Below are 144179 nucleotides of genomic sequence, written 5' to 3' on the forward strand. Positions count from 1 at the left end.
GGGAAAAGCTATATACGTTGAACAGTTCGGTAGAGCTATCGAATGACCGTCAAATGTTGTTGCTGGCAACGATAAACTGCCAATGATTATATTATATTATATTATATGAGATATATGAGACAATTATATGAGATACCAAAACGAGCCAAACAACATCACGCTGAACATGTCAATATAGTCCCGAAAAACCCTGTAATAACAGCCAACGTGTGAGAAACTCTTTTATCACCGGCAATGTTAACACGCGTGAGCGGTTCAGCTATATGCACGCTGCAGGGACATACATGTTACCTCCTGTTTTGGATGCTCTCTTGGTGTCGAAAATCTGAAAACGGATGGTTTTGTATGGAATTTCGTACCGGCCGACGGCAAGTTTTTACGCATTTTTTTCATCGACTGGTGGAGATTTAAACGCATGCGCAAGACACGAAAATAATTTGCGTGGAACGATCGACATGGTGCGGATAGAGTTCTTAAAACAGAATGTTCAAAAATAACCACGTTTATCAAATAATGTTGCCATTATACTTACGTATTGTTTTATCAATAAAAATACTTTCGGATGGTGCTTGTTGCGAAACGAAAATCGCAAATTTAAGAGTCGAAAGACAATAATTAATTTGCTTTGCTGTTAGTATTTTCAGTTGTGTTTCATTTGTTTGTTTGTTCGTTTTTTTCTTACACTCTTGCCTTTACAACAAAGTATGTATGGTTTGTATGGAATTTCGTATCAGCCGGCGGAAAGTTTGAGCGAGATGAAGGACCCGCCCGCAATGATGGTCCAAGGACAATCCGTACGAAATATGTTTTGTGGATCGATCGATCGACGCGCGACAGGAACCGACTCTTGCACCGGGACTATCATAGGAAAATTGGACAAATGTGGTTGCAGATCATTTCAAGGGCCTCAATGCCCACCCCCACCTCCTCCTGCATCGTTTTTAAAATTAGAGGCCCCAACTATAATTCCGCCCTGGGCCTCCAAGGGGATTGATCCTCCACTGGGTTTGATAGTATGCAATGCAATAGTGATGGGCAATATGCAGCACGCACGATATCGCCAACAATGTTTTAGCAAGATGTTTCGCGATAAGGATCTCATTAAATCGTATGGATTTTCGAAAGGCGCCCCCAACACGGCGAGGCCATAGGCGACCGCCTACTCCGCCTACCGTTTGATCCGCTGCTGGGCTCAAGTGTCCATTTATAGAAATGACCCGCAAATCAAGTCACCTGACTTAACCTAATTGATACGAATTGAACTGAATACATATATTTACTATTCATTTAACTGCATAGCACAACATAGGAGGATCAAATAAACATCATTTTACCATTAATTGTGAACGGCATTTTTGCTCTTTCGAATGTAATACAACAAACAAACGCTCAAACACAACAGGGATTATATCATTTTCATGTTTAACTGAACATCTAGTGAATTATTATTCAATTGTTCTTTATTACTTTATTAAATATTTTTCATTACTTTTCTGAAAAAATGTATATATATAAATATATAGTAAATGTATATTGTTATTCTGTTACTTTTCTTCGTCATTTTTTGCATTCCACGCGCATTATATGTATGTGTGTATATGTGTATGTGTGGGTGTGTTTGCTTTTTGCTAATATTATTTCCTCCTTTCCCATTCGATTGCCTGTATCTTTTCAACGCATATCGCACACCCTTCATTGTTGTGTTACTTTGTAATGCTACTACAATGTTTTCGACCCTTGTTCGATTTTTTTGTTGATGTTTGCTTTCTTTTTTCTACCGTCTTATTTATCTTGTATAATGTTTGCTTAATTTTTGGTTTAACTTTCACTCTGATCCAGCAGTTGAATTCGTGTGTTGCCCATTCTATGTCTACGATGTTTGTGTGCGCGATCGCGCGTCTACCAGAGCTTGAAAAACATAAACTATACAACGACGAGTAGGGGGAGATTTTACATAAAATAGATCCACACTGTTTGATGGCGCAGAGCCGTACAATTGAATCGTACCCTGCCCGATTCTGAGAGCACACGCGATATTGTTACTTTAAGGTTTAGGAGCATATCAAATCAAACTCTACTTTACAATTACTAGCTGTCGTGTAACGATTGGGAAATTTATTTGGATGGTAATTGAAAACGTGGTGGACGTTTGTTTTTTTTTTGTTTGTTTTTGTTTAGCCTGGATTCCGGTGGTTAGTAAAGTAAAGAATTTGCTCGCCTGTACTCCCACAGTGAATAAAACGGTTCGATTCTATGTTCGGTGACTAGTTTACTTATGTTTGCTTGTTTTATGTGCTCCTTATGTTTCCACACATGCTGGTCCTGCGCTGCGCTATATATATATATATATATATCTCTAGCGCTGTGTGCTGCACCACGTATATGTATTGTGTACCACGTGTATTTTTGTGTTTCATTCCAGTTAGGTTCGCAATCGCAAAACTCATATATCGGTGGCGGTTATCAATGTTTTCATTCTAATTTTTCCGTCGTCCTAATCTGCAGCCGACAACACGATACACGCTGTGTGTGTGCATGAAACATGGGAACACAACTTGAAATAATTTGCCTAATCCATGCTGCACGCGTGATACCGATGCTCGATCGTTTTAACTGAATGCATCAACATGCATGATCAACATTCCCACACAGATATCTCCATCATCTGCTACCAATGACAAAATGATATTTGATGTTTTTGTCCAAAAAGAACAATAACAATAGGGATCTTCTATTCATTCGCCTTTTGTTTATCTAGGAGAAAAAGCACCATTATTACATACAAATATAGAGCCCCCGTTTCGGTTGCAACACGGCGCTATTAAATGCCGGTATAGACATTTTCATAACACTAGACTCTATAAGACCGACCTTTAGCTACGTTTTTTTGGAGTACAACTTTTAACGCATGCATCGATTAGCGGATTGTGTGTTGAATTGTTATCGCCACTAGTGCGCATTATTATGTTCTTCCTTCCACGGTTTTCTCCCAATTCTGCTAATATGGCAGTGTGTTGAATCTAATATGTATGCATGTATCGCTCATTCCCCATTCGATAACAGTTGTATGTTGCTTTTTTTACTAACCATCGATAGGATATATCATTATTATCGCAAGCATTTCACTAACACGGAGAGAAGAAAGGAATTGCATTTGCAAAAGATTATACTCTCCAGAGACGAGAGAAATTGTTTCGTTGAAGACGACTCGGATTAACTTGATGAACAAAACTCAGCATCACAGGTATTGCTCTTGCTCTACGCTTAATGTTCTACGATCGTGTAACAAACAGCAGCGATACGGGGACGAAGGTAAAATATTGTCCGAAGGAAAACATTAACTGAAACAATAACGCTGAATCACCATAACGCGGTTATGGTTACACATTTTGTCACACTGCACATGCGTGATAAACCAAAAAGAAACATACGATCGATCTACACTAACAACACCTTCCATCCTTTCGTGCTTTCTTCTTGGCATCACATTTAAGAATGTCCTATTTACAGCTGTTGTTTTATCGTTTGTTCACCTCCCGTCTTTAACTCGGAAGCTTGAAACGCGCTCTCGTAAAGAAATACATCTTTTCGTCATTTTCCCTTGTTAATGTCACTTTTTTGCTTGTTTTCTTTTATTTGCACATTATGTGTTGCAACATTTTCCATTTGTTCCGGAATGATAATATTTTTTTCTCTTTTTTTGTTATCGTTTTTTCATTGTTGATCGCATACACACCATTTGCATATACACACACAGTTGTTTGCGTTTGCTTCTAATATATCATTTACGCTTCTTTTATCAATCACAGCATAAATCTAAACCGATCTATTAATCACAATTGCTTGTATCTTTCAGATGGTTTTAACGACTTCTCGAAGTTTGCCAAACGGTTTATTCCTTTCGATTCTAAAGTTTTTGCTCATCACAATTACTCGTGACACGTCCAAATTGCACTCCACTGTGAAAGTGGCAATTCTATTTTTTAAAGAAAAACAAAACATGATTCAATTTAACTGCAACTTTTTCAAACCCCCCAGTAATTCTATAAAGAGTACCGGCGTGAAGAAAAACGCTCATTTTACGTGATTTGCACAACGCTTAGCCTGTAAGCTAATCGAGCCCCAGATTACACAATGTTGAATGGTAAATTAAATAACTCAAATACGAGTATGACAAACAGAGACATTTTTGGAACAATGTAATTCATATTGCTATAGTAAAATTGCGTAAACAAGTAAAACTGCCTAATGAATAACGTTTTGCACGATTACTATTACCAAACGACCAGAGTATGTGCAAAGGTTAAAAAATAAAAAAAACTGAAATCCAAACATAAATCACCCTCAAGTGTTTGTTCCTGGAAGAAAGCGGAGAACGTATGCCTGTGGCTTTCTACAAGCGCCAAATTCACAAGCTCGGGTCTGACAAGCTTCGATTCGGACCTATACTTTTCTCGAGAGCGTTATTCTTCCTGTGGGACATTTTTGCAACGAAACATTACTGTTGCTTATCGATACGTAAACTAAATTTGGGACTATCCGGTATAATGGTAACCACTTTCAGTTCGTTCGGGGACTCGAGCAAATTTTTCGCATGGGCAGCGGCCGTATCACAGTCCGTGCGGCGGGATATCAGCAGCCGGATGTCCGTATGAAGCGACAATTTTCCAGATCGCGATGTTTGAAACCTGGAACCACCGAAGGGAAGAGCATGGTAGCGAGTTCTCAATTATTTGTCCAATTATTGCTTAGCGAAATACTTAAAAAAGCAAAAGAAGATAGTTCTTACCGCAAATGGATCGCATAACGAAGTAGCTTCATTTGTTCAGCATTGCTAAGTTGTTCGATGTTTTTGCCGAGCAGCTTAAGGCTGCTGTCGTCGCAAGCGAGTATGCGCTGCCGTATGAAGGTAGTGGACATTGCTGGCATATCTCGAAAATCGTACGGAACGACAAACATCCGCACCACCGTTCCCAAGGGGTTGAGCAACGTTGCTTGGACGGTGCCGGTGCGCGGTATTGAATATCCCTTTCTTGGAAGACGTAATTCACACTAGAAAAAAAAAAAAACAAACAGACACAATGGGTTAAAGAACGAGTTTTTACTCAAGCCGGAAGCCTTGTTGTGCCACACACTTACCACATACGGTGTGGTTAAATGTTGCCCAGGGAGCTCGTAGAAATAGGATGCTGCTGGTATGGTAAGTTGCGTCGGACAGAAGCTACCAGAAGCACCAAGCAGCACCTTAAAATCAGCAACCTGGTATTTTGGGGTGAGACGACGTTGCAGCAGTGACTCTTCTAGCGTTCCCAGCATTGGTGCACGGCCAAACTTGAATAAATTCCTGTTCAGCACCTTACTCAACATCTGCGCCGTGGGTAGAAGACATGCTGGGGAACGCGCCGTATAACGACCCATCTTCAATGCCGACCCAACGGTACCATCCTCAATCGGCAGTTGTTGATGTCCTGAGAGCGGACTGCAATAGCTACCACCGTTCGATGAATCCAGCAAGTATGACGACAGATCATCATCCGATAGTTGTTCATCCGAACCGATCGATGATCTCTCTGAGAAGGAAGATCGCTCCGAAGGATAACGCGTACGATGGTGACGTTGTGCATTTCGGAAAAAGCGTGGCGAAAGAGCACCACCACCAGATGGTGGCGAGAATGGAAATGCCGGGGCTGATTTAGATTTAACCGTACCCGAAACAGGACTAACAGGTGTTTCCTCAAAATCATAACGAAACAACCCGGTACTGGACGTGCCATTCACATTACGCGTACTTTTCGTGCAATGACCGAACGTTCCTGCGCCATCGATCGCAATTGGAGATGTTGCGGGAAAGGAGGTCGATGTGGCCGGGCTACTTCCGCTCGTAAAGCCGGAGTCATCGCGTGCCAAAGGAGATAAACAAAACACGTAATTGAGGTTGATTTTCGAGGATGGTTTATGTGGTACATGCTGCTGCTTTGGGTTACTGCAACAGTCCTCTTTTCCGTTGGTCGCATTAGTTTCCGCTGATAGTCTGGTGTTCCCAATTGCAGTACAACTCAGAATTTGTTTTTTATGAGGTGAAACGCTGCTGGCCGTGCTTACAGAACAATCCGTCTCTGAACAACTGATATATAGTGGTTCCTTACAATCTTTACCATTCGCTGCTGCCGGTGTCGAAGTATGAGGTCGATGACAACGTGTAATTTGATGTCCACATTTCCCTGTCGTTCCCTGCACGTGTGAACGTTCATCATTGGTCGAACGACGATTAGCAACACAGCCACACATTTTGTGTGCACTACGCTCTTTCGAAAACACATGATCGTTCTCATTATCACCGCCATTACTGCCATCATCCTCGGTGCTGTCCTCTTCAGTGGCTTGATTACGATCATTGATAGCGTACGCCCTGGTTCCCGTGGTTATCGTGTCAATCACATCTTCAGAGAACGCACGCCTGTAAGATTTCATCTGCTCGAAGGTAAAAACACCATTTCCAACCGTACCCGTCGAACTGCTCAGCATCGGACTATCACTCGGGCTAAGATCTTCACCGTCCGGATACAGCATACCATGGCCTTCGTTCAGTCCATGGACAGAATGAACGGTATCGCCAACACTGCTTTCACACCTAGCTGCGCTATGGCCGCTTATCGTGGACGTTGTGCTGGAGGAATCGGGAATGGTAAGATGTCCGACTAGACTCTCCGACAGCGTTCGTCGACAACCGGGTGGGGCGGTTCCACAATCCAGTACAGTGGTGGTAGTGATCATATTTTTCTTCACCGCTTCCTTTTTCGAGGAGTACGAAACTGGCGACGGCCCTTTAAAGGCTAACGACGAGGATAACAGCGTAGTAAGGTTTAGTTTAAAATTATGCTTCGTTTTTTGTCGCTTGCACAGTCGACAGTCACCTAAATCTAGCTTCTTTTCCTTGCTGAAGGTATCACAATCGCTTGATTCACATTTTGCTGCCAATTTGATACTGTCCCTGTCCTCCTTCTCGTTGCGCCCGGCCTCTATCTGCTGGCCATGCTGCATGTTGGCGACAATCTTAACTCCACCGCCACTGCCACCGTTCACTGTTACACACTCAACGATGTTGTTGTTCGCAGTGGTGTAGTTGTTGTTGTTTAACGCCATATGTCCATGCCCATTTTTAGCGATCTCTTGCTTCTCGCTATGCTGCTCTCCGGACCCGTTTAGCATGGCAGTTCTTTGAATGGCTTGAAGGAGCAGATCTCCCTGTTGGAGGATGGGAGAATCAATTGCACGATTCCTTTTCTGGGTACTGCTGTCGTCATCCTCATCGCCCTCATATCCATCTCCTCCGACAATGAAACACGGTCGACGAACAGCGGTGTTGGGCAAATCGTAACTGCTCACATCGGCACAATTCGCCCTCGGCTTTTGGACGACGCTCGAAAAGCTACCTTCATCCATCGGCACATCGTTTCGTGTCTGCCTAACACATCCCACAGGCGCTGCTGGACCCTTATCACAGTTTTCATTGATAATATTGTAAGTCCTATAGTAATCGTTAAAATATTGCATATATCTATCACGGTTTGTGCTGCTAATGCTGCTACTAGCGTGGTTGATGTTTTGGCTAACTTCCGTACCTTTCCGTACCTGTTTATCGCCCATCGCAGAGGATTCAGTTACGCCGCTTCCGTTTGCTTCCCGCGCACGATTGTTGCAATCGTTGCAAACCGGTGCCACTGTGGGATCGGTTTGTGTGGCTACGGACACGACCGGCGGTATCATATCGTTCGATAAACCTGATGTGGCGGTTTGGGTGGATTTTGAGTTGGTAGCGATTGGATGAAAACGGTCATCACAAACCATCATTGCCTGATGATGATCGTTTGAGGAGTAAAGCGGAGGCTGAATCGAGTTGATCGAGGATGTCAATGCATTACGGCAGGTTCCGTTGCTGCACCCATCGTTTGCAATCATGCTGACACCATTGTTTAATCCTAGGGTTCCTGCGGCGGCTGACGAGTGCTTCGCTCCTGCGTTGAGAACAACCTGACCACTGATGTAACTTTTCGCTGATAAGTAAGATGAACCGTCTGTTGATGAACCATTCCGATCGCAGACACTGCCACCCGCGCTGCTAGTATTACTCCCAGTGGAGTTGCCATTACTGTTCCCGTCTGCGGTATTACCTGTTTTCTTTTTCCTTTCACGCTTCAACATCCTTTTCCGGTACTTAAGCAGCTGTTTCTCGCGGTGGCTAATGGCGGCCGATGTTAGCAGCAAACTGTCGTCACCACCAACGTCACCATCACCTCCATCGCCTTCAGCCGCCCCTTCCATCATGGATGGATCGTACTCATCCTCCTCTTCCTCCAGCTCCACACGGAAAGCGCATCGATGTTTGCCTTTCTCGTGACATGGCAAAGGTATGCGATCGACTTGCTGCTGCTTCTGCAAACACGCAATCATTTTCGCTGCATCCAAGGCGGCATCGATACCCGGTATGCGGTCAAGCCGTGGTAAGCTTTTCAGACAGACCTGAATTACAAAATTTTCCGCCACGCTCGCATCAGGGAAGTTGTGTACATTCGGCTTCTCGTTAAAACAGGCTGTATTGTCGTATGTTCGAATGCGAAACAGAATATCGAGCTTTGCCTGCGGCAATGAAAAGCGAGCAGAACCACCGCCAGCTTTGCAGACGCCCGCAGGGATTATCTTTTTTATGCGTGGATGCGAGAAAATGTCCGGTTCTAGTGATTTCTTTATCAGATCGGTCCAGGCGGATATTTGTGAAAAGTACAGCTGACTACGTATGGCCGCACACAGTGACTGGATGGTCATGGTCGCCGGAGATTTTCTGCACATTAACGAAAGAAGAAACAGGTAATTAATTAAAAACCAGGAAAAAAAATGCGGGAGTTAGCAAATGGGTTGGAGATTACTTACGTCATTACCAGCTTCAGAATCCATTGCTCCAAAAGAATGGTGTGGTTTTCTGGCCCAAGATAAACCTCGATACAAACTGCTTCACCGTTCGTGAGGATAGACGAAAGCTGCTTGAAATAAACTTGCCAGCGAAGGCACTGAAATGGAGCAGAAGCGGAAATGTGTGATTCATCGTTGCTTGCAAGCGCGTAATATGTTTCGGACAACTTACGTATTTGTTGCGATAGCTGCAGTGATGCTCCGGTCCGTCAGCCGTGTCCGGTTTGGTGAGTCCGATTTTCTTTAGAAACTGTTCACAGTGGGGTCCTTCCCGCGGGCCCGACGACGTTTGCAGCTTAGAGGAAGCATAGCCCATCGCTGGCTTGCGGGGCTGACCAGAGCTGACCGATGCCGACGACGACGACGACGACGGTGTGGCAGAAACCGATGACGAGGTGGAGGAAAAGTTTATGAAGCTATTGCCGATCGGATGGTTCTTGATGGGCGACACGGTACCAAGTACGTTCATTTTCTCGAATCCACTATAGATGACGACACCAGCGGTAGCGGTAGAAATTGGCAGCTCGTGCGGAAACCACGATGCAGTCGATGACGATGATGATGAGGAGGACGCTCGAGCGACTGGATCGTGCGGAGATACCACACTAGGGAATGAATCGTAAATTTCCCTTTCATGTCTGCGCCCGCTCGACAAACGGTTCGGTTCGCCCGACACCGTCACCAGCTGCTGCACCTCGTTCTTGCTCGTGCTCGGACAGGAGGAGCGAATTTGCTGCAGCTTCAGGTTGATTCGTTGCGATTCGTTCGGTGTATGGCAGCAGGTCCAGGCTAGCGATTTCTGTGATTCATTGATGGCCATTAGACTGCACTGCTGAAGCGAGGACGCTCCACCGGCGCTCTCGCTCGTACGCCTTTGCCCACAAAACCCACCACCTTCCTCCTCATCGTCGCCACCTGCCGATCCGGAACCTGTTGCAGATCCTCCGCCTGCTCCTCCACCACCGCTGCCATTTCCATGACCACCGATGGGCACGCTCGAGGTGGCACAAACCGTGGTCGACGCATTGATCGAACTGTCATCAAGTGCGGATGATCTTCCTTCCAGCACAAGAGATGCGATGCCGATTGAAACTGGAATGGCAGGATGTTTAGGAGATATGGAGCTACCGCTGTGCATCTAAAATGAAGAAAAAAAAATAACAAACAGTATTTAGTTAGTAAAATTCATTACACTTTACGAACAACATGGCGTATAATGATTAAAATAAGTACACAAACATAAATATTGCTTTTACATTCAAATTGCTTTGGTGTGCAATCAGTGCATTTCGTCAAAGCACTGCCACGCGAAAGAGTAATTGTTGTCTAACGAGTTTCCAGTGGCCTTCGGACGGCGTACAACACGCAAAAGACAACGAAACTTTAATCCGCATGGAAACATAGCCCGTAAAACATAAGCCTCTCGCCTCCCCCACTCCACCCTCCTGATCGAGAGAACGACGAAGTAATAGCGAACACACCCACCAACCTTCACACAAAGTGTAAATGCGAGTGACTGGACGCGCTGCAGGTGATATATGGCGACATATATGGCGCTCTTTAGAAAAATCCTACAAGCCTACCCGTGGTCTTTACAACACCATCAATCGGGAGACGATTTCTGGTCGGTACGTTTTTAGGTCGATTTCATTTCAATGGGACTGGATATTGGTCGTGTAACAGTGACTGTTTGTCATTCCTCCACGTGCCCAAGCGTGAGTATAGTTAGTGCTGCCTGGTTTACGAGGTCAGTGGAAAGCTCAGCACCTGGTTTCGCGATGCTGGCGCGGACAGTCGCAACACTCGCAAATGACCGTGAATTGATGAAGACACACACACACGGGGCATGTTTCTGTGCCAAGTACGCCAACCAGCGAAAAAACGGATGGCGACTGTTGCAATTGGCAACATTCCACCTGCTCGCCAGTGTTTAAAATACGAAAGTGAAAAAACAAGACATACCTAAATGTCACACACGTTCCTTCTATTTGGCGTTTTCGGTACGTGGGCATTTATAGATGAGCTGAGCTGTGAGACAGTTTCAACTAGGAAGTACAAATCTGACAAAACACATGGACATGGTGCTTTCGCTGCTTGATTGAAGAATTCTGGGCTTTCTTACACAATTTTCGATTTTTTTAAATAACCTTAGATACAGAAACATACACAAACTATACAAAAAAAACCTTTCGTATGCTGTGATAGCGTGATATGGAAATGAACTTATTATAAGGAACGCTACGCTCCACACAGAGAGTGAAAGGGAATTGAAACTCGAAAGTAAAGAGAAAAAAAATGCACCAGAAGAAAACAGTCCGCCGCTACCCGTGGCCGCTGAAGCACTCTCGTTGAAATTCTCCGTTTCGATGGACGGAAAACGTCTTCATAGCGTTAGGGAAATGCGAGTTCCACAACCGTGACGCCACACCACCGCCGCCGCTTGTCCCACTTCGCTCAGCGGGACACACGTCCCTCCACCCAGCGCGCACGATCTCACGCCTCTCGCGCGTATGTTGAAAGCGGCCCAAAGATGCAGCGTAACGCGAGCGAAGGAAACAACGGAGGGAAGCAGTAGGGAAATATTGTTGCTTCGGGTGGCCCCATTTGGTGCGTGTGTTTTCTTATGTACATCGCACACAGCGACACAATGCTGTACGCACCAGGGCGCAGGGGTAGGGATTCTAAAAAGGGAGCGTGTGTTAACGTTCTAGGGGTCTTTAGTAGGTGTAGGGCCCATTGGTGGAAGTTGATGCTGATGGCACGAGCTGTTGGACATACAAAACGGGGCAGTGAAAACTAGGTCACGAAGCGTGCCACCTTCTTGGTGCTCTTAAGAACCTACTTTGCTCACCCCCAATAGGTGGCGGGGCAAACGAAAATCCCGAAAGATAGATAGAACTGTTTTACTGTTTCAGGGACCTTTTATTGTTTGCTACATAATGCGTAAACCATGGTTTGATCGCTTGCGCTACACGAAGCTAATTCCGGGGGCGCATTTGATTAGATTCGTGGCTTCGTTGATCTTTCGTAATGCAATTGAACATAATTGAAACATGATTGACCTCATAGAACATTGCATTCAATGGCATACACACACACATGCGTGTGCGTTAATAGTATTAAAGTACTATCAATCACAAACGTAGCGAGTTATGAAGGAACCTCGACAAAATTATACAAAATATGCACATATTTAGCGCTACCATATAGCATTGGGTCGGAAATAAAACTGATCCACTCCAATAACCATGAAATCCACCAAACGCTGTTCGCTCACAGTCACGCTCAATCGTTCCTTCTCGCTCTCTTTCTCTCGGTCTCTCTCCGGTTCCCTCTGCTTCCTCCCTCTGCAGTCAATTTTCTCAACTGTCCGCGAACGGGGATTTGCCGTGTATTTTGCTTGAGAAATCATATGTTTTTCTGCGCCTGTATTCGTGACCATGTGCCCGCACAAGCTATGTGAATAAGCACGCCCCGTGCCCTCCCCACCACCCCCAAACAACCCCATCTACCCGTTATGTATTATCGGTTGGGGGTTGAAGCATATCGTGCTGAGAAGTAGGAAGTATGCTGCAGGCGAAATCCACGAGAGAAGAGAATCGACTGGCTTATGAAATCAAGCCGAAACGTGGTGATGAGCGAAACCAACAAAGGGAAGAGCACACACACACAATGTTGTGCGTCACACGGGCCAGGGAAAATTCAAACCCCAATATACCATCTTCATTCCGTATCTATTGTGGTGAGGTCATTGCAAAACCGACGGAAGGAGAAGGAAACTGACGGTGGAAAACGGTACACAACCGTAGAACACCATATGTAAAAGGGTGCGAATCGCTGGGTTTCCCTCACTCTCGTGCTGGATAACAGTTGATTTCCTATGTACAACGCGCGCGATTTGTTTCTGCTCTTTGTTCGTGGCACGGACGGCGGCGGCACGGTTTGCCATCAGGTGCGGTAACACAACACGTGATTTGGTTGGAACTTAAATTGTCATCGTCAGCTTCAGCATCATCAACATCATCATCATCGTGCCGATCGAACTGGAGAAGGAGTAGTCACAATGTTCGGTAGGACACCCAACACTATTCGAACTAACGCAAATGTCATCCAGTAAATCATCCGTCAACACCAATACACGACAACTAAACGGTGGAACTAACACGATACTGGGATTGCGGCAACGGTTTTGACGTCGATGTCTATTGCAAAGTAGCGATGACTTTTAAAGGTGCTTTTTTGAAGAAATTAATTCCATCTGGCTTAAACCAGATTTTTGGTATTAGAGGTAGTAGAGGTATCTAAATGCAGACTCCGACTGGACCAAAACTCAGAAACCCTTAAAAGTACCTAGCTAGTTCAGCGACACCAAAAATAACTAATCTTTACCGGCAAACATTAGTGAACATTAGTAAGTAAGATAATGTGATTTTTTTAATTATTTTTACTTATGAATTGGCTACCAAAGGGTGATAGTGACATCTGTACATCAAAAGCTACATCGCGATTTAGGCATTGTGTTTAACCTTCAAGTAGGCAACCGGATACCCGGGTATTTTTTTCAACTTTAAACTGCAATTACTTGTGATTCATTGCTTGTATTGACCTGAAAATTTCTGTAGACTCCCATCTTTTTATATCCGATTTTTTGGTGCATAAATTGTAAATTTCAACAAGCAGTATGTATTTTATTTTGATTTATTTTAAACTTTATTACGTAAGTTGACAACCAGCATACCCGGGTATTCCATACATTTTGTATGGAGAATGACGTTTCTCTTCTTCTTTTTCTTCTTCAAATTTAATCGATTTAAAAAAAATTTTTATTCGTTAGAACGGCCTGGCCGTATCGACTATCGATTTAAAATTTGAAACGGATCGTTAGTTTAATCATAACATAGAAGAACATAATTAATGAATGAAATAGATTTTAGATACGCACAAGCAACAAAAAGTCTAGAATAAATGAATAAATTGTAAATAAATACATTACATAAAATTAAACGTATAAAGACAATGATTATGCTGAATTAGCGAAAATGTAAACAATGGATTGTAATACAACGCATATCCTATTACTTGTTTCTTTTTTATATTATAATATGTGTGATATAAAAAATGTATATAATATCGCATTATAGTTCTATATTCATTTAACGTTCCGATTTTCAAAGAATTGCAAGAATTTAATGTATAGAAAGCATTGTTTACCTACAAAAACCGTTAATTGTATACGTCAAAACGTATGGAATACCCGGGTATGCCGGTTGCCAACTTACGTGTGTAAATTTGGTTGACAACTCTACGGTTAAGGCCATGATTATTTAAAAGTGTCCTATAGTTATTGAAATCATGGACTCATTAGCCTTAAAGCACCCACATTTTAAGGAGAAATTAAAACAAAGTCACTGAAGGGTGTAGAAATGAGTTTTAATTTTCCTGCACCTTTTTCTCTCTTCATGGCAAGACGTCAATATGAAAAGAAGAAAATAGATCGACCCACGCAAAGATCGGTTTGAGGAAAAACCCCTTCGAGAGAGGGTTGTGACGCAGATGGTACACTTCTTCCATTCCATTCCTTGATGCCCGAAGACTCACACACTGGGAACCACCACCAGTAATTCACAGTTCATTTAACTCAAATCTACTGTCAACGACATTCTGGCTGAAGGCCTCCCCCGGCAGTTTGGATTCTTTGCGTAAGAAGATCAATACACGTCTTTTAGCACTTTCACGGCACAGCATGAAACAACGACGGAAAAAGGGCAATGAATGGCGGCGCGAGACCCATATTTGAACTATCCCAAGGAGATGGGGATCCAGACAGACACGGGCAGATGTTGACCGCTCGTCCTTCGGAAGGTGCTCGTCCTACACACCCATTGATGGAACACATATCGAACACATGGCTACTACGTACGTTTTACACGCTTTCCGGGGTTGGCGCGGTGAAAGCGCTTGTTGCTACCGGAAGATTCAGAAGTTCAACCAGCTACAATCGAGAGACTGACAAACTACCAATCATGTTTATTTTCTTCCACCAAGTCGTACTATTCGCTGTGCTACAAAATCAGCATGCGCAAGGGCAGTGTAGATCTTGCGTTACCCGCTTGCGTCGCCTTATCGGGCGGCTGCGGTTATAATGCGATAACCTTTTCGGTGATTGTCCCTAAGTCCAAAACCGAATCCCTCCCCCCTGTGAAGCATAGGTACGCTGCATTTCAAGAGCTGTGTGTAAGAGTGTATTGGAAGCTTCGTTGCAAATATTTTCAGCCTCGAATAATCCTCGTAAACTTAAAAAGAGAAGGAAAAATATGCTCACAAAACTGGTGAAAACTGGTTTTTGGGGATCGTATGAAGAAAGAATGAAGTTATCAACACGTTTTAATCACTCCGACATGGAAGGGGCAAAGGTAAGGGCAGTGAAGATACGTCCAACGGCAGCGAAGTGCGATTGCGCGAGAATGCTGTTTGTATTATGTTAGGCCCGTTGTGTATATAAATAACGTCGGGGTTCGATTCAACAAACTGCAAAACTTCGTGTTAGACTTTACTTGCGCTGGTGGTATGTGAAGTGTGTAAAGTCAGCCGAGTGGTGCTTCACGGCCTACGGAACGCTCGCTCATTCCAGAGACGCATTCGAATGATAATGTAGTAAACGATGGAAGCCATAGAACAAGCGATCAGGCGCTAAAAGCGTGTTCCAAACTGCGACACAATTAGCGTGAACCGAACATGCTACTGTTGTGCATCCATGTCTCCGCCGTTTGTCCTTTTCAAGACCTTAGCCCTTCGCTTGTGATGCATCAATCTTTCTCATGTTAGGAAACTTAAAATAACACTTAAGTATGTGGATGAAATAAATCAGCTTTAAATTATTAACCTAATGTAGACCTTAAAATGGTTGACTGTTTAGGATAAGTTCCAGCAATTCATAAACGCCCTTCAAATGCCACACACAGTATGGCACAGAAAATGCAACAAAAACACGCAGTCTGAGTGCGCCTGGCAGAATGTGGTACTATTTTTAATGGCACGTGCTGCTATCTAGCGCACACCCGTTGCCAGCGAACGTTATACTAGTTCAAAAATACACATATAAATAAAGCCAACACAACAAGTACACCCAAACCTCCGTTCTGCGATCCAAACCAACCGAACCGCGTGGTGGTATCGTTACACCGCAGGAAAGGAAGGTGGGAAAAGCAAGAGAGAGAGAGAGAGAGATTTTCCCTTCGGACCGGTTTTGTCCGACCACCTCATGCAATACCACCCTGCCGGGTGGGGTTGAACAGAGAAAACAGCTCTACCTGCCCAGCTAGAAATACGCAACAAGTTAAGGTAACACGTTTCGTAAAGTTAAGCCCCTTATTCCTTGGCCCCCGGTTGGAGACGGACAAGAAAGATTCCAGTGAAAGTTAATTATGCGAAGAAGACGCTGGTGACGATGATAATCAATTGAGCTAATTGATGTTGATTGCGAAAAAGGGTAATATACCCACTGGCATACAGATCGTAAAAAAGCACCTGAAACCCGTCACGAAAGATTATCTTTAGCGGATGCTGCATAGGACGGTTGAATGCTAGGGATCATACGTGAACGAATTTAGTATCTATTTGAAAAAAACACTACCATAAGATATGATGAAAACGTAATGGAAATATGTGTAATGGAACTGAAAAGGTTTCACATTTAACTTTTATTTATTCACCATATTCCTAATGCTTTCGTTGCTCATCCCCTACTCCACGAATGTACAGCCTTGAATTTTAATTGATCTAACCTTCTTCCAACACGGGTGACTCGGTGGTGTATTGGTACTGGCGTCGGTTCTCAGACGACCGGACCGGAACCAAATCTCATCCGAGCATATTGATCCACGGGACGGGATTGGTTATTCAGCAGAGAGGGTTAGTAAAGTCAAGGCAAGCCAGAAAAAAAACACATACAAGGTCTCCTGAGGTTGTGTACAACAAAAATTAGAAGAAGCTTTGAAGGCACACGCCTCTCAAATCCATGCTAAATCTTTCCATAACATCATAATTTACTCTACGGTGGCAAACCAACGCGTGGCAATTTTATGACAGTTTACTGTAAGTCAGTGATCGCGTCGAGAGCTACAAAGCAGCACAGCGAAAGGTACCTTTCGCTGATCGATAATCATGTCCACAAGTCAGTGTGGGTCAGCGTATGGGTCTCGCTTGAGAGTGAGACGGTGTCGAAACATACTACCGTCGTAAAAGGGTGCCACGGTGCACACATTAAAGTACTTTTCTCCGTTACAACACACACACGCACACATTGCCCCATCTATGTGCGAACATTCGCATTAATCGTTTGTGCGTGGATGATGATCGCGATCGGTTGCGGCCATCGCAAAAGGTTGCTCTAAACGGATGAACTAAATTAGAAACCATCGACCGTCCAAGACGGCTCACCGATACATGACACAGTTCTATTTTTGAGCGACATGCGAAGAAGAATGTTCTGCTGCTAGCGGTTGGCATGGTGGTGGTGCTATGTGTTTTGATCATAATTTTTCTTTTAAGGAGTTTACACCAATTGAATAAGTTTATTTTTTTCCACGCTGTGTTCAAACATTTAAAACCCCTCCTATGAACCTACCAAGATATTACGTTTGTTCAGTACTGCCGATCGAAACGTTTCACTTCATTAGTGTGTATTTCGTACGCTCGACAAGAATCAAAAAAAGACAAAACCCACGATATTTAATAGATATGACGACTGCATCTAAGTACACATCAAGGCCGACAACAAGAGCCACACACACCGAAGGCGAAATATCTCATACTTCACCGCAACATTATCAACCGTTCAACCGCAAGGTCAACGATTTATGTTCTGCTGTTATCGTGTTGGAAAATTTGGTCGAGGTTCGAGTCGTTTTTTAATGAGTGGAGGCCGCCCCGATCCGGTAGAATTTGTGCTACAGAAAGGAACAGCGAAAAGCAAACGGAATTAATGAGAATAGAAAATGTAACAATAGATACTTCCCATCATGTGCTTCCATCCAACCTCACACGATACTGCTTTATATATTTGGGCAATAGCACACAAAAAAAAACTTTAAAGCATTTTAAGGCCACCGTTGCGGCATGGCGAATACATCTTTGGGGATGTTTTTTTCTTTATTTAGGCATGCGGTTGCTTTATGTTTGCTCCCTGTATGGCAACGCTTCAAACTCCTATGAACGGTAAGGTCTAACGTTGCAACTTTAACTTTTTCAATTTCGATCGAAAATTTAATGTTGTTTTTTTTATTCATGTAGGGCGGCCAGGCCATATTGCTTAAATCTATTGGAATTTTAACCAAAAAAAACCTAAAGTTACCGTAAAAGTGAGGAACCTTGGGCCTTGAACCGATCTGAAGGCAATAGTGCCAACACCCGTATGTGTACTCTGTGGATAGTCTAAACCAAAAGTAGCAACACACAGTAGATAACTGAGCGAAAGGGACATACAAGCTTGTGTGCCAAGGACGGTTGTTTTTTCTCATAGCGACATTCTTATTTTTGCATACAAAGAAAAATAACCTTTAGCAAAGCTTAAAAGTATATTTCTCTAACATAGACGATTTCTAAAACAACACCAACAAATAATATTTTGTTGAGTCATTTATTTATTAATTTACTTATTTATAATTGCTTTATGGCGGGTTTACCATATTTTCAACAACGTTTGTGTTAAAATTTGAACAATTCCTCCTTGCATTTTGAATTATCTCGGGCATTGTTTGCTTGTGCTGGTGTATGTCGATGTCGTTGGGGGATTATTTTAAATAAATTAAGGCTTATGTTTTATATTGACAATTAACTAAGTAGAATTATGTTCAAACTATAGCTCTGATAGCTAAAACCTCATTGCTTTAGCAAGAACATTTACAGAGAACCGTACTCTTTAACCTCCCTTGACAGACCTTGACGAAAAATCCCCCTCCCCATTTCCCGCAAACGCATATACGGAAAGCTGGTAATGGCGGTTGAGTTTCATTGACATAACACACTCCTCGAGGGCCTCGAGTTTAGATGATGCTAGATGCAGCAACAAAAAACAAAAACCTTTTACGATCTACACACGGATAGAGACGAATGTTCGCTGATTTCGAGTACCGAACACTGACTTCCAATGTGTTATCTCATGCAGTACACGCAACCGCACAAAACTTTGCACTGTTGGTTTTCTTCTACTCTACCCAACCAGCTGTCGAACGCAATCAGCTGTTTCACAATCTGTGTGCCTTCTTGTGTGCTGTGTGCTGTGCTGTGTGTGTGCGCGCTTTAGTGAAGGGATGGGTATACGAGGGGCGAAGGATTTCGATACGATCGTGATCGCGTCAAGTTGGGGTCCTTGAAATGTCCGTACCAAAAACCAGAGCGAATGTAGCTCTGCTAAAGCAATACAGGGGAGGCTAGCCACGGTGCTGCAGGTCCGGTGCTTCACTCTCACACCCTCTTCTGCTGTTCATTAAGCACTCCCGTTGGTGGTGGTATTGTTGCAGCTGATTGATATAGTGTTTCAGGTGTTTCGCAATTGGCCAAGAGCAGTTCTGGCCCACAACACACGTGTCGATTTTTCTCGCACCAAATACCGGCTCTATCTCTACTCGCCCTTGAGTTTTGCGTCAGCCATTTGACGTCGTACCGGACACATCGGCCAGCAGGCAAAAAAAAAAGAAAGTGAAGTCTAACGGTGCACTGGTTGCCTCCCTTAAGCCTTTCGTTTGCCCACCAGAGGTGAACGGATCCCGGGGGAAAACGCGTAACCGAAACCTCATTCAGACGACAATCGCGTATGTAGCGAACAGCACGGAAATAGTTACACTTCCTTCACTTGAACTCTACTCCAGCCACAGTCACCGCAATTGACGTAGGTATTTTCCACTGCGCCCATTCCATTCTCAAAGCACCGGGAGGAAGCGCACCTTTTGCTACATATTACTTCCATATCAATTGGTTTTGTAAGATAGCTACCTCTACTAGATCGAACGACATACCCGACTACCCTGCACACGGTGCAACATCTCTAGACAAAGCGGCAACTACACGAGAATCAGTTGAACATGCAAAATGTATACTCATGTCACGTTACCTCTATGGCTCGCAGTGGTATTAGTAAAGACCTTTGCATTTGATCAGATGTTACGTTACAAGCTTCCACTCTGCTCGTGCAATCCGCTGCACCTCGCCCCCCGTTGTTCCTCGGTTTTTCTCAATCATCCCTAGCGCAGGCAAATTAAATTCTAATGAAATCCATACGTTCCACGTGCCACAGCACCGTTCACGATGGGAGACAGACGATGGTTAACGCATACTTTCAGCTCTCCAGATCACACACAAAGAAACCTTGATTGAAAAGCAAAGTGTGCTCTGCCCTCTCGTACTAGTAACTACTAATATGTCTAGTAAGACTAGAATGTACTCGACGCTTAAGTATATTGCCGTACATTAGTTTCATAAGGAGTTTAGTTGAGCAAGATGTTTAGTGAATACGGTCACGTCACGTTTAGATCAAATCATTTATTTGATAATTGATTTGATAATGCATGATATTTTCAAAAACTATCTCCAGTCCAATATTCAGAGTCCCGAAGAGTACGTTACCATACATCACAGAATAAGTCGCAGTATTGCGCACAAAGGAACAGTATGGGTTTTAGTATCGCTTCTGTCATGTGAAGTGCAAGAGCGCTACTGTCAATAAAACGGTCCACCCCTAGATGTCAAGCTTATGTAAGGAGTAAATATAGACTATACACATACACGCGAATAAATGATACCAGTCGAAGGTTAATCACGAACAAAATGCACACGAAAACGGCTGCTTGTATATCAAACCGGACCGGAAGGTTAAAGGTACGTACAGCAAAGTAGAGCGGAAGCAATCGTAATGCGAGCGGATGTTCTGGACCAACTTTACTATCGAGTTAAACATTAAAGCTATTTCAAGTATTGTATAGCGTGATTAACTGAAGCATGAATTGACACACCAAATCAATACACATATCAAAGCACTAGAAAAAGGTATGTTGAAGTGAGTTAAATAATCAATTGGGACTTAAGGAACGTTTCGATGTAAAATCGATAAAGTGTTACATATGACTAAGAGAGTAAAAATTAACCGAAAGCTATGACCGTATTTGAACGTTTATGCGTCATAACTCCGAAAGACCTGAGTAGCTTTAAACTTTACTTTTTTATACAACTATATTTTTTATCTTCAACATATAATATTATCTATTCAACAAATGGCTTTACATGAAGAGTAAACTCCGGGAAAAATATGATTTTGTAAAAAAAACCCAATCCAATATTAGCTTTTAACGTATGACCGTAAACCTTTATCGAACTAAAGGTTCAAAGGTTCAAAAATCACTTATTGCTTCGACTGGGACTGGGTGTTAAATTAGGTAATTTGTGCTGCGTTATATTTGTCTCTGAACTGTTTCTCCTAGCCTCTTAAGATATGGCCTACAATTGACAAGGCCGCCTGTTGGACATTCACTACGGTTTAAACATACAAATATATAAAACTACTACTGATGGTGGATGATTTTACAGACGAGAAATAAATGATCGCAAATGGGTATCTGCCTTGCCCATTTTCGTGCAGTCTTGGTTGTACGTACGGATAAATGATTAATGTGAAGCGCTGAAGAGGTAATCGTCTAACTTGCCTCAACCGTTTGACAGTATCCATCCAATACCGAGATGACTCGGTTTTATGGCTGTTGCCCGGTTTAATTCAGGCACACCAAAAAATCATTCGTATTACCCGTCCACTCTTTCAGGTCTGCGAGTCTTTACTTGAACATCTCCATTAAACAGCACGTGGAAACGACTGCTATGGAAATTGTAATTGCGAGCAACCCATAATAGGTGATTGTGGTAGTAACGTCGCCATTTGCGCTCCTCTGTTAAATGTTCTCGAGCAGTGACACCCAAGGACAAATTTATTGTGTTCAAGGACAACACAAAGCAACCAAAAAAGTAAATCTTAATTTTAACAATTATTACAACACAAAGCAAGACACTGTAATTAAAACAATATTTATGAATACTATACAAGCATCTAAATAATAACAAAAATGGGCGGTGCCAGTGTCGTTAACAAATACAGTGTATTTGAGAAAAGAACAGTGGAATTGAAGGTTAAGGTGACCGAAACGAATACAAATTTGCTGTATGCAATTGATCTGAATGGTCATCGAAACGCTTCAATGTGATTCCAACAAAGTCCAACAATACAGCAACCAGTTTATGGATGCGTTTGCACGCAGTGGTAAATCTGGTTATATAAACGATCGCGATCCCTCGAATACCACGAGACGGGTTTTATTAAAAGGTATTATTTTACGTACCATACGCTTTATGCATGAAATCTAGCATAACATGTCCAGTGAGAATAGGTTAAGTATAATGTACCTGTAAAGATATTGAGAAAAGAAGAAATATTAACCATATGAAGGATTTAGGCTAGGCAGGTCTACAAAATTTGTGAACATATTTATAGATTAACCCGTTAACCGCTTTGCCCGAGAATGTCACGGGCAACAAAATTGTTACACTGTAGCGTGAAGAGTAGATTGAGATAGTTTTTTTTATCTTACTGGCTCCAAGCAGTACAAAATTTTACTCTATTTACGTTAAACATATTCTTCTTTATCGACAACAACAACCTAAAGAGGTCTAGGCCTACAATTTCTGACATTCTTTGACTTTCTATACTCGTAGCCGGATAGTCACTTGGGGTAACGAATTGGTCCGGAAAGGATTTTGGGCCGGTCCCTGTCGTGTGAAGACCGGTGCTGCTACCAATACACCACCCGGTCGCCACTATGCATTAAACGTATAGGATTATGTAAATATTTTGATTATTTAGTTGTTGTTTTATTATTATTGAATTAAGTTCAAGACAAGTTTAGTAAACGGATGACAATTTTAGAAGCGAGTGCTAAAAATATTAATATATCCCGTATAATTGTAATATTGAATGCATACACGAAAACATTATTCATTTATAGTTATGGTAAAATAATTTAAAAAAAAAGGTAAAAACGGAATTATTTTTCAAATTCGTTTTATAATGTTTCTTCTTCGTTTATATTCATTGGCTTAGCTCTACACCATCAACTACTTGATCGCATGATCGCTACTTGAGAGGAAACGTCATCGCTTCGCAGACAAACGCACAAAAGAACAACTCTCGGACTCTCGGCCGGTCGACAACAGACAGGTTTTTTTTTGGTAGGACTTAACGCATCGATTGCTCGCTCGATCATCGACAAATACATATGAAGGAACTAACTAAAGCAAAACAAAACAAAACATAGAAAACTTCATCCAATATTCATAAGACTTCCTCCTTCTGTGCGAAGCTGTGCTCGCTTCGCTTCGGAGTTCGTAGCAGCAGAATGGCAAAGACTTAAAAAAAGGAAACCACAAACCTTGCCTAGCGGTCTTTCAGCTTCACTCGCTCACTCAAAGCTCCCCACGCCGCAATAGTCGCTAGCGTCATGATCATCTGCATGCGCTACACGATCTGCTCGTTCACCTCTAAAAATATAAACACTCTCTGTTGTATTTGACTAAGGTATGACATAGCCGCCCTTATTCCACATCCCAGAGGACACAACGACACTCCACATCGCGTAGACCTGGATACCTCTCTTTGCTTCGGTTCTCTTGATACGCGTCCGTTTTTTGTGTCTTTCTAAATAAACGGTTAAAAGCGATGACGTCTGACCATCGGGTTCTAACAGACCCAGTACCGTCGACTACATTTGGGCAACAAGGTAACGAACAATGGCACAGATTTATATCCCCCACTATGATCAGGCCCCACTACGAGGGTTGCACAGTTTTGACGTTTGAAGTACAGCTACAGCTGGTCAACAGTGCGTAAAAAAGGGAAAAAATGTTGTTAAAATGAAAACGCGAATACGAACTCTTGAACTTGCAAACTTACAGTATATAATGTAAGTTAGCAAGTTCAAAATCTAGATTTATCGTTGGAAGAATTGATGTCTAAGATGTCTATGGGGTCAATCGTACGTTAAGTTCGAAAGATTTTAACTCAAGACGATTTCTGTCAAACAATCGCACCATATTAAGCAGTGACTTAAAACCAGGTTGTATAATTGAACCTCACAAGTTATTTTTGTTTTAGATATATTATAGGTCAGTCATCTCAATAATTGCGTTGCACGCCAATCAATGAGTTTATGTTCTATTATCTTAACATACCAAACATACATTTTTTTTCTAATTTGTTTAAATTCCTTCAATTTTCGGGTTTATACGCTAATTTTGCACAATTTTCGTCTATCGAGTACGCACATTTATATCCTAACCAGTGAGGGTCGTAAATCGAGAGAAGTTCGTTTAATGTTTGAAATGAATCTGTTGATCAACAACATAAAAAACCCTTTACATACAAAAATCTTCAAAAAGGAAGAACTTTAACTAACATCACAACAGTAGACGGGGGTCAATTGCTGTAAATCCCCAAATACAAGAGCGGATTGATGGTTGCGATTGCTATGTTATGCTAAGTTGTTTATGCCTCCCAAAATCAGGTTCCCTTTGCCAACAATTGGTCCGAATCGCTTTTGATTCCGGATGGGGATCATGTGCACATTCGCGCATGTGCCTATTTATTTCGTTTGCTGTTTTATACATTCGAACGTTTCGCTCGGAAACACACAACACGCGCGCACGAGCTGCCCCGACCATGATGTTTAGACATCGCGAGACTCCCAACAGATCGCGCAATCGATCGTGGGTGTTGCTGTGGAGGGGTCTTAAAAGGGTGGCCCCCGGATGAATAGGAGATAATGCTAAAAGCATGACGCAGAGCCGTGCGGATGTGATATGACTATAGGGTTTGAAAGCAACGTAATGCCTAATACTAACTGCCGTGAATTGTGGAAGGGCGATGTGTAATAGTATCTAAGTGGAGAGCAAAAATGAGGATGAAAAATATAACATTGACTTTACGACAACGTAGTTTAATGAAGAAAATAAGCAGTTAAATTATTCAGATTTTTGTATTCCACTTCTGAATAAATACGGCAGGCTCACACGGATTGCTTTGGTAAAATCGGACCTAACTGCTTTTTTTTTGTCTTGCTCCTTTGTTTTTTTTTCTTCTTGAAGCACATGTGTTTTTACTACCCCTCCTTCATACATCACCGATTCTACCCCCACCTACCCCCATTATGCCCACACCCTTGAAATAATCAACACCACACGCTCACGCACACAACCGCACGTTTCGTGTTTCTACTGCTTTTTGGACCTGTATCCAGCAGGTGGCGAAGAGCGACGTATGTACACATACACAACCGTACGACTCAAGGGGGTGTGTGCCCCCTGCAAGAAGGGATGATGATGAGCGAGTGCTATTGCGTTTGAAAACGGAAAACTACATTGGTGTTGATGTTGCGCATGCCATGGTCACCGTGGATATCGAGCACTCGCAGTGAGACAAACGGAGAGCGAGATGGAGGAGACAGCGTGAGAAAGAGAAACTATTCCGCCGTGCAATGGCGATATGACACTTCGCATTTTATATACAGAAATCAGCTGGTCGATTTTGTGCTGGTGTGTGTGTAATGTGCCGTTTTCCTCTACTGCTACTGCGCCCAAAACACAACACCCCAGCGATACGTCTTTTTTCCATCTGTCACCTACCTCTCTTGCGGGCACTTTTCATCCAAACAAAAAAAAACGATATATTTTGTGTTCAATCCTGACAGAGGGACCATGTACTTTTTTCGACTCTTAATGCTAGTCGCATTAGTCGCTTAGAGCATTGTTTAGAACAATCCAACACGCATATTCTGTGCGTCTCTTTTCGCACTCGCCCTGGTTGCTGCGTAGCTCTTCCACATTTGTATATGCTTTTCTCTCTGATTCCTTTCAAGCAACAGTGCTCTTTTGGAATCCTGCCATAAGCGATAAAGTGTTGGTATTTGTGTATACAATTTGAACCATGATCTACCTTCTCCAATATTTTTACACGAGTGAATAAATGTGAATGAGGAAACAAGCAGTACGCATGTTAGGGTCCCAAGAGGTACCAGAAAACATATTTTTCATATATCAACATCATCAAAGCCATCAAATTCATTTCACGCATGAAATGACAAAGTTTATTTTTATATAGCATATTTATTTTAATTATTGACTTTTCAATAAAAGAAACACGCGTGCGTTACCGACCGTAATAATGGTCGTACAAATTTTAGACGTTAATTCTGCTGTTAAAGAAATGTCAAACTAATTTCGAACACAAACACACACTGATCATTTGCAGTGTAATCTTCGGAAATACTTAAGTTTTTCCAAGAAAACGGTTATTCAGCCAGTTAACGTAGACATGCCATAATGTATTATACGCCATATTCAATAGGTTCACAACTTCTCAAGGTCTCTATCGTACCAGAGAAAAGTTATGTTCGACAATATTGCCTCGTTTCTATTTGCCTCCGACTAATGCTCTTTCAAAACATTACTGTATTGATCTCCAAATCGAAACAATTTTAGCTTGCCTAGTTACTTGAAGTCGAAATTTACTGAAATTAACAAAACTCACTAGCTCAAACTCTCTTTCACTGTTAACTGATGGGTGGTGGTAGAATTTCCATGCTAGCTTTAAAAACATACTCATTTCATTCTTCATTCGCAACCAAATTTGCGTTAATACGCAATTTCATTTATCCTCACAAATTCCCTCAACGCGTTATTGTTTCCTTCGCCTTCGCTTTGTGTATCCCTGTGGCAGGCTCTCCCATCTCATGTTCATCCTCTCTTCTATTTCTATACTGCGCCGTGCGTAGATGATCGCGAGAAGAGTATTAAAAGCATGAGCGAGAGCATGACGCGATATATGAAATTCGACGACGAAAACCCACAACGGAGCAACGAAAAACATACGCAATCCCTTGAATGACGACTGATTTCAGCGCGTTTCACGCACACAAACACTGTTGCAAACCTCCGATCGGAAAGGTGGCGGAACACTACGCAGAACGCATCGCAACACACACAGTGTGTTCCTGTGTTTTTTTGTTTCATTATCTACGCAATTGTGAACCTGAACCTACGCACCAGAAGCACACGGTAAAACAGACGAATGTTGCGCTGTGTCCATTAGTGTAAAGGTTCGTTTCGCACACCACGATATAAGAAAACGGGCCCAACCTGTCCCCGCTGGCTGCTACCCACATCGATCAGCAGACCACAACGGTTATCTTTCGCTTTTTTTTTTATTCATGTATCTATAACCGAAACCAAAGCATTGCCAGAGAAGGTTGTTCTGGGCGGACGCTCTCTTACACATTGCATTCGATTGGTGGTGAAAGGTTCTGCTGACGTTTTGCGTTTTGCGACGTACACAATTCGAAGAAAAAACCCTGGCCTTTGCTAAGATGAAATCGAGTACGGAAGGATACACGTCCTAAACCGGGAGGGCAAAACAGCAACCAAAAAATAACCATCGGTCGATCAACCCATCTACATTACGAAAGGCCAACGACCAACGCTTTGACGAAAGTTACATGAGGATAAGAAGCCGTGAACATGCGACAATGTATGCATGCGTACACGCATACGGATAAGAACGAATACATGAAACAAAAATAAATCCTTCTCGGCTAAAATTGGACAATTGGAGAGATTACAAAACCTTCTGAGAAGATGTGTAAAAGAAACCATACTAAGAGTTGAGGCGTACAAGAAACGTCATCTGCAACGTATTTGAATATGATGTCCATAAATTAGACATAACCAACAACTGAGCGCAACACAACAAAGGATAGGAATCAAGTTATTTAGTAAGAAATCTCTCTTATCATAAAAGACTTATTATGCTATAGTTTCAACTGTTACGCATTAGATACGAAGACCACCAATGTCTCGTAAGGATACTGGCAATTGCCTACCGTTTTTCCCCAACAGCAAACCTTATCTTATCGACCGACTTAAACGTACGTATCGAAGAGAACATATCTCTGACCGCAAATCGAATCTTTCGCGACATTCGCAACATATTCCACGGATACGTAAATCCAATATTGTACACAATCGTACCACTCAAGAGACATTGAATGTTCACACGCCAGTCGATGGTCGATAAATGAGGAACAGCACAGATTGTGAGGCCTCCGCATGGACTTTAATCATTTTGTTTTAATGTCTGTGTAACAGCCTGCCCTGCAGTTTAAGTCATCAACTGATAACAACGCTCCAACTGCCTGCCAGTTGGAGCCGCACACACCAACGCCGATGATGATCACTTCAAAGTCCTCTGTGGACCGGAGATTATGAATTGCGTCTCCAACATGTCTGTCAGCGCTGTCCAGACAAGACTGAGCACGTTTTCTTACCTCATCGATATCTGATGGTTTTTTTTCGTGACCTAATTCATCTTTAAGTGAGTGTTTGAAAGTGTTCAAATCGAGACCTAAGAGGTTCTATCGCTTTTGTTCATGAAATGGGTTTTCCACCTCCAGCCACACAACAGGATTCGTTTCTCAGCTAAAAATTAATTTAATTCGCGAGTGTCGGAACCACCGGCAAATGACCTCAAATTGTATTTTATTTCTGCTTCGCAGAAAACCACCTTGGCACGGTCGTTGATAATGATGCGAAATCGTAAGTTTCGCTCAAAAAGCAGGGGGAACCACGTTCACCTTATTTACCCCGCCAACGGCCAAACAAAGCCTCTTGTTGGTTCCGATGCGATAAAAGTGTTGGTCGCGATGTGGGCCACACGTTAAATAATAATTAAGCTGAGGGGGTAATATGGAACCGTCGGCCACGTCTCGTCGGATTACATTGGTGTAGCAGTTATTTGCTATCAGTGGTAGGTGTGTAGCAAAAAATTAAAATGATTTTATTCGCCCCCGACCGTACCTGGTGTCCCGGTTGTGGGAGACTATGTCAACTTTTTGATAATGGTTTCATTAGAAAAGGAAAAAAAAAACACATAGCCCATTCCCATGGCAGACAAATTAACAGCAACATCGAGCATGATTAGTTTTGACCGTAGACAATCGCCGGTAGCAATCGGACGGTTTCTCAGTTGGCGGGGACATCAGTGTAATGGACAGAAACACATTAACGCAAGGAAATAAATGCTAATGACAGTCAGTCGGTGTGATCCTAAAGATAAAACACAATTATTTGTCAGTCACTCAAATCACTTAAAAACTTTACACATCATTATTGATTTTGAGTTCAAAAATATGAGAACCAATAACTTTGCATTTGAAGATCGCAAAGTTGATAGTAAATTACATTTTCTTTACAAAGTTTCCTAATTTATCCGACTTTATGTTTGGGCAAATATCGAGCGAAGAATTTAAAGTATGCTGTATCATGCTGAAGTGGTTTTCTGTTCAGCTCGAAACTCTTGATGAGTTATTATGTGAATCGACTGTATTCCCAGTAATTTATTCGAGAATTTGAATTATAAAATAACAAGTTAAATTAAATTATACCTGGATTTATCTTAAATAAATTATTGTTGGAACAAACGTTTACAAGTTCTTGACCAAATAATATAAAATATGGCGAATATTAATCGATCTGAGTCATACCAACGAATGTTCTGTCAATAGACATACAAAATAACAACAATTTAGTGAAAAATATCAAACTAAATTATTTGAAGGAATCAAAGACTCCAGAAGAGCCGGAAATATCTCTGGACTCTGTTCGAATAAGTCTAGACTGCGATAGATCTGGAATCATTCGCAATTTCCAAAATATTTTGAAAAGGTAGCTGATTCTGTTCTAAGCTTGTACGAGTGACGCACCGAATGCTTGTCATACGCACAGTTACAAAGCTTTCGGTGTGTCAGTCGAGCAAGTTTAGAATAGAATCACCTCCCTTATTTAGCAAGATCCAGAAAGCTCTAAACATTTCAGATTCAACTCTTTACAGTCGAGTTCCATTTGAACCAAAAATAGCTCAAGCCCTATTAAACAAAACCAAAAACCCCATAATGCTTACAGACAAAAAATTAGGATTACCTTCAATTAGGATTACCTGCCTTAATTGCCAACCGAACGATGGATTGGGACAAGCAACTGCACTCTTTCAAAGCAGACACAAATTCTTCTGCTGCGCGTAAGGCAGCTTAACGAACGGGTTTGTGGAATATATCTACTCAATCATCTACGCACCTTCTCCGCTGTAAGGCGAAAGAAGCTTCTTTCTTTTGCCCAAAATTATTCGCCCACCAAACCACAGCAAAAGCACAAAGCTTGCCCTGGCAGTTGAACACTGGCCAGGTTCAATACAGGATTTTTTTTACCCTGTTGAAGCAACGCCGACCGGCAGCACCGCGAGATATTGCATAAGTGGCCAATCGGATTTCTCTTTTCCATTACTTTTATAAGCTCGAAGCCCATGAGGCCAATATTTTTTTCCATTTCTAGCGTACGGACACCATCATGCGCAATGTATGTGTTTATTACACTGCTTCAAACCCTTCCGCATCTTGGGTGTTGTGAGCATGTTTGAACAATTGTTTCACTATGATGAAAATATGGTTAAACGCACATTCCGTATACGGAACGATACGAACAAACGTAAACTTCCTTCACTTTTTCCATGGGAGGTAGCAGCATGCAGTGCATAACCATCAAACGTGGCACAACAGCGCTAGATTTACCAGATGATGGAATCTGCTGTATGATGAGCTGAATAAGTGATTAAAGGTAGGAAAAGTGTTCTTTAGTCATACCACACATACACTCGTTGCTTATCGCTACCAACGATAGTACGCACCAGCGCTATTTACCTTCAACACAACCCTGCCATACGCTTCACGCAACCCCTTCTACATATTGTGGCGTTCCATCGCCGAGTCAGCGAAATGTGATGTGGATCGTGCTCATTTTAATGTGACATACGCAAGTACGCGAAGCAGGAAGACTTTATCCACTCGGACAAAGAAATTCCGACATTAGTAACAGTCCAACACGCTGTCAGTAAATGTGTGCTTGGCTGCGTCCCGTCCGAAAGGGGGATTCAATATTTTGCGCATGTCCTCCCGTCACAGCTCCGCTCCTCCTCTTTTCGACCTGGTTCGGTGGGGATCGTCTAGCAACACTGATACTGATGAAAATTCTCGTTTTTATTCTGTATCCTATTGCATCCTTCTACAGGAACAAAGAAAGTTCTATCATTATTCCCCCTAGCAGCGCTTCGCCAGACAGACAGCGTGCCCTATTTCACTAAGAGGTGATTGATTTTAGGAGATCGGACTGATGCACTCAAGCTTTAAATTAAATAAAACAACTAATTTCGTTAGTAAAGCATGTTCACAGCAGATTGCTCGTTACAAAGACTTTTTTATTTTCAAATAGAATGAAAAGCACTGAACAGGAACATACAAATAATACTTTATTTTTTTTCAATCGAAAAACATGTAACCTTTCATTTTTAAAATAATTTTTATTTACAATAAAACAATAAGCGGCTATTTTATTCACAAAGAAGAAAATACACTTCAGGGCCTTTGTTGTCTGCATTGCTGATGGAAAGTAAATAGGGACACATTTCCTCCATCGGAACCAAGCCGGTATAAACCACTCAGTGGACGGTGTGTGAGCGACAACAAAGAAGCTACAAACTTTCCCAATTCAATTTTGTGCAGATAGATGCACCACAACCCTATCCTCACGCTGCCACAACACACGGGAGCGATTCGCATTATCCTTGGCCTCAATTCTTCCATCTTTTCTTGCAGTGGTCTTTCAGGTGGTTGGGAAGCGAAAAACAAGAATTATAAATTGCTTCCGTCTGGTGGAAGTCGGAAAAACCGGATGCACTCCAAAACCAAGACGTTATTGTTACGGGGAAAGATGAATCTCCCTGTATGCATGATATTTGTTCCAGCAGTTACCGAACGAGATTACATTAGACGTAAACGTGGGCAAAAGAAAGGCAAGAGTTCTGTCCATTAAATAATGTAACTTACTATAACGTTCTGTCTAAAATAAAGATTTCTGAATGGTGAATCCCAAATGGTGAATGTATGGCGTGTCTCCGAAGCCGACCAAAAAGCAGAATGTGAAATGAGATTTGGAAAGAAAAACGCAAAGCAACAAACGGGAAAAATCGGGAGAACGAAAAAACACGGGAATGAACAAAATCAAACCCCATTCACTGCACGCAGGACACTGGACAAACTCAGTTTGGAAAGATAAAGAGGACCCGTGCATCGAACGAAAACATCAAACCCCCTCCTATTGCTCGTCTGGCTCATGCACGACTATCCACACGCGCAGAGACCTGAAACCGGAGGGCAGCAAACACAGATAACGCGTACAGTAAACGCAACGGCGAGTCTTGCACCCGCGTGTGGTTGAAGAGTTTCAAATGTAGTCTCCCCGGTCTGTCATCCCTCGTGGCCCACCGTTGTGCCGGTTCTGCGTGCACCACTGGCATTGTTGGGGAACTGTTCGGGAGTTGCATTATTTGTTTCCTCTCATGTCTCGTTTCTTGCTATTGTGCACACAGAAACAGATGATGATGGTTGGTTTACCATAAAGGTTGGGATCAGTTGCAAAAAAAAGGGTGGATTGGTGCGGAGGAACTGCGAAGTTGCAAATGTTGCAGTGATTGAAGAAGAAAACGAAACATCTGTTTTCGTCAAAATGGCCAACGCAACGGTCGGACATATGCGTGTCTATATATCAAACGAAGTGTGATATTTGTTTAGCTTTTTAGTGTGATTAGAATAGTGTGTAGTTCGTCTCAGTTGCAACTCCTCAGACGGACGCTAAATGCATTAAGTTACCTCCTTTCCACACACACACACACACACACATGTTACAGCGGACTATATTGACATAACCGAGACACAAAGCAGGAAACTTGAACCATCCAGTGCTCTCTTTAGGTTAACTAACCATTCCCAACCGTCGGAATAATAGCATGAAAGGTGCGGCTGCTCTTTGTTGTCTGTAGAAGTGGGTCTGTCCCCAGGGTTGCATACAGTCTCTTTCCGCACTTCGTCGAGTGCCCCCCCATCATTATACCGGTGTCAACCACAATTCTCAACATAGTCACATATTACAGGATCAGCCCATTATGTTACAGCACTGTAATATTGTAAACTCTTCACAGCTACCGGATTCGTTCTGATACTTTATCAAGGCCAATTTTTAGGTTCATCATTTTATGTAGCATTATTGTACGCGTTTATAGCACAATATGCTGAATTTATGCATCATAATTCTATTAATTTAAATTGGGTGTAGAACATATACATTTACACCAGCAGTTCGTTGACCCCGTCAGTCATGTTCGGCTTTTTGTCGTCCATTCGTCAAATACTCTACACACACGCAGCGAATCATTGAAGCGTCAAAATCAATGAAAGGATGAGTCCGAATGCAGACTACACCAAGAGAATTGGGGTCGTAAATGGGGAGAATTGCTTTACAGAACGGAACAGACCAACCAAAACCATAGCAGCAAATGTTGCACACGCTTCAGAAAATTCCTTTTAATAACATTGACTTGTTTAAGAGTGTATTAACAAAGAAAGAGTTATTAGATTTTCCATGAGAATTGAGAAAAAATTGGCAAAGAAATAAATGCCAGTAAACAAGCTTACATTACACGACGTATTGGCCCGGCTCGACTTTCTAAAAGTGCCCTTCATCATGACGCAATAATGTTTTGCAAAATCTCCCCAAGTACGTCATCCACACTCCATTTTGTGTTCGTTCCGCTCCGTGATGGCAACTGTAGGTCCAGGGAGCAAAACGCAACCAGGTGCCTCGTACATATTACTCAAAATTTGGTATTAGCAGGCATATTCTGACATTTTCGTTTGCAGTCAATTTTCCATTCGCAAATTTACGAACGAAAATAAAAAAAAATATGTAATCACTGTTTTGCTTCTGCGCTGCCAAACACGAAGCGAACCAACCGAGCTCCCGAGCACCAATTTGACAGCGCACTTTGCGTGTTTTTTTTCCTTTCCCGACGGCTGACAGCTGATTTTGTTGACAGTCCGCTTTTCATTGCGTTCGTACCTTCGAACCCCACCACTTTCGCATCGACGTTTGGGCCAAATGCACGGTTGCTACATACAGCAACGCAAAACATTTCACCAACACACACACACGACGCAATCAATTCTGTTGGCAGTGTGTGCGTTTAATCCACACGAAACCTCCTCTATCGTGGTGTGCGTGATATTTTTAATTGATCATACCAAAGTTCATAAATAAAGGAAAGAAGGTTTACATTGTCATTAGAATCTCAACAGAAAGATGAAATAGAAAAGATTTCTTACAATAAACGGAGAACTTGAAAGCATCAACTGCACGCATTGCACACCAAAACTGACCAATTTAATCGACCGTTTATGTCCATATTCCCCCAAAAACCTCTTACCTTGTTGAAGTAGATTCGAAGAAACTCGATAGCACGAAGATAATGTTATATAAACCCGTTTTTCAGACACGGAAAGTCTTCCTTCACCAGTTTAATCAGCATATTGTCTCACGTTGGGGATTTTTTCCCTATCGCGACCACTTTCTGTGTGACGGTGGACGAATTTCCACACCTTCGTCCGATAGCAGCAAGACAGACGGTCCACCTCCTTCGTTTGGTCCGTAGTTCGATTTTTTTTTGCATGCACGACACGGTTACAAAATTGTTAACACTTAGCCACTCAGTCTGGCGTACGTATGTTGGCTCAAGTGGTTGGCGAATTATTGTTTTTGTTTTAATTTCCAAGATAAAAAGTATTCTCGATACAAAAACTGATAAAAAAAGTTTCACAAACTTAACGAGATTGCACTAAGGATTGCAGCAAACCGCAAAGAGAAACGGTTTGCATAAAAAATACACAAGGCTCTGTGGTAATTCACTTCACAACTCACACACACACAAAACCACAGCTATCGTACGCACGCAATTCAAAAATCGAATTTCCTCACAAATAAGCACTTGCGACCCCCCAGCGGACTGATGCAGGCTCGAGAACGTGGTTCACAGCACCCTTTCCCGATGGTGGTCAGCAATGAAATAACGACGACGAAGCAGGAAAAACACGCACTACTTGGATCCCATGGAAAATTTTTATTTGCTTCCGAACAGTCCTCCTCTCTTGCTCTACCGCTGCCTCGTCCGATAACGTTTGCGTTAGTGTCCTGGGTATGAATTTTCCAAACACCAAACTCACGCACACTGTCTCACAAACTCAATATTCACCGTGCTGTGCTCTTCAATTCAGCCTGTCACATTCACTCTGCTGCAGCGCTTACAGCTCCCCTTTTGCTTATCTTTCTCACTCACTCTGCAACCGTTGCCCTTTGTTTCTTTATTTTCGCTCTCTATCGTGCTGACGTTCACCTAGCTGCCGTAGCCTTTCTTTCTCGCGACGTCCCGTTGCCAATGCTTGTGCACAGTATCAGGGTCAGTGAAAGAAAAATCAGACTTCACTTTTTGTCTTTTGGGGCCGATTTAGTCACAGATTTTCGCAAACTTTGGGCATGAATTTGAACTCGGGAAAATCGCTTTGACCGTGTTCAATATTGTTTTTGTTTGTCCAAATTGTTAAATAGACGCTTGTTCACGCTTGTTTCCACCTCATTAGCATCACCGTTTGCATTAATTTAGCTCCGTAATAACACTTTTGCCATTTACCAGGCCTCACTGCTGCTGTCTTAGCCCACAGTGTTCAATCCAAAGGTTCGAGTTCAGCGATAGTTCTTGTCGAAGCATCGATTTCCAATCAGATGAACTGACGACTGGTTTCGTGGCCCTGGGACAACGGCCAATGATTTTCTGATTACACTGAAAAATGTATGTACTTTGCCTGAACGCTCGATTCGGCCCGTATGCGAACGGGACTAATTTACCGAGTAATCTGGGGAGCCCCTTGTCACACACACACACTGCTGGGAGTTAACAGTGATGCAGGCGACGTGTGTTGGTAGGTATCCTTTTTATTCACTCGCCCGATGATTCGAAACGAAGTTGGTCTGTGGACACGTTTCACAATTCACACTTTCCTACACTGCAGACGGTTGGAAAAGCCGAATTAAAATCGTTCAAACACGGGCTATTCTTTGCCACAATCTGAACACAGTGGGTCTCGAAAGTGGAGGAAGAAACGATGGCTCCCTTCGGTGCAAGTAGTCTCGATCGAACAGCTCGAACGTCCAAGCGCACAGCATCCACAGTGAACAACGAAAACTGAATGGCTGACAGTACGTTACGTTTCCGTGCTTCGAAACCATTTTTCCCTACCATTCGTGTGAAGACGAATGTGGCAATCCCATCTATCAGGTAAGTGTAAACGATATAGCACGTCTACCCTGATGCTCTGTACGCTTTACTCTTATACAATCTAAGTCTAGGAGTTAATGCGTACACGGCACTTGCAATACATAAACCCCTAGCGCTTACGATTTGTAAAGAAATTTCATATTTATTAGTTAAGAATACGAAATTTAAAATGATTTAAAATTTCAATTAAAAACGAACACCGTATCTTTGCACCATATGAGATTTGCATGATTTGTAACTTTATGTAAGTTAAAATCATATATTTATTTTCATTAATTCGTTTAGAAACATGAAATTGCGTACATGGAATCTGTTACATTCAATCTGAATTGTGCATTGGTTCAAGGATTGAAACGTTTTCTTTATAATTATATTACAAAGCTAGTGGAAATTTCGAAATATTCGAGGTATATTAGTGGAAACTTGGGGTGGAGAACGGGGACCAGAAGTAAGAAGTCATATAATAAGACTAACTTCAAGATTCAATTGTAAGATAAATCAAATTCGCTGACTGTCTTACAGCGCATTAGACCAAGATGTATTAATTAATTAGGTGAATTTTTATCGCTTTGCCTGGAGCATTCTGTGGACATCTGTTTGATTTTGTTTACAAAATCACCAACAGGGTGATACTTCCTACCGAAAAAACCGAACTCAGTATGAGCTTGCGTCCATATATATACCTTGGATTAGACTCATTAGGCTCCGATGGGCTGGTCAGGTGAAAATGAGACCGGTCAACCAAGCCTATAAAGTCCTTTGAGGTTGTCTACATGGACAGAGGATGTGTGATACGCCCAAATTGAGATGAAGTGATGGCGTTGAAGCGTCCACCAGAAAGGCCGAGATAATGGATTACCTGACGACCCGCTCTCGACCATGAGCGACATAGAGGACTCCTGCAACTGGTCAAGAACGCGGAGGTGTTACAGCGCGTGATAAGTAAGTAAGTAAGTAAGTATTTATACTAATTACTTATTGATCTTAGGTGGTTTCAAAAAAAGATATAAGCAAAACAAAACTTTTAAAATTAGAAGTTTACAAATTTGTCATTAAAAAAACAAAAATAATATTTAGTTATTCATAATTTAAACCATGAAATTTCTCTAAAATTTCCTCTTTTTTCGTTAGAACGGCCTGGCCGTATCGACTTATGTTACCACGTAGTCCTTGCTACGGGGGATTGGTCCGGATGGGATTTTGGGTTGGTCCGCTCGTGTTAAGACCGACTCCGCTACCATCATGCCACCGGCCCGATAAATGATTTATTAATTACTCTTTCTATAGACAGAGCCGTTTTTACCTACATTATTCTGTGTAATGTAAAATAGAGCTGCCAAAGAATAAGATTAATAAGAATTACGAACTGGACGTAAATTTTCTTATTCATGATTCAACGATTGTTGCTCGACATATAGTATATAGATATAAAGTTTAAAACGATGATAAACCACCCGTATGAAACTCATGGATCTATACAATACCTTAAAATATTTGTTGATGAGCAATCTAAATGATCGATTATTTTAAATTACTTTCACACAATTAAAACCACATAAAATGGTATTGTGCAAGTTTAAGCGTCAACTGAGTAAAGATAAGTGTTGTAATCGAAGTAGAATCGCTCCCAATACTGTTTTTGACCAATTTTAAATCGCCATTGCCCATAGTGCAATGGCACTTTGAGAGAGTGAAAGAGAAAGAGCAATGCGGGATCATTTCTATTTCCCCTCAATTTCGATGCATGAGTGTTAGTGAAACCAATAATCGAGCACATAAATTCGAGCGCCCATGCGACACCAAAGGAAGACTAACAGGTTGGTCATTGTGCAGATTACAAAATGATTAATCATTAACCCGATTAACCCGATAGTTGTTAAATTGCTATCCTGATTCATATGAAACTATGATCAATAATTGATACTTTTCATAAATGTTTCACTGTTAATCGTCCAACTTAAAGCTCTATCTATGTTAGAGAACATGAACTTGAAACACTAAGTAGTAAAACGATTTCATAAATCAGTTTCTGCTTCGTACACGTTTAAAATCCATTATTTACGTGTTTGCGATCGTAAGTGAATAGAAAGTGAAAGTAAGATTAGAGGAACTATACACCGTCAAGATCCGTGGAAGTTGGAAACACCGCATAATGTTCTGAATTCGCTAGACCCAAAGGATGAAAAAATGAAGAGCTAGTTAGGAACAAAAACAATTATTCACTTGATATTCCCTTGTTTTCTCAAACAGTTCGGCATTTTTTGTAGTTTTATTAAAATAAGAAACAACACAATTTTATTATACCGAAAAGAATTCTGTACATTATATCATTCTATTTTCCAATCTCCTATTTCCTATTTTATCCCGAATTTTGTGACACCTCAACGCCATCATTAATTCTCAACTTGGGCGTAGCATTCCTTCTCTGTCCTCCATGTGGACGTCCAAAAAAGGACTTTACGGGCTTGGTCGTTCGGTGTCATGCTCATGACGTGACCAGCCCACCGGAGCCTGGCGAATTTAATCCGCTGTAGGTACAATACTGAAGCTGTATGAATTCCAGCTTCGTGGACTTGTGGACTTCGATAGCTGTATAATTTCTTAAGTAAATTAAATGAAATTAATGTTATTGTCGGTGCTGATCTAAAATAAGTGAAGTTTTGGTAGACTTCGAAAGTGCACTCACATATTTGTAAGTCACCCCTGCGTAAGTTTGGATTTGTTAGCATTAGGCCCAATGGTGGTGCCACCATCAACTTGATTTTTGTCTAGTTAATCTCCAACCCGAGTCTTTCTGCCGCCTGCTCAATCCTTTGGTATGCATCCGCTACGTAGGAGAGCCGCAAACCAATGTTTTCTGTGTCATCAGCGTATGCCAGGATCTGGAAATGACTTATGGTCCCAAAAGTTCCCACCTCCGAGACGCGGATGGCTCTCTCTAGCGCTAGGTTGAAGAGTAGACTAGCTAGTTCATCTTCTTGACACAGAATTTTGGTGGTAGAAAAGGGACCTGAGAGTTTTCCATCGTGCTAGTGAGGTAAGTTTGACCAGGATTAATTGCGTCGTAGATCTACTCCAATTATACTTGAACCAAAATGCAGGGATAGCTCATTGAATTATTGCCGTTTTTCAGAGAACATTAAAATAGTTACTCTTGTTAAGCTCTCCTTCCGGTCTGTCCGTCTTGATCAGCAATTTTAAACGTTTTACTATCTGTAAACGGAAGTACTTAAGTCGCTCAAACAATTAGTAATCAATTTCAGTATTTTTACGTCTATTTTTATGTAAATTCGAAACATCTTCGGCTAACTGCACAATTTGTATTCAAACAAGACACCGAAAGAAGTCATGTGTAACATACTGTGTGTACCGTTGCTGAATACCAAAATACAAATTTTGCAATCATTTGACTTTAAAACATAATACAGTCTCAATCTGTGATAACCTCTATGGTTATGTTTTGATTCACACAAAAATTACACACAGACAGGTATAGTTCACAACGTACTAATGGGTTCAAGAGTTCACAGCCAAACCAACGACGACCAGCGCGTTTGCGTGTTCATTGCACGACAGATAATCGCATCCAGGGAGTTCCCCCGGAAAATTGATAACAAGGAATCATCCGTCAGTCTACATGGAACAACATCGTCAACGCAAGATTAGTTTCAAGCTAGCATCTGTGCAAGAAGGTTCGTTTTTAACAAGTGCAACAAACCATGGGGAGCAACGGAAATCCCCAGCCGTTTCAGCAACTGCTGAATGTGTCATTTAGTGATGAAATTGATACGTTTCACGCTAAAGTATCCAACCAGCAAGTGCTTCTGGTAAAACAACAGCGATCGTTGCATTGTTTCCGGCTGGAGCCGAATAGGAGCGAATGGACGCTGTTATGGTCACGTGAAAAGTTTTTTGACGGAAAGCTGCGCGAGTTCCGCACTTCGTTCTTTGTGGATGCATCAGGTTGGGTGTTGGTGAAAAATCGTGATGGATTGCAGTTTTACCGCATGGCAGGCAACGATCTTGCATTACAACATTACTGTTCTGACGGAAGGTATCGCGATATGTACGGGTGGAATGATTCCAGCACAATTTTTCTGATGGGTCACCTGTATGCTGATGTTACCGCAATCGGAGTGCTAACGCGAAACAAACGAGGAGCCATAAAATTTGAGCAGATGGTGGAAAGTGTTGTGCTTAAAGGTGGAACTCAACCCTTGTGGCAGCTGTATGATCCTTCCAATTTACCGGATGCTTGGAAACTCAATTCAACATGGCTAGGTTTGGCAAGCACTCCCGGCACTAAGCAGGTCGCCATCGTTGAACGATCATCAAGCGCGATAATTGTGTACAAGCTGGACGAAAACTATGTCCCGCAAATTGTGGGCCGTGCCGAAAATGTGCCATTCACATCTCACGGCGAAGAACGCATCTTGTTTGGAAATATTTTCGACAACAACGAGTTCCGTGACTTGTTACATCTTAACGCGAGTGGCATGTTTATGTACATGCAAAAAAATGCAATCTATCAGCTAGTGGCGCAAAGTTCGCAAATGTTCAATGGTGGGTGGGAAAAGAAACATTGGAACAGTGCCAGCTTGATCGATGCAGATGGTGATGGAAGGGATGAACTTTGGCTGTCCGGTCCGCAAGGTATCGCAGGCTTCAAAATATCAAAAGCAGGATTTCAATGTGTCTCTTCCGGTTCCGGGTACGATGAAGACGTACGTTATGCAAGAATGGTCCAAGCAGTTCCCGGTGGAGATAAAACCAGAGCAATTGCCATCAGTGGCAGGCAAATGCTTTCGTTTCCGCTTGCTTTATCGAAAACTGCAACATGTGAAATTGAAGAAAACGATAGAAATGTTCAACCTGCGCCAACTAGCACGCACCCGCAATCCATTTTTGCGCTCAACACACAGACCGGACCACTAGTGCATGCCTCGCTTGGAGAGCAAATCGACACATCCTTGCTGTTCGAACCGATTAATCCCATGAACGGTAACCTAGCATTCGGCATACCTTTGTTCGTGGTTGGTAGATTGTTCACCTTACCCACTGTGAAGTTTATCACCTATCAAGAATCTTCCAACATATCGGGTACGATGGGCATTGGTTGGTCGCTTCAAATAGATTGTGTGTTTGTCGATCGGAGGAGCAGTATCTTCCCGGAGGAGCATCGCTACTATTTGATCAAGGACGGATCATCCTTTTTACTGAAGAATAGCAATACTGCGGATCATTCTGCAAACGATCAAATTGCAACTTTTACCATTGAATCCAACGAGAAGATGACTGTCACATTTAACCGTGCCCTTGACCAATGGTTGATTGAAGATGCTAACGGCGAAAGTTTCATCTACGGAACCTATGGCGAGAAGAGCTTCGTGAAAATGGATGCTGGAGCCGAAGATTGGCCTTTTGAGATCAAACGTAGTGATATGCATAAACGATATCCATCGGTGTGGTACCTGATAAGACACTTCGATCGCGCCGATCAGTGGCTAGAATATTCTTACGTAAAGGAACCCCAAACGGATGATTATCAGCTGGAATCGATTAAAACCAGCAACGGGGCATCGTTGATGCTCTCCTATTCTAATCTTTTCAACAAAATGCTTTTGACGGGCTTCACTATCCGCACCTTGAGCTACGTGCAATCGGCAACTCTGCACTATATAGAGCAGGATGAAAACCCGCTTTTGAAACGTATATCCCAGCAACGCAACGACGTACTAGAATTCAGCTACGATGGACCGGGTGGTGCGATGAGCGAAATTATTTACCCTAATGGATTGATTGCTAAGTTTGACTACACTTTGTTGGAAATTGATCGTGATGTGCTTATGAATCACTTCACCACACACTCTCATCCGCGTACCGCTTATGGTCCAGGGTATCTTTTGATTGCTGACATCACCAAGCAAGCTCAGGTGCGCTTACGCATAACGGATGCCCTCGGTTCGGACACCGTGGCGTTGGCAGGTTCATCTCTGCCTATGCTGGGAAAACTTCCAGTTGCCGACTACGAGATGTTCACTGGGGAATCTTTCTTCGCCGTACTGCTTCACCATGAAGGAACGCAACCGGAGCTATGTCTATTTCAAACACAAGCGGATATATGGCAAACAACTCCTACATATATAAAGCTGCCGAAGAACACATCAGTTTACAGTGGTCACAACTTTCTGCTCGCCATAGAACAGCACCGCGTAACAGTTATCGATCAGCAAAATGGCAAATGGAAAGCATTGCAACCGTTCGACACTGAGCAATCTGCACTAAAGCATTACTTTTCACACGGTTTTCTCACCTACAACGACCGGCAGCTGGAGGTGTTTGTTCGGCGTGATGGCCAGTGGACTTCGAGCGTGCTATCATTTCCTGCTGATTTGCTAGCAAACAGTGCCGCCGTGTTTGATCGTTTTGACCATCCAGAGGAAGTGATTCGTAACTTCCAGCAAGGTATAAAACTCGATGCACTGAGAATGTTCCATAACGTGCTGGTGTATCGTTCGCTACATCTGGAAGGTTTGAAGCTTTACGCCAGGCTACATCTTTTGCACTTGAACTGGAAACATGAAATAAGTCGTCAGACGGTTGTTGACATTCTCATTGAAGATCTTGCCACATATACCTTTAACCCGCCCGAGGCACAGGGTAATGTGTTTGTGTTTGGTTATCGTTTGGAAAACGGCAAGTTCCGACTAAAAGTGGTCAACCATCGGGGAAAAATTAAGGATGAAATCGAAAAGATCAAGGAGCAAATTGAAGAGGACATCCGCAAGTATCCCAACGCACCGGAAGCGGAGAAACAGCGTTATAGGCAAGAATCGCACGCCAAACTTAACGGCGAGCTGGAGGAATTGTATCGTAATATCACTGCCCAAATTCCGTTCGCCATCGATCCCTCGAAGTTTGGCGTGATCGTGAACGATGCACACATCATTGCTGCCAGCCACAAGGTGCTGTTCGATGGAATCGATTGGACTACGCAAAGAATTCCTCAGGAAGAGCTGACGCTAGACAGTATGACGATCAACTTGGGCCCATCCTACCAGTTAGTGAAGACGCATCGTAATGCAACGTTCGATTTGATCGGTCCCAACAATGCTACCGTGTTCAACACTGATACCAACAATGCCACGGAGTTGCACATCAGATATCCTGCCTTTATGGCGGTGCAAATGAATGACTCCGCCGTGCAGTTGTTTAATTTCCATCGCAGCGAATTAACGAGCCTTCCCGAGGGGGAGCTGTTCGATACAAACAGCAATTCAATGGCCATCATCAGCACTACCAGTGACGGGAAGAATGTGTACGTACGGTCGATGGATTCGTTTGGAATCACGCGCAAAAATGTGGTCTGGCGTCACGAGTTTGTGGACAGTAGGGCGCGGACACTAACCAACTACTACGAATTCAATGCACAAACTGCGAAACCCTACGAGGGAGGATTTTTAATGGGCGATGTAAAAATTATCCCCGCCAGCCGGGAAAGACGTTACGGATGGTACAAGGTGCATTATAATTTTGCCAAAAGCACGCTGAGCACGAAATCGGTTTATAACGCGGCAGGTGAGTTTGTCAAACTAGTCGATCCTGCGGATGCAAATGCCGCCAAACCGTTCGATCCCGATGGTGTTTTAATGGCACGCGATGGAAAAACCATTGTGGCCGATTTCCGCCCATTTCGTATGTCAGAGCAAGTGGTGTCCTATTACGGGTTTGAACCGTACGAGCAGAACTTAGTCGGGAGTGGAGGGCGTTGGAACTGGACTGGCGGTGTGATACGCCAGGAAAATGGAAACCATTTTTTGCATCTCACCCAAACGAAGTACGTTAGTGCCACGTTTGAACCAAAGACATCGTTCGATTCGTTGATCATTTCATGCTGGCTGAGAGGACCTGTGCGTCAGCAGGACGTCGGAAGCACACTTACTGTCCAGTACAATGGAAAACTGATCAACGGAACGGCTGCATTTTCCACCAATGGGTGGACGTACGTTGAAGTTATGGTTGAGAATACCAATCGATTTCATGTTAAAATTTCACCCGAAACCAATTCCTTCCTAGACGTCGATCATTTGAGAGTTTTCCCAGCCCAGCTGGAACTGAATGTTCACATTTACGACACAACGTTAGCAAAGGAACGATCGACGCTGCACGCCTCAGGACTGTTATCACATCGACTCTACGACATCTTCGGCAATGAAATGGGTCACATTAATGAGCAAGGTTCGATCGAGCATTTATCTATTTTCTCACGCGGTAAAAATTCACGAATCGAAATGCTGCCCGCGCTGGGAGAAATTCTCGAGCCAGCAGAGCAGAACACTTACCATGGCCAATTCCGGCACGTTCCCGATACAGCTGTCTTACGATTTCGATATGCAGGAACTTCGCAATCTGGTGACATACGCATAGAAATGGGTGCTATGTCATTTCGAATCGAGCTATTCGATGATCGGGCAACGTTAATAGAACGCTCCCAAAGAACGGTCATACCTCGCGAGGGCGATATGGTGATCTTTTGTAGCAACACACATTATACCGTTTGGATCGATGGTGAGATCAAGATGGAGAATTTTGCCAATCAGGCACGTTTTGAGCGATACGAAATCAGAGGCAAAAATACACCCATCTGGGATGCAATGTTGCTTTATGACGCGAGCGTGAAGGTAATCTATTTGTCTGATTTTGGCATGCCGAAGCAAATACTGGAGCTGAAGGAATCCAACACTATTGCCTTGCAAGAAATCGTATACGACGAGCTGAATCGGCCCGCCATCAAAAGTAAGTGGTCCGAAATGGATATTACTGCTTCCGCTACGTTGTTTGGATATCGCCATAATTTCATCACGAACGAACAACAGTTTTGGAAAACGGGTCAAATGGAGGGCACAATAATACAGTTGAACAAGGATTGCGAAGGATTCCCGTACAGCCGAACAGTTTACGCCGATAATCCACTGGAAGAAAAAATTGTGCAATCCGTCCCTGGAAAACCCTTTGCTGTGAACAGTGCTTTTGCGAAACATTTCAACAGTAAACAACAAATCGATTTTCTCGAAAACCTTTTCCCTTCCGCGCACGGGTTTCACTACAGCAACGAGCGCTATCCCGATCAATCGATCTACGTGACGGTGTACGATCGACGCAATCGGAAGGTAGCAGATTACGTGCGCACGTATCACGGCGATCATCACCTAACCACGTACAAGTACGATGCTAATGATCGCCTGATTCTGCAGCTACCGCCTGCGTACCACGAGCAGGCGAATACTTTCTCCAGTACAAGCCCCTTTTTTGCGGAAAAGTACTCGTCCGAACAGAACGAATTGCAACGCTCCTGGGGCACATCGTACGAATACGATCGTCAAAGTGGGCTGATGACGGTTCGAAGAACGCCTGATGCGGGAACCACCCGATACCTGTACACACCAGAAGGTATGCTGCGTTTCGTCGTGCAACAGAACAGTAGTAACGTCATGTACTACACCTACAACTCCGTGGGAAAATTGAACCAAAGAGGAATAGTCGAGCTGGACGTTGAAGATCTTGCGCGATATCTCCCGAACGACTCGCCATTGCCCGTTTCTTCCAATTTCTTTCTTCTAAACCACGGGAACAAGGACGTGGCTCCGCTACATCGGCACAGGGTGGAAAGTGTAAGAAAGATATCGGACAATCATATACTCTCCGATTTGCTGTTCTTCGATCACCAAGGACAGCTTACCACAAGCGCATTGTACACGACCGGTAATGTCTCGCTGACCATTAATTACAAGTATAGGAAAAATCTTCTACACGAGATCGAATATCCGGCTACGGTGAAGGGGAAACATTTCCGTCTACAGTACGACTATGACCACCGTGGAAAATTGACCGGCATCTCGAACGCTGCCACTGGTGAAAAGTTCGTTACGATTGAAAACAATAGTTTGGGCCAGCCAAGACGTATGCACATTCAACCCAAATCTCCCCACGCATATCAACGTACTTTTCAATACAATCAGCCCGGATACTTGACAAAGATAGAAGACCCATATCTGTCTGAAACGATTGACTACCTTGGGGCAGGGTATGGTGGACGTCCGATCGGTGATGGTACGGTGCAGGCAACACACTTCAACGCAACGTGGCAGACAGCGAGTAGTGCATCAACACATCTCAAACTAAAACCTTCACACCTAGGAAAAGGACGAAGGTCAAAGCTTTGCTACGATGCGCTAGTATCGGCAGGATATTTAGATGCGCAAGGAAGGCCATTGAAAAGTTTCTACCCCATGCTTGAGCTCCAATTACCCATCGTTTGCCGATTGGGCACGTACGGCAATCAGATTGCTGCTATTTTGACTGATCGAGGATTTCCACAAATCTATGGTCACCGATACGATTACGGTAACCATCGGCAGCTGATTCGTGCCAAATACTTTCAAAGCAATGCCGAAGAGAAGTTCAACCCACTGCGAAGAGAAACATTTGCCGAAATTCGAGGTATATCTTTGGAGAGTTCCGAAGACATATGGGAGAAGCTGAGGGAGGCTGGATACCTGCACAGTGACTGTAGTACTAACAGTGAAATGGATTGCCATGGTTCACCAGGAAAGTCCCTCTTCCAGCCAGCTATTGCTAATCATCCGAACGCGATCACGCTAAGCAGCTTATTGGCACGGGTCATCGCACAGCGTAAGAACCTTACCAAGACCATTTTTGAGCAACTGTGTGCCGGGTGGTACAAGGACGATACACCGGAAGCTATAACCAACATATGCAACTCCACCTGGACGATGCTTTCCGATGCAGGTTTCATTGGACCAAAATCCAACCTTGGCATTGCTGCAGTGAGTCACGAATTGCGCGAGATGTTGAGTGAATATGCGCCACATTTACCAGCAATTATCGGTGTACTGTACGACAAGTTTGCCACCGCATTGGGCTACAGCTCGGCCGATGTTCAGTCATATGCCATCGATGCAAATGGGAATCATCGGCACTTTTATACCGGTTTTCGGCGATACCGGCTAGAATATGTGCAAAACACGAACAAAATAGCCTTCGTCTATCGAACCAACTTTGCTGCACAGTCGGGTCTAGACGAGGTACGCTTTCCAGTAGAGCACAACGAGGATGGCAGTGTAACTCGGGCCATGCACAAGGGAATCGAACGTATCGTGTACGATCCGCTCTCCAATCGTGCCACGGAAATTACGCTAAACGATGGACGACAGCTAAAATTTGATTACAACGTTCGAGGGCATCGTCTGTACAAGCATGTGTATGATCGTACGGGCAAGATGATCAGAAAGAAGTACTACATCCGTGATCTTCAGGGGAAACCGCTGGTCGAATACGATGCGGTCTATAGGGGTAATGAAACCGAAAGCAACACACCGTCCAACGTGCGATCAACGGTGTTCCTTTACGCTGGTGATCGATTGATAGGCTTTATGCGGAACAATCAATTCTACAGCGTTGCACTCGATCACGAAGGATCGGTGAGATTGATTATCAAAAATGGCGAGATTGTAGCCGGGTACGACTACCTACCGTATGGAGAGTTGTTGCGATCGTACGGCGTGGATCCCGACGGTGATCTCGACTATCGCTTTACAGGCAAGGAATGGGACGAAGAAACGAATCTGTACGATTTCCACGCCCGTTTATATGATCCCGAACTAGGACGCTTCCTACAGATGGATCCAAAGGAACAGTACGCTAGCCCATACCTGTACGCCGGAAACTCTCCCGTGTCTTTGGTTGATCCCGATGGTCAGTTCGCTTTCCTGGTTGTGGCCTTGGTAGCAGTGGGCGCATACGTTGGAGCGTCGGCAGCAAACAACTCCTGGAACCCTGCCAAATGGGAGCTGAAGAAGGCATTACTTGGTGGACTGATTGGCGGTATTATTGGTGGCTTTGCACCTGCAGGTATCACTGGATCGGTTGCCTTTCTTTCCGGCTACATCGGAACTGCAGCGGCAATTGGTGTAATAACAGCGTCCTCTGTAGGCTTGGCCTACGTTAGTTTAGCATCCGCGAACGGAAGTTGGGACCCGAGCAAGTGGGACTGGACCCAACCGGGCACATGGAATGCTCTGTTCATCGGTGCTCTTTCAGGGGCCACTCTGTTCAATGCTATCGGAGGTATCCATAAAGCGTTCATTGCATACACCGGCCTGTCGCGCACTGCGTTCGTTATCGTGACCAGCGGAACGACCGGTGGATTTCTGCTTTACAACGGCAGCAAGGCTAACGATGGAAGCTTCCGATTTTGGGAATGGGACTGGAGCAATCCTGCAACAGTGTGGGGTGCAATCGAGGGTGCCGCTTTCGGTTTATCGCTATCGCCCAAGCTTAACACAGTTACGCAGCAAGTTGCTGGTCGTTTGGAAAAATTTAAAGAGATTGGAAAAGCCATCAAAGTGAACGACCTTAGAGCAGTCGGCACACTGCTGAAGGAGGAAGTGAAAGCCTGGCAGCAGGTGTACAAGAATGCCATCAGCGGCGACACGATACAAGACGCAATTGCGGCCGGGCAAGCGGCAGGACGTCCCGGTGGCACCATTTTGTTGAATAAAATTCCCCCGGAGGCAACAAAGCTGATCGATGAAATTTTAACTCTAGAAAAGTTGTTTTTAAAATTCCAGAAGAAAAAGGAAAAACGAGCAATTGCTTATAATAATGCTACACTTTCTTTGTTCCCTTTGGAAACGATGAAGAGTCAGTACAGTTTGAGACAGCTAGAATATAAAAACGATTCTGCACAAGATACGCTTTGGTTAGTGTCAAGCACAAACAAAATCTCTCATTGGATAAACAGAATCATTGAACGTATTTTTAATCGCATCAACGAAGGCGAAACCAAGCAAGACGATCCTCAGAGCACGATCACTCCGTTTACAACTCGCAGAAGCCAGTCATCTCGAAAAAGTTTCCAAGTGTCCAACTGTTTCCACGCATTTTCTGACGATCAGCTAAGCGGAATCATATGCTACGAGAAGTTTGGGCTTTCTTACGTGTTCCCTCATAACACTAGCAACGTGGTTAGTATGACCGATGATCACTATTCTTTGTGCCAACCGATAGAATATGAGGGAATGCCTTCAACCACCTGTGTAGGTAGTCAAAGTTCTTACGTTTTTACACCACACAGCCGATCTGTAAACTATCTAGATCTTTTGAACGGATCTCTCACGTTGCTTCTCGTAGCTCCGGCCATTACGAAGCAAGTAACATCGTTTATCGGCAATTTACTATTTAAGCAGCAAAACCAACGTCAGCAGTTGGTATCAACACGAGAGCAGGAGAGTATAAGAAGAATGTTTAATGAGTTGCATCAAACAGTGAAGGAATACAGACAATTTGCTGACAATCGAAATTATTGCAATTGGTTGGAACATGTGTTTCAAGATATCGAAGATGATACTAAAATGTTTCTATCCGTTACAAACCCGACGAGTAAAGTCTATTGCCAGTTGATTGACCGTATCCAAGCACTGCATGATGAACTAGAAGAAAGCCAACAAATTATGAGCTATAACGGCTGCACAAACAAATCGAGCTTATGGAATATTATAGATTTGAAAAATGACGTATTACAATTGCAATCACAATCATCAGCAACCTTACCTGAGCATTTCAATAGTTTGGCTTCCGCTAGTATGAATGCTGCAGATAAAAGAATGATTTAATTATGGGTTAAAGTAATGTTTTTTTATATTTTTACATGTAGGAGACAACAGGCAATTACAACAATTTTGACATTTATTAACTCATTACATCTCGGGGGTATGAAGTTTTAATCGAAATGTCGTGAAACTTTGCAATCTTTCTAGCCAGATGACTCCGAATAGGGGTCATAGACATGAAATCTCCTTGTATATATTATATATATATTTCCCAATATTTTGAACATTAATGAAAAAATAATAAAACATTCACGACAGGTTGTCGATGTTCTTTAACATTAAGCACAATTTGTTTATTCAGTAATATATAGTTTAATAAAGGTGTGATAACGAATTTTAAAAGTTCAATTTAATGCACCGTAAATCATATCACTCATCTGATTCAAACTTCTCAAGGGACGTTGCACAAAACGATCTAAATATTGGCCTATTTGTAGATTGCCCATTTTAACGTTCAAGTTTTCATCATATGGACGCGGAATTTCGTTTGCTTCTTGTAACTTAAATGTGCTTTGCAACTGTTGCATTAGGATATCCTCTTTAATTTCTGCCGCTAGAGTGTTAATTCTGTCCTCCAACATGTTGAATGAGCCTTGTCCTTTTGTCAAATATGACTCCACATCCTCGGTCAGATCTTCGACCATCCACTGAGCCCAATAATGCTGTGAACGTATGGTGGGATGAATTTGAGATTTTAAATCATTCAACTTACTTAGAAGCATTTTCCTTTCATTTTCCACACGATCCTTATTCGAATATTGTGTGCTACGTTCGGGGCGTGAAAACAGATATTTAATGCCACGCTTAATTTCCTTGTATGCGGAAGGAGCAACCTGTGCCAGCATTAACCATCCATCGACAAAATCAAACACCCTTGCAGAGTCCTTTGCTGTGTAGACCAACGATGACCACTCACCTTGGCACGACACCGAAGGATGGCCGCCATACGTCAGCGGCATACAGTGGTTGTAGTGGTCCTGTTCCGCAATCTTGGCATCATGAAATTTCGGAACAATTGTCAAAATGCTACTATGCCCGTAACAAGAGATCATACCACCGGGATGCTGTTCACTTCCCATTTTATAACAATTTCGCAAGATGTGACCAGTGCGGGGCATTTGCTGCGGTGTAAACGTGACCATAGAGGTGATCGTATTTGTGTTACTGTTTTCTTCAGCCACTTTTCCACTAAATAACCATTCGAATGGCAGATTGATCAATGTGTTAAATGTGGTTTGCAGTAGTGATGCGGAAGAACGATGCATATGTTGCTGCGTATGAAGGTACGAATCATTGCCAATACTTATTGCTTCTGATCGAATGCGAAAGCGAATGAATCGGGCCGGTAGTTTGGGTAGTTTCATCTGCCGCGATAAAGGTTTTACAACAAAATCAGAAAATTGTTCAGCATTAAAGAGCACATTGACGGTTGCTTCCGCTGCGGTAAACGCAGGAATGTCGCTGTTCGGTACCTCTGACAGGCGTAACGAAACAACCACTGCGTAGAATCCAACAGTCAAAAATCCCTTCTGCAAGCTCTGCACACTACGGAAACTTACGGACATGAAATTTTTAGACTGCATAATCAGTCTGGACCAATCACGTCCCAGTGCTAGCTGGGCGCGGAAGGTAATAAGGTTACCCACTATAACATCGACCGTCCGTTTAACCTTACCAGTCCACTTGCTTATCTGGTTGGGCACATTGCGAAGAAATAAAACACCCACCGTGGCTGTGGTAAACCCATCGACGATGCTCATGTACAGTTGTGGATCTGAAAAGTCCCATTTCGTTACGTCAAACTCGCCACCCTGGCCAAGAGCCGCAAACAGATACGTGAACCCGAGGCTCATTGTAAGTTTGGCGACAAAAAAGAGTGCCTTCGCTGCGACCGAGGTGAGCGACACAAAGGAACTGATGAGGGAGGAAGGATTCATCAGAATCCAAGACGACGTTGCAACTCCATTCATTAGCGCATTCCAGGTGCCAGGGCTGGAGTAATCGAACTTGGTAGGATCCCAGGTGCCACTGCTAGCCGCCATCATAAAGTATGCAAAGGTTATACCCGTGCCGACCATGATAGCAATCGAGGTGCTCAATGATAATCCCATGCCGACGAAAAACGCCACCGAACTGGCCATGTTGAACGGTATGGAGGCTCCTGTTACAGCCCCCGTCAATAGCCCTATCCAGGTTGATGAAGATCTCCAGTCCCATTTCAGAGGATTCCAGCAATTGTTTGCAGATGCCGCGCCCAGGTAAGCACCAACCAGTGCTAAGATAAGTACAGCCAATGCAAAAGCAAATTCACCATCCGGATCTACCAAGGATACAGGCGAATTCCCGGCATACACGTACGGGCTCGGATACTGCTCCTTCGGATCCATCTGATAGAACCTGCCGATGTCGGGATCGTACAGTCGAGCGCGATAGTTATACAGACCCGTCTCCGGTTCCCACTCCTGCCCCGTGTACAGATACGAAATCTGCCCATCAAGATCGGTGCCGAAGCGTCGGAATATCTGTCCGTAGGGAAGGTAATCGTAAGCCGCAACAACTTCGCCACCAGTCACCACCAACCGAACCGATCCTTCGTGATCCGTTATCACTCCGTACAGCCTATCATTGCGCAGGAACCCAATCAGCTGCTGGTCCTTGTAGATGTAACTCGTCACCCGAACGTCCGGTGGTTGATCCTTCGCCAGATACGCCATATCCATGTCCATCAGCACCAATCCATTCGCATCACGGATGTAATACTTTTCACTCGTAACCTTCCCATCTTTATCCAGCACCTGCTTGAAGGTTCGCTCTCCGCGCACATCGTACTGGTACAACAACTTCCGTTCGTCCATCATCTCTATTTTACTGACACGTTGCAACAGCTTGTCGTACTCCATGCGCTTAATTCCTTTGTGTTCCGCCTTGATGACAGCGCCATCACTGTCGTGCTCCACGGTGAACTGCTCTTCAGTGCGCTGCACCCGATCAAACCGTTGTCGGAATACTTTGGTGATCTTGTTCGTTCCTGGGCGGTAATCCAACCGATACCGAGCGAATCCCGTGTAAAACTTCCGATGATTCCCGTTTGCATCGATTTCGTACGATTGCACGTCTGCGGCCGAACGTCCCAGGGCTGTCGCGAAATGAAGATGGAGCACACCAACAATGTCTGGGATTTGGTTCTTATATCGTTTCAAGGCATCTTGGAACTCTGTATGCAGTGCCGCTAGAGGGTGTTTATCGCTATCTCCTATAATCTTTTCGTTGGCTAATGACTGCTGGAGCTGTGTGCACACCTTCGCTATCATATTCGATCCCTCGATCCACCGAGCACATTTCTGCTCGAACTCGCTCTTATTCAGCCCCTTCCGTGCGGATATCGCCTTCGATAGCATGGTCTTCAAGTGCTGACTGTAGCGATGCTGCCGAATGAAATCGCTAAAAATGGACTTGGTCCCTTCGCGCCCGTGACACAGATTGGGATTGGTACAGTCCATCGTGAGGTACGATTTTGTGTGCAATATATCCCAAATCTTTTTCGATGTCGCTTCATCAACTCCCTTTATCGCTTTCGAGAATGAGCGATGTGTCAGCGGAGACAGTGCCAACTCGTCCTGCCCATGGAAATATTTGCCCTTAATCAACTGATCATGATCGTCGTAGTCATATCGATGGCCATACTGGTAGGGGAAGCTTTTGCTGCTCAACACCGCTGACAAATGTCTCATCGCAATGCGTTTTCCACACACAAGCGGTAGATCGTCGACCTGCTCACCGTAGAACGTCCTATTCACAAGGTTGTTTTCGTCAATGTATCCCGCGCGCCGCAGCACTTCATTGCAGAACGCTGCCCGTGTGCGGTCCATGGTAGACGAGATGAAATACTCCGGATAGATGCCGTTGCGCAGCGGACTGGCCGACTTTTGCCAGTGAGCAGTGAACATGGTCTTCGATATGAGACCCTCATAGATGGGCGTGTAGGAATCCTGCCCATAGGAATCAGTTTCCAGATAGCTAACGCTTTCCGACAAATAATCATCCTCGAGCTGCACTAGAAAGCCTGGCTCGTTGTAGGTAAAGTTCCTCTGGAACATATGCTTCGCGTCTGTGCGCACCTTCATCGTCTCTACCATACCATCCGCATTGTACGTAAATTCGAACATAGGATCTCGTTTTGTTTGGTCGCGGATAGACTTTACCTCGCCATTTCCGTTGTAATCGTACAACAACGTAAACGATGCCGTTGAATTCATCGGATACTGTAAGGAATGCAATTGCTCATTCTCATACGCGTAGTCGATCGAGTACGTACTGTTGATCGTTGGAACGACAAACACTTTTTTGATGACCTTCTCGTGCTCGTTGAAAATTAAACTCTCCATCATCTGATTGTTGCCAATCTTCCTGGTAGATTGTTGTGATCTATAGCGCACATCTGGATTCGTTTCGATTTCGCCATAAAACGATTCTATCAAATCATCTGACACGGGAACTTCGTTCGTTTCGACCGACTGGAAACACTGCGCGCGTGTCAAGTTCACCAACGCCTCTCGCAATATCTTGCCGTGAGACGAATACGTAAAATGAACTACACGGTCCAAGTTCTCCCTTTCCGGCGAGTTGTAATGTAGTGAAAAGCGCAGAATTCCCGACTCCGTGTAAACGTATTCAAAGGTACCACCGTCTGTGGTACGCTTGTCAATGATGTTCCCATCCTCGTAAGAGTACGACACACGCCACTGGTTTTTAAGTTGAATTTCTTCCATGGTGTTTCCCCCCGTCAGGAACGGTCTCGTCCTGGAGGTCGTTTTAGCCAGCGCATGATATTGGGGCGGAAGCATCTCAACCAAATGCCCATAAGTATCGGAATAGATGTAAGTCGTTAGTCGATGCTCGTAGTTACCCACCTGCCAGTACTTGGCCACTTTGTTTCCCTGACTATCTTCAACCGTGGCGCGAATGGCACCACCCGGCCGTTCCACGATCTTCTGTCGATAGCCCTGCGCTTCGGGAAATATGTTCTTCAGTATCGCTATCTCCGAGCGCATAGCATAACGACGTTTGTACTTGCCCAATACGTTATAATCCTTGCCTGGCAGCCCCTGGAACTGTTTGTTTTCAGTTGGATCGTTAGCGTATATCGTGCGCGAATAAGGAAAGCCTTCGCAGGATGGATGGGAGTGTGCAACCATACCGGTCATCACGTGACTAGTGCCGTGAACTTGAGTGATGAAATTTTCATAGAATGCAAAGTAATCCTTAGTATGGCACGTCAGCTTGGTCCACTTGGTTTGCATGATCGGACGATCAATTTCATCGTACATCAGCTCACGAACTCGTACCGTGCTGGGATCGTCATATACGACAAACTGCACGGGGCGTCCCATTCGATTGTAATAGGTAACTTTCACGCGTGCATCGTACATTACGAGGAACTCGGAGATCCCAAAGGATCCCGTTGGAAGTAACCGGAATTCTTTCCGCTTCGAGGCACTCGGATTCGGCCGTAAGCGTATTTCTCTTAGTAAATGGCCTTCCAACCACAGGGAGATGCGTTGCTCGGTAATAAATATAAGTACTTCTCCTGCTGCTGGTGGTCGATTGCAAGGAGACCCTCCGGAGCATATAATGGCAAACTCTTGCCCGTTCCAGCTAAAGTCAAGCTTAGCAGCGTTGGACGCATAGTTATACAGAAAACGCAGCGCTAGTGAATCGAATGGTTGATCGAACGTCCGCGTTATTTCGCCTCGTTGTCCGGTATTGCCCGGATTGTATTCCAGCTCACCATATTTGATTGACCATTGCGCACCACTCGGGTTCCAATCCTTTTTGTCGAACGTTTCATAAATACCTCTAGCAGACTTCAACTCCACAAGACATTTTCGTGCATTAACCGACGCAACATAGGCCGTTTTCGATTGCATCGCAAAATCTATCACCTGACCGTCCTCCGATAGCAATGCAACTCTCCTTCCATTGGGACTGTAAAGACTTTGTTTCAGCTTCCCATTGTTACGCAGTGTTGCTCGCACTTCCGCATTAACGGGGGTGTAAATGGTAGCGAGAAAATTCAGATCCAATGGTGAAAACCGTACATGATCAACGTCCATGCCGGACACGGCAGGTTCGATGCTAATGTCGAACTGAAGTTTCGTTGCGTTCGTGGTATCGATAGTCATTTCCACATAGCACCAGTTTGACGTTACATGCTGTACTTTTGCACCGCTCAATGTTTGTCGGCTGTTGTTTGCGAGGTTAAGCAACGTTACCTGCACTACGTTCAGCTGATCGTCCACTTTAGGCACTGGATTAAGGCGCACCCAGAATGAAACCATCCACATATTGTTCGGCTGGATGGGTGTAAAGGATGCTTTCATGGCAGCACCCATTGGAAGGTGAAGGTAGTGATTTTCCCCTTCATTCTGTACGTGCTTCTCCTCAAATATCCACTTTTTATCAACGCCATAGCGGTTCAGCTCGTAAGGCTCAAAGCCATAGTACGACGCGACTTCATCCACCAACTTCATCGCACCTAAATCCACCACTTTGAGCTGTCTTGATCTGTCCCATATCGTCCGTTCGATGTCTTGCGTCTCCGATCTGTCACGCTTACGTTTCTCCCGCACGGTAACGTCCGTTCCGTCGGATGCGAAGGATTTTTTCGTCGTTACACCGGTGCTTGAGTTGGTAGCCTGTTCGTACCATCCGTACTGATGTGTGTTACCGCCGGGGGCAACCTTCACCCGATAAAACATGGCACCTTCGCTGGAAAGGTGTGCATCCTGGGCGTCGTAAATGTGGGTGGAAGTGCGTGTCTCGTCCTGATCCAGCCGTACATTCTGCTTGGTGAACAGGGTCGTCTTTTTCAGCAGGAACGAATCCACCGGCCGGAAGATCACAAACTTACTCGTCTCGTTAACATGGTGCACCGTCACCAACGCGATGGTGTTGCTTGCACGCACCATCGTTTCGTTCACGGGCAGCTGGACGGTTTCCTTCGTGTGAAAGAAAAACATTCGCAATCGTTTGCCGGCCGGTTGGGACTGAATGTAGCGCGGCGCGACAATCTGTATCTCCTGCGGGTTGTTCGTCTCGGTGTTGTAAACCATCACGTTCGCTGGCATTTCGAACACCCGGAACGTGTCCTCGTGATTGTTCTTGACGAGCTTGAACCCTTCGCCAAGCCACTGGTTAACCGTCTCCATGCGCATCGTTTCCGGACTGACGGATTGCTGCTGCCAGGTTTCACCATCGAAGGATAGCTGCGTGTTCCCCGTCACGATTCCGTGCTGGTTGGTAAGCACACCAAACTGCGACAGATCCATCGCGAACTGCACCTTGCTAACAACGGTGCGACTTATGTTGTCCACCTCCTCAGCGATTTTATCGTCCACCTCCTTCTTGTATTGGGTTTTCTTCGAAGCATTCTCTTTGCTGTCGTCAATCTGTTTGTATGACTTTTCTTTTTGTTCCATCAGCGAATTGTACATCGGTCCCTTGAAGCTTTTCATCTTCAAGATCAGTTTTTTGTTCTTCTCTTCATAGATTAGTTTGAAGACATCGCCGTCTTTGGTAGGCAGGTCGTACTCGTACGTTGCAAAATTCGCTATAGGAATCTGCACCGATTGCTCCGATATGCGTTTAGCTCCCTTCTCAAACGACATGACCACAAAATATACCTTCAACTCCAATTTTTTGTCAACAAGCGCCGGCACACGTATAACGATCGCGTTCTGGTACACCGTGACGGCATCCGCTAGAAACCCTCTGCGCAGAGCGGTGCGAAACTCCGAATCCAACTCAAACACATTCAGTACCTTCGTGATGTCGGCAAAGACGTCCGTAGGTGTGGACGTGTAGCCACTTTGCCACTGATTCTTAATCCCCATCGTCCAAACATCAATGTACGTATCGTACATCACGAAACCGTTCGCAAACGTGTGTATCAAAAAGTTCGAGGGAACTGTTTTTTTAACCATCGTGCTGGTCAGCTTTCCATCCAGGCCAATGGTTAAAACGCGAACGGTTTTCAGATCGTACATAACAACGAACTTTTTTCCCACACTTATGACAGCGTCCAGCGGTAGGTCGAGATGATACTCCTTTTCGATCCACGCGTTGTTGGTGAACTGAAGAATCGTTACCTCCTTCCGGGAGCCGTAGATCAGCACTACCACCAGCATATCTTCTAACGCGTGTATCGTGTGGCTTTTTATACCGGGTTGGCCAAAGTGCAGCTTCCCTTTGGTAACTTTCGACCCCTCCGTTCCGCCGAGCAGGTTCCGGATGCTGATCACCACACGATCGTCCTCGTACTCCTTGTCCAAAATAACGGTATAGTCCGGTCCGTAGTACATCGTCGGACTTAAATCGACCGGCACCACCTCTTCAAACCGTGTGCGATCAATCTCCATGTCACTGTACTCCAATGACGACTCGAGCTGATTCGGATAAACGATCTTAGACATGCGCTTATCTTTGTACTCGAACCGGAACAACGTGCGATCCTCTTGTTTGATGTGCGTAAGCGAATTGTCCGTATACTCGAACGACACATTCTGCTCGTAACATGTCGTATTTACTGTGAAGCTTGACAACTGATTCGATTGCGAATACTTCAAGCTTACGCTAGATCCGCTGTCCAACTCAATGCGTTCCAAACGATCACCTTTTCCTTGCACGAAAGTGTCGTAGTAGTAGTTAGCGTAAGGGCCATACTTGCTCTCCTCGTGCACCAAATACCAACGCGAAGGCAAAGTTTGCGAATTTTTCGACTTCGTGGTGGTGCAAAGTGGCCAGGCTGCGCAGACGCTCTCTTCACGCTTTTTGCTCAATTTGTCCCATGTGCCGTAGACGAAGGTGCGATCTTCCATCGTCAATTCCCAGCGCTCCGCGTCCGGATAGTACTTGACCCTAGCCTGCTTGTATCCTTCGATGATGAAAGCCCAATGTTTAATGGAGTCCCAGGCGGGCTGTCGCTTCAGGATGATTCGATTGTTGTTTTTCAGTATCGCATAGTCGTGATCTTGCAGGAAGCCACTGTTCTTCCGTTCCACACTGATATAATCTAGCGGTAGGGACCATCCACGTCCGAAAAAGCTTTCAAATGGAATGTTTTTGTACTGCAAGTACTTGCGCACGCTCACCCCGAATGCGTTGGGCAACTCGATCAACGGAATGCTCAGCTCCACTGTGCCCGCGTGTGGGTTTAAAGGTTGCAACATGCTGTTTAGATCAAGCTGATCGTGCAACCAAACGATGTATTTCTTCTGCGGGACCAGCAACGGTACTTCGAGTTTCGGTTGTGCAATACTCGGCGGGGCGGACGGAATATCGAACGATTCGGGTGTAAACGGTTTCGTACGCACTTCGAGGAGATTCTCTCCAGTAAACAGCAGAATATTGGAGGCAACCTTATCCGCTGTCTTCATCGTCAACATCGGATGCCCGTAACGCACTACATGATCCTCGATTGTATCATCGAAAATGTTAACCAGGTCGAACCCACCATTTTCGGTAAATACCGGGCGATATACGCACAATCCCTTTGGTCCGGAGGCAATCAGTTCGTCAAGATTGTCACCATCGATGTCTATCGTCGCGATCGTGTCAATAGTGCGCTTGTTCCAGCCACGTAATTTGGAGAATGCCGTCGAATAGTAGACCTTCTGGAAGCGTCCAGTTTCTTCATTCAGACGATACATAGTCAACCCTTGGGATGCAAAGAGCAGCAGATCGTGTATCCCTCCATTGTCAAACTTTGCGAACATGATCCGATCATACTCGTTGTCCGGCGGCCGAAAATCACTCACAGTTGCCAGTTGCTTCAATTCATACTTCTGGTCAAACCGAAACAGCTTTAGCTCTGAGGTGGTTCGCAATGCTATCGATAACTGTGTGCTGTTGTCATATCTTTCCACCAACGATATCTTGCTATACGGAATCTTCCATGTCTGATCCAGATTGAGATGCTTTTTTAGCGTACGAACAGCTTTACTCGGTTCACTCGGATTGATGGAACCAAACTCGACGCTGGAGCCCAAGCGCGAAACAACTCCGATGTACTTCTCAGATGGATATATCATTCCGAAAGCGATCGTATTGTTCTGCAAATTGTATCCATACTCGTCGTGATACTTTGGAGCCGAAAGCAGCTGGTTCAGCTTAGTTTTGTCCCATTTATACACGACGATCCCTTCCGTTTTGCGTACCGCCAACAAACCTCCTTTATATACCGCCCAAGGATAGTTGACATCGTCGGCCGACACAGAGAAGAAATCTTCATCCTTGTGCACCTCGGACCAACTTCCGTTTGTCTGTTGGTAGATCAGCAGCACACGATTGTTACGCACGAAGATAGTTATTCCAGCACCAGGATCTCGCTTCACTTCCACAGTATTGCCGAGAGGAATCTTTGTCAAAGAGGTTCCGGGCAGCTGCAAGCTATAGAATTTGGTTGAAGCATCCATGGTGGATGCTTTCAGTATCTCCGCTGTTTTAATTTATAAATTTCACCAACTATTTTTCTGTACCCAATACTTATATTTGATTTCGACGAATTAAAAGATTGTCTTCAAGTTCTGTTACTGTCCTGCGACAGGTAACATACAACATCTACAACTTGTTCCCTCACAAACAACGTAAATTCAATCAAAACTACACGATAGAACATTTGCTGTTCACTGAATTATAGAGTTCTGCTTTGGATCTTATATACTTTAAGATCGAGATGGCATTCATGGGATTTGTTGATTCAATTGTTGATTATTATTAGTTCATTCCATCAACTGTTTGTCTCTGCTGTTTAATCACGATATCAACAGTCAACAGTTTTGCAACATGGATACACTATATAGCAACATGGAACCATAATATAATATTGAAACGTAATATTCCTTTAGTATTGTGCAATTTGTGTCTCGTAGAATAAATATTTCCAGGCTCACAACAGCAAGTAAACACACACTCCAGAGCCCCATATAAGTAAACATGAGAGCGATCTGGAGCACTATAAAAGTAGCGAAACAACGCGTTTAGAGTTCAGTGCTTCTTTGGCATGATTTTTCTTTCCTCCTACTATCCATAAACGGTGAAAATTCCCCAAAAAACGCAAAGTTTTATTCAGCGGAAATGGCAAAATCCAATGCACAACCAGTGCATTACTCGCTGCAATTACCCGCGACCCTAGTGACCAAGGCTCATGTGCATGATGTGATCGAAGTGAAAAAAGTGACCAATACTACTCTGTTTGTGCGAATGAACCGTGCTTTACTGGTTTGTGAGCTATCCCAAGGAAGTTACGAAGAAGTGCACCGCAGTGATGATTTCTTCGGTTTGACCAGCAAGAGTGTCAACTATCCGTGGGAAGTATATGAGTCATCGTTGCTCATCATACGAAACCCCAAGGGAGTTGAGGTGTATAAGTGGGATGATCGCAATCTAACGCTGCAGTACAGGATATCGAAGTATCATGATCAAGCGGGTTACGGTTTGCCCAAAAACACGTTCCTCTTCGGCAAGATCTTTCCCACCGAAGAACACCTTGGGATTGTATCGCGCCTCGACACGGATGTGCAATTTCGCTCGATTGCCCTGAAAGAGTCTAAGTCTACCATCAAAGAGTTAAAAAAATCACCCGTTTTGGACGACGAATGGACAGCGCCCACCAGTACAATATGTTTGGTAGAACATTTGGACAACACCGCACAGCAGACGATCGCTCTACGCACCAAATCAGAGCTTAAACTATTTCGTTTCAATAATCAGTATGAGTTGAAGCAACTAACGACTGTACAGGAATTCCCTCCCTTGGATAGTGAATATGATCGCGTAATGTTTGCAAAGTTTAACCAAACACAGTTTAACGATCTGCTACATTTTTCAACTGACGGTCTGAAGATATATCGTTACAATGCGACTACTTCAGCGTTCCAGAAAATATTCTACACGACGGCTTTTTCGAAACTACGTGGCTGGAATAGCCATAGTGTGGAAGCAGTTACATCAGTGGACATTGATGGCTACGATGTGCTGATTTATAGCGGCCCCAAAGGATTAGACATTCTACGGCCTCATTCTACATCTGCCGGATTTGATGTCCACAATGTGTTCCATGAAACAGTGGCAAATCAAACTGTACGCTTTTCGTTTCTGAAGCTGGTTCAAAAACAAGAATTATCCAAAAATCTAGAACTGCTTCTGCACACATCGGAAGGTTTAACCAAGGTCACTACAGAACGACTAGACGTCAGTGAGGCAACTAAATCTACTGATGAGTTAAAATCAATAACACCCAAGAAGGAAAAAGACCTCGTGACCATTCCGGAAATTGTGACCAACCATTACCATGCCGGGTGGTTGCACGATCAGCTTGATTTGAGCTCCGTACTGCAACCAATCAATCCTTACAATGGGGAGATTGAGTTGATGCTACCGATAGTGGAAATTCCCGCACCATTCCAAGTACCGATACGGAAAATTATCCAATACAAAAACCTGGACTACAACAACGAGCTCGGACGCGGTTGGTCATTTCCCCTGGACTATATAACACTGGATCGTCAATCTAGCGCTTTCGTGCAAGATCACGTCTATTCGCTTCTCAAGGATAACCAACGAATCATACTAGTGCATCAACCCAACCACGAACAGGACGTACCGTCACAATCGGACCACATGACATTCACCATGGATGGCTATCCCGACATTCAGATCGTTTTCCACGTCAAGCGCAACTTTTGGAAGGTGACGATCGACAACCGGACGATGACGTACATCTCGCTGAAGCAGTTTCATACGTCGATTGCATGCCCAATGTGGCCGTTGTGTGGTAGTGAATCACGTCAAACCCAATCGTACGCTACACGGTGGTATCTGAGCGAGGAAGAAATTACCGGCACTGAGGAGAAAACGCTCTATTTCTATGATTTAGTTAAAAACAAAACCGACATACGTCTCACATCCATTGAGTTGTTCAATGGAGGACAAGTGGAGTTAAGCTACACCGACGATCGCATTACGCAACTCTCAGTACTAGCCCATCAGTTTGCACAGCACTTCACCTTTCACTACAGCGACGACAAGCAGTTACTGCAGGCGATTAAACAAAGCAATTACAATGTCTTCGATTTCGAATACGACCCGCAGATGCGACTATCGAAAATTATCTACCCAAACGGTGCCAAATGGACGCCGGTATACACACCAATTCCAATCAATGCCACATCGCTCAAGAAAACCATACCGATCGACTATGATGGCTCCATTTACTACGGCCCGGACTATGTCATTATTGTGGATGCGAATCTCACCGACGGACGGCTTGTGCTGCACTTCCGCGATCCACTCGGTGCGAACGGTTCCGGCAAAACGGATGGCACCAAAACAATTTACACTCTGAACGGCATCAAACGGTACGTCGTGCATGCGATCGAAAATTTGATCGCCGTGGTCATTATCTACGATTCGTCTAAGGATGTTGCTATTCTGCACTTCACAAACGGTAGATGGCAGCACAAAAAATATTACGAACGGTTCCCGCTAGATGGTGTTGTTACCGCCGCCAACACGTTTATCCTGGTGTCCGATCTGCAATCGTTACGATTGGTGACAACCACAACCGATCATAAGTACAGTGATGAAGTGCTGCGCAACAACCTGCCCGCAAACTTTGCGGTAAAAGCGTTCCCCCATGGATATGCAACGTACGAGCGAGAGCTCCAAATATCGTTGCTGCAAGAAAATGGCCAATGGCTCCACGTAAAAGCAAACCCCGAGAAAGTGAACTTTTTCGCCGAGATTGATAATTTTGTTACGTCCTTTGCCATTAGCAGCGAGCTTGGCCAGACCATCCGAAAGGGGCTTGTCGCGGACATGCTAGGACACTACAAGCAAGCTATCATACTTAAAGCGCCCGTACTGCGGAAAGATGTGCTCGAAATTCACGTACGCTTTTTCATGCTCAACCTCAACGAAAAGCCAAAAATAGCTGACTACTACACCACGAAAGTTCCACACGCCATTATGAGCGCTTATAACTACACGGTGAGCACGGAGGATAACGATCGGTTCGTGCTAGGATACCGGTTGGAGAACAACACGTACCAGCTGGTGGTGAAAAAATCCACCGGTCCGCATGCAGTTGAGCTAAACAAGTATCTGAACGAGGCGAAAAAGAGGATGGCTGAGCATTATCGAGGCAGCAGACAGTACAACAATATCTGGAACGAGGCTAAAAACACAACCCGCGAAGAAAGCCAGCGCATATATAAAAAGGTGAAGGATGCGGTCGTTTTCGCGATCGATCTGTCGCAGTTTGGGCTGCTTACCAACCGGGACGGTGTAGTTACCGGTAGTCATCAGATCACGTACGATGGATTGCACTGGAACCGCACGTACCTAGACGAGGATACGATACGTCTGCGTAAGGTGAACCAGAGTTTGACTGCTGACTATCGATTAGTAAAAGCGCATGCACAAGATACGTTCAAGATTGTTTCCACCGCAAATGGAGCGACAGTTTTCGACATGAACACCACCAAATCGGAAGAGATCCAGCTCATCGTGCCGTACTATGTCCAGACACAGCCGAAGAACAGTCCACTGAGCGTGTACTTTTTTGCTAGCAACGAAACGGTTACCTTCCCAGCGGAGGAAACGCTTAACCGTGCGAGTAATCAGATTGCAATCATCACCACCAGCCATGCAAAGCAAACCACCCAAGCTTTGCTGTTCAGATGCGCCAAATATTTCCTCAACTCCAACATAACCGTGCTGGGAAGTCAAACGATAACAGCTGCCGACGAAGCGGCCCATACTACGGAGTACGTCTATGACGCACAGGACTTGCAGCTGTCCGTTGATGGAGTGATGTTTCGTAAAATCAAAATAGCTCCCGGTGCCGACCGAACCCGATACGGTTGGTACGAGCAGAGCGTTGATCTCGCGACGGGCAACACGATTAGGAAGGCGTACACAGCGGATGGTCAAGAGGTGCTGGATAGAAAATTGCGCGACCAAGAAGCAAAACGTCGTCAATCCGAAAAACAGACCATGCCAAACCGGAGCGTTCGCGAGAGGATGATCGTGGATGTGAACGAGCGTGTTGCTGTTGTGGATTTGGGTCCGTACCGCTTGGTGGACGAGATGGTATCCTACTACGGATTTGAGAGCTACGAGAAAAACCACTTCGGCAAAGAAAAACAATGGAGTTTTGATCGAAAGTGGCTCAAAACGGAACATCACAACCGTTTTCTGTCGTTAAGAGGACGAGAGCACAACCTAACCGCGGACTTTGTGCCACTCGAGCCCCACATCATGTTTGTGGTGTCCTGCTGGTTACGATCTTCGGCACCAGTGAAGCTCGGCGACACGATCGACGTGCTAAATGTGGATGTCACACTAGAACCGGAAGGCGGCAAAGTGATGACTTCAAAAACGGCAGAAATTAAACAACGCATCGGAACATGGAACTACGTGGAAGCGATTATCGATACGACCCATTTTCCCACGGCAAAGAAACTTCGGTTCATGATTACGATGGCCCCGACTACCGCGCATCCGTCCATCGATATCGACCATATCCGATTTTCACCGCTGGGCATGGCGTTCGAGGCTAAAATTTACGAGACGGGCAGAGGAGAAGTGAGCGCAGTCCTTGGCACGTCCGGATTGATAAAACAATACTTCTACAATGGAAAGGGCAAGAAAACAGTCGCCTTTTCCGAGCACGGCATGGTGGAGCAGTTTGTTACAGATTCGAAAGTTTTGTACACTCGCCAGTCCAACCGTAGACCGTGCGTGATAGAGATGAAACCGAAACGATCTGGTTGGTTTGGAGATAACGATTTGTTCGGTATTTCCCATCCGGGTAACAGTGTTTCGAAAACATTCAACGGAACATGGAGTACACTGGCACTGCGCTTCCTGTACACACTTTCCCCGCACGACGCAGGTTTGCGTTTCGTTTGGCAAAATAAAGAGTTCCATCTGCCGTGCGCATCCGGTACGTCTTGCCCACCAATGCCACAGCGTGGTGAAGTGTTGATATTTTTTACACCCGTCCGCGTTTCCGTCTGGGTCGATGGAGTCCTGACGCAAGAGACGCTTCTCGAACAACACGCAGCTGAAGCTACGCGGACTTTTGAACTTCACCTTTCGAAAGCAACTCAAATTCAAGAATTTATTGAAATGTATGATCCAACAGTTAAAGTCACTTACCGCAGTCTGTCGGGCCAACCAACCCAGATGCTCGTCTATGAGGACCACAATACGGTGCGCGTACGGGAGATCCTTTACGATGAAATCGAACGACCAATCCTGCAAACAAAATGGACAAAAGTGCGCAATGAAACTGATGCTCACATGTTTGATTATTATGAAAATTTCATTAAAGATTTCAACAACACAACGCTCCAGCTGGCTGGCCTGGTGGCAACGCTTAATCCATCCTGTGAAGGGTTCCCTTATACACACACCGTTTACGGTAAAAATCCTACGGAAAACAAACAGAAGCAAGGTTTGCCCGGCAAGGATTACACCATCAATGGGAAGTATATGCGAGCCTACACGAACGTACCTTACAATTTCTTGCTGAGCACCCTTTTCCCGGAGCAGAAAGGCTTCCATCATAAAGCGGTGCATTTGCCGGGTGGAGCCGTTCGGGTGACCATCGAAAATGAAGAAGGCACCAAAGTGGCTAAATATTCTAAGGTGGGTAATTACGAGCACAGGCTAAGTACCTGGCGGTATGGAAAAAACAAGCAACTGCTGCAGGAACTACCACCCATGTATCACTATCTGGCACAAACCTCAACAATGAGGAATCGTGATACGTTCTTCGGTGCCACTTACACCGAGGAACAAACGGCATTACAGCAACAGTGGGAAGTTCACTACGACTACGATGATGCAAAGAGACTGGTCCGAAAGCGTACACCAGATGGAGGTATCTTTCAATACCTTTACGATAAGCAGGGCATCCTTCGATTCAGTCTCCACACAGATCACAACGAAACGCTTGATCGCGTAATACACTTTACGTACGTTGCGGATGATAAAGTTACGCGTGAAGCGCTGGTGCAGCTCAACGAAACCGAATGTGTGGCGCTGACTAGCAGTGGCATATCACCCAATTCTACCAACTTCATCGATTCGCTGTACGGAGAGCATGACAAAGATCCGAACATGCGCTATCGATCGAAGTTTTCTTCCAGACGCATCGACAATGACCAAATGACCGAATTTATGGTGTTTGATCAGAGCAAGAAACTGCTGCAAAAAGTGTTCGTTGTCAACACGATCAACACATCGTACTCGATCGACTACGAGTATGACAACGATAAGCTGCGATCGATCAAGTATCCGATCGGTGCAGGAGATGAACCGTTCACGTTTATCTACGATCGCAACGGTAATGGGGATGTCACTTCCATTCGCGAATCAGCTATGGATGCAACGATGTTCGAATTTACGTACAATGCGGATGGTATGGTAGAGACGATGATGGTGCGCACAGACGCGAAGCATATGTTCCAGAGGAACTTTACCTACAACGAGCCAGGCTTTCTAGTGCAGCTCGAGGATGATTATTTGTCGGAAAGCGTTAGCTATCTGGAAACTGATTCCTATGGGCAGGATTCCTACACGCCCATCTATGAGGGTCTCATATCGAAGACCATGTTCACTGCTCACTGGCAAAAGTCGGCCAGTCCGCTGCGCAACGGCATCTATCCGGAGTATTTCATCTCGTCTACCATGGACCGCACACGGGCAGCGTTCTGCAATGAAGTGCTGCGGCGCGCGGGATACATTGACGAAACCAACCTTGTGAATAGGACGTTCTACGGTGAGCAGGTCGACGATCTACCGCTTGTGTGTGGAAAACGCATTGCGATGAGACATTTGTCAGCGGTGTTGAGCAGCAAAAGCTTCCCCTACCGGTATGGCCATCGATATGACTACGACGATCACGATCAGTTGATTAAGGGCAAATATTTCCATGGCCAGGACGAGTTGGCACTGTCTCCGCTGACACATCGCTCATTCTCGAAAGCGATAAAGGACGTTGATGAGACGACATCGCAAAAGATTTGGGATATATTGCACACAAAATCGTACCTCACGATGGACTGTACCAATCCCAATCTGTGTCACGGGCGCGAAGGGACCAAGTCCATTTTCAGCGATTTCATTCGGCAGCATCGCTACAGCCAGCACTTGAAGACCATGCTATCGAAGGCGATATCCGCACGGAAGGGGCTGAATAAGAGCGAGTTCGAGCAGAAATGTGCTCGGTGGATCGAGGGATCGAATATGATAGCGAAGGTGTGCATACAGCTCCAGCAGTCATTAGCCAACGAAAAGATTATAGGAGATAGCGATAAACACCCTCTAGCGGCACTGCATACAGAGTTCCAAGATGCCTTGAAACGATATAAGAACCAAATCCCAGACATTGTTGGTGTGATCCATCGTCATTTCGCGACAGCTCTGGGACGTTCGGCCGCAGACGTGCAATCGTACGAAATCGATGCAAACGGGAATCATCGGAAGTTTTACACGGGATTCGCTCGGTATCGGTTGGAGTACCGCCCAGGAACGAACAAGATCACCAAAGTATTCCGACAACGGTTTGATCGGGTGCAGCGCACTGAAGAGCAGTTCACCGTGGAGCACGACAGTGATGGCGCTGTCATCAAGGCAGAACACAAAGGAATTAAGCGCATGGAGTACGACAAGCTGCTGCAACGTGTCAGTAAAATAGAGATGATGGACGAACGGAAGTTATTGTACCAGTACGATGTGCGCGGAGAGCGAACCTTCAAGCAGGTGCTGGATAAAGATGGGAAGGTTACGAGTGAAAAGTATTACATCCGTGATGCGAATGGATTGGTGCTGATGGACATGGATATGACGTACCTGACGAACGATCAACCACCGGACGTTCAGGTGACGAGTTACATCTACAAGGACCAGCAGCTAATTGGGTTCCTGCGCAATGATAAGCTGTACGCAGTGATAACGGATCACGAAGGATCGGTTCGGTTGGTGGTGACTGGTGGCGAAGTTGTTGCGGCTTACGATTACCTTCCGTACGGACAGATATTCCGACGCTTCGGCACCGATCTTGATGGGCAGATTTCGTATCTGTACACGGGCCAGGAGTGGGAACCGGAGACGGGTCTGTATAACTATCGCGCTCGACTGTACGATCCCGACATCGGCAGGTTCTATCAGATGGATCCGAAGGAGCAGTATCCGAGCCCGTACGTGTATGCAGGGAATTCACCCGTATCTCTCATCGATCCGGACGGTGAGCTTGCTTTTGCGATTAGTTGTATTGTAATGGCCATAATTGGTGCGTATATCGGTGCTGCATCGGCAGCCAAATCGTGGAATCCATTGGAATGGAACTGGAAGTCCAAATCGCTCTGGCTGGGAATGATTGGGGGAGCTTTAACCGGACTTTCCATTCCGTACAACTTGACCGCATCGATAGCGTACTTCGTCGGCATGGGTCTATCACTGGCTGCCTCGATCGGTATCATGATCGGTTCTGGTATAACGTTCGGGTACTTTGCTATGGCGGCAGCGAGCGGTTCCTGGGATCCGCGAAACTTTGATTTATCTAGCCCCGGCACTTGGAACGCGCTGTTGGGAGGTATTTCAACGTCAGCTTTCATCGTAACCAATCCAAACACGCTGATAAGCACCTTCCGTTCGATCAGTAGCACTCTAGGCAGAGCTCTCTTTGTCGTTTCCCATGTGGCAATAACAGTGTCCTTCGCCTATTTGTTCGGTGCGCTCAAGATGGGCGGCGAATTCGACGTACGAAAGTGGGATTTTACCAACCCAGCACTATACTACGGCGTGCTTGAAGCGTACATTACGGCCTCCTTCACGACAACGATCGCCCGAAACATACCGCGTTTAATAAAGAAGTACGGCAGGAAGATAGAAACCGGGCTCGATCGGTTCGCCGAAACGGAGGTCTACTTTCGGGCGAAGCGGCTCATGCAAGGAGATTGGTCAACGAAGCTTACCAACGCACGGCACTTCATGGCAGCGAATGCGCAAGCCATTGGCAATCTGCAGCGCGGTATAATACCGATCGCATTTTACACCTTCTTTGTGACGTTACGTATGGCGGACAGTTACGAGCACAGTGCCATACCAGGATTTTCGGTCTTTCTGCAGATTCTACAAACCGCGGTTATGACGAAAGGATTTACTAATCGCGTAGTGAAGCCACTTATGCCGAGTAGAGTTAACGCACCGTTACCGCAACGACTGCAGGCTGCACCGTTGCACGATAACTTCTCCACGTGGTACAGTTCCTCAGGAGCTGGCTCATTGGAAAACTTCTTCCAACGCTACCTGCACGTCCCTTTTAAATGGTTCTTCTTGCACACGGAAAACACGCACAGCCAGGCACATTTTTCCGCAAACACAATAAACAACTATAAAAAACACTACCGGCAAACGTCAAAACACAGCACGATCGAAAACTGTCATCCAATGACAGATGAAACCGGAAACGGAAATATCTACGCTTCCTGCTATTCCCATCGCTCGGTCATAACTATCTATCCCAAGGATGGTGCTATGCTAGGCACGTCCGACACCTATCGCAACTGTGTTCCGTTGACGTTCAATAGCCTTCCAGCCATTTCTTGTGATGGTGAACGTTCAACACTGCTTGCCATTCAGCTGGAACCTACTAAAATGTTCGACTACGTAGATGGTTGGCTGTTGCTAGCACGTGTGGCACCGGCCGCGGTTCGAGAAGTGAAGCGTATCTTTCAAAACCTGTTTGCACTGGGTATTAATACGCAGTGTAAAACGAAGGAACCACTGGAAAAGCGTGTCGATGTAGGAGAATCGATGAAGAAACCAATTCACGAATTGCAGCTTTTGTACAACAAATCTGTAATCAACGGTTGGAAAATGGACTGGTTCCGTGCCATGCTGAAGGACCTAAATGAAGATGTGCAAGAATATTTGCAACACGGACACGGAAATAGCAATATATTGTTGGAACGTTTATCCGCATTGTACAGTGATGCACAGGAAGAAATCGAATTGCAAGAAGCAAGGAAGACTTTGGGACAGGTTGCTCAATTTGCTAAAACGCTTGGAGTTAATGCTGGCTCTACCATATCGTACGAAGGTAGAGATATTGCTTCTATAAACGATACTGGCAGCTACTATACTCGTTCGACAGACCTTTATCTACCGTTTATTTAAGCCAGCAGAATCAAAACGATCACATAGTTATGATAGGAACATATGAAGATTATACAGGTTTCAATATTTTCTCGAACGTGGCATTACGCTAATAACAAATTGTACAAACTACCATCATTACTGTTTCTCGCTTATGATATACCGCAAAATAAAAGAAGGGTTTTGGGTTTATTGATTTTTACGATATAGTATTCATTATAATTATTGTTTTTATTACTCATGCTCTTCATTTTAAGTTTACTTGTTCATCACATCGTCCGGTTTACGATCAGTTGAGGTGCGAAAGTTCAATCACCCATTCACACACACACAAACACACGCACAAACAGTGATCCTAGCGTACCACGTGTCCTATCAACCCATATACCTCCGAACACCACGATTTTCTTCGCCTGCATTCTTTCCAACTGGCTTTTTTACTGGGTTATCTCTCCTTGCTTCCGTACGGGTGTAGTGAGAAAAAGGGTACCGTAATGCTAATAAATAATTTACACCATCGACAAACAAAAGTGGGTTGGACAGCGAAATCATTCATGCGCGTGGCTCGTTCTTGTTAGGTAAACGATAGCCAATCATTTTGCTCTATATTCATTCACTTTACTGAATAATACTCATCACGCGTCGTGCTTTCTAACCTATTATTTGGAAAAGAGGACCAAGATGTACATAAGAATTTGTGTGTGCTGTGTGCTGTGGGACAAAGTTACTGCACTTACGGTACTCGGTGCACCGGTATTTGATGTTCCTGATGGTTTGTACACCGACCACCTTATGTTTTTGTTCCACGGTATGCGAAAGTGTTTTTTTCTTTTCTTTTCTTTTCTTTTCGCTCACCAGAACTCTCACCGGAATTATATCACCGGTAAGGGTATGGAAGGGAGAGGGAGGAAGGTTGGGGTCGCTGGATGGGCCACGCTAATCTAATGCAGCTGTGCCACGCTCTCGTTAGTTTTGTTGATTATTACTAAGCTAAGAACAGAAATCTGCCCATGATACGATTAAACAATAAATTGGAATTCTAATCAACACAATACAGAGTGTGCTCTCTCTCTTCCTGTTTCCCACTTTCCGATACGAAACCGACACACAAGTATGTTTGCTAAAACATAATACCCTATCATGATCATCCGCGTGCTGTACCATTTTACACACCTTCTTGAAACTGTCCAGATGAATTTGCGCGAATAAAACGTCTCTTCGTCACAAACGATAAAATAGGGCGGTTATTTGTTGTTCAGTAGTATGCAGTGTATTGTCGGTATTACCTTTAGTTCCAATTGGACATAGGCTGGCTACATGCTGATCGAAAATAGAACATTTTACGGTTTTGTTACAGGCCATGTGTTGTAACTACCTTCACTACTACCTACACACGATCGAATCGGAGGGGAATAAATGGTTAAAATTAAATAAAGACACAACAAAGCACAGACCTAACAAACAAAGCCACAAGTGTATCGAATGAATAGGTAATGTACCGGTAAAAGGAAAGAAAACAGCGCTCAAATTCCATACAGCAATAGCACACTTTTAATCCACCTTTACTACGCTGTAGATTTTGCGAATAAACCAGAAGCAGGCAAAGAAACCTATCGAACCGGTTAGCAAAAAGAACAGAAAAACCATTATCAGCGTGTAACCAAAGTACAAGAAAGTCGAGGCAGCATCTTCGATCTGCAGCTTCGTGGCAAAATAGTGACAGCAGTACACGAACAGATACACCGCGGTAAAGCCAGACGTTAGGAACGATCGCCACCACCAGTGATAGTCTTCGGCGCACAGATGGAAATAGCACAGCAGAATCGTCGTCTCGGAGCAGGTGATCACGAGTATCAAAAACACGAGAAACAGAAAACCAAACATATAGTACATCTGGCTGGACCACAACGAGTTCAGAATGAAGAAGAGCTGTATAAAAATGCACCCGAACGGTAGCACGCCCCCCATGATAATACCAGGGATCGGTTGCGTGTAGATGGATTGATCCGGAATCTGGCGAGGAATCTGGTTCGTTCGCACCGGATGCTCCAAGGACTGGAAAAGAAAGGAATGGAATAAAATCAAACCTCCAAATGCAGGGTCCAGTGACTACCATGGCATCGTACTCACCCGTTTCCGGAAACCGAAATAAGCTCCAACGAAGGTGAGCGGAACGGAGACACCGAACCAAAGGGCGAGTAACGCTATCAGGGTCGAAAACGGAACTGCACCCGAACTTCCTTTACTCCACAGTATCAAATTCATTACGAAAAACAATCCAAACACGACGCTAAAGAAAAAACGGACAAACAAAGTTATTAAATTCATCTTTATAAAGTGTAATGTGAAGGTTGATACTGTCTTACCCAGGGCACAACATAGACGTCAACAAAACGTTGCTCTTCCACTTGATTCCACCAAAGCTCTTGTAGATACGGGCCGAAACATACCCGGCCGGTGTACCGAGTAGTACAAACAACACCATGGCACACGTCATCAAGGCGCCCCGATTAGCCGGCGATAGGAATCCGAGACACGCGAATGCTAGCGTAACCAGCGTCATACAGAACACCTGTATGCCCGAGCCCAGAAACACAGAAAGCAGCATGCCTTTGCGCGGTGGTCGGAAAACATCACCGTGAACCAGCTTCCAGCCGAACTCTTCCTGCGCATCCTCACCGGAATCCATCTGATTGTACCGCGCAATGTCCTTGTGAAGCGTGCGAAGCATGATCATTGCCACCATGCCCGATAGGAACAGCACGATGACGAGTGAGTTCAAAATGCTAAACCACTGAATGTTGGTGTGCGGCATCGACTCGAGAATGTAATCCCAGCGGGAAGACCACTTGATCTTGTTGTTCTGTGTGAAGTGTACCGAGTACGTGTACACGATATCCAGCGTTTGGCCATTCGGTAGCGCGCTGGATTGAATTTCAATCGGTTCCTTACTCTCACAGTTCAGCTCGTTCGGGTCCTTATGGTTAATGGACGACGGTACCACCTTCACCGAGATGATGCGTCCACCGTTCTGTTTGAATGCCACTCCCCACTCCTCGGTAGCTCCGCTGTGGTACGTAATGGTCAAATCAACGTGATTGAACGGATAATAATACCCGGCCCGGTTGTAGTTGGGATTTGTAATGCAACCTTCTTCACCGTCCGGATGGCGACGTACCAGGCAACCCATAGGGAATCCGGTACTGCAGTACTGGCGCTCGTTTTCCAGCGGATAGCACCAAGTGACCGGCATATTGTCCACTATCCAATGGTGTTGATAATTTAAACTCATACCCTTCTTCAACACCATCAACCGATGGTCACTGTCCGGATCGCCACCCTTGTAATGTTTCACACAAGCCTTCGCACATTTTACATCCTCTAGGAATTGAATTTTGTACGGTCCCGGGCGGATACGTTCGCCAAATACTACCTGGCCGAGGTTCTCTACCGGCGAGTTGGCTTCGTCGATGGGACAAAAGTCGAAGTGATGGTATTCGTACGGAATCACTGATTCCTCCGTGTTTAGCCGATTCACATAGAGCGTTACCTCGGACTGCAAAAGAAACATATAAGAACAGCATATAGCAAACAGAAATGAACGAGCCCGCATTATTATTCATGACTAACATACCTTGCATGATTTTTGCATTTCCGATTTGCGACAATAGTTTACCGGGGCCAACCCGGGAAGGTAGAACGCTTCCACCAATCCCACTGTCAGTAGGCAAACAATCGGAAGTAAGCCGATGGTAAGATTGCCCATTCCGCTCTTGACAGAACTGTGTCTCGTCATAATGTTTTACGGTGTTACTTCGATATCGCTGCACCGGATGAAGCGCACACAACGAACCACACGCACACACACCGTTACAAACACTTCCAGTTTTACGCACCGCTTACTTGATTCCAGGAATGTCTTCCCTGGAGATGGATTGTTTTTTCGTGATTTTTTTTGTTCTCTTCACTAGCAGGAATCACTGTCGTGCCGGTTTCAAGAGACACATACACCAACTCAATTAAAAGCGTACTGCAGCACTGCAGACAATTGTTTTCACAATCGTCAACAGCCCGTTTAGAGTCCGGGGATACCGATGACCTATTCGATGAAAGAAGTGAATAAATAACAAATTACTCATAATTTCATTCTATGCAGCTCTTTTTTCTTTGCGATGACGACAACTTCGCCTCTACCGCTGTTTGCAGTAGTAGTGGTAGTAGTAGAAGGTGCCAACTAGAAAAGCGTAGAAACTGAAACGTAGCAACCCAACAAAATACTTTTGCGTGTACTGTAGGTGTACGATTTCACAACTTACCTTTCGTTTGTCACACTTTGAACTGCATTCTGCTTTGCTCTATCGTTTTTCGTGCTAGAAATTTGGAGAGAAACGTAAACGAAAAAGATAAACTTCTGCTGACCCGATGTATTGTTGGCCAAACTGTGCAAAGTGTATGTAACGCAGGTTAGCCCATAGGTTCCTGTCCCTATCAGCATCTGACATAACACACCCAATAAAGCATATAAATCCTAGCTTTTCAGTATATTTTCTTTCGGCGTTGTGACAATAATTTAAAAAATAAAAACGCTTTGCCTTTTCCTTGTCAAACTACCCAAATTATTCTAGGCAAATTAAGAAAAATAAGTGAAGTTAGATTCCGTTGTCATCATGCAATATATGGCCCAGCCTTGCGATTCTTGCGTCGATGAACGTCAAACATTTTGGAGCACGTTCGCAGAACTTATTTTGCCGGTTAAAAACATTGAAATAAAATTAAACTTTGAAGCATTCGTTTCAAGACAATACTCGTAGATCTGTGATGAACACTTATACAGCAATTTTGCTCGATTTTCTCTAAAGGAGTGAATGCATTAATCAATTTAAATATTGTAGTTGTTGACATCGTCATCAGGAGCACGTACGCGTTTGACTTCCGTGGCCTACAGTACGCAGCCAAACTGTCAGTGAGGAAATAGCAACTTCCGCTTGTTGACATTTTTCCTGTCTCTTTCTTTTCGTCCCTATCCGATTGCGGAGAGTGCACACATTTTGTGCCTGGTTTTTAAAACAGCAAAAACTCGGATAACTTACCCCTAAAATGGTTAGTTTCTTGTGGAAAGTGTTACTTATAGCTCGTAGCATCTGTGCAGCATGAATTGATCCCTGCACGTACAGCATTTTCGGCGTTGTGGTGATGTGTTGACTAGGCGCGGTACTGGCTCATCGATAGTTCCTTGCAGGATTCTTCTGTAGTTTCGCTGAACGTTGTTGCAACCGGCAATGTTTGCGTTATGGATTTGGCGAAAGATAAAGCTGCTGCAACCTAGTTAACATTAACCGCTGCGTGATTTTGGTTTCATTTCACATAGATGACTGTACTATTGCTGTATTCGTTCTTTTTAGGCCAAGCGTACCAGGAAGGTTGGAATCGTCGGAAAGTACGGTACCCGTTATGGTGCTTCGCTGCGTAAGATGGTGAAGAAGATGGAAATCACCCAACACGCCAAGTACACCTGCACGTTCTGCGGCAAGGTAAGCCCATGATCTGCTTTTCCAATTATGAAGCACCTTTAACGGTTCATTCTCTTGTAGGATGCTATGAAGCGATCGTGCGTAGGTATCTGGTCGTGCAAGCGATGCAACCGTGTCGTTGCCGGCGGTGCCTGGGTGTACTCTACCACAGCTGCTGCTTCGGTACGATCAGCTGTCCGACGTCTGCGTGAATTGTAAAAGGTACCGCTTGGCACGGTAACGGAAAGCGAAATGATGCATTCGGGACTACACTTGGGGGAGAGTGAAGAGGTGAAACTCGGGATTCCAGCAAAGCGATGTGTTGTTTGCCAATATCATTTGTTTTTTTAGGAAACCCATCATCATAGCTTTCTACAACTGGCAGGGCCTGTGAGTCAGATCGTTTTGTGTTAATAAAAAGGGAATGGTTCTATAAAGAACGAATGGAATGGAAACGGTTCGGAAGGAAATAGTGAGTGTTGTTTTTAGTTGTGTTTTATATGCGAATGGACGAGGTAACATAAAATCCGAAACGCGAAAGTACTGTATTTTATCGAGTATAGTGCGCAACGTTTTTCAAATAATATGCGGAAATATTACCCCGCTCTAGATTCGGATTTTTAGCTATTCTGGAGGGTTGGAACAAGTGGATAATGAATGCTGCCGGTTAGTCTTAGAAGGCCAAACGGGCCTTTATTGTTTGGGCGTAAAGAAGAATGTCATGCAAGGAAACGGTTTTTTAATACCCAGGATGTGGAACAGAAGCTCATTATCTCTTCGTTGACGACCATTCAGATCAGCTGAGATGCAGCTGACGTGAATCTTGGTCCCATCTTGGCGTTCTATGGTTTTTGAAGCTGCTTAAATTTATACTGTTTGATTTGTGTAAACAACTTATTTTTTCAAAAATTGATTTTATTTACTTTGTGCTAAAAATGATAATACTTACAGTTCCAGACGTCGTTTGAGTAACCTTTCGTCAAGAAGACGTGCTATAGGTAGCTTACCCAAACACTGATTATTAATTCATCTTTCAAACGTTACGATTCTCTGGAGCTACCTCCATAATATGATATTCTAAGTATCTTTTGTAATTGAAATATTTATTTCACTGTAGGCCGCTAGCAAACATGTTTGCTGATATTTCAGATTTCTCACGGCCAATATTTAGGTCGTAATTTTAAAATGCTTTTACGGATAATAATCTTTAAACGGAAGTGGTTAAAAGGGAAGAACAGAGCATTGAAACAATAAACAGAAAAATGCAGGAAGCATGATAAACTCTCATCTAGCTGCATCCGTCGTGTAGCGCATCACCCATATAACCTTTCTTTTTAAACTTACATCTATCAAGCACAGCCTTTGGGGAATGTTGGTTTTTCGTTACCCTTATTGGTTTAGTCGTTTTTTTTTTATTTTCTTTCGGTTGAAATATTCAACTTTATAAAAATAATAATACCACGTGACAGTGGCGGTTCAATCTACCACCACTTCGAACACGACTGATCCAATCATCTTCCGATTGATCCAGAATACGACAAAATCGACGTTTGTATTCAAACACAGTATGACTACGATAAAAACGATTAATAAATAATTTCTGTTCGAATTTTGTGTGTGTGTGTGTGTGTTGTTTTTTTGCTTTTGGCAGTCATGTATTTTTTTTTATTCAGTCATCATCACCATCAACATACGTCTCTCGCTTTCTCTCGATATTCACATTCTCGATAATCGCACATTTATCTCATACAAATCCGCACAAATATATCTCACTACCCAAATGTACAATCTGTCCCGGGGCTTGCAAAATACACGCAACATATCCTCTTTCTTACGCACATAAAATACATTAACGCACCCGCACGCACAACTCTTACGCATTATATTCACAGATTTGTCACGCATACGCATCGCTTCAGACTATCGCTCGACTTTAGCAATATCTTCTAACTACCCACCCCCACACTCATTCCCGCTCGCAGCACTCGCTCACAGCACAGTGTTGTGTGTAATGATAGTAAAGTAGTAATGATTAGTACACGTAGTTGCAGCAGTAGTGTGTTCAGTGTGTTTATTGTTGCGTAGTAATAGTCCTAAAACGTCCTAGTAGTAGTAGTAGTAGTAGTAGTAGTTCGAGCTTTTCCGAGCTTCCGATCGTAACGATGCCATCGTTCTTTTTGAAAGTCGATGATCGTGTGGCTTAAAGATAATGATTGAAAGCTTTTCATACCTTGCAACCCTCCCGGGGTAATTGTAAGTTCGTCCATTCTTCGTATCATTCCGCTAGTCTTTGGTCGTACCAGGACATTGCATTAACGTAGTTTTTGTCCTTTTATGTATGTTTTGCAAACCGCGTATAATTGCGCTAGTGTGCTTTTAATGTTGGTTTTAATTCGCCTGTCGCTCACACGCACTTTTTAGTCTCCTTTTCGTTTATTTGGTCAGTCTCAAACTCGATCATACATATTATATGATATCCATAACGACGTTCGCGCCGCCCCGCTCTCACGCATTCGAGCTCTCCCCGCGATACTTTGTGCCAGTGCCCTTCCCAGTATCAGTCATCAGCAGCATTCAAAAGTAGGGATGGTTATCAGCGTCTTTGGCTGCATGCCGTCCTAGTCAGTTCCAGTTGTTATGTTTATTATGTTTTATGTGTAGAAATTGTTGTTATTATTCCGCAGCAAAGGAAGTCCTTTGTAGAGTTCGCGTTTACACTCTCACGCTCATTTCGCACAAAGTCTCCCACATACACGTTTATCTCTCTATACACATATCACACACCCGTCCTCGATCGCGATCATACATTAAACTAAGTGCGTTACGGCAGATGAAACACATACAAAATATATTATATTTTCCACACATTCATTCAATTCCACGACTAGTCCCATTCGAAGCATTTCAACTCACAACAAAAAGTATCAGTATAATTTGGCCTGATGTTTTCCCATATTAACTACTCTGGCTTAAATATTCAGAAACATATTATGTTGAACAAAGAAAAGCACACGCGAAATTGTGGAGGGTTTTGTTTTGTTTGATTTTCCATAACGGCAAAAATTATAAATTTCGTTGTTGAATCAAATCGTAATTCAGGACTTCAATTTTACTAGTTATCAAACTGGGACTGAAAAAATAATAAGAAAGTTCGAAGGGCATAGTAGTTTCGATACACCGGTTTACTTAACGTCTCTACTCTACACTTACACGCCTGGTTGTTTTTTTTTGTAATTTAACCTCTAAGTTGAACAAACTTATATTATAATGTGCACACTTACACCTGAATCATAGTAACATTCAAAGACTCGATTATACACGCTTCCGAAAACAAACTAAAAACATACTTCCGTATTCACGCATTATTTGTGTTATTCTCACGATCACAGTGACCCATTCACGAAAGTTTCATTCATTACGCTAGGTTTTAATATGTTTGGTCACAAATACATCGTAGTCTCGTTCATCCCATCTCTCATGCATTCGTCTCACATGTCACAATTCGATACAACAATATTAGCAAGAATGAAAAATTTACATCTTTTTGATACACCGCCATGGCGTATTTCTTCAAACAAGGCTTTAACTATTTTATCGAATCTTCGTTTCACTGTGAGTGTGTTTATGGTACCGCGTAGTGTGTGAGTTTGCTTTCTTTGTAGGTTTCGTTTTGTTTTGTAGTAATTTATTTTAGTTTCCTAATTTTATTACTTTATCTTCATCTTTTTTTTCTCTCTCTCTCTCTCTCTCTCTCTCTCTCTGTCCCTCCGTCTTCCCCGTATATTTCACCTGTGTCAGTAACGGTCAGCAGAGTCCTTGTCCCTGGTTTATAATTTTTTCGCTTTTCTGTAGTTTTCTCACCGTTCCTAGCACAACAATGGCGGTCAGTCAGTTGGAAGAATTCATGATTAAGTCGATATTGATGATAGAAATTCCTCGCACCAACGTTTTTTTGCTTTCTTTTACAGATTCTGTTATCTCCTTTTTGTCGATGATGACTAACCAAACTCCTGCCCATATATTTTCTATTCGAAACTTTACTATATAACTTTGTAAAATGTGTTTTTAGTAAAGTAATAGAAAATAAAACGAGAAAAAGAAAATTCCTCCCAAATTTGTATTTTCTACGCATTAACTTCCCAATTTGCCCCGAATTGCATTTTCTTATCAATAGTAAAGTCCGTCCCACACTATTATAAAGTCGTCTTTTTATCGTTGATTTTGTTATGTTTGCTGTACACGGGGGTTTTGTATTGTTAAATTTGTTTACCTAGTACTCGTTACTACCTTCATTTCTCTGTTGGGTTTTGGAGTGTTTGTTGTAAAAATGTTTTGTTTATCGCTCTGTATGGTTGAGTGTTGTATTGCATTGTTTTGTATGGTTTTCTTACAATCATATAAATGTTGGTACGGTATCAATGTATGTAACACCATTATCCTTCTTCCGTTTTTTTGTAATTAGTTTAATATTACACACTCACTTCCCTGCCCTTAGACTTTCTGTTTGTGTCCGTATTTGGTACCTGAGTAAATTGTCGCAGTTAAGTGTAATGATTATACGCGTCTGGTTTGCTTTGTGTGCACTTTTTTCTTACATTACGTGTAACGTCGCCTAACACAGTGGGCTGACTATTGCTGTTTGTTTTTTTGTTTGTTCTTGTAACTCCACTTGATAATCACAATCCATCAAAAAAGAATTGATCAGCTCTGGTATCTCAGAATCGAAATGCACTGATAATAAATCGACACCGGATAGAGCACGCCAGAGAGTTAAGTTTTGATTTCCCCTAGTTTGTTTCATTTTATACAGATCATCACAGTAATAACGTTGCATTTGCATTTGAGCTAAAATACAAGTAAAATATTTTACATTTAAAAACGACCGCTGCCATCTACATTTCTAGATAAACGGTCGATCGTTGGCTCAAAACGTAGTGTTGTTTACGGTTGCCAATGGGGTTATGGTTCAACAGTTTGGCTGAACTATCAATAATCAGTTGTTCACAGTTTTAATTGAATATGCTGAAAAAAAAACAATTTTTTCCCAAAACATTATCCCTGCGTAAAATTTACACTACCTTTTTCATCGACATGATAATGGGTTCAGTGTTAGCGTAATATGTTTGTCTGCATCATATATGTGTACCGTCTGTTGAGTTTCACATTCCTATTTTGTGTGCATTTAACGTTTCGTTTTCGTACGTGTAACTAGTATATTCAGTCGGTTGAGTGTTCTGTATTATTGTAATCTCCTGGCACGTATTCAATTATCCTTTCCTGAAAGTAGCGTTTCTCTCATTCTTTAGATTTCATTTTGTTCTGATTAAAGAGATTTGATTCTCTTCCATATTCTGCCAGTGCCCACAAGCTCTGTGGGTCGCACTGAATTAAATTATTTTTCGTTCTTGCGTTATTATTGTATCGTTTCACATTATACATGACACTATCTACTAATGATATAGTTGTTTTGTTGTTTCGTACACATCGCATTTTCTACCGCTCAAACACGCATTTGTTGTCACAAAAAGAATAATTTATTCGCAATGCGCGTACACAGTCTCATTCATTCTCACGCATCTTCTCTCAGGCTCGTAAATGCCAATCAAGGAAATCGTTTTATAAAGCTCATTCAAATTTACATGTTCAGTTGACCTTCATGAACGCCTTTTCGATAGTAATCTACCACTTTTTGAAAATGCTTATAGTGGCTTTAAATTTCTTTCACACTCTAATTGTTTTTCTATGAATTGGACAATCAATAACCAACCCAAAATAAATCAAGTCTATCAACACTAATCCATCCAGTAGTTGCAGAAAAATTGTGCAAAGTTCCATACATCCCCTGTCCATACAGTCTAAAAATCTAACGCATTGCATCAAATAGATTTCAATTCACCCGCAGGCAATGAAATGGTACAACCTTTCTGCCTAATGCTGAACATATGCAATGGCGAGTCACATTTGCATTAGGTATCTGTATTAGCACACTTAGATAAACGAACATTTTTGCCAATTTGTTTCAGGAGTTGCTGCGTTAGATCGAAGTTAATTGCCATATTCTATTGAAAATGCGTAGAAATCATTGTATGTTGTTTCTGCGCACACACACGCCATTATATTTTTCATTTTGTCTTGATACGATTCTCTGTATCGAAGAACTCGAAAACATCGTTGAGAACTAAATACGCAAAATTACATGGATTTTGCTTGTGTAGAATTACCGTAAAACGTTTCAAACCCTTGTAAAGTAATTTATTAGTTACATTGCATAGAGTGCTTTTGAAACAGTTTTTATGTTTCGAGGAAATAAATAAATCAGCCAATTGCATAAATTCCTAGCGATGCGATCATGGCGCAAACAAATTGTTTGCCAATTTCGTTAAGCGTTGCTCACCACATGAAAATAATCTCACTGGACAGTATCAAGGAATTATAACAGGACAAAATAATTAAAACAATTTAAGTTAATAAAACCCCATTACAATTTACAATATTCTAGAAGGAAACATTCACTAGCCAATTACACATACACACCATCCACGCACACTCACATCCTCTACCCATTCACGCATTTGATTGAGAAGATGATGAGTGTACTGTAGCTTTATTTATTAATCATTGCATTGATTAAAGTTACCTCCTCAGGCATACATGGCTGCATACAAAAAAATTAATTTACGCATTCATACATACAATAATAACAGTCACACACTCTCTCGCAAAACTCTCAAATGTAAAACATACTAAATATCACGTTCATTCGTTTACACGATCTCAATGGTCTTTACGTTCCAATATATCGCACGATTTTCGCTCTTAAATACACCCAATCCCGCTAACATTCCTCACTTGCAATAATTCACCCCACATTTGCCATTCAATTATGTTGTATCGTGTTGTGTTATCGAAATGCACAGTGGAAAAAAGTTTCTCTCACGCACAGTTTTAATTAAATTGAAAAGATAAATTTTTAATCCGTTTTGAATAAAGATAAACCAACAACAGGTAAAAAAAAATATCCGGAGGAGGAGGGTTACACGGAATACAGTATTGTGAAGGTCCGTTACAGATGCAGAATAAACATCAAAACTTCCCAAATAGTTGTTATGGTTAAGCAATATAATAAATAATTAATGATTTGACGTGAATACTTCGAGGATTGACGCAATTAAAAGCTGGGGCTATATTGTGAACCGATAATTAGAAGTGCGATTAATCAAGAAATTTCATCAACTGTACATCTGGATAGATTTATAAGTAAATTTAGCTTGCTGATCGCTTTGCTAAATATAACGCAACATTTCACACTCTCGATATCAGCCATCTACACAGCAACATATATTTCTTCTACGACTCATTCATTCATTCATCATCAGAAACTCCCAAATTAACATGATCACATTCACATACTGTATACTCATACGCACGATCTGCAAATGGTACAAACTCATCACATGCCTCACCATCATACTATAGGAGTCGATCATTCGGACCTCACGTTTGCTTTTATCTCAATCAAGACCCTCGTTTTCTCACGTGTCACACACTCAATCTTATACGTGCGCTCATCATTCAATCTGTTCCGTTCACAGCAGAAATCACACACCATCACCAAACTTGCATGACTTTACCGTTTTTTTTTTGTTTTTTTTCGTGTCTTTTCTTGAACTACATGCTACAAGTGTAATGGTATCAGATAATTGGTTTTTTTCTTTTCCTATAGTGTTGTTACTATGACACACATATAGCTTAGCATTCCGCTTCGAATTCCAGTTTCCGTATGCCAACATTTCATCGAAACTGTAAATAATTTTGCACTTAATAGGGATACATGAATGATAAATTATCGAAACAAGAGCTTATCGAAAAAAGGGATTAGTCAAACATAGTATGACTTAAGTATGCTGTGACTGTTATCAAACACAACGAAACCCTAAAAATTAAATTGTTGCACAGATACACTATATTAAATTATTCAACCTCACGAAAAAAGGAATCTTCACGGAGCTTTTGCTATAATAATGCCTGTTTAGATGATGGTCAAAGAAAAAAAAAAGAAAAAAATAAGTTATAGAAAACGAAACGGGTGCGTGCCATGGTGAAAGTTTCCTCCCTTTTTAGCTGATGTCCCACTCGCCCTATTGTTCCTTTTACGATTCCGTCATATAATCCTATCTTTCACTATGGCACACACGTTGTCTTGTGTAACATTTCCTCGCTGTACGCCTATACTTTATGAACTACCGTCTCAACCTAACATAGCATGACCCTAGATGATCTCAGAGCTCTGTGTGTGTTGATGTTGTGTTGTGGGCTGCCGAAAACTTACTTGCCTTATTAAAATTGCAATGATCATTTTTTCCAACTCCCCTTCCCGGAACATGTCTGTGTCCGTCCGGTCCGAATTTACTGGAATAACACTGTGTTTTTGAAAAAAAATAAACTAACAGTCATTCTTCTATCATCTACATCTCTACTTAGGTGCCGTACGAATAAGCTTTAGTTTTTCCTCAATAGCCTAAGATCCCTCAACTTATAGCGTCCGACAAGTGATAAAGGGTGAATGTGTATTACAGAATCTATGTTTTGATGCTCGCTAAGCTGTAGAAGTGTTATTGCGCATTTGCTAGCAGTAGACAAGCTCTGTCTGCTATTTTCCCCAAAGCCTTATCGCTGTTTCTTTTTTTAATCTTCTTGCTAATAACAATTGCCAAGCAACTCCATTTGCTGATAGATTTTGACAACACATCGAGCAAAGTGTGTTTAGGCATTGTGGATTAAGACCGAAATTAGAATAGTGGCACAGGATCACTATTTGAAAGGTTAAATTATGTTCAATAATAGTAAAATAACAATACATGTTCATAGACGCATTATAACAAAAAAAGTTGTGTGGTATGTTTAGTTTGTTTGTGTGTGTTTATATAACTTTCTAATGTTAAATTAACTATTAGAATTCCTGCACTAAGAGGTATCTAAAATTCGTAGTGTTTTTCTCCCATTATGCAATAAAGGACTTACTTGTTGTGTTCGAAAGCAACCGACGTACATTATTGTGGATGAAATTGATGTTTTATCCGATGGAAACACGATGACGGGGGTATCAATAACAGTGAAGTTTGCTCCAATCGCTTAAGAAGATACGCCTTGCCCTGTCCAGCAGAATGTGCACGCGTCTAGGCGAAATAATGCAGCGTTACTCCAACGTGGATCATGAAATTGATTTCTAGTTTTCTAGTTCTCGCCCTTAAAAAGGATGTGGCGGATGAATTCATGGCATATTGCTGTATTCTTCATTCAGTTTTGTCCTCCTTCATAGCGCACGAGATAGACGACGCACATCAAATTGAACAATAAACGATAATTAACATCCAACTCCGATTTTTTTCTTATGTTCAGGAACGAAATAAGAATGCTGGTGACGGTAGTAAAAGTATTTACAGGATGCAAGCGAGTACATTTAAGTTGCTGGAACGGTGGTCGTAGGTGTAGTGCCGCTACTGTTGGCGTAGCTAATTGTGTTGCCATTAATGCTGAGTCCGAATCTGCAATGAGCGACGAGAATCAATTTACGGATTGGTTGGGGTTGCAACACGAACAACGGCCGAGGCAATAAAGCAGGAAAATTACAGTACCCATACGTACACGGGAGCGGCAACACACACACACATACAAATGCTCGATGCGTATAAATGTATGAAAATGATTTGTTATTATGGATAAATTACAGCACCTTGGTATGTCATTTGAACCAATTGTCCCGGCTTATTAAACAACCAAAAACTGAAGAAGAATTTAGTCCTTGTGTATCTAGTTTAAACTCACCACCAGATTCTATTTTCCAACTCTCCCACATTGAAAAGCACTTGGATGAAAACAATTACCCAAACAATAATAAAAAAGAGAAATAATCAAGCACTCGATAAACAATAAGAAAAAAGGACAAAAATTAAAAATTAATTTCTATTCTTTCACAAAAAAGTTAGTGGAAATAATATTCACAATAATAACCATTTAAAAAACAGCGAAGATGAAGGTATTCACAACTGATACAAGACCATTTATGAAAACGATGAGTATTAGAAACAAACAAACGGAATAACAAATACATAAATAAAAGAACAGAAGCACATTAAAATAAAAAGCGATAATAACCTTGTTTATGATCAAAGAACGTAGAAAAAGCAATGTAATCCCAAAGAAAATGGGCAGCATTGCACCAACATTTGCCGCTTTTGGTCCTCACCTTGCTGATTATTTTTTAATGTGTTCCTTCTGGACCGGATCGAAGAGACTTCCATGATCAACGAAGTGACGATGCCGTCAGTGTCAAAACACAATTGATCAATACATATTTGTATATTGTAAAAAAAAATATACATTACATCCTGGCACGATAGAGACTCATTTCTTCGCACTTGGACGAAGCAAAAGGATGTCCTTTTGGCATCCGCATCGAAATGGCATCACATATTATCTGGAACATGGGTCTGTATTACTATTTCCTGTGGAAAATAGTTAGTGAAGTGAAGCAGAACAATCGCATATCAGGGTGTGATTTACGAATTCATGAAACAATGGGAAACTTGATTCTTCTAGCTTATCTGCGGAATTTGACCGGATAGGAAAATGAAAATAACGGAAAATTTATGATAGCTGAATGTGGTGCTCAATATAATTTGTTCTCCATAAATGTAATTTTCATGCTTTTCTTGCCCTCGACGATCGTGGATCGTGCGGCAGACATTGGCCAACGTTGCATCACTTACCAACTCGTGTTCACTGGTAGATTCTTCAATCGTTTGATCTCCTTGAGTGCCCATGTTGCGAGTGTTTTCGTGCGTGTTGTGCGTGAGTTTTTGCCATCGTTCAACAGCTCCGTAATGCTTGAATCTTCCACAAACTGTAACATCATCGGTCCAAACGCTCCACACATATCACCGATAAGTCCTGAAGCAATTGCAATGTTGCCATCCGATAGTTCCGAGTCCTTTGCGATCGAGATAATGTAGCTGATAATAAACGGAACATGGGGCAGAAGTGCGGTAACATCCTCCAGCGGTGTTTTATCAGATCCTTTGAGCCCCTGTACAATACCAGTGTAAGCCTCCAGCACACTCTCGCGCAGTTCATTCAAATAGTCGATCATATCGTAATCGGGGTGCTCGATTTGCACCTGAGTGGCGGCTATCAGCATCGGCAGCACAACATTCAGATACTTCTTAAAGTCCGGCCCGATACCTAGCGCCATGTCGCCAAAGACGGTTAAGATTTGTGGTTTAACGCTACGATGCAGATTCGGATTACTAAGATTTTCGAGCAACAGCGTCATGATGTCGTCACAGTAGGGCAGAATCTTACTCTTCAAACCACGGCAAATATCACCGGCAAGACCAACTGCCGTACAGCACACCTGATACTCTTGATGGCTTTTCAAACCCATGTACAGATACTCTTTGAATGCATCCATATACTTGATAAAGTCCTCGCCGAGCAGATCGACTAACGTAGAAACAGCCATCAACGCATCCTCCTGAACGCCACATACTTTGCCCGAACTAGAACTGAACATCGTTAGTAAGGCCACCATGATGGCGTCCGAAATTTGCGGTGCGTCCTTGGCGTCTACCTTACGCAAAACCGACTGGAGCGAGGCACACAGCAACGACTGCAAATCATTGAACTGATGCCGGTCGCTGTGCGAAGAAATGCGTGATTCCATCTGCAACACGTGGTTTATGCGCTCTAGGATCACCATCGTAGTACGCTGTACCGATACATAACAATCTAGTGGAGAATTTTTAACCATCTCCATCAGTGCTTCGTAGGCGGATGAGCGTAGATTGCCTTGACCACCGTCTGGTCGATCGGTTGCTTCGAGCAAGCTGGTAATGATGAAGTCGAAGTACTTCGACAGACAGTAGGTCTGTGGTGGATCATCGTCGATGTTGACCGCCTCATAAGCCGCATCCGACAGGCCAGTGAACGCCCAGCAGACGTTTGTAGCCACACGAGGTTCGGCCTTGAGCCCATCCAGCAAAGCCTTCAGCAGTGGCTCAAGATACATCTCTTTGATTGCCACTTCCGGGATAACCTCACAGATGCGTCCGAATGTCCAGGCGCATGTGTCGCGCACAATTACACTTTCGTCGTACATTAGCTCAATAAGCGTTGGCATCGCTTGTTCCAACATTGGTTTCAAACGGTCTGTCTCCAGGGCACTCAGTATCGAACCGAACACCATCACGGCCGCATCCCGGAATCGCCAGTTGGTCGACTTGATATTTGCGTTCACGAATGGCAACACATGGGGAACGATCTCTTCACCGCAGCACGTAGCGAGCAGCATCAGACACACGCCTGCCGATTTCGCCGGGTTCCAATCGTCCTCGTCATCGAACTCTTCCTGATGCGTCAGCTTCTCCATCAGCACCGGTACAAGATACTGTAGGGCACCTCGGGCGTAATACTTCGAGACGCGATTCGGCAAACGACCAGTTTCAGCCGCCTCCTGCGCTTCTATCGCAAGATCAATTTCCTCGTCACTGACATTGGACCAGAACTCAATGCCCTGTAGGGCGATCTGCTCGTTATCTGACTTCATCGCCTCGAGCGTGATCGGGAAGAGGGCCTGTGCCATATACGCCTCCATATGTTGGTAGTAAAGTGTCAAAATACGTACGAGACACTGAAGCGCAGCCACACAAATCTGCGTATCGGTCGATTGAGTTGCCTCACACACCACCTCCATGATATAGTTGCGCTCAGCCGTCTCCTCGAAGTTTGCCTTTGTGAATTCAAGTGAGTTGTGCAACGCATTTGTTGCCGCCAGTCGCACATGGTTGGATGGTTCCGACTTGCGCATACCGTGTATGATCGCGGTAAGAATCTGATTTGACTGGTTTTCCAAAATTTCCGAGTTGATGTCCTGACAAATGTACCCAATCGCTTCCAACGTTGATTCACGCAGCGCTTCTGTTGACTTTTCGTTCACCACATTGTCTACAAGCTTCTGCATGAGATCGGGCCACTGGTGTACGGGTAGATCGGCGACCGCAACGTACGCAACGCACTGTGCTGCTGACGATGGTCGGGATTCTTCCGTTCCGAGAGTTCCAAGGATCTGTCAATGGTTAATATCGTTTGTAAATATTTGCAGATTACTAGAGATGGTATGTGTAATCTTCAAAAACTAAACTTACATTTTTTCTTATGTATTCCTTCACATCCTCCGGAAATGATCTCCATCGCTCCTGATACTGTTGCTTGTTCGCTTGATCTTTGCTAGTCAGGTGGTTCTTTAGTTGCAAACCGGCCGCCATACGAGCGACCGTCGAGTTGCCCGGATACACCAGCACATCAGAGAGCGCTCGCAGGAAGTCTGGCAAGTTTGTGGAAGCCGCCTGTTCCAGGAAGTTTTTAGCCGCGAGCAGTTCATCTCGATCTGTAACGATAGAAGATGAGCGTAGATTGAGAATCACGAACATGCAGAAATAAAGCACTTAAATAAAATTTACAGTTCGTCCCCAACTGATGCTTTTTTCGAATGTATTAATTTCAATTTGTGTACAGGTTCTTTGGAATCTTTGCTACAATGGTTTAATGATAAACACACATGATTTGCGAGGTGTAGCTCACTTCAGCCAGCCTATAAGCTGGCCTAACATTTTTTCGTGCATCAAAAAGAAGAAAGGGAACGCCATTGCATTTCATCACACATTCGCAATCCATATTTTGCAGGTTATGTTGGCGCCTTCATACGTTCTCCGTATCGCTGTCACTCTTTCTCTCATACTCCTCTTCTTTTTCATTTGCCTCTCACTCTTTCCCACCGCTGCTACTTCATCGTGCTGCCGCTAGGCGGTGCACAAAACGGCACAAACGCACATGTACGCATGCACATAACGCAGAACACGCGAGAGCACACACAGTCATACCTACGTACACACATCAGACCCAAAAGAAGGCTGTTCGGATCAGAGGCTACCTCATCGCAATCGCTCAACTCGTCGACCGACTCGTTGTAACAAGAAGGTCTGACAAAGCGAGAAAGAAAAGTAAATTCAAGGTAACTGTGTTCCGAAAAGCGGTGCAAACGGAAATCATGCCAGCTTCCGTCGGATCAAGCAAGCAAGCCGACCGATCAATTCCGGGGACCCGCTTTCGAACACCTTTTTTCTAGAACCATCCTTCCAGAAACGCATCGGCTGTGGATCACATAATTCAATTCGCACACTCTCTCTCACGGACCCCGGGAGTTGCGAGTTCTTTTTTTGCATCACACCGACGTATCCCTCCCGGTGGATTGGTTTGCTCGGACTTACCTGGTGAGACGGTCTTCTCAAGGATTTGCACTATATGCATCATTGGTGAATCGGGTGGATGTGGACGGTTTGCTGTAGTATACCTGACGAACTACCACTGTTAGTGCCCCCCGAATAAAGCAAGGATGATGTGATTCGCTTAGAAGCCCCTTTTTTCGCTTTCAGCACGGGGGCGATTCACGCGCTCCAAGCTCAAACACACAAACGCAGCTACACACGAAAGAACAAACGCAAATTGATGCACACACACACACGCGCGGATGGAATTCCGTCACACGTTCAACGCCTGGACCTGATTACCGAATTTCATGGATAAATTAAAAGACAACAGAACGCACAACTGAATCCCGTATTGATTTACACACAGGAGCACTTCGTTTTTTCCGGATAAGCTACTCGATGCTTGCTTGTTTCGTCTTTTTTCCTACCTCACAATTGCTCTCTCGTACACTGCAAGCCAACTTTTCACGGAAAGCGCTAAAAAGTGACAGACGCGTATGGCGTAGTCGATCCTCATTTCATACCATCTGTATTCCGGTGTGTGACGTCACCGTTTCGTTTGCAATGCGATAGTCACCTCTCGCTCTATTTCGTATCACAATAACATGGGTGCTGCACTGCGGATTTCGAAGAATATCCTTTTTTGTAGAAATTCATACACAATAACGCACTCAAAGCGGCCCGGACATGTTTTATTATAGTATTTTATATATTTATTGGCCAATCAACCATTTTCCAGAAGATTAAAGGAAGAAATAAAAGAAAAATAAAATCTCTGGACATTGGAGGGAATTAAATTTATGATTCGAAGCAACCCTGGCATATACAGTATGTCAACAGCAACCGTTAATTTGAAAGGACATGAAAGATGATTTAAATTTAACGGTGTGTTGTATATTTTACAAGTGGTTTGCTGCTGCTACACGTTCCCTTTACTATCGTATCTTCAACGCCAAAAGGTTCGTAATATGTTTAACCCTCTTTTATTGCAGTAACGTTTAATATACGCCCATTGACCGCTCAAATGCAATATCTCCCTGTCTAGCGAATGCTTAGTAAAAATTGTTTCATTTTACCTTCATCTAAATTATCTATAATTGTTATATTACCATTCCCTTCGTTCATATGGTCCAAAACCAATTGGCCACGGGTTAGTCGACCGTTAAGCTCTACGTCACCGCTGTATCGTTTGCTTTCAACGATCAGATGAGGATGCACCAATATCATTGATACCAGCAAATCGCACGGCATCCAGAGGCGATCCTTTTCGGGCAACTTTTCCAGCGCTACCTTTTCGACTTGATTAAGTATGTCGAAAATGGTCTTGTTGCTGCTGCCCAGCACATCCATGCGCCATTCCAAGCTTGTTACAAGGTTAGACCGGAAAGCAGTTTCCCATGGTACAACAACAATGGGGCCCTGATATGCGTTGAAGGTTATGCTAGCCGATTCGGGATCGTTGTAGAAGTTAAATTCAGCGGCACTCTCCGTGTTACCAATGCCGTGGCGATTTCCTCCCATCATGTAGATGGCCTTCAGAAGTGTACGTACATCGGGGTATACTTTTAACAGGAGCGCTAGATCGGTCACAGGTCCTAGATTTACAAAGATGATTTCGTTTGGATGCTGCAAGAAATTGAGATTTCAGAAACGGGGAATGTTTAGTTACGTAAGGCAGTTTTTACCTGTACTATCAACCTGTGCAGTTCGTGTAATGCATGTTTTCCCTCCTGCAAAGGAGTACGTGACGGTTCACGATCAAATGCGACATCCGAAAACCCGTCAGCACCAAAGAACATATCATTAGGATTTACTGATGGTTCCGGTAATAGTATTCGTTCGTTTGACCCAATGTATACTGGTACATCCGTACGCTCCACTGCGTCTAGCACCCGGAGCACGTTAGTGGCCACATTTGTAACGTTGGTGTTGCCTTTCGTACAGCAGATGGCAAGTATGTCCACTTCCTGCTTAGCTTCCAGAAGGTAGTATAACGCCCAAGCGTCATCTGCTCCTGCGTCCGTGCTTATCACCACTTTAGTTCGTTCTTGAAGAGATAAAGATGAATAAATTGACTCTTAAGCGACGTACGTAATGATTATCGTTCCTTACCAACACTGTTCACATGGCCAATTAGTGCGCAAAGCAGAGATAGCAACTTCATGAAATCCAAAATATCCATTCTTCACCCGCGGAAAACTAGACTGAAAGTTTCACTTGTGATGAAATTTTTACACAGCGCCCCTCCAAACTGCTGTCAGTTCAGCTAATGTAGCGCAAAAACAAAACACGAACAACCTCGTATACACAATTGCAAACAGAAATGAAATATCCCCTCCATGCGAAATGAATCAATTATTTGCGTAAAGAGTGAGGGGGGTTACACGTTCCAAACACGTGCGACGATTACATTGCCATAAAGATAGTCCAATTCAACTTGAAATCGCTGCGCCTAGAGGGTGTCGCTATAAAACTCGCTATAAGCTAGCTCGTTGAAAGTACCTTAACGTTGTGTAGCTTAAATTATTTTCAATATTTAATTTTATTCCATTATTTCGACTCGCTCCAATGCCGGGTGAATAGCTTAAAGGCTTTGTAACAATCCAAGAATATAACTACCCAAATCCTCATCCTGATTAACCCAGCTAACATTACAAATCTTGTGCACACTTGGCCCCACGATACCACCAGGTTGCTCTTCTGTTTCGATCTTGATGTTAACGGACTCCACGTTGATGGAATTGTTGTCGTTCATGGTTACCGTCCAGCCGGAAAGACGTTCATTCAGCATGTTGTACAGCTTCTCGATCGTGCGCATCGGAGGTCCTGGATCATCCAGCTTTATCTTTGAGATAAACCTGGAGCGCAAACATAAGGAAGCGAAGAAGTTATCTATTGTATATTCAAATTTTGTCATCCATCGTCTTACCTTATCACATGTCGATCTATCCCGGCTTCATTGAAGATCTCGTCAATGCTCATTAGAGATATTTTGTTATCCTTCATCACGAGAATACCATGTATAATGCGGCGCCGTTTCGGATCTGGCGGTTGGGCGTTATACTTTTTCACTTCGTCCTTCAGTATCGACAGCGAAGTCTCGACCGGTATTTTGATCGGTGTGCTGATCGTACACGTCTCACCGTTTGCTGGCGTGTAACATTCTATTTTGAATTCTTCCCTTATTTTCTCCTTCAAAAACTCCATTTTGACGGCTTCGCCATGCACGAGCATAACGTTCCGTGGTTCACAAAACTGTATCAACTGCATGATGCCTTTTGCATCCGCGTGCGCACTAAAGCTCATGTACTCGACAGACATCTTCACGTCCACAACCTGCCGGTTTTCAAACTCTACTTTTTTAGCGCCTCCAAGAATCTTATGCCCAACCGTACCCTGTACGCAATAGCCCGGCATTATTACCATGTTGTTTTCATTTGGGGCCCATTTTTTAAAAATCTGAAGGGACAATCCCGCGTGCAACATGCCCGGCGTGGCGAACACCACCATTGCGCCCGGGTTGTCGATGTATCCTTTATCGAACGGTTTGATGTGCTTAAAATCGAACATGTTGCGTTGCACGAAGGTTTTACGAATTTTCTGATTTGTCCAAGTTATGAACATCTTGTAGTAGTTGTTGGCCTTTTCCGTTAGTCCGACCGCAAAATATACCGGGTACTTAAGGTTCATACGCTCCCAATATGTTTCCAGCAGAATACAAAGCTCCTGGGCACGGCCTAACGCAAACACCGGGATCAACACTTTGCCACCTTTCGCCACACACTCGTGTACCTTTTTGAGAAAGTCTCGCTCTCGGCAACGCTTGGAATCTCGGATCGTTGTCGCATATGTACTTTCGGTGATGAGCAGGTCGGGTTTACATTTATCGATCCAAGCCGCGCCGAGGTGCCGATCTGGCGTCATATTGTAATCGCCAGTGTACACAACCGACTGTGAGCCGACGCGTATCCAAAACATGGCAGCACCGAGTACATGACCGGCGTAGTATGCCTTTATCTCCAGCTCGCTATCGACCATGACGCTTTGATGCAATGTCACAGCGATCACCTTTTTCATGCAGTCCTTGATCATTTGCGGCGTGAAAAAGTTGCTCTCGCCTTTACGCTCCACGGCCACTTTACGCATGTCTTCCAGTAGGATCGGTGCAATAGCTTTTGTTGGGTGCGTCATGTAGATCGGCCCAGTGTACCCGACCATCTCCGTCATGTACGGCAGAGCGCCGCAATGATCGAGATGGAAGTGCGAGATGATCACGCAATCGATATGATTCGTTATCGGACCTTCCGGAATGATGAAGCTGAAGTCCGGGAAGCGGCGCTCGTCATTGTAGCCCATGTGCATACCGCAGTCAAGCATTATGTTTTTACCAGCCATCGAAAGTAATATGCAGCTGCGACCGACATCCTGCCCGGCGCCAAGTGGTGTTATTTTTATGTCCGGCATTGCTGCTGGACGTACCGGTGAGACGCAGAAAACTTACTACTGCTGTAATCTGTAATCTACCACTCAATGTATATTTTGTACGATATTGCAAATGTGTGGCAATTCCAAACAATTTTAGAACGTAAAATATAGCTATTTACATTTGCCGCTTGTGAAACAAAACACGATATGCAACGAGACGTCAAAACTTGTTGGTTTGACACAAGTAAACACACACGAATCCCCAATTAACATTTTTACTTAGCAAGCACTCTACCAGATATCGAACACATTAGACAAATACGACAATCGCTACGTTAATTTTCGATTGCTGCATGAAGCAAACTATTGAACTGCAAACTGTTGAAGCAAACTATTGTATGTTCTGTGATGTTTCGTACTGCGATTATCAACGTACACTCAGCGCGTGCTAGCTATATAATATATCACCTTCTTCTTCCAATATCCTCCTTTATGATCAAATAAAATGTTCACCAGCGATACAGCGCTATTCCGCAAGAGGGCGCAAATGTCTTGACGACAAGATCGGATCGTGCGCACCATTTGAAACGAGTGCAGTTGTTTTTTTTTGTTTAAAAATGTTGCATTTTGTACAATTACAAAAATTTCTTCTTTATTACAACACTTAGCAACAAGACCAATGATTAACATTAAACTGAACGAAACTGTCGATGCAGACGAAAACTCCCTAAACCAGGCACGCAAAGACTGATCCTTGTCCCGTAGGAGCTTCACTCACTGCTTCGGGTCCAGGGGCAGGCAACCCTGATTGTCATATACAACATAAAACAACTGCAGAATGCAGTTCCTTCCTGTATGTCGTAACAGTGCGTAACTCATGAAGACAGAGTTGTGTTGTACTGATGTAGGTCGGTAATCACTGGAACAATTAATTCACGTAACAATAATTGCAAATTCATCTTTTTATTGCATAATTTTTTTAGCATCATCAAATTCCAATCATTTCACTTTGAGTAATTTCTATAATCTCTCTTTTCTGTAAATACTACAAATTTGCCGTTAGTGACTGCCTTAAGGTTAAGGAAATATCTTACTAGGTTTAATACATATTAACTGTTTCCTGTTTTGGTCCTGCGTCTAAAGTACACTCGACATAGGGAGGCGGTGGGCTTTCGCTTGAAGACGCCACATCCTTGCGTGCTCGAGGGCTACGCGGCAGCGTACCATTTCCGTTCGGTCGAATGCTTATCCATGTTGGTTGCTGATCGTCGCATACCCGAAAAGCGGCATCGGATTGATTCGCCAGCATACTTTCTTGTTCGCGATTATTGAAATCTTGCCCATGTTCCCACAACTGTCCATTGTCGGAAACAGCACGTGGCACCACATTACTTGTTGCTCGCGGTTCATCACGTGTTTGAGTTGGTGGAATGTATCGGTTGTTGATGTTTGCCAGCTGTGAATTGCTGCGTACATATCGAGGTTGTCGTTTCGAGAACAGGTTCACCAAGAACTGTCTCGTGTGCTCATGGTTTTGATATATTTCGTCATTCGGTGGCGCAGAACCACGCACAGTGCCGGGAAAACGGTCACTTCGCGCGACCGTTGGTGATTCATTTAGACGGGTATCTAGAATGGAAAACAAAAGCAATCATTATAAAGCTTGGCAGAGCTCGATCATTATGATCAGACATTACGTTCGAACTGATTTCGTTCGCGAATTTCTCTTCTCAGCTCGCGCTGCAAGCGTCTTTGGTCGGGCGCAAGGTTTGCTTTGTTCTGTAACGAACGAATCCTGCAACTGCGAACTACCCAACAGATCGTGTACGTGAGGAACGAACCAAGCATAACACCCACTAGTACGCCACCGATGAATATTCCTGTGCGCATATACCCACTGTGCCGCGTATCTTTGCGAGAGAGCAGTAATTTGTGTGCATGGTACAATTCACTGTATTTTCGCTGACAATCAACGAAATGTTCGCAAGATTCTTTTGACGGATCATCCTCTAGATCGGTGTAAGAGCATGTTTTGTTCATAAACGCTGGCCAAGCGTCTTCACTAGCGCTAGACGGACGCGATCTTTGTGTACCCCAAACTAGATCAATCGCCACATCGTGTCGGTTATGTTTTTGCTCGTTTAGTGCAGGATCTTCCATGATTCGTTCAAACCGATTACCCTGATAATTCAGATCGGAGAGCACTGCAAAAGAAATGGAACATTATGTCAAGTTCTGCTGATATGTTGCCTAACCTGGCAGAAATCCACTTACAGCAACTATCTACCGTGACAGTAGGTACTCTTGCCTTTATCCATCTGACCGTATTTCGTACGTCTTCCGTTTTGCAATTCCATCGGTTATCAATTAAGTTGATAGAGGTTAGCTTCCGCAGATGAGCGAAAGGCACCGTGCCCAAACTGTTCATTATGTTTTTGGAGAGATCTAACGACTTCAAATTTGGCAGATCAATGAACATAGTGTCGAAAATGTGCGGTATACGACAGTTGGAAAGATGAAGAAACTGAAAGGAAAAGTTAAATATTCCATTAGTGCCTGATGGGATTCAAACAAAAGGCAAATAATTCCAAACCAACCATTATAGAGTAGCTTTTGAGGAAAGGTATATTAGGCAGCATCATGAAGTTATTATTGGATAGGTTTAAATCTACCAACTGGAGATTTCGCTCAAACAGATGCTCATTGAGCTGTTCTAGTCGGTTGTGCGAAAGATCCAGCGTTGTCAGACGGTGCTGGTTCGCAAAAGCATCCAGAGCAATCGTTTGGATGGAATTTTCCGACAGGAAGAGCTTTACCAGATTATCGTAGGGCTGCAACAAAATGACAAATGCCGTTAAACGGTGCTCCGATTCGATAGAGAACAACAGCTTTTCTTACCATGAAGTTATCATTTTCAATCGACGATATAATGTTGATGCTTAGATCGAGAATTTCAACATCGAACGGCACGTCGGTGTATGTGTTCACAAGCTTTTCATTGCTATCAAAGGGAGATATTGAGAGACTGTCGATAAGATATATTCACTACTGTCGCTTCATCTGAGAACAAAGATAAGGTAGATGACGAACTGTGTCGAGCACAGAAAATACGTGCATTGCTGGTTGCATATAATATTTTTGTGACGCATACCTACAATCTGCCCTTTTTAAATCTTCGATCACATCACAGGTACATAGCTTCGGACAGAATTTACCGGCACTTGCACTGTTTACGCCTGCACTTATATTACTAGCCAAAACACAAGCTGATAGCCTCATTGTAACTAGCAGTAGGAATACTGTAGTACACAAGGTATTCGAATAGTAACACATTCTTGCCATTATGCTCCTGGGCGAGTCACGCGGTAACAGGTGAAGAGAGCAATAAGGGAAAGTTTTTGCGAGAGAGAGAGAGAAAGAGAGAGAGAGACAGAACTAATGCAATCCGGAAATGGGCTCCGGAAGTATCGTTTCGTTGTATGCACTGTTTTAACCGTACTACTTGTAGATCTACGATCTCGAACGTTTCGTCACATCGTTTTTGCCACTTGTCACATTTTTCTCACAGTATCTGACGTTTGTACAGAGCAGTGGCTCGCAGTTTTGTAAAACCATCCGTCGTTTGAAGCGGAAGAGAAGAAACGCACTGAGCCAACCCTGACGTCGTTGATCGGAGTTCTGTCCTCATTGGAACTACTGTTATCGTATGCGGTGGTGGAACTGTTGATATTGTACCTGTTGATAAGATAAGGGCTAGGCCCGTGCGATGAGTAGCCTGTGTAAAGCCCAAAACCGTTGAAATTGTGTTGTAGACGTTTAGTAACAAACACTCATACAATGTGATGTGATAACGTACACTGCCTAGCCGTTTCTAACATCATTCTATACATCGGACATGCTTTTCCCTATCCGGCGTGGGTGATTCTCAGTAGGGTTGCTGTAGGTAAAAAAAGGCATTACCTTCGTACGCACTTGGTAAAACAATCATGGTGTGAGTTTGTCATTGTACCGGCTGATTCATGTCTCATCGTGATCGACGCACGTGTATGCACATCATCTTTTGTTGATAAGAAATTGATCATCGGCACGGTATGCATTTAACCCATGCGTCTGGAAACGTCACATTTGTTTAAGCAGGAGATGTGTTATTGATGGACAAGACAGGTTGAATGATTAAGATGGAACGCACTTTCTGGTTCACTGTTTTGTGAACATTTCTTGATAGCTTGAATCCTATAGGACACATAAATATCTGATGTAAGAGAAAATATCGCTTCTATGTAGCTAAAAATAAATTTTAATAATTTTTGCACTTTTTTATGGGCCGTGTACGTATACTGTACACTGTATACCATACTGTATTAAAAAATGTACGGAAGGTTTAGTATTTGATGATCGTAAATTAGTAGCAAGTGATCAAGCAATTTTAAAATTCGACGTTTTTTAGTACACCTAGATCCTTTGAAGTATCCGTTTTAAAATCCGTCTTCAAATTTGCCATATTTTGAGTTTAAATGTAAAACTTTCAACAACACTGATATTATGTCAATGACATTGATTCTTGCCTGGAGCAAAATTGCAGCTTGAGGCAATTGGCTGACGACGGTGTTGTCTCAGTCGCTAGCAACAGCATCGTAGGTCTCCAAAGCCCTTTGCAAACCACGCTTGACAATTTACAGGTGTGGGCAAATAACCTAGGTATCGAGTTTTCTCCAGAGAAGACTGAAATGCTTGTTTTTTCGTTCCATTACGACACACCGAAAAATAGGCTTGCCAACGTGTACAAACCTAATTTTGACATATTTTTATATGGAAAAAAGATCACGATTGCCCAAACTTTTAGATACCTAGGTGTTTGGTTTGATAGTAAAAATGTGTGGAGGTCACATGTAGATCAACTGGCAATTAAGTGTGCCAAAAGAATCAACTTCCTCCGAACAGTCACAGGCTTCTGGTGGGGTGCACACCCATTAGATCTCCTGCGGCTGTACAAGACAACGATCTTATCCGTCTTGGAATACGGATGCATCTGCTTCCATTGGGCAGCCAAGTCGCATATCATAAAACTAGAACGTATTCAATATCGTTGTCTTAGAATTGCGCTGGGCAGTATGAAGTCCACTCATACAATGTCCTTAGAAGTGATGTCCGGAGTGATGCCGCTGAAACTGCGATTTTTGCAGCTATCGCTTCGCCTTTTACTACGTTCCACAGTATCTAACCCTCTAGTGATTGATAATTTCAAATCGCTACAAGAGGCAGGTTCTAAATGCAAAATCATGGATGTATATCATGATTTTGTATCTTTACAGGCAAACCCTAGCGCCACAAGAGCAATTAACTGCGCCAGTTTACCGGAGTCCTACAATTCCCTTCTAGTAATCGACACCTCGATGAGGGAGGAAACGAAGAACATTCCAAATGAACTTCGCTGGAGGACAATTCCCAGCATTTTTGTGGATAAGTATGGCCAACCCTATAAGAACCAGTATTTCACTGATGGATCCTCTTCGGAGGTGGGCACGGGTTTTGGTGTATATAACACATGCACCGAAATCTTCCGCAAACTTAGACAGCCATGCTCAATCTATGTAGCTGAGCTGGCTGCTATTTTTTACGCCCTGTTACTAATAAGTGCGAGTCCTCCGGATCAGTATTTTATATTCACAGACAGCCTCAGCGCTGTCGAAGCACTGAAATCAGTGGAGGCTATAAAGAGCTCCGATTATTTTATTCGAAAAATCTTGGATATACTAAGCTCTCTGTTCAACAAAGCGTTTAGAATATCGCTTATCTGGTTGCCTGCTCATTGCGGTATCCCCGGAAATGAAAAGGCAGATCTTTTGGCCAAACGAGGTGCCTCTGAGGGCAACTTTTTTGAGAGGTCGATTCCCCCTCACGAGTTTCTTCACACCCCACAACAGCTTTGCATGGCTCGCTGGCAGAGCATGTGGGATGACGATGAGCTCGGGAGGTTCTTGTATTCAATCTCACCTCAGGTATCCCTGCGTCCTTGGTTTCACAGGCTCCCGGTAGGTCGTGCGTTCATTCGTATGATGTCTAGACTTATGTCGAACCATTATGCAATGAATGCGCACCTTCAACGTATAGGTATGTCCGACTCCAAGGTTTGTAGCTGTAGTGTTGGATTCCATGACATCGACCACATCCTCTGGTCATGTGGTGAATTCGATGCCGCAAGACCCGGTCTTCTAGCAGCCGTTCGGGCATCAGGAAGATCCGCTGCTGTGCCAATTCGCGACATTCTGGGTCAGAAGGACTACGAGTACGCACGGATTTTGTTCGACTTCGCCAAAGAGATCGGAATCACCCTATGAGTCCCTCCCCTTCCCCATCCTGTAGGTAGTACGCACTATCGTTTGTTCTTATTTGTTCTTCCTTTTGTTTAGTCCTTGTTTCAGATGTTTGTCCCTCGTTTCTGTTGTCCTTACTGTTATATGTTCTATTGCTGTTGTCGAGGATACATAGGGGAAGCTTGGACAGTCGCACCTATGTAGGTTGGGACAGACGCTACCATGACGCAGTCTGGTATGCCAAAAACGTCCGAAACGACAGCCCACACGGACGACAGCAAATCAAAGGCGAGTCAAAGACTGGCAAGATGGTCACGATGCCGATCATCAAACTCACCTCCGACTAAAGGACGCCGCAGACGGCCTGTCTGAATGTCGGAGTAAAGGAGGACCACCGAAAAAGGAGGACAAGAGGGACTCCAAAAATAACCGATATTCCTACCGAGTTCACCCGGGATAAGGTGCATCGCAATGGTGAGAGAAGGAAATGTCCCACCCCCTATTTGTGAACTACTAGACATTAAGCGTAGTCTATAAGATATACGGCCTGGCCGTTCTAACGATAATAAAAAAAAAAAAAAAAACAACACTGATATTGAGATACGCATTATACTGGAGGGTGTCAATTGCCATGTTTACATTTCGTGGAATTTTCTTCATCAAAAACATCTGTCGCATTGTCTGTCTGTCTGTGTCACAAAAATCACTCATACGCCTGAATGTTATCCAAAGCTGATGAAAATCTCTTTATCGAATTGGCAAGAAATGTTTCAACACTCCGGTAACGATTAGTGGAAGGAGTACAGGGTACAGGGACAGGGGCTGATCATGTCCTTAGGAAGACACCGAACGATCAAATTACTCAACTCGTTTTGGATCGCTCAAATGGACAGAAGTAAGCGTGGTAGGTCCAAATTAAGATGGAGTCATGCTCATAGTATGTCTGCTGGAAAACCTAGAATAAATTGGCAATAACCTTTAACATAAAGGTTCCGTAATACAGCTAGACAAATTGAGCCTGCTATCATTTATACAAAATGCAAACAATGCTAAATGCAGTATATCTTATATTTCCCTATCATAGGATCATACGATAGGTCCCATCCAGATTCATCATTTCTACCGAAATGAAACTTGTAATTAAATGATTGTGCATTGTGATCATAGTTTAAATCAGAATTCCAGACAAGCAAAGGATTTTTAAAGTCAGTGTTATCCATTTTCAAAATTTCAGTGGTATCTATTAATTGAACAAGTAATTAAGATAGGGTAATACATCTTTTACTAGCATTCATTAAAGCACTAAGTTAAATAAGATAATCGGATATCTTTCGAATCCGACAAGCAAATATATATATATATATATATATATATATATATATATATATATATATATATATATATATATATATATATATATATATATATATATATATATATATATATATATATATATTCAATTTTTTTAAATATTTTTTAATATTACTATTAATTTTAATTTTAATATTAATTTGTAGAATAAGCGAAGCTTCTAAATCGACTAAATTATTTATCCTGGGCGATCGATTCAGCCCAAACAACAACTAAAAAGTAAGAAAAATAAAATGGGCTTCTTCAGCACATAAAACCTTAGCTATTAAAGTTGAGGAGTCGGACACGGGCACTCTGAGTTGCTGTACGCTGTAGCTTTACCGACTTGAAGCTCGACCAGCAGATTACCACCGGCCTACACCGTGCCGTGGGTCGGCCCGGCATCGTCCGCACGACCAGTGCAAACGTGTTTTGTTGGCGGAAAACATCAAAGAGCAAGACCGCGAAATTCGAAGCCGCCGTACAGTGCCGCTTGCAACTGCCGGCGGTCAGATGGTTCGATGCTCCGAAGGCCCTGACTTTGGTTTCGCGTGACACACGGTGTGGCCATGCATGTGCGTTCGGAACTAGAGGCGATGGGTTGCGAATGGAGAGAGCGATAAAAAATACGAATGGAATTGGTTTGTTGTACTATACCAACTGGTGCCTGTTTTCTTGCAGAACTAGCTGTGCCTCGATGCATGTGAGGGAGTGTGTGTGTTTCATTTAATTGTCGAGGGATTGGAACTGGTGTGTGATGCGACGATTTAAAATTATTTAACTTAATCAACATTCGAAGATACGGTATGGCCGTTTTCATGTGAATGAGGAAGAATTTAATGAAAACTTAAGCGATTGTCAGTGGATGCTAATTAGTCTTACAGAGACGCTTTTGTTCCTGTGAATCTTTATATTGCTTACATTCATAATATAATTTGCTTCGAGTTCAAGTTTCAGTGCTTCAATTGAATATATTCGATAGAAAAAAAAACTAGTCCAAGAACGTCCAGAAAAGGACGCATTTTGTGAGGATAACAAATAACGATAACGATTCTACAGTCCTATCTTCCAAATAGCTGGATCCTTTACCGAGTTCATCTCAATAACTCAACGGTCGAAACCGCTTTTACGCCGGCCAAAAACCGACGAAATCGCTCCATGTTTGGCGGTAAACTTCAAAGACACTCGAGACTTTCGTTATTTCCCTATGTATTTCGTTAGGTACGCGTACGGCTGGTATTGGACACGACAAAAGGCCGGGAATTGGCCCATGCCGCGTTGTTTGAATGTCGAAATGCAAACCGAAATGTGTTGCTTTGTTAAAAACAAAACGACATGTCTAAGGTATGGTTCCGTTGCGGATCTACGGAACGAGGGAAGTTAAAAGTTCATTCCTTCATTTCTAGTATGTGTCCGATGGCGCATGAAAATTTTGCATCCATGCGAATCTTGCTCAATTTCAGTATGAAGGCAACATAAAAAAAAAATCCGATGCCAAACGGCTGATATTTGATTCAGAATTCCCATCCCCCACACAATCCTTTCGTTCGGTCTGGTAGCATACGCTTCGGAAAACTCACGGTCCTCTGGGCGGATCTGTTTTCCAACCGGTTCGGTTCGGCATGCCGGGTAGCTTGCGTTGCCTGCGGCTCAACCATTCCGTCAGAATCGAGCATAATTACAAAGAACAATATACCGGTCGAAACCATAATAATTTCTACCCCTGGCAGGCAGACTAACACACCCGTACACAACACAACAGGCACACAGTATTGTGTCCTGCTGTTGTTGGCGCGCACTAGCCATCCAAGTTCCGTGCCGGTCGGGCCCTTTAATTAAGATTTCGTCCGAAGTTTGCTTCTTCGCAACTCGGAGACCATTCCCAGTGGTCCACTTCGATCTCCCGCAGAATGCGTCCGCAATGGGCGATGTATGCAGTGCATGTAGGAAGGGTGTAAGTGTTCATTTTTCGTCTATGTTAAGACAGAAGTAACGTTCAGTGAAATGTGAAACTGTCTTTGGAGTAGAAAGTAATTGAAATTCTTTATCATTAGTTTTATATAATTTGGCTACGGGATTGAATGGGACTTCCTAGTGGATTGGAACTACAATTACGTCTAATTGTCTTCAACCAGTACTTAGTACAGGCAATCCCCGAGATACGCGGTTCCTCTTATACGCGGATTCGGAGATACGCGGTTTTTGGAAATTTGACAGATGAGCTAGTTTATACCACAAAATCTAAGCAAAAAGATGAAAATTGGTCGAAAATATCTTTTTTTGCCACATAAAACATTCTTTCTAACTTATTTTAATGTATTCCTTTTTAAAATCGCCTGATTCGGTGAAAAAAATAAGTCCAGAGAAGGAAGTTGACTCTGTGACTTTGAAGTATTAACGAAATTGCACCAGGATTCGACTTACGCGGATTTTTCCCGGATTATAACGGTCCGCTATAATGGCGTATCTCGAGGACTGCCTGTACTTAGTACCTACTACTCCAACATATTTTATGTACTAGACTTCAAAATTAACATATCAACTGTGTAGAAATAGTAATGTACATTGAATTAGCTGAATTTATAGCAACATTTCTACATTTCCGACCGACAAATATGCGAAATGCGAAACAAATCATGCGAGAGTTCTTATTAAGCTGAAACAGCAGACAGATTGGTTCAAGTTTTCTTCCTTACTCCGTTGAAATGGTATCAGTTACCATACCAACAATGGACACTCTGCAGACAAACAACCGACCTGAGCAATGTTGCAATTTACATAACAATCATAAAATATTCAAAACCAAAACTAAAAAGCCACAGGCTATTGCGATGGACCATGCTCGTACGCAATGTGGAGTATGTGCTTTGCATGGCCTATCGAAAATACATAAATTAATGTATCATTTTCGTGCGGCCAACGAGAGTCCGCACTACACTGCAAACGCTACCTGCCCGAAGCGTTCGGGAAGAGAGTCGAACGCGGTTCGGAGGAAAGAAACCAAAAAAAAAATGTAATAATAATCTACAGTTTAAGCAAAAGGTGTGTAAAAAATCGTGAATCTTCGAAAATGGTTGTGGAAACGAAAACAAAAGAACATAAGACTAATTTTCGGCGAAGTCCCCCTTTTTGGCGGTTCCGATAAAAGTTGATGCACACGCGGTGGTAGTGTGAGACGAAGGTGTTAAAATAATTCATACCTGTCAGGCGGCGGCCGCAGCGCTTCCACTTTTTTTTTTTCTTTTGTGCTCCGGCCCGCGGCCGCCAGATCCCGGACGGGTCCCCGCAAGAGGTGGCTGTGGACGTACAGCAAGAGCCACACTTTGTGTGCGATGCGATGTAGAGAGGATGTGCCGCTGAAGCGCAATGCCCAGGATCCTCGATCCGGCAAGGGAAGACGATCGGACGCGGAATGCCGCTCAAATGTTAAATTTTACACCTCCGAAAGCCACCGTATGGCGTTACCCTCACCGAAAAAAAAAAACAGAATATAATGGCCACGAACGGTGCGCAGAGGAATTTGGAAAAAGGAAACATAAACTAGCGGCTTCGGTAAAGAAACATACGAGCAGGGCACCGCGGATCCGCGCTGAGAAACGTTACCACAGCAAAATCACACTTTCATAGCCGTACGAAGCGGTTTGCGGTAACAAAAAGATCAAGCGACGAATGATGATAGCGGGAGACCGCTTTCGGGGAGTTAAGTCGCCGACAGCAGGGAAATACGGCATGCAACGCACACCGTACACTACCGCGGTACTACGCTTCAACAGGCTGGTACGAACGTAACGTGGCCCCGACCTGACAAGACCCATCGTGGCAAGGTGCGATTTTTATTATCGGTTGGTGTTATTAGCGTTCATATTGATGAGTTTGGCGCTAGCAGCAAACCAACCCATCCCTTATTGGAGATGCTTTGAAGCGTATGATCGAGCAGGGGTGCTTTCCGTTTGGGTCCGTTCCATTTGCACGACCCGATGCATTGGGTTACTGTCGAACCAACGATCGATGGATTCTGCAGCAAGAGAGAACAGTTTTATTATATGCCATACCTTGGACACTCGTGAGGACACTCATGTGAAATGGCCGTGGAATTGCATTTCGCCGAAACGGGTTAGACATATGTAAGCTTTGTGCTTAACGACCGGACTCACACACCCGGGCTGAGACCAATTCCCATCCGGACCAATCGCCCGTAGCAAGGACTGACTATACAACTGCATGGTAATAATATAAGTGTAGTAAGCCAGAAATGAAAGACATATGACCTAGGAGGTCAGTTACCCCAAAAAGAAATAGGAAGCTTTGTGCAATCCGAACCATACTTTGCCAACACTTTATGGTAGATTCAAGCGACGCCTATGATCTCTTGCAACCAGTGTGCACCTATTGAAATTAAATCGTCTCAGAATGAGTTCCAGGAACTGCTATTAAGTAGCTAGCGTAGTATGGAAAAAAACATGTCCAACATAAAACATTATTGGATTACCAGGGTTACATGAGTTGAAGTTAAGTTATATTTTTGATACATGCTTTATAATGTGCACATTGCATTTCTTTTAACAGACTTCACTGTTGGAGTTTAGGCTATGTCGCTAATTAAATGTCGAACTCTTCCTTCTTATGCAACTGAACTGATAATGCTCGGATTCTCCAATACTGGAGCATCTTAATTCTGGAAGATTTGGAAACATTATCCATTAGGTTAATGAAATCTTTCCAGCAAAATACCTCAAAATCACGTACTGCACATCAAGCACAGCAGCGCGCGACTTCTTTCCTAAAAACGGAACCAAAAATTTAACGAAGCACCTCGAGATCTGTTGTTCTTTCACCCACATCGTACGTCGATGTCTCGATCACCATTTGCCATCCAATTGGTGGAGGCTCTATAAAAGCGTCCCCACCGTTCCCAACAGAGACTTCCACACTGTCTCGAGGCGCATAATGAAGCCGCCATTTAATTGATGCCGCCTCCAGGGCGGCAGCGGATCTTGCTCGACCGCGCGGTAATCCTTTTGCTATCGGGAACCCATTTGCTACTTCCCTCCGGTGCTGTTCTTCCCTGTTTTGGTCACCCCAACAGTGTTACCGGTACCGTCAGACACTGGGAAGTAAATGGATGTAAAGGTACCGGCTGGAGAACAACAAAAAAAAAGCAGGACGCCTGACGTACCATTAGAGGGGATCGGTTGAAGCTCGCTAGTTTATGGAAAGGTAAAAACGAAGGCAAAAGCAGCATCTAAGGCTCCACAAGGAAATGGCTGAATGGAGATAAAAAGATAGCTGTGGAAAGAAGAAGATAAAACGTAAAATGAACCAAGGCATCAGCGCCAACACGCGTTCCCCTCTGTTTGAGGGCTGTTGCTGTCAGGGACGGTGCTCCGTTTATGTGTCCTGTTTTCCACACCGATCCACCGGGATGCAATGGGTTGAAAAATTATACACGCCCTTGAACGGCAAATGTTAGGTTGCAGGGGGTTTTATAAGACCTTGCTCACAGGGACCGCCGGTTTGCTTGCTACTCTCGTACTGTGGTCCAATATGGATAAAATTTAAATTTTAGCATTCACACTACTTAAATATTCTTAGTAATTTATTACATTTTACATTTTTAGATTACATTTTTTTTTAGTAAAATGTAATACTTTACTCACTTAAAGGTGTTGTTTTTAACCGAAGTTTTAAAATTTCTGCTTCACACATTTAAGGCGTGGTGCAACCAAATTTTCATACAAAACAATTAAAAGCTGAACCTTACAACAGTTTTTTTTTATCGTTAGTAGCTTCTGTCAAACCGTACCACACGCCACAGTTCCTCTATTTCGATTGTTGTAAAGGTTTTTTCCTGTGCGCCATGCGCTTTGATCTTTTACCGCCTCGAACGATGGCGCTGGCCTCTTCCCTTCTTGACGATTTTACTTTCTTCTCACCTTCCCGCCACATACGAACCGTTCCGGTTATTTTACGATTCGCTCAACACACGCCGGATCAGTCGCGCAACCACGAAAGGCAAGCTCAAAAGCTCGGTCAGTGTTCACACAGAAGGAACACAGACGGGAAAGGATTCGAGTGTGGACCAGCTCCGTTGCTACCCAGAAGAAGAGATCGGTTGAAGTTGACGGGAAGCATTCGGCCGGTGGGATTCATCTTGACGATCTTCTTAGATCGTGCGCCGCCGATTGCGTGCTTCAGATATGGTCGACTGATGAGGTAAAGCAATCGTAAGGTTAAGATGGGTTACGGGGAGGCGTCGTTGCTGTGTTGGAGTTTTGCAATTGTGGGTTAATTAAAATGTTCGTTGCCCAATGCGATCCGATACCACAACATGGCAGTTACAGTAGATTGCGGCTCGATCTGCATTGAAACTTGCCAGAAGTTTTTTTTTATTCCTTTTTTAGAGGATTTGTCCCAATCGGCTGACAATCGCCTCTTCTCTCGCAAGAAGTGTGATCTTCTAATGCAACTAGCACAGAAAATTTCAAATTGAAATGCAGTTCTAGTTCTTAGTAGCCATTTCCTATAATAATGTAGTGGATAGAAGTCATTAGTATCATTAGGTGCTCTTGAATGTGTTTATTAATTTTAGATAGCGGTCAGAAATGTCAGAATCGACGTTTCGTAGCATGGATTGAGAATTTTGCTTCGTGGTAATGCTCTGAAGGGACTACTGTCACCATTCTAAGAATGCTGAATTGATTTCTTATGATGATTTTCAACATTCCTATTAGATATTATACAAATACTTTTCGCAAGTTAGCATAAATAAGACTTAACAGTGAGAAGACACGCAAAATGTGGAATGTCACATTATATCTAGCACGCCATCTAATTGAAAATATCTTCTCAAATCTGTAATTATCTTTTTAGTAACAGTTAGTAGTTTTGAGTATTAGTTAGGTAGGTTCAGTTTACGGCGAAATAATAAAGGTATGGTAAATACTGTTTAATTTCATTAAATTCAAGGTGTTTTACCGTCCAATAATTTGTCACACAAGTTTTAACTAAGAAAAATGAATTTCAGTTTCCACTTGATGATTGTTAAAAATTCATCCCCTTAGTTGACCCTAACTTTATTATTCTAACATCTAAAACTATTTGGAAACAAGCATTAGGAATCCTATAAATTCTAGTACTTTGTAGATGAAAAAAGAGGAGAACTTTAAACATGATGTAAAAGACGATAAATTCACTAGGTTTTTGTTACTGTCGTACATACGCATGAGTTGGAAGATCTGAAATGATTGCAATACTTTGTCATTGTTTTTAGTAGAACAGTATGCTACTGCTGACAGATAGTAACTTTGCCTTTTGTTACAGAGAGTGAGAAGTTAAAAGTAGGATATGTTGTGGACCATGCATCAGCTTCAATGTTTCTGAGCACTGTGATTAATGTGTAATGTTTCATAAGTAGTACCAATGCTTTGATGTGCTGTCGATGACTAGCAATGTTTATTTTTATTCATCAAAAACAACCAGTCCATATTACTCGACTGACATACTTTGCTGAATAGTTGACGTGCAAATAAATGTTAAATGAACTTCACGCGTTTATCATCAACAAGAATGAACCATATGGAACTTATTTCTACATGTGTTAATTATGTCTAATTTACATGTTTATTGTGGCACCTATCAAAGTTTATTTTTTCGCTTTGTAATGCCGCTTTGTTTATGAACAAATTTCTATCCACACCTATCCAAAGTATCCACACCTGTTACTGTAACGCAATTTAATTTTGGCGTTATATTAATATTTTTGTCAAACTGTTAAACTGTTGCTGTTATCGTCGACAGTAGAACAAATGGCGTTCGTTTCAAAGTGGTCGAAGTGGCTGCTACCGTGCTACTGTCGGCAAAAATGCAGTTTAATCTGCAAAACGGATGCTCTGTCGGTTTCTCAGCGGTGTCGCAGATCAATAAATTTAGGGAGAAATAAAAAAACGGAGGGTTCGTATTAAAATCCAATCTCTTGCTGGAACGTAGGACGATAGAGTTGATGCTGTTCGATTAACGTGCCGACCGTAGGATGCTATATTAATTACAACCATCAAACTAATGTGCCCACGTACGGGATTTCACTTACAGCTGAAACGCGACAGAGCAGGACCTTCAAAGGCTGCCGCAAATGACGACCGACGGCACAGAGAACACAAGAAGGCAAAACATAAAAATAAACCCGTTGTATCGATCACGCCATAAGCGCTAACCCTTGAATGGGGCACGATGGCAGAAAATTGGAAGTTTTATGGTACTAATTTATTTTTGTTTTTATTATTAAATGATAAATGAAGCCATTCATTTATTCTTGCTTGCTAAGTCGTCTTTTTAGCATCATACTGGCGTTGAACTAATCGATCTTAATATTTCAATTACATTCGAACAGTGTAAGCAAGCTTACATGAATTGTTACGGGTTTGTTTATATATGTATTCCTTTGTGCACATCGTCATTTTCTTCCTTCCTCAATTCAACGCTACTAACCGTCCCACACGCCAGATGCAGCGCTGCATGCCTGCACGAACTGTTCCGATGCGGAACGTGCACGGCAATTTTTGATCGATGGAACATTAAGGCATAATTTGAAATTTTGATTGTCGATCTTGGACTACCCCATCATTGCACCTCATCCTTACGCGTCGTGCATGAACACCTTTGAGGCAAGAGTTTTGCAGCTGTGAGGGGGGGTAAATTACGGAACCGTGTCAAATTGAAGATAACTTCACCATTCAGCTATTGTTTCGCTCAGTGCGATCGAGTGAAACAAGAATGGTAAATGCATACGAAAACAATGAGAAGCATAAGAAATTCAGAGAACCGAACGGTACGATCCGATCCGACACACTCAGATGGACAAAGGACCAAAGTGCAGGTTTTTAACGTCGACTACGGATGGATTTTGTGGCCAGTTCATCGATAGTTCTCATTATTTCCTGCAGTGATCACAATGTTTCACAAATCGTCAATGGGAAATTTGAATCGTTGTAATTAAAGTTCAAATAACGCTTTGCATTGTTCGAAAGGCATCTTTGTAGGTTGCCTTTAATTTCGAATAATACTTATTTGCCCGAACCAGCAAATGATGGCAAGTATAATTTTGAGTCACGTTTTTAGCAGAATTTTCTTTGCGAGCATGGGCCGAAATAACCACTTTTTATCCCAGAGATCCATGATCTGGTTACACTGTTTGGTCTGGTTGATGCAGTAATGCAATTCGTTTCGGTTGAAAGTTGCTTCAGCTGATTAGCATCAGCACACACAATAACACAGCCGGAAAAAAAATGATTGGGGCGAGAATGCAACATTTTCTAATTACGACCTATCGGTAGGGAAGGCATGGCGTGAATTTCAGCTAATAGTGCTAACAGGATGAAAAGTTCAAGTTCGGAAACTTTTCGTGCGATGAATAGAGCAAAAGCAGAATGTTGTGAATTCGAAATCAGCATGAGTTAGTTGCTAACAATAAACGCATATTTTGCTAGTATGATTAGTATAGTATGGGGATTGATTTGAAGAAGTTCCTTCGCAATTCATGGAATGATTTGATGTACCCCAACGAACATCACGAAAACAACTTCATATTGTATTTCATTTTTATACAATTACTTACTTATCAGGCGCTACAACCGCATCGCGGTCTTGGTCTGCTGTAAAAATCCGCTAAACCGCTTACGGTCGAGCGACGTTGTCTGCGAATCTACAAATCCGGCCTTTCGTATCAACGAAACTGACTTAAATTAATTTTACGGGTTGGTTCGTCCGGTCTTATTCTCATGACGTGACAACCCACCAAAGTCTAGCGAGTCTAACCCGCCGTACGACAGGGATTTCGTTGTAGAGCTCATAGAACTCGTCATTGTACCGGCTCCTTCTCAGTATCAGCAAAAATCCTTCTGAGCATCCTTCCCTCGAACGTGGCTAAGATGGTTTCGTCAGTTTTGGACAAAGTCCATGTCTCAGAGGAGTATGTGAGTACTGGAACTCGATAATCCGGAGCCCGACTAATCCGGCTTATCCGACAGGCAGTCCCCGAGATACGCTATTATATCCCAGGAAGATACGCGTATCTCGAATTTTCGCGTGAGGTATTATCTGAGAGTAAAACTGCTTGTACTACAAAGTTGGATAATTAATTTTCTTCTCTGCAATTTATTTATTCAGCAATTTAGGCGATTTTTAGAAAGAATGCATAAAATAAGTTAAAAACGAATGTATTATATGACACACAAAAGTTTTTTTTTAACCATTTTTTCACCTTTTTGCAATAAACTTCAAATTTTTTGGGCAATAAACTAACTCAGTTGTCAAATTTCTAAAAACCCCGTATATCCGAATCCGCGTATAAGAGAAACCGCGTATCTCGGGGAATACTTGTACTTGTTTATTAACAATATGTCACATTTTCTTGAACTTAATAACCTATTTTAAGAAAACTCTCTAGTTCCTCTCGGCCAAACCGGCTAAACAATTAAACAAGTCAAAGTAATTCCACAAGCTGTGGAAGCTCCACGAAATACAGGCAGTCTCCAAGATACGCGGTTCCGCTTACACGCAGATTCGGAGATACGCGTTTTTTAGAAAATTGACAGCTGAGCTAGTTTATAGCAGAAAATTTAGGCAAAATGGTGAAAAATTGGTCGAAAATACCTTTTTTGTCACAAAAAAACATTTGTTTTTAATTTATTTTAATGTAATCTTTCTAAAAATCGCCTGATTCGCTGCCGTATTTAAATGCAGAGGAGAGAGTCGACTCTGTGACTTGGAGGTATAAACGAAATTGCTCCAGGATTCGACTTACGCGGAAATTCGAGTTACGCGGATTTTTCCCCGGTTATAGCGGTCCGCTATAATAGCGTTTCTCGGGGACTGCCTGTATTATAAAATAAAAAAATACTGTCCCCGATACAATATCCCCCGCAGTCCCCGAGAAACGCTATTGTAGCGGATCGCATAATTATACACATAATAACGTAATTATTATAAATTAATTTATTTTCAAAATTCATGAAAACTGTCCCGACTCCTGTTTATTTGGCTATCAAGAGATCAAGAGCTATAAGGAAAATACAGTATTATTTTATGGTTCGAAGGGGGTTGTTTGGCCCCAAGTTCCTCTCGAGAAATCAACCCAAGGAGCCAATTTTGTATGGGATCCAAATTCTCAATTGAATTCTCTCAATGTTCATTCTCTCCCGACAGCAGTGATGGAAGCGCTCTCGCACAACGGGATTGCGCTTCCGTCACAGTTTTTTTCGGATGTGCACAGAGCGAAACACACAAACACACTGTACAATTATTTTATGTTAATTGATGCACATTTTGAAATTTATTATAAATTTGAAATTTGAATTTGAAATTTTATTTTAACTATAATAATCACATAATTTAAAACATGCTCCTTCTCGCTCGTTTGTTGCTTCTTCTCACCGTAGCAACCACCGCGTCATATGCACACACATACCTGCCAGAGCAACACACAAACGCAACGCCGAGAGAAGCAAGAAAAGCAGAGAGATACGAGCAGACGGAATGTGACTTTTTCTCTTACTCCCTATTACTTGTATTGTTACTTTCAAAGCGTGCGGACGTACGATGTGCCGTGCTCGTTGTTAGTGCCTGTGAAAAAAGAAACTACTCGCACTTGCTGTATTTACTAGTGATTCTTTTTACGCGATTATGTATCGCGAGATCTGACCAAAACAAAACAAACGTATTCAGTGCTTGATGGTTTAATGGAAAGTTCAGGTGGTTATATGCATCTGCTAACAGTGTGTTCATTGCAGTTGTTTGTTGTATTGTTATGCGTAGTCTAATGATTTTAGTACGACCAAATCGTTTAAAAAATGTGCACATTAAAGGGAATTACGAATGGTGCTATTTACGCGTTATGTTACTGTGTGTTACGTTATGTACTGTGTTTTGAACTGTCTTCAGTCCGCCAGCATCCGGAACAATAGTTTAACATGTATCGTGCTGAAAGACGGCCATTGTATCTGCTGCATTATTTCGTGCGTTGTGTTTTAGTCTTGCCCGTTTTTCGACTTTACATTTTTCAATTCTTTTTCTACCGTGTACCGTGCAACCAACGCGCTGGTGTATAGTTTTTTATGAATCAAGCAAGTACGGAATTGTTACAGCTATTTGCAACAGTAGTTCGTATAGAAGAATTCGGAAAAATGTTGTTGCAATGGTTAAAGTCTTCAACCAAACATAAACAATTCAAGAGTAAAATCACAACACAAAAGCAGCTTCTTTCCATCGAAACATAGCAGTAGCAGCAGTTGGTGTAGTGGAAAGGAGAAGCATAAACACGCACACCATAATGTGCGAGACAGTACCAACACCAAGGCACTATTGGGTAGAATGTGCACCAACACAACGACGTTTGTTTTGTGGCCACGTTATGTTACGCGGAAAGCATACTAACGTTCAAATTCAATTCCCGCTCAATTTCGAATGGGCGAAATTGAACGTCCGTTTTGCTCATTGAGGAAATTTGTAGCGAGTTTTGCGAGCAGATGGATGAAGAACCAGAACATACATCTTCTGTGCATTAAGATTTAGCGTGTGTACTTTAATATTTCCTAGCTAGCGGGAACGGGGGCTCTAGATGAATTGATTATAACATAAACTATGCTTATCTGGACGTTCATTGGAGCTTCCGACGAAATTACGAATAATTTACATTTATGTGTCATTATTTCCTTACAGTAAACGTAACTGCACTTACACTGCACCATCTGTCAACACAAAAACCGGTGCTAGAACAAACCGTGATCGCTGTGATCGCGTTTTCCAAAATAGTTACCTTGGTGTGTTGGTTTGAAAGTCGAGGTGATGTAGTTTCGTCGAAAAATCGCGGCCAATCGAAGTGTGCGTGGTAGTGGCGAATGGTGCGAAAAAGTGCAATCCAAGTAAACGCCCTAGTGTCACTGGCGCCCGGTAACGTGCGTGCGAGAAATGTGCGGTGCACCGTGTGCAAGTTGGTGAAAAAATGGGAAAATAGTGTGTACCGTGCCTAGACGGGTGTGTTTGCGTGTGTGTCGGTGTGTTTCGTGAAAGGTGAAGCCGCAGCCGGTGGTGTTGAGGCTAGCGAATGTTATGGGGAAGCGAGGAAAACCGTCTAGGAACCCCCGCATTTAATTGTAGTGTAAGCATTAGCGAGGTGTTTGAATGAAATTGCAGCATCATACATAAATCGTAACTAGAAAACGTCAAACTGCTTGATTCGTGTGTTTTGTGGCACCTCACTCTCAGGCGCGATGGCAGGAAATATTGTTAAATGGTGGAAACATAAGATACTCGGCGGCTACAAACAATTCACAGGTAAGTGTCTTCTCACATTATGCCTTCTCTTCCATCTGGATGTTCTTTTCATTTGGTATTCTTTCAATAAGGCTTGAACACCGTAAACTTTTCGAAAAATATTACTGAATCTATTGCACTGCAGGATTTCTCTGCAGACGGCGTAGAAATTGTGCCAGATGGTGCTTAATGTATTCCACTGCCACCATTATCAGGTTGCCAAATGTCAAGCTGCCGCTTTCGAAGATCATGCCGCCCGATGGTGACCCTAAGAAAGAAAACGCACTTTGCCAACCATCCCATTAACGCTGTGAGATGATTCAGAGGACATCACCAAAAAGAGAAGCACAAGAAAACCCCAGGTCTTTGCCAACATAAGCTGTTAGACGTCTCCTGTGCAATATATTGTTCATCACTAGAATCGGCGTGGTTTCCCCGTGTTTGCCATCTCCCCTCACTCTGGTTGGGAAAAGTTTTTCGGGCCTAATCCTCCCAGCTTAGGACGTGCCCTTCAACCCCATTCGCTTCTGTCATCGCTATGAAATAGCTTAAACGATTCCAATGGGCCGTACCCGGAATGGTAGGAGCGATGACGTGTCGAAACATTAAGGCAAAGAATGTATCTGGGTGGAGAGAGTGTCATGAAAATCCTTGGGGTGTAGTCTTAACTAGAATAAGTTAAAACTAAAGAAGGAAAACAAGCGCTTACCCACTGCAGGTTATTTAAGAATTTGAAGTTTCGCTGGCTATTCTACCCAATTTTTACCATTTTGCGTAACGTCTGCTGAAATTAATTTAATTCATGCCATTAATTCACATTATTGTTTCGGAAAATACAGCAATGGAACTACCGCAGGAACGAGCAAAAGACGTTTTGTACCTTTTGCGGTGTGTCAATTGGGATGCACAAGCACGCACGTACGCTTCTTTCCGGTCCACTCGGGTTGTTCGGTTATTTGGAACAACAACGAAAAAAAAAAATACCCCCATTCATCAAAGATGGCGCGTGTGTATGTACGGTTGCGTAGCAGCAGTAGCGCGCCGGGCAGTGGTACCATCTGGCTTACTGCTCCACGGTGTAGCTCTGCGGCTCATTTTCACACCTCGCACACACTTGGCGTCGTTTGGTTGGAGCCATTCTTGCACCGCGGGCCATTTTCTCGCCGTTACGTGCCTGGCCCCTCGGATTTGGCAGATGGTTTTGACCTAGTTACTGTTGCGGATGGAAAACGGGGGGGAATGATGTTAAAGGGCGATCCAGGATGTGCTCGGGAAGAGTTTGCTGCGGCCCCGTAGCGCAAAAACTTTTGACAGCCGTAGTTTTATATTTTAATTGTCGCACTATAAAACTGTTGGTTTAAATGTTAAAGCTGTAGATATTCTAATGCTTCTCGATTAATTTTCTCAAATGCGATGCGACAGTTCGAATCAAATAGTAAAGCAAAAGCCAGAAAAGCTTAGTGGATTCGCGTCGTGTGATATCGTTTTCTTGCCCTTTCGGTAAACCTTGAAGTTGTTGCGGTAAGGTGAGCAAAGCCCGCTTTAACCGAGCCGTCATCCAACAAGTAGATTGCCAGCGGAATCGCTTGTATGAAAAATAGAAAAACAACGTGAGCAAGAGCTCACCTCCGTTGATGTTGCTGAAGTTACCGAACCGTGTGCGTAGCGGGTGCGTATGGCTGCGTGCGTATACGTGTGACTCTGTTTGTGTGTGTGTGTGTGTGTGTGATGATCTTCAGCGTCATTATCATGCGTGTTCATCCACCCACCCGCGGGTCGGCCGTGTCTCACGCATTGCGTGTTTCTCTTTTTTCCTCTCTTTGTGCGTCCGATCATGCTCTTCGCGCACGAACGATCGTATTTGTAGCTCCCGCTCTTCCACACGCCTACGGCCCGTCATGACCACCACTTGCAGCTGTGCCACGCTCTTCTACCAGCTCTAGAGGTCTCTTTCACACTTACGCGGTGTGTTCGAATACGCCGGTGCCGGGTTTTTCGATGCGTACATATGATCTGTCGGCTTTTCTTTTTTCTTGTGTGCGTTGTTGTTGTTGTTGTTGTTGTGCTGTTCAAATGTCGATTTCTCTTTCTTTCCCGATCGGTTGGGACGCTTTTTGACGCGAGAGTGCGTGCATGCCTGTGGCTTCAGCATCCCTTCCCGCTCATCCCTTTGGCGCGGTACCCTAAAAACAGCCGAACCCCGCTTCTTTCCACCCCTCCCGGGCGTTCCCTTCGCCCTGCACGGTGAACATGCTTGTGGGGGTTTTTCGATTCTTTTTGACCGCTCCGCTTTTTCGTTCACATTGCGCCTCTTAGGCTCTTCCTCGTCGCCCAATGCCGCGTCCTTCGTTTTCTCTTGCACTCAACCGTTCACACACATGCTCCCGTTGCCCGTTGACCAACCGTGTGTGTGTGTGTGTGTGTGCGCCATTCGGTGGCATTCCTATTTCGGTCGCGTTTTCGGAATTGTTCCACCTCGGTCTACCCCCCCTCGGGTTGCCCTTGTGTATGTCACACACACACAGCCTATGGAGCATCCCTTCTACCGCCACTTGTTGTCTTCCCCGGTACCAAAAACTCCACAACTCCTAATAGATAGTGCGCAGCCGCGCGGGATCCCTTTTCGGTTTCTTTCTTCTTTTCATGCCGATGCCGTGCGTGTATGCGCGCGCGTGTGTGTGTGTGTGTGGAATTGTTTTTTTCCACATTTATGTATTTCTTTTCTTTCATATTGCTTTTATGCTTCGTATCGGTCGGGGTCGCGGCGGTGGTTCTTCTTTCTCTGCGCTTCGCTTTTCGCCGTTTCTTACTATTTTTTCCCCCCGTACCTTCGGTGTTTCGGTGCGCTTTGTGGTGTTTTCTTCTTCTTTTCGTCATTTGTGTCGAGTTTTTACACCTTCCTTTTCGTCATCCCTTATCCGGTCCATCCGTTTCACCACCACAGCGAAGAAGAAAAAGAAGACAACAATCACGTTGGCGTCGAGCGTTTTGCCTACTAAAGAAGGAAATGGAGATGGAAAAGATGGTGAAATGAAAAGTGGATGAAAGCAGTGGGAAGCGAACGAAGAAGGGAAGGAGGGAAGCGAGTGGACGGAGGGTGAAGGGACACGGTAAAGATACGTGCGTTCTCGGGATTTTTGTGTTATTGTGAATTGGTTCTTACTTCATGGCTTTTTACTGGCGGAGGATCGCTTTTAAACCTTTGTGGCCTGTCGGAGAGAATGAAACAGAAAGCTATTTCTCTTATGTTTTCCTATTCTTGCCTAACTAGTTCAATTCATTTTCTAGCTTGAAAGGATGACGCTTGTGAAAGGATGTTTCCTACTCTGCTTTGCAGGTTGTGTGTTTCTATGTCATATTCATCGGTCATCGATAGCCTGCCTGATAGATCGATGCGTCCGTGTATGTGCTTTGATGCTTTGTACTGTAAAATAGGACGGCATCCGACAAAAGCGGCTCATTTCGCCCCCCGTTTCCCTTAACCTACCTCGCACACCGGCAGCGACCCTTTTACGATGACGAAGTTCCCTAACTTTTTTCCTTTGCTGCGGCTTTTACATTTACGCACCCGTACGCATTCGAACACACAAACGATGCTTTTGGGCAGTGAAATGGAGGGGAGCGGGAAACTAAACGATCAGGACATGCTTTGAAGCGATCTTCTCATGCTTAGAAAAGATGGTTTAAAGCAAAAGGTTTTCTGCCAGCAGCCAGCAATTTGAGGAAAAAAAAATCGGTCGACTGAATAGAATTATGATCGTTGAGATAGAAGGGCATGTGAGCGAGAAAGCTTCAAAACCGAGGACTGTTTACGTGGCATTCCTCAACCTCCTGTTTGGGACCATCTGTTCGCGACATTATCTTTAGGGCATATTTTCTATGATCGATCAGTTGGTGGAACGGTTTGTAAGGAGGTACTAAATCCAATTGTTCAAATTACAAGCATTTTAAGACATCTTTTAGCAAAGGCCTTGTCATAACAGTCACAACATGTCTTTTTTTCCTTAACAGTAATGCCTCACTAATAGATAATTTCAGTTGGGCTCTACAACCATATTATAGTAAATATTAACATATTAAAGTAAATAATAGAAAAGATTGAAATCTTGGATAATTAGAGCTAAAATATTTATAACTATTCTAGTTCTAGAACATTAACCTTTTGCGCGCCTCATAGATTTGCGCATCAAAAATATGTCCAGATTTAATTTTGGTACCGGTGGGATCAGATCACTGGAATTCACATCGCCTGGAATACAGAAAGAATAGCATTAAGATGTATTGTTCAAATAATCGTACACAAGATCGCTTAAATGCTGCCGGCTCACTTGAAAATTTACGCAAATAATTCACAGTATTGGACTGAATAAATGCCAAATATTTGCCTTTCAAGACGGTAAGACATAGTTATAGTGGAGACAACAATCAAATAGTTTATCCACAACAAGCCTTGTGGACACATTGATTGTACAGAATTATTATTCAATAACCAAAGAAAGTCTACCGTTAAATTTTCCATGATAGAACGCCTCGGTTACGAATCGGCTTCGGTTGTGAGACAATGTCGATATTCAGCGAAAAAATCCTTCAATTTCCTGTGGAATTCTTTTTATAATCAACAAAATTTTACGTTATTTTATGCTTGTTGTCTTAAGTCCTAAAGTCCAAATTCAAGTCCTCAGCTTGCTGGGCATTTCGTTTATTCTATTGCATTTATGCATTTATTTATGCTCTTACTGCATGATGCAGATACTGCATGTGGGTACTTTGACAACTCGATCAATCGCACAAAAATCGCTAAATTGTGTCGGAGAATTTTGCTCTTTTAGTCACTATCGCAAACTCGATTATCATTAATCGTCCAACCTCTCGGATATTATAAATATAATTAAGTGATAAAAATTTCAAATACCATACTCAGACCAATATCATACCAGATGGATAAAATAAGCACAATAGGTTAAGAATTGTCCCTTGTTGTGGCATAATCGGAGCATCTCTAGGCCGATGATTTCCTCTAGAATATGAAGCATTGCAAAGTTACAGCAAAAAGCTGTAAACTGCCACGGTTTGCCATTCGCTTCGTAGTGTTGTTACGAGTGCACATAAGCTACACGTTTGCATCGGATGCAGTGTGCAGCAAGCAGAAAATTAGTGCAACTGTGGGGAAAATTGAGATAATGATAATGATGCCTGGTTACACCGGTGGAAAAGTAACAACCGCACAACTCTTACTTCGAGTCCACTGTTACGTCCTGCTTCGTACGGATATCACCACCAGCCTCACCATGGACGTGTTGTGCACAGGCTGCCCCAAAAGGGAAGAGCGAAATCTTTATCGCCTTTTGCTGCTACCCCGTGATGAAATGTGGAAGCGTTGCAAATTGTAGCCTTTTGTTGTGCTTTTGTGTTGTTGGTCCCGGTGTTACTGCTTCAGGTGCCTTTCGTTTTGCACATACAGCACACGAACCGTGCGAACGCGCTGTGGTTTGCCCGTTGCTAGAGTCTGCTGTACAAAAACGCAACACTTACTACCGGATCCGGCAGAGAACTTGACATGTTTTTCAGAATGTTGAGCATTAGCGTTTTATTTACTAACACAAGAGAAGGCAAATTTTCGTAAAGCTCCTAGACGGGAGCAAACCATAATTTCCTTGTTACTGCTTAAGAATTCGTAGTGGATGTGGTCTTTCAAGTGGATGACTTCAAGAGCAACTACGAGCTTCTTTAAAGAATTAAAATATCCGTAAAAATGGCTACTTGTTGGAGAATAAAATGAAACTAACATAGGCGACGACTTGCAGTGTGGTTATAAAGGACCCGGACATGAAGATCTCAAGGACTAAGCCCTGGAAGTTAGGCAGGTGTGTGCTTCAACATACGCCTAAACCGAAACCCATCGGGTTTGAGTTGAAACTTCTATTGTCGGATCATCCATTTGTGGAAATAATGGGGCAAGAGGTGGAACTGATCAACATTTATATATTGTTTTGATTCATAAATACGTTCCCTATTCATATTTAGGTGAATTGAAAAAGACTTGCTTCAAATTGCCGTAGAAATTGATTAAAATTTTTCGACAAACTCATACGACGTGACGGGCAGCAAACTTCTAAGATTAAGAGATAAGTGTACAACTAAACCATTTGGTTGTTGTAAAACCAAAAATAAGTCAGTCAGAATGATCTGATATTTAAGTTTCATATTCGAGTTCAAAGCTTATCACGTACATCAATGATTGAGTGTGAAAATTGTCCCTGTTGGCAGAGAAAAGCTCCACTTATTTAACCCAGCAGTACATCTTTACAGCAAGTTCAACTTTACGCCACGGACATTTTATTGCTACCTTTTGTTGAAAACCCATTTTCCGCGAACTGTTGTTTCTGATGCACGATTATGCAACATTGTACTTCACTCATCATTATTAACATTGTAGCTAAAAAGTAAACTCCGAATCCGTTGCAAAATTGTACAAACGTACCAGCTGCCAACGCTGCAGCGGCCCTCGGTTCTTTTTCGGTCTCTGTTTGGGCAAAGCGTTCAAATGTTGCCGGGGGAGAGTGTAGTGTTAAGGTAGGAGAAACGATTTGTTCGTATACAGCACCCTACAATTAACCACGCAAAGAGCCGGCGCACTGTTGGGGCGAAAGATTGTTTTTCAATAGGCTACACGTCCTTTTACGTCCAGCCGATGGGCGAGGCGCGCGCGTGTTGCGCGGTTGCATTGGATGTACGGGCGCATGGGAAGCGCAAGGTGCATTCATATTTAGGTGCATTGAAAAAGGCTTGCTTCAAATTGCCGTAGGAAATGATTAAAATTTTTCCACTTACCGACTAAGGAATGATGAAAAAGTATGCATACACTCACACACAAGCACACACTAAAGTGGGTAAAAAGCAGATAAAGCAATGGAGGGAGACGCCATTACCCCATCGCCATCGAGCGGAGCCGGATGTGTCGAAAATGTTCCGAAAGGTAATCATCAGCTTGTGGTGTGACGGAGCGCATAAATGAAGAACCGCCAAGAAAATGCTGGAGTGTGGTCCGTGTTGTGATATTTGCGAATATTGGCATGGCGGTAGCAAGGTGCATCCTCCATCCATCCTAGGACACTGACTTGGCACGGAATTGGCAATGGGGGACATGGGGCAAGTTTTCAAACAACCGATGGTACATTTCCGCCGACTCACATGGTTTTGCTTTTCGTCAAAATGTTTTAGTTTTTCATCCCAGCTCCCCCGATCTGCTGCTTTGGTATTTAATATGCTGGTGGGGGATTTTTGTTGTTGTTGATTGCCTTATTGTCGACCTTTCTTATGATGCGACTGCACACGTTTTTTTTTTGTTGCCTCCATGGTTTACAGCGTAATGCTCCGCCACGGCCTACAGCCACGGGAAATTTATCCACCAATTCCTTTTTTGCTGCCATTTGCCGAAAGCAGGGCCGCGGATTCAGTTCGGTGGCCGTTTCTGCCGCTCCTTTTTGTTGTTGTTGTTGTTGCCCGCTGTGTGTGTGTAAGCGTTTTGTGTATTATTGTGGCGGCCGCGCGTATTTTTACGAGCGGTACGGCTCGAACTCGCTGTAGTTTTCTTTCGCCGATGGTGGACTTAGTTGCAACAAAAACCGCAGCGACCAGAGCACCAGGGCGCACGTTTGTTGCCAAATTTTGCCGCCGTTTCGTTAGTCTGACCGACGTTAACGAGATAGCCGTGAAGCCGGCAGAAGAAGACAACATCGCCATGGAGGGTGAATGATAAACAAGGAGCTGTGTTATACGCTATTCTCCTTTGGGACGTATTCTTCCAATGCATTTCACTACGTGCCGCAGTTTTTTTTTTATATGATGGCGAATTTTTGCTTCTCTAGTGCGCTTCAAACAAATGCAACGAAACCTCAAAACAGCGAACCTGTCCGTGTCTTGTTGCAGGGGCTGCTTCAGCTTCTTATTGTTACGAACGGTCAGCCTATGGCAGGTATTTCGATGTTTTCGCTCTTTGAAAATGTTATTATGTGCCTTTGCTCCAATTCGCTTCGGTTCATGGTTGTTCATGGTTCCGGCCGCATTGATATTATGGGTATGCGAGCGAAGAATGAAACATTATTCGTTCTCGTTGCTGTTAAATTGAATCCATCTGTCACTCAATATGGTGCGCCGCTGCTATTACTGCAACGACTGTAGGATTTAACCAAAATCCGACATGTTTGTAACAAACCACATTCTTGGTTAAGATAATCCAAAAACCGAAGACGTGGTCTGGTGAATGTCTGGCCAAAAAACAAACGCAAACACATAATAATAATAATAATAATAATAGTGCTGTTCCGATATTAGTCTTTGAGCTTTTTCTGGCGTACTAATATTTTTTAAAATTTATCTGGTGCTGTTGCCAGTCGGTTTGCCAGTCGGCCTTTTGGGTTTTTGGTGACTTAGACGTATGAGCTATTCCTTGTGTTATTTGATATTTGAAATACTTGAGTTACTGAATACACTTACTCAAATTATTACTGATGATTTCCTGATTAATACGTTTCCATTTAGCATCACTAGAATCTTAAATAATTCAATTTTAAATCAGTTTTTGTTGAAGGTAAAGGGAAATGTTAAATGGGGCGGGCTGATAATGAATTTGGTAGCGGCAGGCCAGAAATAGCAGGCCTAGACCTCTTGAGATTCTTGTCCCGGCAAAAACTGTGATGAATATTTCTTTTCATGATTTTTCTTTCAATTCGTACTTCACATGACAGAGAATGTGAAATTCATTCACCAAGGCTTATTGTCGAATTAGTTTCTTTCACGTACGAGAATGCTGTTTGAAAATAAAACGCATCTACAAACGGCCCCCGTCACCTGTAACGACGCGATAAAGCTGCCGCTTTTTCCACCTTTTTTCGCGGGCCGGAGGGCGGAAATGGCTTTAATTATAGTAAGGTGCAAAACGCGCATCACTTCTTGCAGCGATATCCCCCGATCGCGTGCCGTTTGTGTTCGTTGTGATACTGCAGCTTCCCTTTGCGTGTTTGCCGTTTTCTGCACCAATCCACCAGCGACTGACATTGACGTGTGTGCAGCTTCATTGGCACTCTATTTTTCTTGCTTCCAATTTTTCGACACGCCAATGTACGCGCACGCATGGGATATTTATGCAGGAGCAACGGTTGCATCGATTGTCAGTTAGTTGTGGAATCCATTAGATGCAGTACCGAGTGCATTATATGACGGTATCATTATAGTATCTCTGGACAGGCCTGATTCTCATCGTCCAGGAATAATATTAACTTCGAACATACGACAGAAAATATTTTCCATTTTAGTCTTGGAAAGCTCGACGTTTGATATGTTCCTTATTAATCCCTAATCCTTAATTCTTATTTGTTTTAGAGTTTACTTAGTTATACGAATGTCGTTTCTATATTGAAGGACCAATAGTTTGGGGAGGAGTTTTATCAAAAACATCTAACTTTTTCTGATCTCTGATGGTGGTTAAGATAATTTTTCAACAACTTAATTGTTGCTTTGCGTTATTTAACTGATTTATTTTTTTTTCAGATTCTATTACAGTGTGTGGTACTCTCACTTGTTTCATTCTACTGCGATGGTATATATACCAGTCTCTTTATAATCATATCAAGCGTTCTTTATGAGCAACATAATGATGTCGCCATGCATATATCTCGCGTAAAATATGCGCGGGTAATGTTCTCAAGTACATGGGTACTTTTGCTTTTCTCAAATACTAATTAACAGCTGAATTGAGGAAATGTTTTCCATCTACAGCATATCTTAACTATCAGATATTTCTCTATTTAATGATGGATCGTAAAAAAGCTTATGGTGTTATGGCTTTACTTGACTGAACGACGTTTGTCTCGAGTTGTTTCTATTTGCACAAGTTAATCCAGCAGGTTTTGTGAATAATATTTGTTGTTTTATGTTACGAATATGGAACACGACTGACTCTTTTCCACAGCTTCATTTCTCATTTCTATTTCCATCGGAAAGCATTCATCGTTTCAACAAATGCAATGTTTATGATATGTTTAAATTTAAATGTTTCTTATTTATTATAATATAGTGAAATAAATCTTCCACCAACAAAAGATTAGAGTAACATAACATGAACATGATAACAGGAATGAGTCGTGGAATATAACTCATATAGTTGCATTCTCACTGCCTTTGAAGTGCATCACAGAATGGAGATATTTCTATCGTCGTTGGAGTATGTTTACTTTGAGCTTCTTTTCGCGTGGGATTGCTGGTCTTAGTGCTCAAAGTACGTTTATTATGTTGCATAAAGCATAGGATACGGTCTAGATTTGAAGAGATATAGTATGAAACTTTAGAACATAGAACAAATATAACTTAATCCTTAAGTAAAGTCATTTCGTAGTATTATTAGAATATTGTGCTATATCCTTCTATCATGAATGATTTAATGAAAAAACTTTTTTGTGTGCAATGGAAATACTCAAAACTGCAGTACTGCATTATTGTGATAAAGCGAACGAGTGGGTACTTCGATTTCCTTGTTACAATGAAACAATCACTTTAAAATTTGCTGCTTTAGTAAACTTTGAAAGTAGAATACTGGAACAAAATTCTAGTACAAAACTGCAGAATAATTACATATTACATACATAGAAAAGGTAGTTTGAAACAGTGAAGAATATTATGCCACATACACATCAATAAAAGGTACTGACGATCTGGCCAACGACGTGAAGATGCTTTTCAGTTGCCGGTCCAAATGCACTCTTTCCAAAAAACGCCTTCTTCCAGTCGTTGGCAGTAAGACGCCTTTGGTTTCGGGCAGGTCTTTAGTAGCATTTATTTGTATCCCATTTTATGATGCTGGTGTTTTTGTTTTTTTTTTTCTCCAAAATTCCAACATATGTGCATCTACCTGCGCCATGGTCGACAGCGTTTGTTCTAAGACTCGCTGGGAGTTTGTTTACTTTTTTGGCAGAGCAGCGTGAACCTCCGATGCGGGATTGGTGATGACTTATTCAAATGGAATTTTTTTGTTAAACATTGCACCACTTCTCACTACCTGTACGGACTGTGGAGCTTGGTCTAGGAGAGCGCATACCGCACGAACTCGTGAAGGGTCGTCGAATGCTGGTGTTATTGGTTCATCTTGCATTTGTTTAGGTATTATCTTTTTTGGACTTTACAGCTGTGGAAAACCTTGTTTTTATTGGCATCAAATAGTGCAGTGTTTGCGTATATTCAAAATCTTGTAGAACGCTTCGAATTTAATTAATAAGCAGCTTGAATATCATACTTAATTCTTAGTTGAGTATAATTAATAAAAAACAAATTTGCAATTCCTGTAAAAAATCTTTTACTGCAATGTAGTTACACATTATCACAGCATAATTATATGGTTGCGTTTACAAAAAACACACACGAAAAAAAATGCACACTAAAAATAGGTGTTTGTAAAAATCTGTAAATGTTATGAATCGATTTTAATTTGACCGTAACTGACGCCAAACATTGCCAGATCAGCAACGCCTGCAGTCGTCAACGAGACCGTTGTTACAATATTAATTAAATGCAATTTCATACTGCATCTAATAGTTTTAGTTACTTCGCCCGGCCCCGTCGATGCCGGTTTGTGAACCACCACCAGCGGTTGTTGGTCATTAAACTTACCACGAGCAACGTGCGGCAAAGCAAAGTGTCGGTACGGCAAATGTAGACGGCGCACGCGAGCTCCTCTGTTGCGCTCGAGAGGTGCCCACACATCAAAGACCGCTGCGCCGACAGACAGACACAGATGGCTAGCAACGGGAGGTGGGAGGTGCCGGTGCCGGTGGTGGCGGCGCCAAGTTTGCAATCGCAATTCCGCCGTGTTGGCGCGATAATGTGCGCAATTTATAGTTATTGTTGTTTCAGGCTGCGAAATAGTGCCATTTGACGGGGGTTTTAATTGATCGATTTTGTGTTCCCCAGTCCCAAACAACGCGCGCTTGGATGCTTTCCACTAGCTGCTCCTATGCGCACGGTTAAGCAGAGTTGTATTACCTGGGATAGACACACTTCATGAGCCGCACGAAATGCATTCCGGTGCATATTGAATAATTGCCTAGAAAAAGGAGAAGAAATGCTCGTAGTGTTATATTTTACTCTGAAGAGAAATCAACCCTTTCGATGCTTAACGGCTGGATGGTGGATATATGGACAGTTTGATTAAATTATGATACCTGAATGAATACCTGAACGATGGAATGCAATTGAGGGATTGGTTGTCTAGCTATTAATAAGACAATACTGTTTCGAAGCTTCAAGCAGCTTTCGAACAATTCGATGTAACTTGATGTTTGATAATTTTATACTTTCATCAACAACAGTTGTTATAAAATATCTTAATTTGTTTCCTTAAAACATCTTTAAGCTGTACATTTTTCCTATTTTTATGCAATGTTGAGTATCCTATTCATAATATTAATTTAAACCTTTTTTTCTTTTCGTTTTAGGTATGCTTCAAAAAGACGAACATCGTTTTGAATATTTTTGCTCAAGAAGCTTTAATTACCTCAAAGAAATTACCCCAAAATTCTATTAACTATCTCGTGAGCTTGTACAACATTTTCTAATTTCTCCAAATCTTAACTGGATTGCACTGACAGGTGCCAGAGTGACATTCAAGCATTTGTTCACTTTGCTGTGGTTCAATGTCCGATTTGTGCGGACAACGCAACGGACACAGAGCTAACAGCCACGGCAGAGCAGACATTCATAAATATGGTGTGGGACGGTTTAAAGCGATTTGAAGCGGAGTGGTGAATTCACATTAACGGCCACATTTATCGTACGTAAAAAAAAATTAACTCCTCTCCCCCTCCGCACGCTAAGCCACTTCCCCGGGGCGAATTCATCAAAGCGAGAAGAATTCGAGATTAGTGCGTTGCCTTCGGAACCGTTTCTGGCGCGGCACCTTGAACAGAAAGGGAACGCTCGCATGATTGTGGCGGCATTTCGTTGGGCCGCGATATATAAGTTAATGACGATTATTGTCGTTTAATGGACGCACAACTATAGTTGGGGCCGGACGTCTTCGTCTGCACGACCCTCCGAGATTGGGCGCGGTGCCTGAGATGCTGGTGCTGAACAGACAGCAGAACCCGAAACCTCTCTCATCTCCAGCTTCATGCCCATTCCGTCGATAGGGGTGGCCATAGCGGGACGAGAGTGGATGACTGTTTTATTATTATTATCTTGGATCGGGTTTTTTTTCTCCTTCTTCTTCATCCTACCATTCTGCGGCACACGGTTTTATACGTTTTGAAAGTTGCCAAGAAAGAAGGTGAGACGAGATTCCATTTGTGGATATCAAAAACCTTGCACCGGCGTGTCAATCGATTCCCATATGCTTGGCCCGTAAAGTGATCACGGGAAATTGAAGGGAATTTTAATTGATTACCGTTAATTAAAATCTCGTACACTCCGTCCTTCCGTTCTAGGCATAGTTACAGCCACATGCAAAGGTACTGGATTCAAGGGATGCATCCACGCGACGTTTGCGTCCCGTAGGTCTCGATTACTAGCGAGATGAACATCGAAGCATCGAATTATTCGGTTTGATGCCTGCCGCTCGAATCGAACCCCTTGTTGTGGCGATAGTGGCTAAGAGCGGCCATTATCTGTAGCGTATCTGTGGGTCGTAAAAGTGGTGAAGCGTATCTTTTTTAGGGTTTTAGCTGTCGGTCCTTGTGAGCCTATATTAACATAAGGGCAACGTTCGGGTCGTTTACGTGGCATCGTGGGATGCCTGTCATATGCATGCTTTAACATTCTGATTGGAAGTGTCTACTGAACGTTATTTTGAAAGGCATAGTGAGTAAGGTATTGTTCGTAATACTTGAAGGATTCAATTCAGTGATAATAACTAAAAAAACAACAGCAATAATAATAAAATAATATAATATAATATTTATACGTAATAGTATTAATAATACTTTTATGTATAAATCATTTTTTTATGTTTTACCATATGAGTTGATTAAGTATCATTTATGGTAAAGTTGAAATAATAATTTACATTATTGCAATGAAGTTATTTCAATTATGCTATCTTCAAACAAGAAAATAGACTTAATAGATTAAAAGTCCTTTGGGCATCACAGATGTATAACAGGGAAATACTAGTTGTCTACGTAGTACTTTAGTCATAACAAATGACTGGATTAGTCTTGACACAGGATAATAATTTAATTTGGACAAAGAATTTGATATATTTGAGCATATCATGATATGAAACAAATATGTCCTACATAAAAACAAACTCTATATTAGGATGATAACTCTGGTTTTGTAGCTACTAGGTAAAAAGAGATAAGAAACGCCAGAAATATGTAGCATATTGAGTTCCAACGAAGCAAGGTCTGATTCTGGCTACATAATGGAATTTAGTCTCGCGAGCTAGAAATGGCGAAAATGACCTTGTAGTTTTTGCATCAAACAAATCGGGTGTTATTTTAATAATCATTGGTCATAAAGATTGGTTTTTACTATATGACAAATAATATAAAATCGTAAGATTTTTTGTAAAGTTTTTTTTTGTTTTTTTTTTCTATTACTAACATACACTAGATAACTATTAAAACTCTACCATGATAAGAATTTTGTTTGTCCTTGGAAGAGCAAAGCATCGCTAGCATGAATGGCGTTCAAACTATCCTATGTTTGGCCTTTTTACGGCCATCCGATTTTCGATGTACTGCAAGACATCTTTTCCAATTTGTGGCACACACTACCTTTCAGCATTTTACTGCATCGGCATCATCACACCTTTAGTTGTAACCGCATTTTACGTCAAGAGTCCCTGCGTCGTTCACGGTGCGGCACAAATATGAGAATTAGATGCCGCGGGGTCTGTGTGATAGTTATTCTTTCCCTAGTGGTGATCACAATTCGAATTTTGCCCCTTTTGCTTACCGCAAAGCCGAAAACGAATGCTGGGTCTTCCGCTTAAGGGAAACCAATGAAGCGTGCAGCGTGATCGTAGAGCGCCAACGGGATGAAACGATGAATTCCTCGGCAATGGTGTTTCACAGCAGTGGCTTTTTTTCTGTTGTATTCGCCTTTTGCTGGCTAAGTTCTTTGAAGGTTTAACCTTCCTGTTACTGCCGCACGGTTTCCAGCATCGTTGCTTCTCTCAATTTCTTCTCATTCCTTCTTATTTCTATCGACCGGGTAAGATCTCATGCCGATCGTCGCTTGATCAATGCCATCATCTGCTCGGCAGCGGCACACAGCACTGTGTAGCGGCAATAGAGCATCATCCAACGCCATTGGCCATGCCGTCCTGATTCCCGCCTTTCGACCCTTTGCATCAACTGGCACTTTTCCCTGAAGCGTGTTTCATGTTCCATCCATTCGAAGTTTTCAAAGATTTTTTGTGTGTGGATGAGACGAGTGTAGGAAGGTTTAGGCCGCGGAGGGAACGGTGCTCCACGGCGATTACACCTCCCTTCTTTTACATAGAGCTTAAATAAACGTGCCGGTCTCGCTCACTCGCCAACTGCATAAATATGTTTCATCTCCCTTTCGAGCTCTCGATCACATCGATCCTCGCGGCTTGCTGCTGCGATCCGTGTGCGCGCTGTTGCGCTCGTAAAGCGAACTGTGCTCTTTAATGTCTTTTTGTGGCCGTGCCGCGTGAGGTCCGCGGTTTGGCGGTACGACTTTTAACTCGCTGCCAGCGCTGGACCACACGAACACATTCACACACTTAATGAGAGAAAAACAGGGTATCTTTTGCATGTTTACTTGATCGTTCGCTTGCGTATTTTCAGAATCAATTATCCGTTCTCCAGCTAGCAAAACAAAGTTTTTAGTATCCCTGTATAAAGTTCGATTACTATTTCTTCGACCGACCAGTCGAATATTTATTTTATGTCAAGGTGTGTTATTTTAAAGTTGCGATGGAGTTGCGCTCTATTTCAGAAGTCAAATGGTTAGATATGGAGAATTTATTTTTTATGATCGTTATTGTATGATCGTATGTTATTTATTAATCTGTTTTTGTTTTTCTAGAACACCGTCAAGTATTTTTTTCACAATTTGTTTTCCTTTTCTTAATAATAAAAATAAGTTCATTTATGTTTCGCAGTTCATTTAGTCTAACATGCGTTGCATCTGTTCATATACAGCATTTCGCGTCTGCCCTATCGATCGCTCTACCAAGTCTCCACTCCATCGCGTCATCGCACTGTTTGAGCATTTTTGATGCTCGCACAGACGATCGTATTGAAAGCATGCCGCGCTCGTACCTCTCGGTCAATTCGGTTTGGTTCTTTTATCTCTGGGTATTTGACCACCACTTCCACATCGCTGGTTGTGGCCAGTATTTTTTCTTCTTTCACCATCTACTGAAACGATATTTTATGTTTTTTTTTTCAAACTCGCTATGTCGGTTCCTCTTTCTTCCATATGCGTGTGTGCTGTGGTCCCGTTCCGAAACCGCTTCGATCGACCAAAAGAGGCTTTTAATGTTTTCCGCCATTATGAGCTAACGCGACTCCCCACTCTTCTTGCGTGCGTTTTTCCTGGTTTAAACCCTCCGACTGGAGGTTGTTCGTGTTCGTGCCCAGTGTGATGTGCGCAACAGTACCATCTTTTACCGGCAAAAGCCATGTGTACCGCTACACTTTGGCCAGTATTTCTCGACCGTTTGCAATCGTCTGCAATCGATTTGCTTGTTGCTACTAGTACAGACGCCACAGTAGGGGTTGCTTACTCCGTACGTATTTTTGCACTTCGAACACCAAAAAGAGTGGAAAAAGTGTAGCTTAAATCACACTTATTTCGGATGCTGAAAATGACGGATGATTCTGAGCCGCGTATCGGTAGGATCTTTTTTTCTCCACTTGAGAAATCAAAAAGAGAAAAATTCGACGTGAGAAGATTCACCGGTTTAAACGTGTCTGTTTCGAAGGTGTTTTTATACGCGTTATAGCTGAAACAAAGTTACAGAGAAATAATTTTCGTACGTATATGTAACAAAAGCTTCCATCCACCATTTTCCAGTTTGTTTTATTTTAAACCACAAAAACACTATTTAAATGTCAAAAATTACCTACCGCCTTTGCACACGAAAAACAAAAAAATCCGGTTTCGTTGTTTGATCTTCTTCCGACTTTGGTACAAATCATTAGCCATAGATGTTGTATTCCTGCCCAAGCGGAACGGTTTAAGCGTTCGCGCTGTTAATTCCATCTCGGCAATATATTTGAACATTGATTTGGTTTTCAAGCGTTCATTGGACTTCGGGTTAAACGACCGTTTTTCTTCACATCTCATCGTCCTCCATCCAGGTTAAAGCAGTGTGTAGGGAGTGTAATGTAAAAAATCCCATTTTTGCTGATTTGTTCCGGTTAGAAATTAGTTTCGGGTTCGGTTCTTGGGTTTAGTTTAATTACCGTTTTCGCGTGCTGGAACGAAATGGCTGAAAATAAGGTGAAAATAAGCGAGTTTTCCTTAGAATAACAATATGTATGGCTGGTAGCTTAGTTTGCCATTAGTTTGCTATTAGTTTTGTTTATAAAATTTAAAATGCCGATGTTCTTATTATGTATTACTAATGCAATAGTTCTTTATCCTAGTTCTGGTTTAATTATAAATTTATGGTCCTATAGAAAATATTTTTTAAAAAATGTTACGTTCATGTATGGATGTTTTTTATCTGTTCAACAATTGGACTGAAAAACTGATCTGAAAAATACCACAACAACCTAATATGATTATATCTTTACATATGCACCGGAAAAAGAGCATAAATGTTCCCGATGCACTATTTCTCCAGCCAAATATCCGGTGAAACGACGACATGGGTGTTGATGATGGTGGAGCTAATGTTTGGATATTCTAATGCCCGGAAGTTTCTGGTTTGTATCCAATCGACCGGATGAGTTACCCAACATATAAAAAAAACAGTCAAAATAGGGTCTGCAAAATCCGCAAAATGTGTAATATCTTTCGGTTTTGGTATACTGTGGAGAGAAGTCTCCAATTTTGCTTTTGTGTAAGGTCGTTGGGCGTCATAAGCGCTAATATATAAATATTCTTTTTTGTGGCCACCCTATCGCTTCATCTCATCTCCATCTTAGTTCTCTTTTATGCGAAGAAGAGCAACTGTGGAAGTAGAGCAATGAGTTCGACATAAACTGTGGAATTTATGACCAAGGTCTGTGTACCTTTTCGTTTCGATTGGAGGTCGTTTTCTAATTTGTTCGATTGACGTTTTGTTTACCATAATATCTAACCAGGCTGTAGATGCGGAGGCTGTCGTATTTTATATCTTCTAAATAGATAGTTCCTCTGCTTCCAGTATTTTAGCAACTGTCGATAAAATTAATAGTTAATAAACTAATACTATTGTGGAAATTTGATTTTTCTTAAGTGCATAAAAATACTCATGAGAAATTTAAAGATAACATAACATGCACTCAACCACTAAAATTTTCTCATCTGCTTCTTGAATCAAGTGCACTGTTTGATTGTATGTCTATCTTCATGGAGCGAACTGCAACCGGATCCGCCTTATGCTAGTAACAAATCGTTTACAATCGCCATACCATCTTTCTTCATCAGGTTGTTAATTATATCAATTTCCCCCTATAATACCCACGGAACATCGAGCACAACATCTCAATTAGCCACACCTTAGCTAGCGCAGTGTTTCGTTGCACAAATTGTTTCTTGTATCAGCCATCTTCGTACACGCACCGCGGACACATGGAAACGTTGGATGAAAAGCATCCGGTAGGATGTCAGACATCGGATATGCTATCGCATCGCAGCGAGTGGTGGGAAATGCACTAGTGCACAGGCACATTACAGTGGATCCCTGATACCCCGGATGCCTGAATCAAACCATCTACCTATACATTGGTTTGGATGTTGTTTATGATCGTTCGGACGGGTATACGCAACCCAAGGCGATGTTCCACCGTGGATGTGCCTGCGACTGCAACTTCATTCGATTGGTACCAGTAATCATCTCCCAGCGAAATGGGGTGAACCAGGGACCGTAATTGTTGCTACCACCATCACTTTTCTTGTCAGCAGCAACACCGGTATGTCTTGCAGGTCTATCATTAAACTATGCGTGTCGGGTGGCCCCCACGTATTCCTTAATTGTTAGAGATATTAGCTATCGACGAAACAGTTGCGCGATCTGAAAGCAGCGATTGCAACATTCTATCCACGGCAATCAAAGACCGGTGAGCGCTTGTAACAGCCTTATGTGAAGATATGACAGATAAGGGAACGTCGTCAAGATGCCGGTATCATTAGCCGCAATAGCCTACGGCCTAAGCTATAATTAAATTATTTGCATACGACTCTCTGATCCCATCAGTTCCCCGGCGAAAAACATCCTCCCAACGTAAAGAATAGGCCATAACTAACACTCTTTGCTATGAAGGGACATATAATCTTATTAAACGCGAGTTATTGGCATAGATATCCAATGCTTGGTTATGTGTATGGGTGGAGCTGTCCTAGTAGCATATTGCAGATTTTACTCTATTCAAGTTATGCACTACAAACACTACTATTTAGTAGACAGTATCAACTTAGGTCGGCTCTAGTATGTTTACCGAAGTTTGTTGTACTATATTTGTGGTTCATGTAGATATTGGACGAATAAGTTAACCTTACACAAAGGCTAACTTTTTGATGATTTCTAATTAATATAAAAAATGTCATTAAATGCATGATTCAATTCATGGTTCCAATGGCATGTAGTTTATGCTTTAAGGCAGTTGTAAGATTACAGCATTTTGTCGCTCCGGGCTCTCAAAGAAAAATGATGAAGGAAGCAAATGCCTGTGGTGCTAAAGCCCCTTACAGAAATTTCAGGATCGAAGAGTTCCCTTGTGTGCAGGATATATGGTATATGAAGTTAATTTTCTTTGAAAACTCCGTTAAGGGACAGGATGAAAACATCAGATGCATTCGATCGGTTTGGGAGGTCCTAGTGACCTTTCTGAGTTGCTTGCGTGTATACGGCATTCTTTGCAGACCCTTTTCAGTATAATCCGTATTGATTTGTATTCAACACTTTGGGTAGGTATGAATGTGCTTCTGTACAGATGATTCCAGTACCATAAACAACGCTGTACGGTTAAAGAGGTTTGTAAATCCTTCTGAGACACGCTGGGCAAAGTCATAAAAGCTATTATGCATATACGTTTGTAATGATGAATGGAACCGGGTTTTTGTTTCATTTTCGTTATTTTTCGTGTTACTTATTTCATTGTGCGTTATTGACAATGTTTGTGCTCCTGCGAGTTTCATCTTAGGAATTAAAGAAAGAAAAACGCTTACTTATTTAGAATTGCTTCCTATACACTTTAGACAAGTTGCTAGAATTTTATTTTTGCCAGATGTTTTGTGGTTGTACTTATCTGCAAAGTTTATAGTTGCCTAGATTCTACAACTCTTCGTATTTGCAATAGTTTAAAATTCACGTCATGCCCTAAAATAACTTCATTTGTACTATTTCCTATGCTGTTGCTGTTACCCAGCGTACAGTTCAAAACCTTTCAGATGTACGTGATTTATATGCAAAGGTGTCACATGGTGCGAAGTATGTATCGACCATTGCAGCTTTCCTCAACTATCCTATCCTATAGCCTCCAAGATACCTGATTAGCTTTACGACCATTGACCAATGGACGTACGGACGTGCTCGTAGTTTCTGTCTGCTGGTGGTCGTCATTGATTGTCGTCTTCGTCAATGTTTCGTTTTCTCCATCCTGGGCATTCAAAGTCATCATCGCAATGGTCCGATAGACCTTCGTTTGCGGTCTTTCCTATTCCCGTTATTGCTTTTCTCCTTCGAAATGCAAGAACGAAGTCACCGAGCACCATCATGGACAGGCACAGAGTGGCGATGGTATTTCGTACCAGGGGTGGGTTTCTCTGTCCCTCCGTGTGTCCACCTTGCTCTGGAAAGTTCCACCGATAGCAGCGCTTCCGACGGGGTTTCTTCCATTATTGCTAGATGAAACTCTTCACTTGCTCGTGGACCTGTTCGATCAACGGTGTTTCTGTATTTCGTTGGGGATTTGTGTTTCATTTTTTCTTTTCCTTTGTTTCTGGTTCGCTTTCGCTCCGTATGAATTCGTCTTTGACGGTTTTCCGCCCCATGGCTGTGCATTTTTTCGACGGCACAGTGATGGAAATGTAATTACGAGTTCCAAACGGTAAATAAACTCTAACCCAACCGCTGGAAGAGAAAACAGACCATCCTGTTCGGCTCCGTGTCGGTAATTGTTGGGCTGGGTTTTGCAGCGCTGTGAAGATCTTCTTGCCTGATGGGGATTGCAGTGCGGCTCGGGGGTATTGCTGTTGATTGAGTTTCTTTTAATCCTGGTCATGGCTTCGATTGTTACTCTATGGTTTTCATGCTGTCAATGGTCTCTCCGGACATCCGATGACGATGGAGGAACACTTGATGGCTTTAGTGAAGCGATGACAACCAATCTCATACCATCACCATTCGTTTATCGTGAGGAATGGGAAGTGTCACGTACCATCGTATTATTCTTCCAACCGAGCGAGTGGTATTGATTGTCAGCATGAACGAGCCCATCGCCCAGATTACTTCCCTGTCGCAGAGAAATCGATCGCTTACATAGTAGGAAAACTTTGCCCAAAATCCCTCTCCATGCTTTCTCAGCGGATTGAAGATCCGCCTATTGAGGCGGCAGGTGGTCTTGAAGTATGCGGCTCCTATGAAAGGTTGATTAAAGCCGACGAACACACATAGTGTAAGTGGTGAGAGGTGAATGAAGGTATGTACTAAACCCAAACATTACTGAATGGGAAAAGCACACAAACATGCGATTCATCATGACCATTATCAGCACCACTACAACACTTCGTTGTACATGTCATTTGGGAAGACTCTTCTGGTCGTTCTTAATATCGTTCGTATAACCGTTTAGAAAATGTCAATACTTTTTGCGATGATCAGAATAAATATAAAATCATCCCTGTTGCTGTTTACTACTTACAACACACCCAAATTAAGGACAATTAATTTAGCCTTTATATCACAAGAAGCAGTATTTACTATTCTGAAACAGCAAATCACAGATATATTGAACATCTGCTGTAAAGCAGATAGGATCTCGTTGGAAATATCGGATATCGAACAATTATTGTTCTCCACCTGCAAGAACTCGTATTTCCTATGTGTATGTGGCCATGTTTGCTGCGTTTCCTGCTCACCATGGTCGTCTTTTTAGGTCAACGGTTTGTTATGATAATTTTGGGCTGCTGGAACTTAGTGTGTGAGCCTATGATTTAGTCCTTTCAACTGCTTGTTCGTATTTCCTTTTCTTGTGACTCGTTAAAAGCGCTGGTATCCCGCAGGAGCAAACGCATTAGTATTCACATTGGACTTGCTCGACGTGAACGTTTTTGAAGAGTACTTTAACAACTTTAGCTGTCCTTTAGTTCCCCGGGGACCGTCTGCTGGTAAGGGAGAGTATTTTTTTTTGTCGTTTGTCCCTATTTTTCTTCTTGTTTTTTTTTTGCAGAGAAAATAAGTTACATGAAGTTTGCATGATGAAGGCAGAACGGTTCCCTAGACAGGGTAGTCTTTTCTTGACTGGGTCTCTGTTTCTGTATCGAAATTTCGTATGCAAAGTACATTCATGTAGTTGGCCCGTTTTACATAATTCCTTTTCGACGGTACGATGGATGCTTCATACTTTCTTAAGATTTTATGTCGGTATTCTGTGTAAGAGCTTCTGGTGGTTTACATTTTTGCAAATTATAGATAATATAGTTTGCTAACATTGTTAACAGTAAAACTGTTTTTCTAAGGGTACAGTTCTGACATCCTTATTTAACAAGTGGATATCCATATTTTGTAGTTCCATTTACTATTTAAAATATGCTCAATAACGATTTTTTGTTTTTTATTTGCAGGTATGTTGTGCGAGTGATGAGACGATTTGGAAATAACGGCGGTGGTAGGCTAAATGAAATACAATTGTTCAATTTTTTTATTCACCAGTAAGGTTGTCCAATTTAAATGTATGGTAACATCTTAATGACATGGAGTTTTTAATATAATCTAAAGCATCATTCGATTTTGTATTTTCTGATCTTTGGTCTGGTGGAGGCTGCGTTATCAATATGTTTAACGGCATTGGAAATTTATTTGCAAAGAATTGACTGTAAAAATAGATATCGAATTTATCGGAACAAGATGCAACGATCAATAAAATCCATGAAAACGACCGAGCTATCGGGAACTTGTTTTTCTCCGTTTTGTCCTATATCTACGGATGGTGGTGCGAACAATGATGATTGAATTTATTCAATTTTTTTTTCGCACGAATGAAAGCATTGCTCAATCGTATGAACAAGAAAAATCCCATTTCGTTATCAAGAGCAGGATAACATAACATTTTCCAATTTTCTCCTCTTTCCTCTGTAGGGCGGTAAAGTGGAAAATCCGGATGTATTTTCCATTATACGCCTACGTTTACGTTTCCTAACCCTAGGGGACATGCAGCTGATATAAATGATATATTTTCAATTAAAATTTCCGTCTGACTTATGGTGTCTACAGTCGACGCTTTTATAACAATCACACCTGGTGAATGTGTACGGCAGACGTTTAGGATTACTATGAATGAAGCGGAAGGGATATATGCTTTCCTAGATCAATCTTACTAAGAGGATAAATCCTTGCATTGCATGTATGAAATACGATGATTTTGATTAATTAAAATCGCGTTGAAACATTATCATAATTGCTCTTAGTAATTGCACATTTTCGATACATTATCTTGGTTAAACGACCTACTAGGTCGTGCGTGCCATTTCTGATTTACTTAGACTTATTTCACACAACTCTTGTCACAGGGGTACAGAATGTCTCTTCCCGTCATGTGGGATCGGCACCGCTTCCAAATACAATAAGGCGTGTACACCAGTTTCTGGCATGATACGTGCAATTGTAACAATATTGCCATAGTACTAATGGAGTAATTTACGTTGACACATTTATCAAACCGAATACTCTATCCGTCATGTTACGCTACACATTTCATTAATCAAACTCCAGTTACTGTTTTCGATTTCCGTTCCAACATCCGGTGACAAAATGGCGACACATGTCCGAAGAAGCCGTTCCGAAAATTTCTGGTCTACCGCCCAGAATCTTTAAAGTACGATCATATCTTGTCATTAAAGCACGAACGCACCAAGAAAGGGAAAGAAAACTCTCCATCGAAATAGGAAAGAAAAAGAATGATTGATTATCATTGCAGCTAATCACTGTCTGGAGGACGGATCTCCGATAGCCGTAGACGGGTAGACGAAACATGAAATGTGAAAAGAAAAAAATGGAAACCATCCCACCAAAGTGCCCTGATGGCGCACCGTTGTCACTTCTGGTTGGATGGTTGTTATTTTTCCTTTTTTTTTGTTCTTGACACACTATTAAGAAATGTTTATTTTTCCGGTTCCGGTTGTGCGGCTGATTTTTGTGCGCCCTTAACGAAAAAAAAAAATAATTAATGGAAAAATAACTCAACATAGTGTTTGTTTAATTAATCAAAAAAGATTTACACTTTGAACGGCTTAACGTAACTTAACTCTAGTTAAAATGAGCAATACTAGTACGTGACCTTCTTCATACTTCGGCATTCATTATGCTTTTATTCCTATAGTTATGTTACGCACTGTGTATAATGTTTAAACACACTGTGGGATAAATAAGTATGAGTTAGTTATTTTTAAATTGGCATTTAATTTCATATTTTCAGTACGTAAAACTAAACATTTCAAAATGGATGCTTTTGATGGCACGTTGAAGTAATGCAGAAACTTAGCTGAATAGATAGTAAAATAAATATTTGTAAATCAAAATCGTTCTTTGGTTGTTTGCTCGCGTTTTTTCGGTCGAAACAGTTGGCAGATGATGCATGGTGTTGCCAAGAAAAACGATAGAATAAGTATACTTAACATTGCGTTCTGTTGGGGTGTGTTTGTGTGTTTGTTCGTTGTTTTATTATAATTTCTTTTCTTTCTTTTTTAGTCATGCGCTTCCTCTACTCCCTCGCATAAGATTAACTGAACCAGAGTTTAGCTATACAAAAAAAAAAAACAAGATACATTTCCATTTCCCGTAGCATAGGACATCCGTTATTATCATTGTCAGGAATCGAAAGACCACCGCGACGACATAGGCCCATCGGAAGACCTTTGCTGTATACGGGATTCTATTTTTTTTAACGCGTGAAGATTCCTTTCCATCTTCAATTGTTCACCGTCAGAATACGAAAGGGTGTACCGGGTTTTCCAAGAGAACGTCAGAGACTTCGGCTCACCATACAATCGAAGCGAATTCAAGTGGATGGGGTTTGGAAGAGTGAAACGATTCGCAGATGAGAGCTCTTCTCGGTTGAAGGGTCTGGAAATTAAACAAAAAATCCAATCAGAATCTTGCTTCAGACAGTTACTGGAATGCTTTTTTTTAAATGATATTGGTTTGGAAGATATCTGAAACAAGCATCGCATGTGGATGATTCAAGGATTGCTCCTTGACAAATCATGCAGTAATAAAATGTCTCTCGTTCTTTCGTGCAAAACAACAACATAAAAATTAATTAACTAGTCAAAAGTAAAGGATAATCTCCTTGCCTATGAGCGAAAGCCATAAGTCACACCAGTAAAAAGGGAAAATTTTATAATAACTCGGTATTTATAAGTGTCGATACGGCCGTAGGTGCAACTGTTTAATGGTGTGCGTGGTTTGTTTGGTAGCATCATACAACCGAAAACGAAATCGTTGTTCGCGAAACTCAAAAGCGCCAAATGGTTTTACATTTATGACTTGGTGTTTCGCTGCTGCTGCTGCTGCTGCTGTTTGCTATCGGCAATGGGCCGTCTTTTTATGGGACTTTTATTAATTCGGCAACCAAGTTTTGAGCAGAGCAATCAAAACCATAAGATTGGGTGATCGAACTCGTTGTGATGGTGTCCCCGCACCTTCAGCTCTAAAGCCACAATTCCTCCTATGAAAAGCCCACGGCGTCGCGCAAATGATGCTTTTGCGCCGACTCGCAAGCGGAATCTTAATCCCAGTGTCGCTTTTTGTGTTTCCCGCAAGCGCTGCGCTCAGTCCGGCAGTGATGTATTTAAAAAAAGAGTAGGGTTGCGAGCGAAAAGAATACGCATAAATAAACCACCGATGGCGCAAATCCCCTGAAAACAGCAAGCCGCTAAAGGAATTCCGTTTGGCGAAGGTGTACCCCACGACAGATTGGAGGTTGTGTAAGGTATGTGCGCGTTGCTCTTTTCCATTATGCCGTGTTTTTTTTTTTTGATGATCCTGGACATGGTGGCCATTTTTTTTATTGCCACTAATAAGAGAGACGCTTTTAAAAGTCACCGGTATTGTGAGACCGAGTTTTGTTGGGTGGTGATCTTTTATTATGTTCACAAAAAGATGTGAAGCCTTTGAAACATTCCGCATCTTTTCTAAAGATGAAATCTTTTTTTTCCCCACATTGAACAACTTTTGTAAAAAAAATATGAAGATTTCATATTAGTTTAATAATTAGTTTAATAATAATATATAAATGGTTATTGCAGTCTAGTTATAGTTAATAATATTTGAATTTTTACAGCTGCGGAAGCGTATTTTATACTTCGGAATTGATTTTCAATGTTAAAATCTGTAGATATGTTATATATTATTATATTATTTAAATTTTACCTACTATGTGTGTTCTGTGCATGCTTAGGTGTGTTCTTTTTATGTTCCATTTTCTAAAGATTGAATTTGCTCTCGCCGTGGCTTTCAAACATCAAACGAACCTTTGTCGGCAATCGAAGATTTCCCAGTCACGCCATTGAAGAAGCCAGTGAATGACGCGGTTATTTTTGAAGTACGTTGTAAAGAGAGCATGACGGGGGGAACTGGGGGGAGTGTTGGGGTGCTCGTCAGAGGAACCGGCGGCGTCCTGTAGACGCAGTCCAGGAATTGCCGTGCATGAAGAGCAGACCGTTTTGAATGGGCAGGTGTTGTGTGTGCAATTCTGCTGCATCAAACCAGTTCCGCCGGACATTCACCCACTGTGAACACCTCTACCCTGCACGGCTTCGCACGGCGACACGTAGCGCCCCGGTCAAAAGCCTCAGTCGCGTTTGCCGGCATGATATTAATTAATGATTTATGAACCAACCATCACAAACACCATCGCGAAGCTGAATACACGCTGCGATGCCACTTGAAAGTGCAATACCGAGCAACCGCGCAACAACAACCATCACTACCACCACGGACCGACGTGTGGCCTTCTGCAGGTTGTCAACGCTTGTACCGCGGCCGTGCGTCGTTCGTGTTGATGATTCTGATTGTGCAGTCACTTCAAGGATCATCTATCAAGTCGGCTCAGAAGCATCGCTTGTCTTTTGTTGTTACTCGCTGTAGCCTTGCGGCGCCGCCGTTTGTCTCATGGGGCCCCCATCACGACAACAGGATGTCTCGACCGGTTGGAGTTGGTCTAGATGGGACCCTTGAAGGGTGGAATTTTTATTATGATTTTTCTGTCTATTTTTATAATCATTCATTGTGTTGCACAGATCCATCGACGATGTTTCGCACTGTTTTTAATTTTCATTCGATATTTTCAGGATGCGGATGCATTACGTTTTCCGTGTTTAAT

General features: G+C 42.8%; 10 protein-coding genes across 11 annotated transcripts in view; 4 read left to right on the top strand and 6 right to left on the bottom strand.

Moving 5' to 3' along the window:
• Nucleotides 1–1421: 1421 nt before the first annotated feature.
• Nucleotides 1422–34478, bottom strand: LOC128305854 (uncharacterized). Its single transcript, XM_053043472.1, has 6 exons — nt 34415–34478; nt 9140–10105; nt 8929–9065; nt 5140–8839; nt 4790–5052; nt 1422–4688 (listed from the first exon to the last, which is right to left on the bottom strand). The coding sequence occupies exons 2-6, from the start codon at nt 10103–10105 to the stop codon at nt 4499–4501; spliced, it is 5256 nt and encodes a 1751-aa protein (XP_052899432.1). The 5' UTR covers nt 34415–34478; the 3' UTR covers nt 1422–4498.
• A 5557-nt stretch (nt 34479–40035) lies between these two features.
• Nucleotides 40036–50049, top strand: LOC128304591 (uncharacterized). The gene has a single exon (XM_053041793.1). It carries the CDS (start codon nt 40036–40038, stop codon nt 50008–50010), a length of 9975 nt encoding a protein of 3324 aa, XP_052897753.1. The 3' UTR covers nt 50011–50049.
• Nucleotides 50050–50283: 234 nt separating this feature from the next.
• Nucleotides 50284–60680, bottom strand: LOC128300898 (uncharacterized). Its single transcript, XM_053037146.1, has one exon. The coding sequence runs from the start codon at nt 60477–60479 to the stop codon at nt 50352–50354; it is 10128 nt and encodes a 3375-aa protein (XP_052893106.1). The 5' UTR covers nt 60480–60680; the 3' UTR covers nt 50284–50351.
• A 429-nt stretch (nt 60681–61109) lies between these two features.
• LOC128301244 (uncharacterized) lies at nt 61110–71349 on the top strand. The gene has a single exon (XM_053037625.1). It carries the CDS (start codon nt 61141–61143, stop codon nt 71254–71256), a length of 10116 nt encoding a protein of 3371 aa, XP_052893585.1. The 5' UTR covers nt 61110–61140; the 3' UTR covers nt 71257–71349.
• Nucleotides 71350–71403: 54 nt separating this feature from the next.
• LOC128303288 (transmembrane 9 superfamily member 2) lies at nt 71404–75675 on the bottom strand. The gene is made up of 5 exons (XM_053040188.1): nt 75552–75675; nt 74870–75334; nt 73602–74791; nt 73366–73525; nt 71404–73290 (listed from the first exon to the last, which is right to left on the bottom strand). The coding sequence occupies exons 2-5, from the start codon at nt 75029–75031 to the stop codon at nt 72787–72789; spliced, it is 2016 nt and encodes a 671-aa protein (XP_052896148.1). The 5' UTR covers nt 75032–75334; nt 75552–75675; the 3' UTR covers nt 71404–72786.
• Nucleotides 75676–76206: 531 nt separating this feature from the next.
• On the top strand, nt 76207–77217 carry LOC128301547 (60S ribosomal protein L37a). 2 transcript variants are annotated; one of them, XR_008287348.1, is made up of 4 exons: nt 76207–76335; nt 76638–76766; nt 76827–77036; nt 77097–77217. XR_008287348.1 is itself a non-coding variant. In XM_053038096.1 (3 exons), the coding sequence occupies exons 1-3, from the start codon at nt 76333–76335 to the stop codon at nt 76962–76964; spliced, it is 270 nt and encodes an 89-aa protein (XP_052894056.1). In that variant the 5' UTR covers nt 76207–76332; the 3' UTR covers nt 76965–77217. The 2 variants fall into 2 exon arrangements, 1 of the variants encoding a protein (XP_052894056.1); XM_053038096.1 differs by having other exon boundaries at nt 76827–77217.
• A 9798-nt stretch (nt 77218–87015) lies between these two features.
• Nucleotides 87016–99104, bottom strand: LOC128304637 (importin subunit beta). Its single transcript, XM_053041844.1, has 10 exons — nt 98646–99104; nt 98393–98495; nt 98092–98325; nt 97769–98018; nt 97312–97698; nt 91070–91099; nt 89948–90189; nt 87515–89868; nt 87131–87250; nt 87016–87039 (listed from the first exon to the last, which is right to left on the bottom strand). Exons 1-9 carry the CDS (start codon nt 98834–98836, stop codon nt 87244–87246), a joined length of 3798 nt encoding a protein of 1265 aa, XP_052897804.1. The 5' UTR covers nt 98837–99104; the 3' UTR covers nt 87016–87039; nt 87131–87243.
• LOC128304639 (uncharacterized) lies at nt 92098–93316 on the bottom strand. Its single transcript, XM_053041846.1, has 3 exons — nt 93182–93316; nt 92755–93116; nt 92098–92695 (listed from the first exon to the last, which is right to left on the bottom strand). The coding sequence occupies exons 1-3, from the start codon at nt 93249–93251 to the stop codon at nt 92111–92113; spliced, it is 1017 nt and encodes a 338-aa protein (XP_052897806.1). The 5' UTR covers nt 93252–93316; the 3' UTR covers nt 92098–92110.
• Nucleotides 93654–95623, bottom strand: LOC128304638 (integrator complex subunit 11). Its single transcript, XM_053041845.1, has 2 exons — nt 93999–95623; nt 93654–93927 (listed from the first exon to the last, which is right to left on the bottom strand). The coding sequence occupies exons 1-2, from the start codon at nt 95531–95533 to the stop codon at nt 93654–93656; spliced, it is 1809 nt and encodes a 602-aa protein (XP_052897805.1). The 5' UTR covers nt 95534–95623.
• Nucleotides 99105–116420: 17316 nt separating the features above from the next.
• Nucleotides 116421–144179, top strand: part of LOC128304569 (protein naked cuticle homolog) — a 45348-nt gene continuing 17589 nt past the window's right edge. The window contains exon 1 of the mRNA XM_053041768.1: nt 116421–116484. Within this exon, the coding sequence (XP_052897728.1) occupies nt 116421–116484 (64 nt within the window). The remainder of the gene's footprint in view (nt 116485–144179) is intronic.

Source organism: Anopheles moucheti, chromosome 3, assembly GCF_943734755.1.
Source record: "Anopheles moucheti chromosome 3, idAnoMoucSN_F20_07, whole genome shotgun sequence".
Classification (NCBI taxonomy): domain Eukaryota; kingdom Metazoa; phylum Arthropoda; class Insecta; order Diptera; family Culicidae; genus Anopheles; species Anopheles moucheti.

Coding starts and splice junctions, on each gene's coding strand:
- LOC128301244 (XM_053037625.1), top strand. CDS start 61,141: ATGGCAAAATCCAATGCACAACCAGTGCATTACTCGCTGCAATTACCC.
- LOC128305854 (XM_053043472.1), bottom strand. CDS start 10,105: ATGCACAGCGGTAGCTCCATATCTCCTAAACATCCTGCCATTCCAGTT. Junction 9,066..9,139: donor GCAGCTATCGCAACAAATAC/GTAAGTTGTCCG, acceptor GCTCCATTTCAG/TGCCTTCGCTGGCAAGTTTA. Junction 5,053..5,139: donor ATTTAACCACACCGTATGTG/GTAAGTGTGTGG, acceptor TTTTTTTTCTAG/TGTGAATTACGTCTTCCAAG.
- LOC128304639 (XM_053041846.1), bottom strand. CDS start 93,251: ATGGATATTTTGGATTTCATGAAGTTGCTATCTCTGCTTTGCGCACTA. Junction 93,117..93,181: donor TGGCCATGTGAACAGTGTTG/GTAAGGAACGAT, acceptor TATCTCTTCAAG/AACGAACTAAAGTGGTGATA. Junction 92,696..92,754: donor TGCACAGGTTGATAGTACAG/GTAAAAACTGCC, acceptor AATTTCTTGCAG/CATCCAAACGAAATCATCTT.
- LOC128303288 (XM_053040188.1), bottom strand. CDS start 75,031: ATGACGAGACACAGTTCTGTCAAGAGCGGAATGGGCAATCTTACCATC. Junction 74,792..74,869: donor AAATGCAAAAATCATGCAAG/GTATGTTAGTCA, acceptor TTTCTTTTGCAG/TCCGAGGTAACGCTCTATGT. Junction 73,526..73,601: donor ACGTCTATGTTGTGCCCTGG/GTAAGACAGTAT, acceptor TTTTTTCTTTAG/CGTCGTGTTTGGATTGTTTT.
- LOC128304638 (XM_053041845.1), bottom strand. CDS start 95,533: ATGCCGGACATAAAAATAACACCACTTGGCGCCGGGCAGGATGTCGGT. Junction 93,928..93,998: donor ATAGATCGACATGTGATAAG/GTAAGACGATGG, acceptor TTTGCGCTCCAG/GTTTATCTCAAAGATAAAGC.
- LOC128300898 (XM_053037146.1), bottom strand. CDS start 60,479: ATGGATGCTTCAACCAAATTCTATAGCTTGCAGCTGCCCGGAACCTCT.
- LOC128304637 (XM_053041844.1), bottom strand. CDS start 98,836: ATGGCAAGAATGTGTTACTATTCGAATACCTTGTGTACTACAGTATTC. Junction 98,496..98,645: donor TTAAAAAGGGCAGATTGTAG/GTATGCGTCACA, acceptor TCCCTTTGATAG/CAATGAAAAGCTTGTGAACA. Junction 89,869..89,947: donor AGGAATACATAAGAAAAAAT/GTAAGTTTAGTT, acceptor AACCATTGACAG/ATCCTTGGAACTCTCGGAAC.
- LOC128301547 (XM_053038096.1), top strand. Junction 76,767..76,826: donor CCTGCACGTTCTGCGGCAAG/GTAAGCCCATGA, acceptor ATTCTCTTGTAG/GATGCTATGAAGCGATCGTG.
- LOC128304591 (XM_053041793.1), top strand. CDS start 40,036: ATGGGGAGCAACGGAAATCCCCAGCCGTTTCAGCAACTGCTGAATGTG.